This window comes from Momordica charantia, assembly GCF_013281855.1.
Source record: "Momordica charantia cultivar OHB3-1 chromosome 4 unlocalized genomic scaffold, Mcharantia_2.0 BLBB01000004.1, whole genome shotgun sequence".
Classification (NCBI taxonomy): Eukaryota; Viridiplantae; Streptophyta; class Magnoliopsida; order Cucurbitales; family Cucurbitaceae; genus Momordica; species Momordica charantia.
This window is the reverse complement of record NW_028275162.1, coordinates 12,050,854-12,195,032: the sequence shown is the minus strand read 5'-3', so window position 1 is coordinate 12,195,032 and position 144,179 is coordinate 12,050,854. Positions and strand designations below refer to the sequence as shown.

Sequence of the window (144,179 nt, the reverse complement as noted above, 5' to 3'; positions counted from 1 at the left end):
TAGGGCATTGATGTAACATTTATCAAACTTTACTCTTCTATGTTCTTTATTTGATTTTCTTTCTAAACTTGTTGGTTGTGAGAACTTTTCTATTCTTAATGGATTGTTTAGACTTGACCATTCTTTACATTTATTCCTTATCGTAAATCGAGGTTGGGAAACAAGATTATTGACTAGATTTGAGTAGTTCTCCCAATTTAAAGCAAGAGATAGAGATATTCTTGTGAATTTTGTGGCATAGTTTTTGGGTTCTACGTGCTTAATTATTTGAATTGTCGGAGTAGTCATATAGATATAGATACTCTAGTTTTCGAAGAAAATCGTTATTGTTTAGAAAGAATATCAAGACAATAGGGTAGAATCTGCCAACAACCATTGTTTATAAAAAGTTTCGAATAAAGTAGTAGGAAGAGTTAAAGGGCAATATCGGTGAAGTCATGCTCTACAGGTCGAATTTACTCTTGATTCTTGATAGTTGTGTTATCTTCTTATGTTATCACTGTAACAAATTAGCCTTTTCATGACGGGCATTGCCCGTCATTAAATAGTTACCATGTCGGTCACTGACCGACATCTATGCGAGTGTCCTTGTTTCCCTTTCATGTTAGACAGTTTTAAGGTCGGGCATTGCCCGTCATGTATATTCTCTTTCCATCCGGACATGCCGGTCATGAAAGGACCATTTTAATGCTGGGCAATGCCCATCATGACGGGCGACAACCGACATCTTTATGACTGTCCTTGTTTTATTAATTTTTTTATGTCGATTTTTGTCTGTCATTGTATGTGCGTCATTGTTTGTACGCCTTCGTATGTTCATAATCTTTTGTGTGACATTGTTTGTACGTCATTGTTTAGGGGTGATTGTATCTACATCGATATGTGCGTCATGGAATGACTATATTTCGTGACAAGCATTGACCGTCATTATTTTGTGAATAAATTAATTAAAAAAATAGTTGGTTGCCCAGACGTCGCTAAGCAACTATATATATTTCCTTCAAACCTATGATAATATATCTCAATATGCAACTAAAACTTTTAACACATTCATCCATTATAAAACAATATCTATTCCAAAATTTAACTCAAAAACTAATCTCAGACTAAAAACACAAATAATCAAAAGTACAAATTTCAACATAACCTCTCCACTTTTAGAATAACTCAAAACTAGCCAACAATATATCTCTCCCTTCCAACCTATTTTATAAAAACTTAACAAAAAATACAAACAAACAAGATTAAGTACAAATTTCATCATGATCTCTCCACTTTAGAATATAACTCAAAACTAACCAACCATTCACACAAAATAATTATCAATATTTATTTAAACTCAAAAACTAATATGCAAGTAAAACTAATTTCAACATCATGATCTTCTAAAACGTAACTCAAGAACTAACCTTAAACTCAAAACACAAATAATTAAAAGTACAAATTCCAACATAACCTCTCCAGTTTTAGAATAACTCAAAACTAGCCAACAATATATCTCTCCCTTCCAACCTATTCTAAAAAAACTTAACAAAAAACACAAATAATCAAGAGTAAGTACAAACTTGGAGAGCAATAATATATTATATTTAGCAACAATCAAACAGTTCTATTTAACACCCTTCCACACAAGAACAAATGGTACCGCCCGTCCCTCCAACAAAACTACATTCAGCATAAGAATCCAGACTTCTATATATTATAAACAAAACAATCCAACACACTCAGTATCATCAGTCAAATACTTCTATAATAATCCAAAACTAATATGTTATGCAGTACCATATATACACCATTCAAACTTCTGTTGGGTACCCTGTCCTAAAACTCGTAGTTTGTAAACAGTGAACATTAATGTGAGGTTATTCAGACAAATGTTGTTAAATGAAAGTAAATTTGTTTTTTTAATAAATCCAATAAACTACGAACCCTTGGCTATTATAATGAGTACTTGGACTTTATGTGGAGACATAAACTGGATCAAGTTCAAGTAAATAGCCTAAACAGTCTATAGTACATGGATCAAGTTGGGTACTTTTTCCTAGAGACACTATTTAATACGGCCCGCTTTATGATTGTTACAAATGTTGTAAGGTGTTATAAACGAACTGATCCTGATTCGTTCGTGTAGAAACATGTGAGCGGGGGTGTTCTACACAATGAGATTGTGTAAGACTGACCCTGAAATAATCACTGTTACGTATTAACACCGTTTACGGATAAAACTGATTAATTTCGTTTATCGATGACTTAAATAACTTGATCTAAATCCTGAGCCATTTATGAACTCCTATTTATTCAGGATTCTCCCTTGATCTGCATAGGTGAGAGTAAGCTCATCAGCGCTGCTCAACATGCCTCCCATTTCAGGGATAAGACTGGGTAGATAGCTAGGGACATAGAATTAGCAAGACGGAATTCACTCCTACCCGATTTAGGGATAGTAGAGAGGTTGTTCCCTTAAGGGCTGATCCCGGGTCTTGAACAAGGGGCCCCATCCTCTCACTGGCCCGAGAGGAATTGGATTTAGTGATTTGATCCTAAATCAATTGTTCATTAGAGGGATAGTGGTACTTAAGGAGAAAAGATGTAACTCAGGGGTAAAACGATTTTTTTGACTTAGCTGAGGTTACGAACGGCCTGTGAAGGATCAACTTACCGATGACGATTATATCGAATGGACACAAATATATTTACAGTGAGGGGAGTGCATCTACAGGCTATAGTGGACAGTCCTGTTAGTTAACGAATGTTGATTAACTAAGTTAAAGAGTTTGACCGGTTAGTCTCGAATCGTTGGAGCTCATGATCTGTAGGTCCAACGAGTCTCCATGCTAGCTCATAAAGGATAAAATTGAAGAACTAGGTGAAGCAAGAATTTGAAGTGTTCAAATTCGGTTTTTAAGGGAATATTGTATTTTATATGAGATATAATATATAATCTAATTGACATTTAATTATTTTGGAGAGTATGACTTATTTAAATTAGTTTTAAATAAGTTCAAAGCATGAAAAAGAGTTGTAATTTGATTAATGTGATTAATCAAGCTTAGGTGTCAAAGACCAATTAATATGTGATATTGATTTGGCTTGGTGTTTGTTTTAATAGAAAATTGATATTTCAATTTTTGTTTTTATAAAAATTAGTTTTATCAAAGTTTTATTTAAAAAATCAAAGTTGGATTTTCCCACTAACTAGTGGTTTTTGAAGTGTTTCTTCAAGGCAATGACACCTATCTTTTACATGCTAGTGGAGTTTGAAGTGGAAGGTATGTAAGGCATGTCTTTGCATGGATTTGGTCTTTATATAGGTGATGATGATCACTTGGATAAGGCTAATGTTTACTTGCATAAGTACAGAATTTTTCCACTGAAATTTCTATTGTCTTCTCCTAGCCATTAGTGTTCTCCCTTTGTTTTCACTCAAAATTCGGTCCCACAACCGTGTTCATCAACCCGAGGATAGCACGGATTTGTCGTTGGTGGTCCCATTGAGTTAGGAGAAGATGTTATAATGGAGGTCTTCAAAGGTATAAAGTTAATCTTTTTCTCTTTACCTTTTTCATCTTTTTTCCAAGCACGCTTATTTTAGTTAAATTGCTTCATTAAGTATATTATGATCCTTAGCTTCCGCTATGCATGTCTAAGAGTTCCATCATGTGGTATCAGAGCATGCTTTTTACACTTATTTAGCTTGGTGGGGTGTAATTCATAAGATGAATTGTTGCTGTACTAAAACGGTTTCTGTTTTGGCATCCCTTCTTTTAGCTTGCTTTTGGTTATTTAATTATTGTAATTAAGCCATCGTTTTGGGTCTTGTTGTGATTGATCGAGTCTGTAATTTACTTGAGTCATTTAGAGTTAATCACAGGTTGTAAACGAAGCCGGTTCAAGCTCAAAAGCATGTTGTCTTTTCCGTTACTGCTGCTGTTTTTTGAATTTCCAGCACTTAATTTCACCTTTTGGAGGCCGATCCGAGCACCTTGGAAGGCGGTTTTGGCGGTTCAAGGCTACTTCAAGCTTATTAATGTAATAGCTTAGTTTGTGTGTGCTTGGGATGCCAAAATCAACCATTTTTAGTAGTTGTTCAATTATTTATGCATGTTTGATGTATGTTTTAATTGAAGATTCAATCCTTTATGCATAAAGTATGTCATATAGATTTAAAACCCCACCATAGGATAAGCATGGCTGCATTTATGTTATAAGAGTTATAATGTATGTGAATGCATGGAATTAATTTCATAAATTAGATATAAATGTTATATTAGTTTATGACTTTAATTAGTGAATGCATGAAATTAATATCATAAATTATATATAAATGTTATTAGTTTATGACTTTACTAAGTGGATGCTTGTTTTAGATTTATGTCAATCATATAATTGTTATGTCTATATTTTATAAGTGTTATAAAATCACTTAGACTTTTATAATCTATAACAAAGATAAACTTGCATGCTCACCTAGGGTTAACCGGTGCAAAGCAATTCGTTCCGTTTAATAGTTAAAATAGGGCGATAACTTATAAAACAAAAGTTGTTTACTCACCCGGTGAAATCTTGTCTAAGGTTGGGGGTACTTAAGTTGACGGTTTATGGAACACCTCCTACCTTGAGATCAAACTGGAGTCTGAGTTAATAACCCTAGTTTTATGAGCATGCGTGAGAGATGTGAGGTAATAAAATTGGTTTATCACCTAGATATCGTAGGTTAATCCTAGTATAACAGTTATACTGGGAAAATCACCTAGACTTAGGTTGTATATAATTAGCCGGTATATAGCTTAATAATTACCCAATTTTTATAATAGATCACTTTAGTGGGAGATTAATAGTGTATGAGATACATTATTTATAGCTCTCACGTTCCTAAGAGTTTACACCGTGAGATTCATGCTCGACTTCGAGTTGCTATTTGGGCAACCTCCCTTCGGAAAGTATTTGCATGGGTCAATAACAAGGTGAATAGGGGAAGTAGTTCATAGTAAGTGGGTGAAGGGTGTGTGTCAACACGTCCCACGGTCTCTTCCATTAGGTCACACCGTGAGATTTTTATATTGCACCTGCTTGGTGTTTATAAGCGCCTATCCCTTCGGAGGGTTGTAACGTAGGATTCGGAACACCGTGAACTCCAGAAATGGATAGGGTTACTCAGGTCCGTTTTCAGCAATTGTCTCTCCTTCGAGGGCTTGTTTGATTCCGATCTCTGTAATTCGAAAATGGCGGATCTACACTTATAAGACTTGCTACGTGTTAGTAAGTTCTTGACCAAATTAACAATAAGTAAGTACTATAAAGATAAGAGTTACTCCAGAGTTAGTATTTAGTCAAGAATGTCTTGATTCAGTGAAGGAGTAGTCGACTGCCCTTCGGTGGGGGCTACTCTGACTCATTGAAGTATCGTTGCAAAAGTAATAATTAATGGGTACATTATTTATTGCTAAATAAAATTTGATGAAATAATTAAAGAGTTATACAATTCACTAATAGTTTTGTTCACTTTTCAGCAATGTCTACTTCAACTATACAACTGCTAGCTTCCGATAAACTTAACGGAGACAATTACGGAATATGGAAATCAAATTTAAACACAATACTAGTTATTGACAATCTAAGGTTCGTTTTAACGGAGGAGTGTCCTCCAGCCCCTGTCCCTAATGCAAACCGAACAGTTCGGGATGCCTATGATAGATGGGTTAAAGCTAATGAAAAAGCTCGTGTCTACATTTTAGCCAGTATATCAGAAGTATTGTGTAAAAATGACGAGAGATTAGCTACTGCAAGAGAGATCATGGACTCTCTACAAGCCTTGTTTGGACAACCATCAACAACTATCATGCATGATGCGATTAAGTATGTTTACAACTGCAGAATGAAGGAAGGATCTTCCGTAAGGGAGCATGTTTTGAACATGATGGTTCACTTCAATGTTGCAGAAGTGAACGGCGCAGTCATGAACGAAATAAGTCAGGTTGGATTCATCATGCAATCTCTTCCGAAGAGTTATTTTCAATTCAAAACGAATGCTATGATTAATAAAATTGAATACAACCTGACAACCCTTCTGAATGAACTCCAACTTTACGAATCTTTGTTGAAAAATAAAGGTTTTGAGGCTGAGGCAAATGTTGCTACTACCTCAAAGAGGAAATTCCACAAGTGATCTTCCTCTGGGAGTAAATCTGGACCTTCTTATCAAAAGAAAGGAATTCAGAAGAAGAAGAAGAAGGACAAAGGGAAGGGGAAGGCTCCGGAGGACAAACGGAAGAGGAAGGCTCCGGCTGCGGTAAAAGGCAAAGAAAAAATTGCAAAAGGTAAATGTTTCCATTACAATGAAAATGGGCACTGGAAAAGAAATTGCCCCAAATACCTCGCCGAGAAAAGAGCTGAGAAGGAAAAGCAAGGTAAATTCAATTTACTAGTCATTGAAACATGTATAGTGGAGAATGATGATTCTACCTGGATACTAGATTCAGGAGCCACTAATCATGTTTGTTCTTCTTTTCAGGAAACTAGTTCCTGGAGACAGCTTGAAGAAGATGAGGTCACTCTTCGGGTTGGATCAGGGGAGCTCATCTCAGCAAAAGCAGTGGGAGGAATTAAGTTGATTTTTGGAAATAGATATCTGTTTTTGGAAAATGTTCTTTATGTACCTTCCTGTAAAAGGAACTTGATATCTATTTCATTTTGATAGAAAATTTGTACATCGTAAATTTCAATCTTAATCAAGCGTTCATTTTGAAAAGAGGCGTACAAATATGTTCTGCATACCTAGAAAACAACTTATATAAGTTAAAACCAACCAAAGTTGAAGCTGTCTATAATACTGAAATGTTTAAAACGGCTGAAACTCAAATTAAAAGGCAACGTGTTTCTCAAAGTACCTATCTTTGGCACTTAAGACTTGGACACATTAATCTCAATAGAATTAAGAGATTGGTTAAGAGCGGACTTCTAAGCAAGTTAGAAGATGATTCTTTGCCGCCATGTGAGTCATGTCTTGAGGGAAAAATGACAAAGAGATCTTTTACTGGAAAAGGTCATCGAGCCAAAGAACCTTTAGAACTCGTACATTCAGACCTTTGTGGACCAATGAATGTTAGAGCTCGAGGAGGGTATGAATATTTCATTAGCTTTATTGATGATTATTCTAGGTACGGTTACATTTACCTGATAAATCACAAGTCTGAAGCCCTTGAAAATTTCAAGGAGTTTAAGACCGAGGTTGAGAACCAATTAGGTAAAACAATTAAGACACTTAGATAAGATTGAGGTGGGGAGTATATGGACTTGAGATTTCAAGACTATATGATAGAACATGGAATTCAGTCACAACTCTCTGCACCAGGAACGCCTTAGCAGAACGGTGTATCTGAATGAAGAAACAGAACATTGTTAGACATGACTCGATCCATGATGAGTTTTGCTCAGTTGCCTAACTCGTTCTGGGGGTTTGCATAACGTTCCCTCTAAAAGTGTTTTAGAAACACCTTATGAGTTATGGACCGGGCGCAAAGCTAGTTTACGTCATTTTCGAATCTGGGGTTGTCCAGCACATGTGTTGGTACAAAATCCTAAGAAATTGGAACGTCGTTCAAAATTGTGTCTTTTTGTGGGATACCCTAAAGGAACGAGAGGTGGTCTGTTTTATGATCCTCAAGATGAAAAGGTAGTTGTATCGACAAACGCCACATTCCTAGAGGAAGACCACATACGAGATCATAAACCCCGCAGCAAACTAGTATTAGAAGAGATTTCAAAAGATGCTACAGATTAATCAACAAGAGTTATTGATCAGGCTGGTCCATCAAAAATAGTTGATAATAGACCAAGCACATCTGGTCCGTCACATCCTTCTCAAGAGATGAGAGAGCCTCGACGTAGTGGCAAGTTGTAAGACAGCCTGACCACTATATGGGTTTAATTGAAACCGAAGTCACCATGCCTGATGATGGCTTAGAGGATCCTGATTACGCTTGTTTACATGCGTAAAAAGAAGGTTTTAGATGCTGTTTTTACTATGTTTCAGCTTTGTTTCGGATTTTTCTCGGTCGTTTGAGTTCCAATTCATGCAAAATTCATATACTATGGTTTGTGGATGGCTTATATTGTATTTATGACATTTTAGGACCATTTGGGAGTGTAAATTAATCAAAAGAAGCAAAAAGACGAAAAAGTATCATGGGAGGCGCCAGACGCCTGGGATGCCTGCAGAAAAACTGGTTTTCTTCCAACTTTGCCCTTAATGAAACGCGTCTTCCAATGCGTTTTGGTGGTTCCAACCGATGCATACGTGTAGAAGAAGTGTTCCACTATCAGTTTGAGCACGATTTGGTCAGTCAAAGGAGTTGGAAATGGGTGATTCACCATCGTTTTAGGACCTACCTAACCAAATCTGCACAGCTATAAATTCCAGCAACTTCTCCACCAAATGGATCAAGCCTTGCTTCCTTCTCTTGATCATTTTTAGTGTTTCTTTGTTGCTTTCTAAGTACTTTTGAGTTGCTTTCATTAATTGCTTTTGGTTTTTAAATCTCGAGCACTTTACATTCCTTTATTGAGCTTTGTTTTGTTTCCATTTGTACTTAGTCATTTTCTACTTATTCAAATATATAAAAATCCAGCACTTTGCTTATCTTCCCTTTGCCTTTACTTTATTTTTAGTTAAGAGAGTTGTGTTTTGGAGGAAAGAGCACGTGACACTCTCCCTTGCTTGAAAGAGAAGGGCGAAGCTCTCAATCCCGATAAAAACTCTCCATTAGTTAACTTTTGTTTTCCACACATGCATTCCACATTCAACCATTTTACTTGCTGTATTTTCTTCAATATGTCTTTCTAAATTCCCGTCTCTAGCCCGGTTATGGATAGTTAGCCTTTTATGTCTAAAAAGGGTTGCTAAGAAGTAGTGTTTTTACTTTCCATTCATTGCTCAACATGTTTTCCCAAAAAGTTAGGATTTAGAGAAGGCCACTGTAAGTCTTAACAAGTCAATACTGAAAAGGTTGCTTATTTGCATTGTTGAGTGGTTAAACCGAGGAGAGGAGCGCCTTAGACATAAGGGTTCCGCTTAAGTAGCCTAGACATAGGACCTTAACCCGAGGTTGCGACTATTTCCATCCTAAACTAAGATATATCTCATAATAGACATATTAGGGAATGTCTTAGGACTTTGAACTTGCTTAGACATAAGTAAAGTGAAAAGCGTAGTCGTTAGTTTCTAAAGTAAAATGCATATTATCCTTAGCATGTCCTTGATTCTTTGTTGGCTAACTTGAAGTAATTTGGGCTAGGTTTTATTATTATAAGTCCAAATCCCAAATCCAAACCATTATTTGTGACCACTTCCCATTTTACAAGAATCACTCATTCCAACATTCACTATTCTTTAAAACTTTAGAGTTCGGAAATTGTTTAGAAGTCCTTGAGGATCGATACTTGGATACTCCGTCCATTTTATATTACTCTGACAGGTGTGCGCTTGCATCTATATAATTGTTACCACGCTTAGCGCGTGCGTTCAGCATAAACGCCCAGTCAGATCCATTGACCTATAAAAGGGCAATGTATGATGTTGATCGAGATCAGTGGATCAAAGCCATGGACCTCGAAATGAAGTCTATGTACTTCAATTCGGTCTGGGAGCTTATAGACAAACTAGATGAGGTAACACCTATCGGTTGCAAATGGATCTATAAGCGTAAAAGAGACCATTCGGGAAAGGTACAAACCTATAAAGCCCGATTAGTAGCAAAAAGTTACACCTAGGTGGAAGGGATATACTATGAAGAAACCTTTTCACCTGTTGATATGATTAAATCTATTAGAATACTTTTATCCATTGCCACTTTTTATGATTATGAAATTTGGCAAATGGATGTCAAAACTGCCTTTCTGAATGGTAATCTTGATGAAAGTATCTATATGGTCCAACAAGAAGGGTTTGTAGAACAGGGTCAGGGGCAAAAAGTTTGCAAACTTAAAAAATCCATTTATAGATTAAAACAAGCATCCAAATCCATTTATTCTGCTTTCATTGTGGAGTCGGCAATGCAGCTCTGCTTGTTTTAATCCATAAATGGATTTTTTAAGGATCAAATCTCATGTTCAAGGATCTGGATGCTTGTTTTAATCCATAAATGGATTTTTTAAGTTTGCAAACTTTTTTTTCCTGACCCTGTTCTACGAACCCTTCTGGTTGGACCATATAGATACTTTCGTCAAGATTACCATTCAGAAAGGCAGTTTTGACATCCATTTGCCAAATTTCATAATCATAAAAAGTGGAAATGGATAAAAGTATCCTAATAGATTTAATCATAGGAACAGGTGAAAAAGTTTCTTCATAGTCTATCCCCTCTACCTGGGTGTAACCCTTTGCTACTAATCGGGCTTTATAGGTTTATACCTTTCCCAAATGGTCTCTTTTACACTTATAGATCCATTTGCAACCGATAGGTCTTACCTCATCTGGTTTGTCTACAAGCTCCTAGACCGAATTGAGGTACATAGACTCCATTTCGAGGTCTATGGCTTTGATCCACTGATCTTGATCAACATCATACATTGCCCCTTTATAGGTCAATGGATCCTCTAAGTCATCATCAGGTATGGTGACTTCGGTTTCAATTAAACCCATATAGCGGTCAGGCTGTCTCACAACTCTGCCACTACGTCGAGGCTCTCTCATCTCTTGAGAAGGATGTGACGAACCAGATGTGCTTTGTCTATTATCAACTCTTGTTGATGGACCAGCTTGATCAACAACTCTTGTTAATTTATCTGTAGCATCTTTTGAAATCTCTTCTAATACTAGTTTGCTGTGGGGTTTATGATTTCGTATGTGGTCTTCCTCTAGGAATGTGGTGTTTATCGATACAACTACCTTTTCATCATGAGGATCATAAAACAGACCACCTCTTGTTCCTTTAGGGTATCCCACAAAAAGACACAATTTTGAACGACGTTCCAACTTTTTAGGATTTTGTACCAACACGTGTGTCGGATGTCACGATCGTACATTTAGCATGGTTATGACACCGGACAACCCCATATTCGAAAATGATGTAAACTAGCATTACGCCCGGTCCATAACTCATAAGGTATTTCTGAAACACTTTTAGAGGGAACGTTATTCAAAATGTAAGCTGCAGTCTCTACTACAAACCCCCAAAACGAGTTAGGCAATTGAGCAAAACTCATCATGTATCGAACCATGTCTAACAATGTTCTGTTTCTTCGTTCAGATACACCGTTCTGCTGAGGCGTTCTTGGTGCAGAGAGTTGTGACTGGATTCTTTGTTCTATTATATAGTCTTGAAATCTCAAGTCCATATACTCCCCACCTCGATCTGATCGAAGTGTCTTAATTGTTTAACCTAATTGGTTCTCAACCTCGATCTTAAACTCCTTAATCTTTTCAAGGGCTTCAGACTTGTGATGTATCAGGTAAATGTAACCATACCTAGAATTATCATCAATAAAGCTGATGAAATATTCATACCCTCCCCGAGCTCTAACATTCATTGGTCCACAAAGGTCTGAATGTACGAGTTCTAACGGTTCTTTGGCTCGATGATCTTTTCCAATAAAAGATCTCTTTGTCATTTTTCCCTCAAGACATGACTCACATGGCGGCAAATAATCATCTTCTAACTTGCTTAGAAGTTCGCTCTTAACCAATCTCTCAATCCTATTGAGATTAATGTGTCCAAGTCTTAAGTCCAAAGATAGGTACCTTAAGAAACACGTTGCCTTTTAATTTGTGTTTCAGTTGTTTTAAACATTCCAGTATTATAGACAACTTCAACTTTGGTTGGTTTTAACTTATATAAGTTGTTTTCTAGGTATGCAGAACATATTTGTACGCCTCTTTTCAAAATGAGCTCTTCATTAAGATTGAAATTTATGGTGTACAAATTTTCTAGCAAACATGAAATAGATATCAAGTTCATTTTACATGAAGGTATATAAAGAACATTTTCCAAATACAGATATCTATTTCCAAAAATCAACTTAATTCCTCCCACTGCTTTTGCTGAGATGAGCTCCCCTGATCCAACCCAGAGAGTGATCTCATCTTCTTTAAACTGTCTCCAGGAACTAGTTTCCTGAAAAGAAGAACAAACATTATTAGTGGCTCCTAAATCTAGTATCTAGGTAGAATCATCATTCTCCACTATACATGTTTCAATGACTAGTAAGTCGAATTTACCTTGCTTTTCCTTCTCAGCTATTTTCTCGGCGAGGTATTTGGGACAATTTTTTTTCTAGTGCTCATTTTCATTGCAATGCAAACATTTTCCTTTTGCAATCTTTTCCTTGCTTTTTGTTGCAGTCGGAGCCTTCCCCTTCCCATTGTCCTTCTTCTTCCTTCAAATTCCTGTCTTCTGATAAGAAAGTCCCACGAACATAAGTGTAGATTGAGAACTTAGATAAATGAGCTTATATTAGCCTAATTTTTTTAAGTAATAGAAAACTCTATTTTCAAAATAGTGAATATATGAGAAGGATATGTGACAACATATCGTATGGTCTCCATCAATTGTTCATAACATGAGATCCATGCAAGGTCTTGCGACAAGGTTTGGATCGTCCCCCTACGGTAAAGGGACGTTAATCCTGCAGTGGAAACAGATATCTTGTTCTTGAATTTCAAGGAAAAAACAAACTACACAGTAAAGAAGAAAAATACGGGGGAAAGAGTTTTCCTTTACCTATGAAGAACTTTTATCCGATTAAATTAAACGACCACCACCACGACCTTCCTTGCTATGTCTCCGGCGAAGATCCGGTTGTGTGGGAACCAATAGGGAATTTAGTGGTCGAGAGAGTTTGTGGTAAAGAGAAATTTTTTTCTCTGTATCTTGTTTTTGCAGCCGTTCAACCAAGAGAGAAAATGCACAGCTTATTGTTCAAACCACCAAAGGGTGATATGGGGTAATTCCCCACGTCACCACCCTTCTACTTTTGTTTTTTTTATAATAATTAAATTAATTAACATTTGACTAATTTAATTAATTAATAACTTAATTAATTATTAATGTAGTTAATAATTAATTATTTATTTATTAATCTAATTAATAATTAATTAATTAATAATTATTAATCTATTTAATAATTAACTAATCAATTTCAAATATTAAATAAATAAATGAATAAATAATTAACAATTAATTATTTATATTTTAATTAAATATCACATATTTAATTAAAACTATATATTTGAATCCTATTATATACATTCCCTTATCTAATTTAAACATTTCAAATTATTTCATAATTCTTGATCCTCGTTTTATCCTCTGTGAGCTACCAAGAGAACCTAATGAACTTATAGATCAGAAGCTCCAACGATAAGAGATTAATCGGTCAAACTCATTAACCGAGTTCATCAACATTCATTATTTACGGGTCAATCCACTAAAGACTCGCAGCTGCACTATTCTCATTGCAGAATATTTTCGTCTCCACGATGTACGACCATTAATGGCAAGTCAATCTTTCACGAGTGTTTGTAACCACATATGGGTCACACTAACGAAAGGTACATACATGAGTCAATATCAAGGTGAATCTCTTGAAAATGTTAGAACGGTAGTTTTTTTATTCCAATACTTGGCTTACCCTTCAGTGACAGTTGTTGGAGTAGTACTATATAATCTAAAATGATGGGTTACACTAACAAAGGAATCATTAAGGTATTTAATTACATCATTGGAAAAAAATAATGGTTATTGAATCTTATAGGAATAAGAGTTATTATGGTATAATTTTTGGTTGAGATTGTCTCAATTTAGTGGCAGGAACACTTGACTAAACCCTACGGCAACACTTATTCTATCCCTCTAAAGTATCATAGCCGTAAAAATTATTTATATGGTTAATTTATCAAAAATGTCTTCCTCTCTTATTTATGTATTGGCTACTGAAAAATAAACAAGTGAAGATTCTACTACATGGACAAATAATGTTAAAATTGTACTAGTTGTGGATGATTTGAAATTCGTTATAACTGAGGAGTGTCCTCCAGAACTCGTTGCTAATACTACATGAAATGTTTGTGATGCGTATGATCACTGGAAAAGGGGCCAACAAAAATGCCATAGTCTATATTTTAGCAAACATGATCGATCTTGTGGCAAAAAAGCATGAGAGCATGATTACAACATATGGGAGAATGGGAGTCATTAGATTGGGTCAACACTCAATAAACAAAACATGATACTGTCAAATACATTCATAATGCGTACATCAAAGAAGGAACATCAATCCGAGAACATGTTCTCAACCTTATGATCAATTTTAATGTGGTTGAGATGAATATTGTTGGGATCTATGTCCCAAAGCCTCGTAATTAATAAATATTTATTATTTATTTTAAAAATTATTATTTAATTTTTTTGATTGTATGCAATATTTAATATCCATTTTTATTAAAATTTGGAGTTATAAATGTAATATTAATAGTATGTAGTTGACATACAAGAAGATCATATTCAAGTTATAACCTAAAAAGTCTATGGTATATGGATAAGGTTGGGTGTCCAATCTTGTTAACACTATTGATACTGCTCACTTTGTAAATGTTACAAATGATTTGATCTAAATCATTCGTGTGGAGATACGTGAGTGGGGTATCATATACAATGAGTTTGTATAAGACTGTGGACCACGAAATATTTAATATTTCTTTGTAAATCTGTTAAAAGATAAGATACATATTTCATAGGTTGATCATACGCAACTCGATCTCATAATTGGATTTTCATCGCCCAAATCTCATAATTATCCACATTAAGCTTCTCCCCTTTCTTCAATTTAGCAATTATATTTTTTGAAGCAGATGCAATATTTTTAGAGTCTACATGTCATATTAGCACATATATCCATTCACATGCATAACACACTACCCCTTAATATTTTACAAATTTCAAATAAATTTTATCATAATTATTTTGTTCAACACTGAGTCGAAATTTCACTAAGTTTACAAATCATCGTCAATGTTAGAACAAAATAATTATAGACAAACTTATCACATTGTAAAATAAACAAATACTTTACTAAAAAGTATATGATAATAATGAAACACAATCATTATTCATAGCCCATAGTAAAATTGAACCCCGAAGGCGGGCACAATTTTCATTTAGTATATATGCCAGCAACTATATATATACACAAACATGTACATGAAAACATTTACTATTGCATCCGACGAATAGGAAATTAATTTTTAAAAATTTCATAAAGAACTGTTGGAATTTTGTGATTGCAAATAACCACTCCACGTTTGTTTCGGTTTAGACGGATCCTTTCTCCATAGATTGAGGCCTTCCGCCTTTCCAAAGCAGCTCGTATACCGAGCTCATGGACAACAGCTTTGGTCACTATCTTGTAAAGGTCATCTCCACTGTGTCGACTCCAGACATTATCTAAGAAGACCTTAAGGCACTCGAGAGGTAAGAGTGATCTTAAGACACTCAGTCTTTGATCATCTAGCAATAAACCTCCTTCCCAAATAATCATTTGAAGCTAATTAATAACTTGGATTATATGCTGGACTAAGTATATTAAATCTAGTTCGTGACCCGATTCAAAATTTATAAAGGATAAGTTTTCAATCATTTCACTACAGCCCTCCTAACTTTTGTCCTAAGGACCTTTCGTATGTTGATCATCGTTGCCATATTTTCTATAACAAATACAGAAAAATAAATCACGAAGGTGATTATGACACACAAAAAATTAGGACAAAATCACCAAGGAAAGAAAATAAAAATAGATTGTTTTTAAGCAATAAAACATAAAAACATGCAACAAATAGGTGATTTGTAATGGTGGAGGGGGCATATTTTTCAAGTTAGAGGTCAATGGTTTAAACCTCATTAATGTTGGTTTTTCGTGGTGAAGAATTTTGAGACAATCCAATCTAGAGAGATTCACTCCTCTATTTCAAATTTGAATTTTTTGATTTAAACATATCTTTTCCTCTCAACTTTACTTTTTTCTCTAAAATTTTTCTCTTTTTGTTTTTAGCTTTTCTTTCACTAATTTTTTTGCTAAATCTTTTTATTTATCCCTCTAAAATTTATCTTCCAAAAGTTTATTTATATCTCTCTAAACTTATATTTTCATGTCTCTACATTAGGGATGACAAAAATTTCTGTAGGGTCGGGTCTCAAAAATAGGAAATGCATGTCCCGACCACATCCTTAATTCCATTATATAAATAATTAATATATATTATTACACTTTTTTTATCTTGTAAATTCTAAAAATAATTAAAAACAATTACAAAACCAAGAGTTTTTTCGAGAACATCTCTCGGACCGAAGAACAAGGTGGAGATGGGGATTCACAATTTTCACAAGCACGAGAATGGGGGAAAGTATCATCATTCGCACCCACAACATTGTCATCTCTACTCTACATACAATTTTCTTTCACTAATATGTAATTTCAATTTTCTAACTTTTTAAAATCATAAAACTAAAAAATGGTTACCAAACCTGTTTGGTTTTCTGTTTTTAAAAAGAAGAAACAAAAAATGGTTATTAAAAATATATGATTTTAAAACTAAAAATAGAAAAACCCAAAACCAAAAAATAGAAATGGTTATCAAAGGGATCTTTAGTGAAGTTGGGACGTGGATTCAAGATCTCAAGCAACTCGCAAAGGGGTTTGCAGATATCACTTTTGAGTTTGTGCCTCAGGTGTGCAATTCCATTACCCACAGATTAGCTGCATAGGTTGTTCTTCCCACTCAAGTGTGCTTTGGCTGTCTAATTATCCCATCTGGTTGATTTCTATTGCTAAGGGAAGAGTTTTCCTATCATCTAATCCACGTAGACTGTTATATTCTTATCATGTAACCCACGTGGACAGTTATATTCCTTAATAATTAATTAAACTCATTAATAAGTTAACTTTCATTTATTAACACAATTTTACTCCACTATAAACTTATAGTTGCTCTCTTATGCACTATAGAACAGCTTGTGTCTATAATTGTTACATGCCAGTTGATCTATAGTGGAGTAACCTTGGGTTCGTAATGAAAATTAATTAATTAATTTTGTATTGTTGGAGCATATAAAACTACAGGTCTATAAGGTCGTCCCTTTACTAGCTCATAATAACATGAATGGATAAATGTTGAAAAAAATAATTGAATTTGAAACGTTGAAATTCATATTAAATGTAATTAGATACGTTATTAAATAATAAAGATTCAGTCGTGATTAATGTATTTAATACGTCGAATAAAAAATAATATTTTATTAATAGAAAATATTTATGTAAATCAAATAATATAAAAGTTTTTAATAAGAGATATTAAAATCTTATACCCCAAGCTGCTAAAAATAGGACCCTTCACCTAAGCAAAAAAACATACTCATTTTATATTGATTATGATCAAATATTTCCCTATAATTCCTTTGTTTCATTAAAGGAGGTTCCCTACCACTTTTAATTATTTAGAATAAATCGATAAGTTAATTATTAATTTTAATACATGATCAAATAAATTTAAAATATCACGTTCAGGACACATGTTAAGGACTAGTATTTAATGTGTATGTGGTATATTTGTTGATTATTGAAGGATTCTACCAAAAATTAGCGCACCACACATGATCCATTATATGATACATATTTAATTAGCATATAATGTTAATATTAAATGAAATATTAGCATAGATATAGTAGATAGAAATTTATCAAAATCCAAAAGAGGAAATTCCTCATCTAAATTTCGAAGAAGTTGGAAAATTTTGACGGAAGGAACACAATTTGGAACAATTGATGTTCTTCTTACTATAAAAATTTTAAATCACTGAATTTGGAAATAGTAATGTTAGATATCTATAAATGAGTTAAATTTACCTTAATCTATGAGCTTAAACTTTTGGGTTCATTAGTTGTTGTTCATATTTAATACAGTATGAGGTACAGAGCAGTGGCGGACCTAGAAAATTTGTACGGGTGGCTTTATACTCTTTGAAGTCAACAAAAAAAAGTAAGTAATTAAAAAAAATCATAAATGAAATGAACTACAATTTAATACATCAGAATTGTCTTCTCCGAGTTTTCATATTATAAAATCGCTGCATAATAACTTCATTGTCTATCTTATCAAATAAATCTTTCTTATAAGACTATCATTCATCCACTGGTCTCGCATTCGATTACGCCACCAAGTCTTTACAATAATCATAGCATAAAATGTTCTCTCCACGATAGCTGTTGCAACTGATAAGACTAATGCCAATGTGAGCAGCCAATAAACTAACTATAGACTTTATCTTTAGCTGTCATCACCATGTCAAGTGCAAGATCACTAATATTTGCTAGTTCAACAAACATAGTATCTGAAGGCATATCAATGATGTAACTTTGAAGCTGGTCCTAAAGAAGAACAAGATCCATGGTTGAAAAATCTCTAAGATAAAACTGGGCGAGACAAATAAGTTGTTGTCTTTGAAAAGCAGCAAATGACTTGTTTGGTTTCAGGTATGCTACACAAAGAAACAGATCTGTACGTGTTTCGGTAAAACGATTGTTCAGCTCTTGAAGTTGCATATCAATGATCGTGTAAAAAACCTCAACACGATAATGGTGGATATTTGTGATTAGCTGATATTTTCGTGTTTTCCTCCCTCGAATCGAAGACATAACATACATCTCAAATATTTCAATATCATTTATCTAAGTTCTCAATCTACCCTTATGTTCGTTGGATTTGATTTTAATATGAATTGTCCAGTTTCAAACTACTTTAAAACTAACCATATTATGAGCCTGCTTAATGAAGTTAAATAAAAATAGACTAATTTAACTCTTAGGTCACTTCCCAGGTAGAGGTCTTCCCTTTCGGTAACACCTTAACCTACTCAGAACCTTCCATAGATAGAGATATCTTATAGTAAATTTTTATTCATGTTCATTAATCTTTAGTTAACTTTTAATAAATAGATTAATGAACCTAAGTAAAATATTAGGCCTTGTTTTTAGTCACATTAAAAACTACTTCGCTTTGGGATAATCTCGAATTCTAATCCACATTTTTAACCATTTAAAAAATAGATTATTAAAAATTACCCAAAACATTTTAAACTTCCTAATCATATTAGAAAAATTAATAAATAATTGTAACTCATTTCAAATTTTAAACCATTTAAAGATTTGAAATAAACAAAAAATAGTCTAAAAGGAGTCATCATAAATATATTATTCCAAATATAACAGTTATATCAAAATAACACCACATGAATATTCATATCCTATGTCCCCAAGGGATAGCTTGGGTGGCTTGGGGCCTCAAGGAATATCCTACTTGGGTTCAAGTCACATGGGACGCAACTTCCCCAAACAATGATCTCTTATATATATGTACGGGTATGGGGACAGTGTGCATACCCTCAGGTATAGGGGCATAAAGAGGCATGAATCAACCTGCATAATTAAAATAAAAAATTGGCATAATTGACATATCATAGAAAGTAAAAATTAAATTCAAAATTTACACAAAAAAAATAAATAAAAAAAATTTAAAAATTCAAGACATACCTTGGTCTTCCACTCCTTGGCCCAACCCATCAAATTTAAGAATTTAAGAAAATCGTAAATTTGTATTCCCTTCGATTGAGCTCCTTCGGTCGTGAGACAACCAATCATCGACAATTAAAGCTGCATTGAAGTTAAAACGTCATTTATCATTCTGTCAACAAAAAAAAACTTCATTTATCTTATGTGCGCATGAATACAAAACTTTTCACCTCAATCTTTTCATTCATTAACTAATTGTCGAACTCCACTTTGTTCGAATTGGCGGTGTATTTGAATCTTTCAATTGAGAAACAACACTTGAATTTTTTATACTTACAAGAACCAAAAAATGTGCACTTGGGTTGCTAATTTATATAGTTTTGAGAAATAATAAAATCATACAAAGAATCCAATCCTTGTGTTTACAATTTGATTTAATCAAAAGAAATAACCTAGTGCCAAATGACTAAACAATCCATTTGCAAACCACCACATATCATATAAATATGATAAAATTAAAGTACTGTAATGCCCCGCGTTACTCAGATTAGCTTGCCCCGAGTTCCGAAAATTTTTATAACAAAATGGATTTTTATTTATTGACTAATTGATTTATTTCATTGTTATTTTTAATTGATTCATCAGTGATCTTATTTAATTTAAGTGTGACATCTCGACTAGTGTGTATTGTTACAGTTTTAGTGGTGAGTTAGTAGCGTGTAGTTATTTATCAAGTTACATTTAGTACGGATTTCCATTATGCGACACTTGTTTTGGATCTTTGGGCCAATTACGAAACTCTATTATTGGTTTGTTTTAACAAGGAAGGGTTGGGTAAGTGTGCCTTAAACATAAGGAAAAGAACCCAAGCCCAAAGGAGTTAAGAGTTTGAAACAAGAAAAGGGAACCCTAGCCACTTGTTCTCGTTCCTCTTCTCCTTTTCCTCTTTTCCTCTCTTGTTGAAGCCGTCGGCCACCCCCTCCACTCGGACTCTCCGTCTCCGACACAGCAGCACCGATGGCGGCCATCTCCGGCGGACACAGCGGCAGCAGCGGCGGCGGCGGCAGCAGGTGCAGCGTCGAACAACAGCGGCGGTGTGCGACGATCAGCGGCGGCGCGTGACGTTCGGGCAGCTGCAGGCGGCATCGATACACGCGGGGCTGTGTTCGCGGCGTCCTTTCTCCGATTCAACAAGCCTAATGACCTCGAACAACTTGGATCCGTGAAACCAGGTAACTTTTCTTTGACCCACCTTTGTTCGAAGTTAGATTTGGAGTACCCACACCCAAACGAAATCGATTTAGAATACCCACACCTAAGCGGGGTTGTTTTGTAGCAAGGGACATTGAAACGAAGCCGTTGGAGATAGTATTGGACGTTTTCCGCTGCTGCAAAAACATGGACAGCAACGTATTGGTGGTGTTCGGCGATTATCTACATCCGTTTGAAACCCGATTTACGCTACCCACGTCTTGGCAAGCTAGATCTAATTTACCCACACCTATACGAAGTCGTTTTGCGGTAACGAGCCCCTTTGAACCCTCTTAAAGATGTTTTTTTTGAAGACTGAATGGTACATTAAATTGCTGTATTTTTTCTGTTTTTATGCTTAGGTGTGAGGCCGACGCAAACTTAAACACGTGGTTGAGTAAGTAGCACCAGGGGGCGAGTGCGTGCGTTATTTAGCGTTAACGGAATGTTCTTGATGCTGTTTTTTTTGTTTGTTTTTCTTGTTAAAATAATTTAAATGAGCATGTAAGGATTGTTGGTTTGATTTGTGAATTCTAGTGATCTTGTTGCTGTATTTCTATTATTGAACACTTTGAGGAAACATGCTTCCTATTCTTGTTGTTGTAGGTGACTAGTAGATTCTGAACTGTTGTAGTTAGAAGTAATTGGCTCATGACGTTATGCAAATGGGATGTAGATGAAATGCTAGCTTGGTTATACCGATAATTTAATTCATATTGTCTGGTTGTGAGCTGTTGGATGAATTTTGTTTATTACGTGGAAAAGCATGTTTGTAAACGGTGTAGTGATTTAGAATGTGGGAGGTTTACTTGTAGGTGGTCATGGAAGGGTTAGTGAAGTGGTGAAGGGTGAAGGGTAAAGGGACGGGTTGATAGTCCATTAACCATGGGTGTTCTGACCTGAAAGATGCATATAAATCGCTTGGAGGTTCAAAGCCTTAAGTAGTGGCCTTGGGGATAAATGATAAGGCCAGACGTCAAATTTCTGTAAACGTGTATTGGGGTCTTGGGGATAAATGTCAAGGACCAATACGCTGGGAAGTCATCGGTACCTTGGGAATAAACGGCAAGGACCGGTGCACAGTTCAGGCCTTGGGAATAAATGGCAAGGCCGAACGTCAAGTTTCTGGAGAGGAGTATTGAGGCCTTGGGGATAAATGTCAAGGGTCAATACGACTCGAGGAGTTAGGCTTGAGGGATTAAAGAAGAGTGGAGCTTGCGAAGTAGTGGTGTTTGGCCTTGGGAATAAATGGCAAGGTCGGACATCAAGTACTGGAAAAGGAGGAGGTACGGTGACTTGAGAATAAATGTCAAGAGCCGTCATGCCTCGAGAAGTTAAGCGGGGAGTGATAAAGGGGGGTGTTGAGGAAGGTTTAGTACTATGAAACAAGAGCTAGCGATTCATGGGTTGTGGTATTGGTAGTTTCGACGCTTAGTTGTTGTATGTAAATGTCAAGTTATTTGTTCGCTATCTCTCTCTGCTTATTTGGTTGCCTTGCTCTTGTTTTGTTCTAAATGTCAAGTTAATTGTTCGCTATCCCTCTCTGCTTATTTGGTTGCCTTGCTCTTGTTTTGTTCTAAATGTCAAGTTAATTGTTCGCTATCTCTCACTGCTTATTTGATTGCCTCGCTATTGTTAGTTCAATATTAGTGGAAGGACACCAAGCTTCACAAAATGCTCGAATTATATCGTTGTTACGATCATAAGTGTACAAAGAAGCCAAAACAGCATCCAACAAGCGATTAGACTACAATGTGTCTTTATTTCGGGCAACCGTGACTTCTAACCATTCCCAATAAAAAGGAATATAAAAGAATTCTCCATGAAGCTTTAATGTACAGCCCCAACGAGCCGAGCCTTTAATGATTTTATGACCTAGTGTTGATAAGGGATTTGAATTTGGTTCCTTGGTATGAAGAGGAGAGTCTAAAAACCACGCGGTTGAGGAGGTACCATGAGTCAACGCTCTCTCTTTGGACCATTTAGATAAATAGCCGAAGTCTTCTAAGTAGGGCTAAGCTTTTGGATTTTGTATTGACTTCTCTACCGGGAGGATAAGTTCATTGTCCAGTGATTGGTCCTTGTCCTTTAAAATTACCAAATAGCTCTTCTTGGGATCATGGTGTTTCTCAAAGTATTCCATGATGCTGCAAAAACAAATAAAATTAATAATATATATATATATATATATATATATATTTTTATAAAAGAAAACAGAAAAGTAGCCACTGTCGGGTAGATAAAGGTGACTGTTGCTGGTATAGGAACACTTTAACCAATCGAAAAGGTGTTAACCTACTTAGCAAAGATGTCATGCTAAGGCAGATGGATGTCAGCATTGCTAGTATAGGGCGTGACTACTGCTGGTATAGGAACACCTTAACCAATCGAAAATGTGTTAACCTAATCAGCAAAGATGTCACCCTAAGGCAGATGGACGTCAGCATTGCTAGTATAGGGCGTGACTATTACTGGTATAGGAACACCTTAACCAATTGAAAAGGTGTTAGCCTACTCAGCAAAGATGTCACGCTAAGGCAGATGGACGACAGCATTGCTAGTATAGGGCGTGACTACTTCTGGTATAGGAACACCTTAACCGATCAAAAAGGCATTAACCTACCTAGCAATGACATCATGGAAAGATAAATAAAGGTGACCGCCGCCGCTACGATACAAAGATCACAAATAAATAAGCGATCGGCCAAAGCAGGAGTGACGCCACTATAATGATTGCACGACTCAACTACTAAATTTTGGATTGGTCTATAGACTCTATCACAAAATCTAAGTGTTGGTCTTTATATAGAGCAGCTTCATCAAATGGGGGCAGCAATCAAATAATATGGGCATGTTCAAGTTTTACAAAAAAAAAATAAAAAAATAAAAAATTCAGAGCGAGACTTTTAATTGTAAAGAAAGTTTGATAAAAAAGTTTCAATTTAAAAAAAAAAATGAATTTTTGATTAAAAATAAATAAATAAAGAATTGAAAAGTTAAAAAAAAAAAGAAAGAAAAAGGATATCAATCCTCCCTGCCGCATGGCAAGGAGGTATTTAAATTTTTTTTAAATGAAAAAGAATTAAAAAAATTTTTTTAAAAAGAATTAAAAAAAAATTGAAAACCCTCCCTGCCATGCGACAGCGACGTGTTGAAAAAAAATTTAATTTAAAAAAAATTTTAAAATTATTTTTAAAATCTTTCTTCCTTTGGGGAGGTGTTGTTTATTAAATAGAAAGTAGTTTGAAAATCCTCCCTAAAATTTTAATATAATAAATAAAAAAGGAGTTTTAAAAACTTAAAAAAAAATTATTGACTTCTAAATAAAATAAATCCTTTTGGCCAATGTTTAATAAGGATTAAAAAATTTGCAGAAATAGTAAGAATAAATTTCTTACTCTTTGTCGATCGAAATAAGATGGACGAACGGAAGATGGTAACCTCAATGATAATCCAAAGCTGCATAAAGAAGGGAAGAATGTGAATACTAGAAGCGAAGAATTTAAGGAAAAAAAAAGGAAGGAATTTTGAAGCCAACCTTTTCTGGACTTCTGTTGTGCTTCTACAAATGCACGTGAAGGCTCAATTTATAGGCAAATACTTGGGGTTCAAACCAGAAGAATAATCCAAATCCTAATTTGAATTGGATTCTTTTTCAAATTATGATTGAAAATCTGATTTGATTCTTAAATTATATTTGACCCAAATCAAATCCCAGCTCAAATATGATTTTCGTTTTCAAATTATGGTTAGAATTTGATTGGATTCTTAAATTTGACTCAAATCAAATCGAAATCTGATAGGATTTTAACTCAAATCCGCCCCAAATATGATTCTTCATTCAAATTCTAAATTTGATTGGATATTAAATTTAAATCCAAATTTTCAAATTTGTCTCAAATTTGAATTTGAACTATTTTCAAACTTTTAAATTACGTTTGATAAATTTCATGTTTTCAAATTTGATCCAAAATTCAAATTTGAACCATAAATCCAACGTTTAATTTAAAGTTGGATAAAAAAAAAATTGAATTCATCCCAAATTTGAATTCAAATTATATTCTGACTTTTAAATTGGATTGGATAAATTCCATATGTTCAAATTTAATCCAAAATTCAAATTTGAACTAAAATCCAACGTTCAATTTAAAGTTAGGATAAATTCCAAATTTTCAAATTTATCCCAAATTTGAATTTGAATCATATTTTGACTTTTAAATTAAATTCAAAGTTAAAAAAAAACTTTTGAAGATCATTTAAATTTCAATGGATAAATTTCAGATGTCTCATTTTAAATTGTGCAAATTTATTGTTAATTGGACCTACAACGATATCTTGGTCCACCATTAATATTTTCTTTTTTCAAAATTATGACTTAAATTCATCTTTTTGATTGCACAATATTTTCGAAATTTGGCCACAATTATATTTGGCATAAATTTCGAAAAGGGGACATTTGTAGAACCAAAAAATTTGGGCCAATCATAAACGGCCACGTCATTATCTATTTTATTTAGGGATTAATTATATATTAACCCTAAATTAGAATTAAAGATAATTTCACAATTAAAATATGTAATTGGGTCATATGAGTATTGGGCTTGAAATCGATTTAGTTCACAAACTTAGCCCAAAACCCAATTTACCAGGGGATTAATATTTAAATTTAAATAAATCCATTTAAAGAATTGGGCTTGACCCAAAATTATCCAAGCCCAATGGCCCACCAAAGCCTATGGAAACCTCTATAAATAGAGGGGATCTCATTCATTTTGGGGGGTTCAGAATTGAGAGAATTCACACCAAACTGAAGACTCTTTGAAGACTTGAAGATTCGAAGACCAACTTGAAGACTTTGAATACTTGAAGACTTGAAAACTTTCGATGAACATATAACTTCGATCCAAATTCAATAACATATATCTTCACATCAAGTTCGAGAGAAAGAATCAGAGGATAAGGATTAGAGATTGAATCCACTATAAAACACATACAAACAATATAAAAGTTCAACTCCACGAAACTTAATTTCTTCGGAAATCTCGTGTGAAGAGTAACAAGACGACTTTCCAAAAAAGCTAAGATTGAGAGGTCGTTCATGTTAGTGGGTATTTTACAACCCTCAACCACATGATTTTGGAGGGTTATTTTATTTTTTCTCCACAATTTTACTAGGACAACAATTTTTTCTACCTAGGTGAAGCACTGACCCCATTTATTTTGGAGGGCCCAGAATTGCTAAAGCAGCACTGCTTTTTCTGCAACCAATTTCATCTATAGGCACAAGGGTAAGTCTTAGTCTTTTCATCTCTTAATTTGATGTTTCTCCATCAAATAGTCATCTAGTGCATCAGTGCTAAATGGTATGTAGTTCTTTTGTGTAACTCGTAATTATGTTAGTTTTCAAATCTTCTATATGTAGTGTCGTCGTCAAGAGGGGTCTAGAGAGTGCGGGTACTATGTGGAAAAGTATATACGAGTCCACAATTCTAGTACTCCTATAAATGAACTTGTACGTATTACTATCTATCTTTATGTGTTTATATATCGATTTATTCTTATATTAGGATTGACTTTCGTTTTTGTAGTTTAATAGCAAAAGTGCATATGTACAAGAAGAAATTGATGAGATTAAAATATAATGTGCAACTTTGTTGGAATATTTGTGTAGGCCTACTTATGGATTCGTTTATTTTGTTTTTTTGATGCAAGTATTTGGGTTGTGTTACTCTCTGAGCAGTATTAGTATAATGGAAATACTTTTTTGTTCATATTAGTGTTGGATGTTGTTTCTGTAGTTAGTATTAGTAGAGTGGAAATACTTTTTTATTTATATTAGAGTTAGATTGTTGCTTAATGACCTTTGTGGAGGAATGGGTGATCCTATTCATTTTTTGTGTAAAAGAATGTTAAAGATATATGGAAGTTTATATATAAGTGTTGGATTGTTGCCGAATGTACTTTTTTTAGGAATTGGTGGTTGATCATTTGGTTTTTTTTTTTTGTGTAGAAGGGTGCTAATTATATATGGAAGTTTATATATAGAAGTGTTTGATTGCTGTTGAATGCAGTTTATCGAGGGATGGATGGGCCTACATGAATCATGTGTAGTATGTTATTGCATTTAGTTAATTTTGGATTATTCTAAAAGAGGTAAAAGTAGAGGTCAAGTTGAGATATTGAGAGAGATATGGTTGATTAGTTTTGAGTTGCAATATTGAGATATTATTTTAGGTGAATATGTTGAAAGGAGATTATATGGTTTGTTAGTTTTGAGTTATTCTAAAGTAAAGAGATCGTGTTGAAATTTGTACTTGTTTGATATAATTTTGATTAATTGTGTATTGAGTCTAAGGTTATTTTTTGAGTTAAAGTTATAGAATAGATCATGGTGTTCAAATTAGTTTTAGTTGCATAAATTAGTTTTTGATTGAAGTATTGAGATATAATTTTGTAAATAAGTTGGAAGAAAATATAGTTGGTTAGTTTCGAGTTATTCTAAAGTAGAGGTCATGATCAAATTTGTATTTTTTTTAATTTACTTTTGATCAAATGAGTTTCGAAAATATAATCTTAAGTTAGTTTATGAATTATATTGTTTTAGAATAGATAAACGTGTTAAAAGTTTTAGTTCTATATCAATTAGCTAATTTTATTGAGATATTATTTTGTAAATAGGTTTGAAGAAAATATAATTGGTTAGCCACGTAATTGTTGACCAACTATTTTTTAATTAAATTATTCACGAAATAATGATGGTCAATATCCGTTATGAAATATAGTCATTCCACAACGCACAAATAATGACGTACAAACGATGATGCACAAACAATGTTGTACAAATGATGAAGAACATAAAATGATGCACAAACCATGACGTACATACAATGACAGTCGACAACCGCCATGAAAAATGAAAAGGAACAAGGACACTCATAAATATGTCGGTCATTGCTCGCCATGGTTAACCTTTCATGATGGGCATACCCGTCATTAAAACAAAACTTATCATGACGGGCATTGCTCGTCATTAAAACCGTCTGTCATTGAAAAAGAAACAAGGATACTCGAATAGATGACGGCCATCTTACCGTCATCGTTTCATTTCAATGACGGGCAATGCCTGTCATCTGACCGTCATTTGGCCGGCCAATTCTTTCTCCCTCTAAAATCAAGCATATCATCTGTCTCATCTCATATCCCATCAATCTGGTGGAAGTTACGGTGAGAACCTACGAAAGTCCAACCCCCGACGTTCAGACCCTTTGTTTCGGCAACCTTTGACAAATCTCCCTCCATTATGTGGGTATTCTCTCTATAGGTGAGTAAAGTCGGTTGTTTTCTTTTTCGCATACATATTGGTAGGAATTTTTAGGTTGATTTGCATGTGATTTTTTGCTATAAAATTTAACAACTTTTGGGACTGTTTTCGGGGCTGAAAATTGGAACTCCTTGGACTGTTTTAGGTGTAAAATTTAATAATTTTCGGGACTATTTTGGAGCTGAAAATTGAAATTTTTGGACTATTTTCGGTGTATAATTTTACAATTTTCGAGATTATTTTTCGTTGTTTTGGGGCTGAAAATTGAATGTTTTTGGGTTGCTTTTGGGCGAAAAATTGAATGATTTTGATACTTATTTTAGTACTTTTTTTTTGACAAAATTATAGATTTTATGTGCAAATTAATTTTGAAATGACTATGTCAAAATTCTATAATGACGGCTAAGTAATGTGCTTTCGTGGAGTTATGACTTCCGTGCAAGTACACGAAAATCATCAAGTTAATTTTTAATCTCCTTGTTCGCCATAAAAAAAGAATAAAAAAATTTTTGACATAAAAATAAATTAGTATTCAAAATAAGAGATAAATAGCTTTAAAAATAATGTTAAAAACCTTTTTAAAGAAAGATAAATTTAAAATATATTTTAATTAAAATAAATGATCACTTTTGTCCCAATCAAATATGAACGAATATCAAATGCGAAAACAACAGCCAAAAGTTCTTTCTCAATCACCGTATAGTTCAACTAACTACTATTCAAAGTTTTACTTGCATAATAAACAGGATGAAAAATTTTACCTTTCCGTTGACCCAACATCACACCTACAGCAAAATGACTTGCATCACACATTAGTTCAAATGGCAAGTTCCAATCTGGTTCAATTATGATAGGTGCTGAGCTAAGTGCTTTCTTAAGTGTCTCAAAAGCTTTCAAACAATGTGCATAAAAAACAAAGGGTCGATCCACTTCCAATAACTGACACAAGGGCTTAGAAATTTTCGCAAAATCTTTTATAAAACGGCGGTAGAAACCCGCGTGTCCTAAGAAACTTCTAACACCTTTTACAGTTGTAGGAGGGGGTAGTTTAGCAATCACATCTATTTTAGCCCTATCGACCTCAATTCCTTTTTCTGAAATTCTGTGACCTAAGACTATACCTTCACGTACCATAAAATGACACTTCTCCCAATTAAGCACAAGGTTAGTCTCTTCACACCTTTTTAAAACATTCTCTAAGTTCTCTAAACAAACATCAAACCACTCACCAAACACAGAAAAATCATCCATAAAAATCTCTACCGTGCTTTCTATCATGTCTGAAAAAATAACGGTCATGCATCTTTGGAAGGTAGCGGGAGCATTACAAAGACCGAACGACATTCTCCGGAATGCAAATGTCCCATAGGGACACATGAACGTGGTCTTTTCTTGGTCCTCCGGAGCTATAGTAATCTGGTTGTAACCCGAATACCCATCGAGGAAACAATAACATTCCTTCCCTGCAAGACGATCAAGCATTTGGTCAATAAAGGGTAATGGAAAATGGTCTTTTCGAGTTACCTTGTTTAACCGACGGTAGTCCATACACACTCTCCAACCAGTCACCGTTCTAGTTGGGATCAACTCGTTGTCATCGTTTGTAATCACAGTCATACCACCCTTCTTGGGAACGCATTGAACCGGGCTAACCCAACTGCTATCTGAAATGGGGTAGATCACTCTAGCATCTAACCATTTTATGATTTCCTTTTTGACCACCTCTTTCATTTTCGGGTTAAGCCTCCTTTGGCACTCGATAGAATTGGTGGCTCCTTCCTCCAGGATGATTTTGTGCATGCAAAATGTATGGCTAATTCCTCTTATGTCCGCTATGGTCCATCCAATAGCCCTCTTGTACTTTGATAAAACCTGCAAAAGCAAAGATTCATGTTCATTAGACAAATATGAAGAAATGATAACGGGCAAAGTATCGTTTAAACCCAAATAAGCATATTTTAAATTAGAAGGTAGAGGTTTCTTTTCCAATTCTGGAGGTTCAATGATGGAAGGTTGCAAGGCCTTCAAATCCGCTATTGTCGGCTGCAAAAACTCAAAATGCTCAAATTGGGGCAAAATTGCGCCAGGCGCAATTTTGGATTCTTTTTCTACGGCCTCCAAATCTGCTTCCAAGTCTTCCACCATCATTTGCTGGAGTTCCTCCATGATTGCTCCTATTGTAGAGCACTCCTCGACTTCATCCGGGAGACGCATCGCATCGAGGACATTGAAGGTTACCTGTTCATCATTGACCTTCATCATGATCTCTCCTTTCCTAACATTGAAAACCGTATCTCCAGTTGCTAAGAATGGCCTCCCAAGAATGATCGGCACCTCAAGATCTGCTTCACAGTCCAAAATTATGAAATCGGCTGGAAAAATAAACTTATCAACTTTAACAAGCACATCTTCTATTTTTCCTTCCGGTTTCTTTATGGATCTATCAGCTAGTTGTAAAGTGACAGTAGTGGGACGAGCTTCTCCTATATTTAACTCTTTAAAGATAGAAAAAGGCATAAGATTAATGCTTGCTCTTAAGTCACACAATGCTCTTCCTAGGTTCTTACCTCCTATTGAGCAGGGGATGGTAAAACTTCCTGGGTCCTTACATTTAACAGGCAATGGATTCCCTAGAGCATCACTACTACACTTTGTCAAGGCTACCGTCTCATGCTCACCTAACTTCTTACGCCTAGATATGATGTCCTTTAAAAACTTAATGTAGTTAGGCATTTGTTCTGAAGCATCTATGAGAGGTATATTGATATGCAACTGTTTTAGAATCTCAAAGAACTTCTTAAAATGACCATCCTGATTCTTTTTAACTAGCCTTTGGGGGAAAGGTGGAGGAATCTTAATATTACCTACCTGTGGAGTAGTGCTGGGCACTACTTGCTTACCTTTATCCGCCTTCTTATCTCTTTCTTCTGAACTTACAGGTTCTGCTTTCTCTTCTTGTTGTGGATTGGAGGTGGATGCAGGAACAGGTGTAACTACATGAGTTCCTTCGTCTGGAAGTGAGGGTTTTTCATAACTTTATCCGCTTCTTGTGATAACCGCCTTACAGTGCTCCTTTCCCTCACGATCTCGCTTCGGGTTTTCTGTGTGTCCAGGCAATGTACCTTGGGGTCTAGATTTCTGGTCATTTGCAATCTGCCCCACTTGCATCTCCAAGCTTCTTATCGTAGCATCAGTTCTTGTCATGAACTCTTTCATCATGGCCTCCAAACTTGCGTTGCTACCACTTTGCTGTGTAGTATTTTGACCTCTTTGCTGATTGTATTGTTGAGGCTGCGACGCCGGTTGAGTGGAAACAAGGAGGAGTATAGTTTTGCTTGTATTGTTGAGCGGGTGCTTGTGCACTGCTACTAGCTACTCCTTGGTTACTCCAGAAAAAGTTTGGATGGTGCCTCCATCCAGGGTTGTAAGTGTTTGAATACGGGTTGAAATTCCGCTGGGCACCTTGACCTACATAAAAAATAGACGCTGGATTAGCTGGACAGTTCTCATACAAGTGCTTATAACCACAATAGACACAAGATATATCTGAAATTTGCAAAATAGGAGAGGGTTCAGGTATCGCCGAAGTGACAGTTTTGGTTTCCTTCTCCATTGTCAACTGCTTTAACATTTGGTTCATAGCCCCCATTTGGGCTTACATTGAAGCTACTGTGTCTAACTTAAGGATTCCAGCTGATACTTGCTTCTTTGATAATGACCTTCCTATTTCGCCTTGGTCATTAATGTCTGTCATTTTATTCAAGATATCAACGATCTCATTTACCGACTTCTCTAACAACGAGCCATTGGCTGCGGTGTTCAACATCATCCTTGATGAACGATCCAATCCTCTATAGAATTGTTCAATCTGCACACATGCGGGCAATCCATGGCTCGGGCATCTTCTAAGTAACTCCTTAAAACGCTCCCAAGCTTCTTGAACTGCTTCGTTCTCCTTTTGTCTAAAAGACATAATGTCCTCTCGGAGGTCTGCGTTCCTGGTCAAAGTGTGGTACTTTGCCAAAAATTTCTCCGTCAGTTCTGCCCATGTGTTGATAGAGTTTGGTTCTAACGCGTTTAGCCAAGTCCTTGCACCATCCCTGAGAGAAAAAGGAAACATTTTTAATCTTAGTGCATCCTCAGAAACACCAGGAAGTTGAAATGCATTAGCTATTTCAATAAAGAATTTGAGATGGGAGTAAGGATCTTCATTAGTCAATCCTCCGAACTGGCCCATCGTCTGTAACATCTGGAACATGACTGGCTTGAGCTCGAACTGTGCGGCTTGGGGTAAAGGATTATTTATCCCTGAATTTAGGTTGTGGAACGCATGAGTGATATAATTTCGCATGGCTACATCTCGATTATCTGCTAAAAGGATCGGATTAGGAATTTCTCCTGCTCGGTTTGCTGCTCCTTTATCTGCCATATCTCCATTCACAGGTGGATTCTGTGGCGGTGGAGAATCTTGTGCATTTCTATTCATCTCGATGGTCTCTTCTTCTTCAACTTCTTTCTTTTTTTTACTTTCTTTATCTTTTCTTAACCTCTGCTCACGCCTTCTCCTCTTAAGGGTTCTTTCAATCACTGGATCAAAGGTCAACCAACCAGACCCTGTGCTCATACACAACTCCCTTAAAGGTTAGATATAACAGTTAATTCCAAGGACAGACGTATGCAACAATCACACAATGAAATAATTCACTTGAAAAGAATATGATTTGAAAACTCAAGTCCCCGGCAACGGCGGCAAAAACTTGTTGGGATTTTCTCTACCTTTAAAAAGATTAGAGACTCATGCAAGCGCACACGGTCACAAGTAATACTCGGAAGTAATCCAAGGTCGAATCCTCAGGGACTTGTTGCTTTTCAAAATAAAGTAATGCAGTGAAATAGTTCAAATATGCAATTGTGATTTAGGAAGAAAATAATGGTGAAATGTGTTGTTTGGGGTTTTAACTATCAAGCAATTTAATGAAACTCAACCTCCTTGTCTCCTACCTTAGTTCTGATGCAAAACATGGAAAACACACTATGTTGAGAAAATGCACCAGGCGCAATTCCTGACTTATCTTGGGATTTGAGTTCTACTCTTTCACTACCGCTTTTGGTTGCTGCAGAGGCTAGGGTAACCTACAATCATATTTCTATGTGTGATTACAATCCTAGAGAATATCTACCAACTCATTTGCATTGTGGGTCAGAGGGCCTATGCCTAGGACCATGTTTTATGCGCTTATTCCTAAGTCACATCCCATATTGGTTTCCTATTATTTTACCTAACTCACCTTTCCCAAGGTTGGGCTTTAGTGTATAAATCAAGTTCCCATTGCCCAAATGGAAAAAAGATATAAAGAGAAGTTTTTAGAAACCAACCCAAAAAAGTGCCAGACGCAATCTGGCCAAAATCCCGAGCGTGTTGAGGCATTCCACAAGGAGGTTGATAACTAATTTAGAACATAATTAAATGAAAGTAAATGCACGAAAACATAAAGAAAGTATTTTTCATTGAATTTAAATGAATAAACGAGCCGTACAAGAAGTTCTAGCTTAACCCTCCTCTCTCTCGAGCGTGAGGAGAGTTGAAACTCGCTAAAGAACTTTAAAAGAACAGAATGAACAAAGAACGGAAGTAAGAACTTGAATTAAAAGCACTACGAATGGTAAAAGCGTGAAAAATAAAGAAATGAACAACTAGAACATGAACATAAACCCTAAAAACGTGTTCTACAACTAGAGAGCATCTAAAAGAAGATGAAATGAAGCTTGGAAGGGATGATTTGCTGAGGGATGGATGGCTTCCTTTTATAGCACCATAGGTTGGTTGAAACTCCCCTCCATTTTAGGTGGAAAAGGGTTGAGATTCACCTAACCACCTCACTTGGACTTGGACTCACGGTTTTGAACACGTGGGAAATGTCCTCCTTGCCCTTCATTAATCAAAACGTGCGTTTTGACAAATTGCCTTCCAAAAATGCGCCAAGCGCAATTCTGCAAAAGACAGAATTCTGTTATTTTCTTCCAACTTTGACTGCATTTATCTCATATTTTTTCTAAAGTACCATAGTTTGACTTTTATGCATAAATAATCTATGTATGTTCTACTTTAAGAATATATGGTCCTTTTTGGCAAATAATAATGGGAAATGGGTCAGAAACGTGGTCAAACAGGGCTACCGACACATGTTTCTGCAGTAAAAAGTCAACCCTAACAGAACACCTCTACCTAGGAACCGACCTAGAGGTTGAATTAGACAATATTTTATATACAAGCAATAATATTGTTGGTTTATTAAAGTGTTTAACGAACTAAAACATTATTGTACAAGTTCCGATATAATAGTTATATTGGGCCGACTAAAAAAATCACTTAGTTAATTTTACTTAGCCGGGATTTATCTAAGTAATATACCCTAGTCTTAGAATACTAAGTGGGAGCAAAAGAGAATATGTAATATACAGCGTATATATTTGATATACAAAAGTATATATAACATACTTTACTCTCTCTCTCACGTTCTCCTTTAAATTCACGCTGTGAGTTCCATGCTCGGCTTCGTGTCGCCCTGGGCGCGGCCTCCCTACGAAAGGTGTTTGCATGGTTCAATATCTAGGTGAATGGAGATAGTGTTCATAGTAAGTGGGAGAAGGACGTGTGACAACACATCCTACGGTCCCGCCATAGGTTTGCACCGTGAGGTTTCATACATGACCTGCGTGTCGTCCTGGAACGACCATCCCTACGGAGGGTTCATTGTATGGAAATCAAAACCAAGGCAAACTCCAGAAATGGATAGGAGTCTCTTAGGTTTTGCTCCAATATTTTCCTTCCCTACGGCAAGATTATTGGGGTGGACCTCTAAGGTCCGAAAATGTTGGGTCACACTTACGAGGAGTTGTTAAGTTAGTTAGCAATTTCCTGACCAAATAAACGATGACTAAAATTTATAGGAATAAGAGTTATTCTGGTGTAAAATTTAGTTGAGAATGTCTCAATTCAGTGAAGGAGTACCTGTCTGCCCTACGGTGGCTGTTGCTCTAAATTACTGAAGCGTCGTTGCAAAACAATTTTGTTAGGGTGCTTAATTACTTTTGCTAAAATTTTGATTGGGTTTACAAGGTTAATGCATGAAACTAATATAGATTTGTTTTTACTTTCAGCATGTCTACTTCCATTATTGCACTCTTAGCCGCGCAAAGACTTAATGGCGAAAATTACAAACAATGGAAGTCAAACCTAAACACTATTCTCGTGATAGATGATCTTAGGTTCGTCTTGCAATAGGATTGTCCTCAAGCTCCTGCGCCGAACGCCACTGTGGCGGTGCGCAACGCCTATGACAGGTGGATCAAGGCCAATGACAAGGCCAAGGTCTACATCTTGACGAGCATATCTGATGTGCTTGCTAAGAAGCACGAGGACACGGTCACCGCTAAGGAGATCATGGACTCGCTGCAGAGCATGTTTGGACAACCGTCCTCACAGGCTCGACATGAAGCCCTTAAGTTCATTTACAACTCCCGCATGAAGGAGGGCTCCTTAGTGCGAGAACACGTTCTCAACCTGATGGTCCACTTCAACGTGGCTGAGTCGAACGGGGCCGTTATAGAAGAGCAGAGTCAAGTCAGCTTTATTCTGGAATCTCTTATGAAGAGTTGCCTTCCATTCCGCAGCAATGCGGTTATGAATAAGCTGGAGTACACTCTTACCACGCTCCTAAACGAGCTGCAGACCTACCAGTCTCTAATGAAATGTAAGGGACAAGAAGGGGAGGCAAATGTTGCCACCTCAAAGAGGTTCAACAGAGGATCATCCTCTGGAACTAAGTCTGTGCCCTCTTCTTCTGGAAGTAAGACTTTTAAGAGGAAGAAGGCTGCTGGTAAAGGGTCTAAACCTGACTCAGCTGCTGCTGCCCAGAAAAGCAAGGTCAAGGTTGCAGAGAAAGGAAAGTGTTTCCACTGCAATATGGACGGGCATTGGAAGCGCAACTGCCCAAAGTACTTGGCCGAAAAGAAAAAAGCCAACCAAGGTAAATATGATTTACTTGTATTGGAAACATGTTTAGTGGAGAATGATGACTCCGCCTGGATACTGGATTCAGGAGCCACTAATCACGTTTGTTCTTCATTTCAGGGAATTAGTTCCTGGAGGCAGCTTGACGACGGAGAAATGACTCTCAAGATCGGAACGGGAGAGGTCGTCTCAGCTGTGGCGGTAGGGGAGCTCAAGTTGTTTACAAATAAGAATATGTATATATTATTAGGTAATGTGTACGTTGTTCCTAAAATTAAAAGGAACTTAATTTCAATTTCTTCTTTGTTGGAACAGATGTATTCAATTTCATTTCATTTAAATGAAGCGTTCATTTCAAGAAATGTTGTTAATATTCGTTCAGCTTTACTTGAAAACAACTTATATGTGCTAAGACCAACCATAACGAAAGCAGTTTTAAATACCGAGTTGTTTAAAAATGCTAGAACTCAAAATAAAAGGCAAAAAGTTTCTCAAAAGGAAGATACCTATCTTTGGCAATTAAGATTAGGTCACATTAATCTCAATAGGATTGGGAGGTTGGTTAATGACATTCTAAGTAAGTTAGAAGACGATTATTTACCACCATGTGAGTCTTTTCTTGAAGGCAAGATGACTAAAAGACCTTTTACAGGAAAAGGTTATAGAGCCAAAGAGCCCTTAGAACTTATACATTCAGACCTTTGTGGTCCGATGAATGTTAGAGCTCGAGGAGGGTATGAATACTTCATCTCTTTTATGGATGATTATTCAAGGTATGGTTATTTATACCTAATGCAACATAAGTCTTAAGCCCTTGAAAAGTTCAAGGAGTACAAGACTGAAGTTGAAAATCAATTAGGTAAAACCATTAAAACACTTCGATCCGATCGGGGTGAAGAGTATATGGGCTTGAGATTCCAGGACTATATGATAGAACATGGAATCACGTCCCAACTCTCAGCCCCTGGTACACCTCAACAAAACGGTGTATCAGAAAGGAGAAACAGAACCTTGTTGGACATGGTTCGATCAATGATGAGCTATGCTCAGTTGCCTAACTCGTTTTGGTGTTATGCAGTGGAGACTGTAGTTTATATTTTGAATGTAGTTCCATCAAAGAGTGTTTCTGAAACACCCTTTGAGCTGTGGAAGGATCGTAAACCTAGTTTACGTCACTTTCGCATTTGGGGATGCCCGACACACGTGCTCATGACTAACCCCAAGAAACTAGAACCTCGTTCAAAAGTATGCCTATTCGTAGGTTACCCTAAAGAGACGAGAGGTGGTCTCTTCTTCGATCATAAAGAAAACAGAGTGTTTGTATCGACAAATGCTACTTTCTTAGAAGAAGGCCATGTTCGAGATCATAAACCACGGAGTAAGGTAGTAATTAACAAGATTTCTGAAGAGGCTACAAACATGTCAACATGAGTTGTTGATCAAACTGGCACTACAACAAGAGTTGTTGGTAAAGCTAGCACATCGCGTCAGTCACATCCACCTCAAGTGTTGAGGGTGCCTTGACGTAGTGGGAGGATTGTGTCACAACCTGACCGCTACGTGGGTTTAACTGAAACTCAAGTCGTCATACCTGATGACGGCGTCGAGGATCCATTGACCTACAAAAAGGCAATAGAAGATACTGACAAGGACAAATTGGTCAAAGCAATGGACCTGGAAATGGAGTTGATGTACTTCAATTCCGTTTGAGAACTTGTAGATCAACTTGACAGGGTAAAACCCATAGGGTGCAAATGGATCTACAAGCGAAAACGAGACGCTGAAGGAAAGGTACAAACCTATAAGGCGAGACTTGTGGCAAAAGGCTACACACAAAGGGAAGGGGTGGACTATGAAGAAACCTTCTCCCGTGTAGCTATGCTTAAGTCTATTAGAATACTTTTGTCCATTGCCACATATTATGACTATGAGATATGGCAAATGGACGTCAAGACTGCTTTTCTGAACCCGAAGGGTTCATAGAACAAGGTCAAGAGCAAAAGGTTTGCAAGCTTAAACGGTCCATATATGGACTCAAACAAGTTATGGTTTTGACCAAAACGTTGATGAGCCTTGTGTATACAAGAAGATCGTCAACAACACCGTAGCCTTCTTAGTGTTGTACGTGGATGATATCCTACTCATTGGAAATGATGTAGGATACCTCACTGACATAAAGAAGTGGCTAGCGACTGAGTTCCAAATGAAAGAGTTCGGAGAAGCTCAGTATGTTCTTGGCATCCAAATTCTAAGGGATCGCAATAACAGAACGTTAGCCCTATCTGAAGTAACTTATATCGACAAGATACTTGTTCGATATTCGATGCAGAATTCCAAGAAAGGTTTGTTACCCTTCAGGCATGGAATTCATCTGTCTAAGGAACAATGTCCTAAGACACCTCAAGAAGTTGAGGATATGAGACGTATACCCTATGCTTCAGCAGTGGGTAGCTTGATGTACGCTATGCTGTGCACGAGGCCTGACATTTGCTTTCCGGTAGGGATGGTCAGTAGGTACCAATCCAACCAAGGATATGATCACTGGACTACTGTTAAGGGAATCCTCAAGTATCTTAGGAGAACGAGGGACTACAAGCTCGTGTATGGCGCTAAGGATTTGATCCTTACAGGATACACTGACTCTGACTTCCAAACAGACAAGGATTCAAGGAAATCCACGTCGAGGTCAGTATTCACTCTTAACGGAGGAGCGGTAGTTTGGCGAAGCATCAAACAAGGATGCATCGCAGACTCCACGATGGAGGCTGAGTATGTTGCAGCTTGTGAAGCAGCAAAAGAGGCGGTTTGGCTTAGAAAGTTCTTGACAGATTTGGACGTCGTTCCAAACATGAACTTGCCCATCACACTTTATTGTGATAACAGTGGTGCTGTGGCAAATTCTAAAGAACCTCGAAGCCATAAGATTGGCAAACACATCGAAAGGAAGTACCACCTTATACGGGAGATAGTGCAGCGAGGAGATGTGATTGTCACGAAGATCGCTACAGAGCACAATATTGCTGATCCTTTTACAAAAGCACTCACGGCTAAAGTGTTTGAGGGCCATCTAGAAAGTCTAGGTTTACGAGCTTTGTACAGTTAGTCTAGGGCAAGTGGGAGAAATGTAATTTGGTATAGTGTATGCCCTAGTTTATTGTATTTTCCCTTTGCTTTATGATAATGTACACCCCACTCGAGTTTGTTGAAGTGGGAGTTTGTTGGGTGTGTTGCCCTAAACTCGTAGTTTGTATTTTGTAAAAACAAATGTCTAATTTATTTTTTACTTGTCCATTATCATTTAGCATAAGACCAACAAGATCTCGGAGTGCTAATTTATTTTTGCAGGTTTTCTTATCTTGGAGTGTTCTCGAAGACTTATTGTGACTATCGATATATTTTCTGTACGAACCCCATTTGTCAACTATTATTTTTCTATTAACATTCTACAATCGTCAGATTAAGGTATTGTTGGCTATTTTCATACGTCAAATTTAACCATTAACGTTTTGGTCATCAACTATAATTATTAGGAAAATTTAAGGTAGTGGTTAAATTTAGACACCCGTTTTAATAAAACGGCCAATAGTATCATATTTTGCATCCAAACCAATTTTTGGGAGGTTTAAAGAATTTACAAGTTTCCAAATTTGAACAAACTTCCTATTCTCACATTTAAGGGATTTACTATATTTGATTTTATATTTCCAGCAATTAAATTGTAGTCTTCAATTAGATTTGAATTTGAATTATTTTATAAAATCGATTAATTTTATTTTTAAATAACGTTAATTTTTTTTAACCAAATTTATTTGATTGGTAAATATTTCTCAAGTTTATCGATATTTAGTTCTTCCAAGCTCTTCTCTCTTCAATGACCAATTAATGATGGCATATGTTTCATCCTTCCAAGCTCTCTCCTCTGCAACAATGGAACCAAAACAATGTCTATAACGATTTCAAAATCGATATGCCAGTTTGCAATAACTCTATTGATGGGATGTGAATCTCGGAGCGAAAGCGGACCTTCGTTCATGATTTCTGAGAAACAAAATCAAAAGTGTTAAGAAGAAAATACAGAGGAAAGTCTTTACGTTTGAAGAACAGTTCTTCAATGATTTCCTGACGAACACCACCAAACGATCTTCCTTGCTATCCTCTTGGGTCTCGAGATCGTGCTTGTGGGAGCAACTCGTTTGGAATGATAGGGAGAATTGAGAGAGAGAGCTCGAGAGAGAACCAAAGCCTTGGGAGTTCTATGTTTTTCTTCTTTTGTTTTTCTGCAGAACCGTTCTGCATACAAAAAAAAATAAAAAATACAAAATGACGAGTGAGTTACCCCCACGTCATTAAACTTCCCACTCCCCTGCTAAAATGCACGGGAGTTATTAATTAATATTAATTAATTAATATAATTAATATATTAAATAATTATTAATCAAATTAATAATTAAATAATAATTAATTAATTAAATGTAATATTAAATATCTCATATTTAATTAAACCATATTCTCTCTTGTATAACCTATAGATTTAATGTACACCTTATGTGCATTAATTTATAACCTATAGTTTTAATATGAATCATATTCATATTAATTTTATTTGAATCTCATTCAAATAATTTCTCTCATAATATATAGTTTTAATTTAGAATTAACTATATATTATCATGTATCAATATACATATATTCCCTTGAGCAATCTGAACCGTTCAAATTCTTCCAAAAACTTGATCCTCGTTTTACCCGTTATGAGTTAGCAAGGGGACCTAATGGACCTACAGATCAGATGCTCCAACGATGCGAGATTAATCGATCAAACTCATTGACCGAGGTAATCAACATTCGTTAACTACGAGTCACTCTACTAAAGACCCGCAATTGCACTCTTCTCACTGCAGAATGTTTTCGTGTCCACGGATATACGACCATTAATGACAAGTCAACCTTCCACGAGTGCTCGTAACTCAAGTTGGGTCAAATTACCGTTTTACCCCTGAGTTACATCTTACTCTTTAAATACCACTGCTCCATTAATGAACAACCCGGTTATGTTCCGACCAATAACCGGAAGTTCCTCTGGGCCAATGAGAGGGTGGGGCCCCTTGTTCAAGTCCCGGAGTCAGCATTGAAGAGAACACTCATCTACTCCCCTAAAGTCGGGAAGGAGTGAATTCCATCTTGTGAAGTTATGTTTCAAGCTCCCCACTCGGTCTCGTCCTCAAAATGATTGGAATATTGAGTCGGTAACCCGAGCCACTCTCACCCATACAGATCAAAGGACGAGCCCTCACGGGCAGGAGTCCATAACTCACTCAGGATTGACAATGAGTTGTCTGGTCATCCTATGAAATAGCAATCTGTTAGTCAACGACGTTACATCTAAAGATTGGCTATTTCGCAGTTCAGTCTTATACAAACTCATTGTATAGGATACCGCCACTCGCATGTCACCACACGAACGACCTGGATCGAGTCGTCTGTAACATTTACAAAGTGGGCCATATCCACAGTGTTGCCAGGATAAGGTACCCAGCCTTATCCATATACTATAGACCCCTTAGGTTATTCACGGGACATTATTCACTCGTATATATACCTCGCATATCAGAGGTATATCAAATATATACCTAGTATATCAAATTTATTGGTTACAATAAAATAACCTTGGATGTTTAGTTTATTGGATTTTGGACAATGCAATGCTATGAATTCAACAACAAATTTATTGAAAAAAACTTTATTGAATATACATTTGTTTTTACATAAATACAAACTACGAGTTTAGGGCAACACACTCTCACTTGAACTAAACTCGAGCGGGGTGTACATTATCATAAAGCAAAAGGAAAATACAATAAACTAGGGCATACACTATACCCATTACATTTCTCCCACTTGCCCTAGACTAATCGTACAAAGCTCGTAGACCTAGACTTTCTAGATGACTTTCAAACACTTTAACCGTGAGTGCCTTCGTAAAAGGATCAGCAATGTTGTGCTCCGAAGCGATCTTTGTGACGATCACATCTCCTCGTTGCACTATCTCTCATATAAGGTGGTACTTCCTTTCATTGTGTTTGCCTCTCTTGTGGCTTAGAAGTTCTTTAGAATTTGCCACAACACCACTGTTATCACAATAAAGTGTGACGGGCAAGTCCATGTTTGGAACGACTTCCAAATCTGTCAAGAACTTTCTAAGCCAAACTGCCTTTTTTGCTGTTTCACAAGCTGCAACATACTCAGCCTCCATGGTGGAGTCTGCGATGCATCCTTGTTTGATGCTTCGCTAAACTACCGCTCCTCCGTTAAGAGTGAATACTGACCCCGACGTGGATTTCCTTGAATCCTTGTCTGTTTGGAAGTCAGAGTTAGTGTATCGTGTAAGGATCAAATCCTTAGCGCCATACACAAGCTTGTAGTCCCTCGTTCTCCTAAGATACTTGAGGATTCCCTTAACAGCAGTCCAGTGATCATATTCTGGGTTGGATTAGTACCTACTGACGATCCTTACTGCATAGAAAATGTCAGGCCTAATGCACAGCATAACATACATCAGGCTGCCCACTACTGAAGCATAGGGTATACGTCTCATATCCTTAACTTCTTGAGGTGTCTTAGAACATTGTTCCTTAGACAGATGAATTCCATGCCTGAAGGGTAATAAGCCTTTTTTGGAATTCTGCATTGAATATCGAACAGGCATCTTGTCGATATAAGTTGCTTGAGAGAGGGCTAACGTTTTGTTCTTGCGATCCCTTAGAATTTGGATGCCAAGAACATACTGAGCTTCTCCCAAATCCTTCATTTGGAACTCAGTCGCTAGCCACTTCTTTATGTCAGTGAGTTATCCTACATCATTCCCAATGAGTAGGATATCATCTATATACAACACTAAGATGGCTACGGTGTTATTGACGATCTCCTTATATACACAAGGCTCATCAACGTTTTGGTCAAAACCATAAGATTTGATCGCAGTATCAAACCTTATGTTCCAAGATCGAGATGCTTGTTTCAGTCCATATATAGACCGTTTAAGCTTGCAAACCTTTTGCTCTTGACCTTGTGCTATGAACCCTTTGGGTTGAGATATATAATTACTTTCTTCAAGATTGCCATTCAGAAAAGTAGTCTTGACGTCCATTTGTCATAACTCATAGTCATAATATGTGGCAATGGACAAAAGTATTCTAATAGACTTAAGCATAGCTACAAGGGAGAAGGTTTCTTCATAGTCCCCCCTTCCCTTTGTATGTAGCCCTTTGCCACAAGTCTCGCCTTATAAGTCTGTACCTGTCACTTCCTTTCTCGATCGAACCCAACGACCTCTGAAGGAAAATTCCCCAGATGACTTGGCGCTCCACCCAAGTTTGTTGCTTTTCTAGAGACATTACCCTTGAGTTTAGCACCAACTGTAATCTTCTCCCTCAATGCACTATCTCGCCTGTGTGACTTCATCAGCTTGCTCATCCGTCTGACAACTGTGATATTATACCGACAACCTGGTTGAATATGTCACTGAGTTGTTCACCTTACCCTTTCTGTACTTCCCAACTGTTGTACTTGAACTCATGGCAGACTCATCTGATTTGTCCTGATTGTCAATGCTCTGCTGATTCTCTAAGGTCTCGCCCTGAACCATCTGCAGCTACTATGTGCATTCTCTATTTCTCAGATCTTCTGGCAACCTCAAACTCCGACACATAAATAGAAGATCTCTTATGGCCTGTTGCTACCACTCTACATTCTCTCTTGAGCTTTCAACAACCCCCCAACAAACTCACTGTTGTAGCCATCATCATCTATCTTCCATGTGGATAACAAATTAAATATGAAGCTAGGACAATACCTGACGCCTCGTAACACCAACTCGACCCCTTCGCCTGTCTTCAAACAAACATCTCCAATTCCTCTCACCTTGGAGATACTCTCATTCTCAATCTCGACTGAGTCATAATCACCTGCAGTAAAAGATGAGAACCAACGTCTGTCTGAAGTAACATGCACTGATGTTGCAGCATCCACTACCCACTGGTCTACAGATATATTCCTCTGAACACAAGCCAGAAACTCTTTAATCCGTTCTTCTCTTGTTACGACGTTTGTAGAATTGTTCTCATTCTCAAAATCTTCTTGGAACTTTCTACAAAAACGTTTCACTTGTCTCTTCTTGTGGTAGTAAAAACACTCCACTTTCCCACTAAAACTCCCACTACCCCTACTATATCTCTACTGCTGCTTCCCATTGTAATTCATCTTTGCCTTCCCTTTGTTCTGAACTACCAAAGCTGATTCAACCCCGTTTTCTGCCCCTCTAGTAGATGCATACATTTTCCCTAATTTTCTTCGGGCTTCCTCAGATAAGGCAGCATCACAAATAGCTAAAAATTTCAAGCTATTTTCCCCTAGCAAATTCGACACTGCGGTCTTCAACGTCTCCCAACCGTCAGGCAAAGATGTCAACAGCCTCATAGTCTTCACCTCTTCCTCAATCTTGAAACCCATCTATTCTAATTTGTTTATGATATCGGCGAGCTCATTCATGTGGGAATTCACCGAGGATCCCTCATCCATGTGGATATTAACATTCTTCGTCCATAGAAGTATTTTTGTATTGGCAGAAGATTTTTCATACCTATCTTGCAAGGCCTTCAACAACTCCTTCGCTATTGTCTCTTTCGCCACCAGACTACGAACATTCATCGACAACAACATTCTGATGTACGCAACGACCTGCTCATCCATCTCATTCCAATCATTATCCGTCATCTCTTCTGGTCTCTCCCCTAAAGTCTTATGTATCTTCTTGCACGTACGAAGATCCTTTATCTGCATCTTCCAAAAAGTGGAATTCTCTCCAATGAACTTTAGAACCCCTTCATAGTAATAGTGTGCGTGATATTTGTCTCCTATAATGCTGCAACCCTACAGCTCTGATATCACTTGTTAGAAAATTAACAGTCCTGTATAATTTCCCCTTCCATAGAAAATATTCACACACAACAACAATATGCAAATATGGAAGAAAACTGTAAATAACAAGAAAACGACAAAACAAAATTATACTTGTTCACCACTAAGAGCTACGTCCAGTCTTCCACTCAGATGTGGGTAATTCACTAATAATCATTAAGGATTGGATACAAAACTCTCCCAAAAAATATCCTCTAGAGGTCCCAACAAAAGCCTCCTAGCTTCTAAGTATTTTACACAATTAATACTTAGGTATAGGAATGAAAAACACAATAGATCAAGATACAATTACCCCAATAAAGACAATCCTTATCTCTCCCAATGTCTCTACCAATACCTGAGCTGCTACCACAAAAACTACTGCAAAAAACCCTAATTTGGCTGCCCCTAAAATTCTAACAGCTACTCCCCACAAAACATAAAACTCATATATATATGAGTATGTGAAACCTAAAAATAAATGTTTGAGTTTTTGGCCCATTATTTGTTTTTAGTCATTCCTTTTATTTATTTATCTTATTTTGTATCCAAAAATCCCAACACGAAGAACATGAAACAGAGAAGGATAATTTCTATTTTTCATGCTTATCAGTTATATTCTTTTACATTACAACTTTTCTAAGTCACTAAGTCATGAATGTTCCTAGCTTTACTGGATTGGAGATGATGACGAACCTGCTTGGCAAGCTTAATGTTAGCGGTTTGGTTGTTTCGAACGATCTCAATTAGCTGCTGTATCATAGATCTACTCGTGGGTTTGCCCATAGTGGTCTAGTCGCGTGGCTCACCTTCGCCAAACGTGGGCTCGTGGCTGCCGATCTGGGTTGCTGGGGAACATCGTCGGATAATGCCGGCCACAAATCTAGTTCGTAGAGGAGTTGCAGCACCGCTGTGGGTCCGGATCTGGTCCATGGGATCGGTGCCGCCGCACTGAGGTCTTTGGTAGGGTTGACTTTTTACTGCAGAAATATGTGTCGATGGCCTGTTTGAGGGATTTTGACCCCTTTCCCATTATTATTTTCCACAAAAGATTACATATTTTAAAAGTATAACATTTCTAGATAAATTGCAATATATGATACTTTAGGAAAAAAATGAGAAAAACATGGTCAAAGTTCGAAGAAAATAACAGTTTTATGTTTTTGTAAGAATTACGCCTGGCGCAGTTTTGAAGTCCAATTTTTCCAAAACGTTCGTTTTGATTAATGAAGGGCAAGGATGACATTTTCTATGTGTTTGAATTAAGCTACAACCGTTAGTCTAAGTCAAATGGAGGTGGTTAGGTGAATCTCAACTCATTCCCACCTAAAATGGTGGAAAGTTCAACCAACTCAAGGGCCTATATAAAAAAGTCATTCCTCCAGTATCAAATCATCCCTTCCAAGCTAATTTTCACCTTCATTTACTTTCTCCTTCGTTATAGAACTCACTCTTAGGCTTTAGATTTATATTTTAGTTGTTAATTCCTTGTATTTTCGTACTTTTGCTTACTGTATTGCTTTTGATTCAAGTTATACCTTTTGTTCTGCATTTATTATGTTCTTATTAAGTTCTTTAGCGAGTTTACACTCCTCTCACGCTCGAGAGAGAAGAGCGTCAAGCTAGAACTCATTGTACGACTCATTCATTCGTTTTAATTCAATGAAAAATACTTCCTCTATGTTTTCGTGCATTTTCTTTCCTTTAATCATGTTCAAAATTAGTTATCAACCTCTTTATGGAATGCCTTAGTCAAAATGATTTTATTTTCAAAACGCTAGGGATTTGTCCAGAATTGCGACTAACACTTTTTTGGGTTGGTTTCTAAAAACTGGTTGGTTTCTAAAAATTTCTCTTTAAGTTTTTTTTTTCCATTTGGGCAGTGGGAACTTGATTTATACATTAAAGCCCAACCCTAAGAAGGGTGAGTTAGGTAAAATAATGGAAAACCAATATGGGATGTGGCTTAGACATAGGCGCATAAAACATGGTCCTAGACATATGCCCTCTGACCCATACTGCAAATGAGTTGGTAGATATTCTCTAGGATTGTAATCACACATAGGAATATGATTGTAGGTTACCCTAGCCTCTGCAGCAACCAAAAGCGGTAGTGAAATAGTAGAACTCAGTTTTCCAAGAAAAGCTAGAATTGCTCCTGGTGCATTTTCCCAACATTGTGTATTTCCCATGTTTTGCATCAATATTAAGGTAGGAAGCAAAGAGTTTGAGTTTTATTAAATTGATTGATATTTAAAACCCCAAACAACAACATTTCATCACTATTTTCTTCATAAACCACAATTGCATATTTGAACTATTCACTTCTTAAACATTGTTTTGAAAGCAACAAATCCCTGAGGATTCGCCCTTGGATTACTCCTAAGTATTACTTGTGACCGTGTGCGCTTGCATGAGTCTCTAATATTTTTAAAGGTAGAGAAAGTCCCAACAATCTCACTGGAAACGAAATGGAAATCTGCATGTCGTCGCCGCTAAATTGATCTAAATGTTGCGGATGTAGAAGAAACGATGTTGGATCATCGCTGATCTGTTTGGGTATTCGTAGATCCGATTCGGTTAGTGTCCGCGCGATGCTAGAACGATGTCGTCACCTCCACCGCATGTAGTTGTGCACCACCGTGGATCTTAAATCCCGTTCAGTTGCTCCCGCTGGAAATCATCTGCTGTTTGCCGGAGATAGTGGGTAGTGGGGTGGCTAAGATTGAATAGAGGGAGGAAGAGGAATGAGGGAGAGAAAAAAGAAAAAAAAAAGAAAGAACGAGAGAGAAAAGGATCTTCCAAAAAAAGAAAAATGGTAAAGATGGTGTACGAGAAAAGATATAATAAGAAAGGGAAACAAAAGTGGCTTCTGCCTTATTTCAAAAAGGAAAGAAAGTAAAAAAAAAAAAGGAGAAAAATAATGGAAGAGAAAGATGGGTTGGGGTTTCTTTCTTTTTATTCCAACAGAGAAAAACCCATGTTTCTTAAAAATGTGGACCACCACATGAACCGGACCTACATATTCATTAATATTTTCTTATTTGTGATTATTATGTGATTGGATTTTTTTTTTAAAATCTCTCTGTTTTAAATATTTCATAATTATTAATTGGTCAGAGGTTCCCTTAGCATCAACGTTGGATAATTATTCTCGACAAATACCACGATTGTGGGGGACGCCACTAGAAAGAATTTGAAAGATGGAGAAACGAGAAGGAAAACTGAATAGGTGAATTTCATATTCTATATGATTAAGTCTTGTGCAATAATAAAATTCTCATGCATATTTGATCAGAAAGATGCATATTTGATTTTATATTCTACATTATGAGCATGAAGTTTTAAATTAATTACTTTACGAGGTTATAATAATTTTCAATTAATATTATTGTCATAGCTTGAACATGATATTTATGTTGGAAAATTTAAACAAATCCTAATTCATGATTATTCTAAAATAAAAGTCATAAAATTTCATAATAATCAAGACCAAGTATCTAAGCATGGAAGAAAACCACAATCTATAAAGAGATTAGAATTACCTTGATCAATTAGATAGATTGACCATGATCTGCAAGAAGTTGTGTGGTTTTTGGTTCTCCTCAACTATGCAACCTAGACCAAATATGAGTAATACTCTCTATTTGATGGGGAACAGGAGGCTCAAGAAGCATAGTGTATTGGGACCATAACCATATATTTATAGGTTAATCATAGGGTTTCCAATAATCCTCTAAGATTAATGAGCTGGTTTCTACTCAGCAAGCCACACCACTCAATGGGAAGTCATGGGCCCATAATCAAGATCACTCATATGCCCATTAAATAGCCCAAATATAATTGCTCTTTAATTTGTCACCCACATATGAATTAATTATTAAATTAATTCCAACAATCTCCCACTTGGGTAACAATTTTCTTTACTAGCAATTATATTAATTTATTCTTTAGTGCACAACTCAATGCTATTAAAATAAACTTCCCTTTAATAACAATTCAGTCCATCTCGCATATGGATGAGGAACCAACCTTCAATGATCACCACACCAAGTATACTCAATGACATGGATCAAATGTGAAAGAGCAACATGGGAATTACATCTAATGTGATCTATCATGTCTATTCCCAACTGGTCCAACTTTATTATTTAAAGAGATAAAAATTTATGCTTTCTAGCTTTTATGTTAAACTACATTTAGAAAGAAAATCATTCAGAGTAACAAAATAAATCATCTTCTTTATTCGGCAGAAAATAAAAACCACATGTCTAATTTAAGAAAACACAAACTCCCACTCAATTGACATACCATAATTTTCACATATATATGACCACTATGCTCGTAAACTTTTGTGAAAGTCCTTAATGAGTGGATCCACAATGATCGAGTTGCATTTCTTTAAAGAGAAATACTCTGAATTTCCTTTATCAACTAAAGCTTAAATATTCATACAAAAGCTTTTGTTCCTTTAATATGGAAAAATACAAATCTTTGTCACAACAATCTAATGACAAAATTTGATAACCATATTCTTAAGTTTGTTGCCACATACAAATGCTATGAACACAAAAGTTAGTGGTGAAAGGGACTAAAGTGACTCTTTACCACTAGATAGTAGTATCCTTTAACCTATTAGTGAATGTAGTCTCAAAGGTGGATCTAGATGCCAACTCAAATTATCAAAATCAAATAGCCTTATGATATCTAATTAATATGATTTTGATGAGTGAGCATGTAACTTGTTTTGTTAAACACCTTATAACTTCTTAGATCCAATTAATAGTTATAAAAAATTGTCTTTCATTCTTGATATGAATACTGCAACGAAAGCATATAGACTTTAAGCATGAATTTTTTTATTTTACTTTATTATTCAAGGAACCTCTATTGACAGTGAGCTTATCTCCACTAGTAATTTCAATATCCCATAGTGCATAAATCTTTATGCTAGAGAACTTGCAATACCTTTCAACATAGTTCTTTTGTGAATTCTCAATGTTACTTGATATTGATCTTACAATATCGTTTCACAATATACAAGAGTTATGTCCATTCAAGTTTTCATCCTCTAACAAAGTGTTTATTATGTCGTAGACATATTATACTAGGAAAATAAATGTACTCCCACTAAACCTGTAATTCATAATTATTATTCTTATTACCTTCCGATATTACATGTGATAATATCACCATGTAATGAATATTATGAAATCACAGATAAAAAATTCTTCATTGAGATCACAGATGAATATAAACCTTTTGAAACTTTATGTTACTAGATAAACAAATCTCCAAAATATACAAGATTATTGATTTCATAAATTATACAATTAAGAAACAAATATTTATATGCATCTAACACAACTCAAAAAAGTTAATAAGTATTATGACTTACTTAAAAGAACTTTTCGAGAAGCCATAAAATAGATCTCTAAAAATTAATGTCAGCCTTAAGAATTGAAACCAGAACAATTAGATGAGTCTTATATTTGTTAACATTGTCTTTAAAAGCAATATAACAAAATGTAAAATATATTCGTTGTTTATTGTTTCAACACATTCTTTATGACATTCATTTTTTTCCTTTTGGGAGATAAGACTCTGTTTCACGGTAGAGAATATACTCTTTTATCAAACTTAAATCTTTATAATCATATTTCTCATATCTCTTCTACTTACTTTAATGAAATTTCTAAAGATGTTGAGTTTGTTTTACTAAAATGAGGAGAATTTTTATTCTTTTCTAATATTGTTATAAAGAGAAAATAACTAAATTTATCTTAAATAGAACATTCTTTACTTTATCTCCCTGCAAACTCAACATCGTTAAGAAACTTTAAGATCTCATCCACATAAACTTTAAGCGGGAACTAACTTTAGAAATTATATATATTGAAAGACTAGTGAATCTAGAGTAAAAACTAAAAAATCTTAAGACCAAGTCTCTCAAAAACTTAAATTGCAAGTGATTTTAGTTGTTTATTTATTTGGTACACCATTTAAACTTTTTTATAACAATCTTGAGTTCTTTCTCCAAATAGACTTATGGTAAGGAAAAATGAATTGTCATATTTCTTACCACACCTTTTAAGATTTGAATCATTTTATAGGCAACATACATCCTAGGTTTGCCTGAAAATATATATTACTTATTAGCTCTATAAATCCTTAAAGGAGTTAGCAAATGTCGTTGACCTTATCTTCTCAATCCATCATATTTCATAACGATTTCATTCATTACGAATTGATATATTGACGACTTTTAAGATATCCAGGAATAAAAACTAGGAATAAAGACCTCTCGTATATCAAATATCGGTGCCCTTAATGAGACTAGATTTCTTATAACTTTATGCAATGTGTTAAACATTTAAAGAAGTCATATCGAATAGGCTATAAATTAATGTTCTAAAGTACTAAAGCTCTCAATAGCACCTAATTTGACAATTCCAATTATATCCCCTCGATCATTCCTAATACAGACTTGAATGTCTGTTTAATCTTGAGAACTAACAAACAATGAATAGAAATATCAAAGTCTATTCAACACATAAGATAAGTTTTCATATGCAAGTCTAGCTTGTTAAATACCAAATTGAGAAGCCATATTTCCTTTATACTTTATGTGGCGATGTATTTGGAACATACTTTTTTCTATATGTTAAAATTTCCTAAAAAATATCAAAAGAATTTCAAAGCTTGATTCTTTTGTGGTTTAGGTGAACATATGTTCCAAATAAACCTTTTAATTTCTTTCTTTAAGGAAATAAACCAATAATGAGTATAATTTGTATTTTCTTACTTAACTCATTTTCCTAAAAAGCATGCGGTCAGAAATTAAGTTATTAAGAGTTCAATATCTACCCTTATAAATATTATAACCCACTACATACCTATTGTATAATGTCTCAAATGGTCTCAAATGCACAAGCAAATCCTTGAATATTTTAAATTTCGTGCATTGGATCATTTAGTGTACTCACTAGTGTTCATTTATTTTTTACTAAGAAATAGTGAACAAAAATTTAAAGTCTATTCCTTTTGTAATTTTCAAAACAATCCTTAAGGAACTTTCCTAATTATTTTCTCATTAAACATAATCCCCTCAAATGTTGCAAAACACTGTCATAATACTTATGTAATTAAGGTTATTCCTACTTTTCAAGATCCCGATTAAACCTTAGAGGGATATTGATTTGCAAAACTTGAAGTGTTTCCTTTCTTTATAAAAATTTCATGCAAACTTGAATAGAAATTATTCTTAAATGCATAATAAGGCAATTTAATAATATTAAACAATAACTAATTCAATAATAAAACATGCTCGAAATTAACCTTAAGTATTTATAAAAATACTTTATAATTAAAATCAATGAGGACAACAAGATACCGAACACAACATTGATAGCCTTCATTTGGACCGACAATATCAACCTGCAAGCGATATTCTCAATGTGGTGATCAAACATTGATAACCAATCATGTCAAGTGAAAGTCTTCCTTTGGCCCAACAATCACTCACATGGCATAACTTTATATTATCGATGTTTATCACCATCTAACTATATGTGGACCTGTTATTTTGCCAAGCTGAAGTCTTCCTTTGGGCCGACTACAGAGCGCATAAATACACAAATCCACAAACATCTGATAATTTTGAAAGATATCAATATCAGAAATCAGAGACTACTTTGGCAGCATGATTCATCAAATTAACACCAACCAAAAGGATCAGACAATTATGCAACATATATAACTTTAATTATTATTAATTTTATCTTTATGAAAATAACACTACTAAAATTATTTTCAAAATTAATAATAATATCTTTATATGCATAATTTAATAATGGGATTTGCCCTCTAAACAATTTATTAAATCCAGAAAGAAAAATAAAAACTAGATTTTCCTAAAAGAAATATTATTGATATTTTAACTCGTCAACAATTCGACATAGGCTATGGAGCACTAATTGTAGCACACAATAATCTAATATCAATAATCAATTCCATAATTGTGAGTGTATTTATTATTCGGTCAAATTGTGACCTTCATTTGGACCGATCACAATTCACATATACAATACTCAAATCTCACAAAATTATTACTTAATTATTATTAATTGTTTCAATATGAAAATAAAATACCTTAACCTCAAGTTATTTTCAACAATTAATAATAATATTTTCAAATCACAGAAAAAAAAAATTTGTGCCAAGTATTGATAAATAGTTAATTTTTCACCATTATAAACCATCTTTAATAAGCACAAATAAAATAAAAATAAAATAATTATCCATATTATGTTATGCCAAATATATATATATATAGACACACCATTATACACTTTATCTTTAAATTTCATGGGCCATGTATAATAGACACACCAGTATACTTTTTTTTTTTTTTTTATCTTTAAATTGAAGTGGGGTTTTGGCCCACTACAATATTCATCTTAAATTATGCTAGGGCGGTGCCCTAGCACCACTTCCCTGTAGGTGGCGATGGGCACTATTGCCGCCAACGACACCTTATTTATTTATTATTTTTAATACTTAGTATTTATAATCATTGATTTTCAAACTAAAATAGTGTCGAAATTTATCAAATAAATCATGATATTTAAACAATTTGCCGTGATTAATAATATTAAATCGTACAAAATTGTTCAATAATTCATCCATCCAAATGAGTCTACTAACATGTTTAAACAAATATGTTATTTAAAAGAACAACAATTCTACAGAACCAGTAATCATCCATGCAAAGCAAGCTCTGATACCACTTGTTGGAAAATTTAAACAAATCGCAATTCATGATTATTCTAAAATAAAAGTCATAAAATTCCACAATAATCAAGACCAAGGATCTAAGCATGGAAGAAAACCAAAATCTATAAAGAGATTAGAATTACCTTGAACAATTAGATAGATTGACCATGATCTGCAAGAAGTTGTGTGGTTTGTGGTCTTCCTCAACTATGCAACCTATACCAAATATGGGCAATACTCTCTATTTGATGGGGGAACAGGAGGCTTAAGAAGCATAGTGTATTGGGGATCATAACCATATATTGACTATTATTGTGTATGTGTTTCCCATAATCCCCTAAAATTAATGGACTGGTTTCTACTCAGCAAGCCACGCCACTCAATGGAAGTCATAGACCCATAATCAAGATCAATCATATGCCCATTAAATAGCCCAAATATAATAGTTCTTTAATTTGTCACCCACATATGAATTAATTATTAAATTAATTCCAACAATTTATTGATTATTATTGTGTATGTGTTTTATGCATGAGCTAAAATGAAGTGTTTATGTGTTATCTTATTTATGCAATTTACAATTATATGTGATAATGAAAATAATTTTGTATGTTGTTTAAAGATGATTAGCTTGAAATCGTGAAGAATGAAAAATGAGGTAATGGACTATCTCAATTTAATAATTTAAGTTTGATTTCATATCTTAAATCATCGTGGTTATTGAGATTTTTAATTGGACATGAATTTTCATTAGAATGACAATTATTTTATTAATATAATTTGAAATATAATGCATCATTGTTGAAAATATAAAATTTTCAAAATTTCAAATAGGCGTGATGCTCATAAATTTTGATGGTGGTTAAAATCTTTCTATTCGTGATTTAAGATCTGGACTATAGTTGAATATATAGTCATATTGAAGATATAAAATTATTAGTAATAAATAATTTATTTATGAGACTGTTTATGCAAAATGAGTAAATTATACTATTTAATAGTGCATAATGATTACAAAATTTATTTCCGTTTGCAGTTATTTGTTATTATATGAGATTGGTAATCTTGAGTATTATTAAATGTAAAAATCATGGACTTATATGATTGGCTAATTATTCATGTGTATCTGGTATTATTAACGATGTGATATTTCTATTTAAATTATTTAGCAAAGTATGAAAAATATATCTTCTAGGTGAAGTTTATTCACATGACTTTGAGAAATTAAATTAATTATTGGTAGAATAATTTATTTGAGATGTCATGACGATGATCGTGTGAAATTAAATTTTCTAAATCACCTTTAGGTTAAAAATTCAAATAATATAGATGTTCAATTTTATGCATATATCTTATAGATGAGGTAGACTTAATAGGACAACCTAAAAGGAAGTGAACCTATTAGGTGTAAATGAATTTTTAAAGAACTATACCAGATGGTTCAATAAGTATTCATAGAACGTTAGGGTATATACAAAAAATATGATATTGATAGATGTTCTCCTGTAACTAAAATAGTTGCTATTAGATCTCTAATCACGTTTGCAGCTATTCATGACATGTTTTTACATCGATTGGATGTAAACAAAATAGAATTATTTCTTAATGGTGATTCAAAGATTTTTATCACAACTTGAAAGTTTTGTGATCACTGGTTGGGAGAATAAGCTATGCAAGCTTTAAAAATTCTCTTTATGATACTTTGCAGGCTTGTAAATAACAACGATTGTGTGTTTACTTAATGTTGTTTGGAGCCAATTGTGTGATTACATGTTATAGGTTGATTTAGCTAATTTAACTCTTGTGTTAAGATAAGTAAACATGATAGTGGATTCTTCCTATGTTAATCACACTATATTGAGAGGATGTTAAATAAATTTGACTGTAAGAATATGTTACGATGTAAGCATGAGTCTTAAGAGAATAAAAGTTATCTCAACCTGGATATGCAAAAAAAATAGAGTCGAGTCTTCATGTTTTTCATGAACAATACTAGACTTGATATTGTGCATATAATGTGAATAGATTGAGAAGATATAGTCACTATTCAGGCAAAGACTATTGGATTGCTTTTCATCGTTTGGATTAATGTTTGCACGTGAAGCTTCATTTTGTGCTAGAAGATTAGTGTGATGCAATCAGTGTTAAAAGATAACGATGAGGTGTCCATTAGCGAATATGTATTTTCTTTACGTGGAGAAACAATATTTCATGAAATATTAGAAAACTAGTACAAGGGCTATTCTACCATACTTATGTGTAGTAGTATATGAATAATTTTTTATTTCATGAAATATGTTATGATTGTGAGGGAATTTGTATTAATATCCCTGCATTGTTATTAACAAGCTGTCATATACGGATTGCAGCAAATAGTATGTACAATAGCAAGAGACAACATGTACGCTTGAGAAATAGAGTTGTGAGCAGTTTCTGAAAGGTGGAGTTATCTCCTAGGAGTATGTGAGGTCTGAGAGGAATCTGGCACTCACCAAAGGACTAACAAGGAGGATAATTCTTTAGTCCTCAACTTGTATGAGACTAAAACTCTAATGAGATACGTGAATCCATAGCGTTTTTTTTTTTGGGTTGTCTATATGTAGGCTTAATGGATTATTGATGTTGTTCTGTAAATCCATAACACTTCTTTTTGGTGGTCTATGCGTAGACTTGATGGATTGTATGGACTTAATGGATAATGTGTAAAGTCTGAGAGTTCAGTTTTCAACTGGTTAATCTCTGATAGACTTGATGAAGCAATAACGTGATTCTGGAGGTGGGTCGTCTTCTATGAAAGAGTTAAATGGTCTCTTTCTAGAGCATTCACAACGACTAGAGGTTTTATGTGCATGACCATTAACATCACTTGGTTTGTATCGCGGAATCAAAAAGCAAAAGTGATGTGAACCAAGGAAGCACCATTGTTATGCCTCAACGACCCATAACGAGATCAAGAGCCAATAAGCTACAACAAGCTTTACTTTCTCATGTTCAATACTTGGTGAGCTCAGCTAGGAATGATCAAGAGAGAGATGAAACTTTTCAAGTCAATATCTTTCGAGTAGAGCTTAAGAAGGCGTTGCATGAGTTCATTTAAAGGATGTGAAGTTGAAGTGGAGTTTAACTCAAGTTGCATTCAATAAAGCCAAGTTCAATTCAAGGAACTCAAGTTGCATTAAATGAACATAAGTGCATCTCAAGCTTCATTTATTGCAAGTCATCCATCTATTAATGGAACTACACTTCAAACTACTTCAAGTGGAGCTTCATTTACAATTGGGAGGTTACAAAGACTTTAAAGGGTGACCAAGACTTCAATTCTCGGATTTAAACCTCTTTTTATTATATTTTCAGTTTTAAACATTTCATTTATGTGTTTTAAGTTACATTTTAGCTAATGGATGTTATGGCCATCATGTAATTGGGAGTTACAACCTTTCAAATGTCTTTAGGTTACTTTTAGGGTTGTTTCGGAGGCTATAAATAGCCTAGCTTGTTTCCTTTGAACGACAGATTTTATGATTGAATGAAAGTTGCTATTTTGCTTCAAAAGCCTAGAGCTTGTTTTTCGTTGCAATTCTTAAGTATTAGATTTGCATGCTAGAGTCATTCAAGTAGCCTTGATCAAGCTATCTTGTGGAGTGGTTCCAATCTTGAGTTTAGAAACAAGTTTTATCTACTCTTGATATTGATCATCAAGGTAATCCGTTCTAACTTCTTCCTTGGGTTGAATCATCTCGATTTGGGGGTTATAGCATTTGTGATCTAGGGGTTTGCATAACCATAAGGGTTCTTAGATCCAATTGGCTATTGTTTTCTTATCATTTGGTATCAGAGCACTAGGCTCTAGATCGGATATATGTTTCTGTTTTCGTATTGCTCTTCTTGTTCTTTGTTTTGAAATTTTTGTTCTTATTGTTCATCTTGTTACATTCTGTCCACGTATCTAAAATACAAAAAAAGTGACATTTCCATTATTCGTTTCGTCTTGTTGTCTTCTATGAGTTTGTAGATATCTATCTTATCTACAACTTTGTCTTCTTTAATATCTTCTGATTCAATTTTCTTCTGGGTAAAAAGTTCGAAAATTGACATTTTAATATGGAAAAGTGTTATACCCGAGAGCATGTGTTCTTCTTTGTTCTTTACATTTTAACTCGCAAATCATGCTAGATCTGAGTTGTGCTGTTGAAATTGTCTATTTGTGTTAATTTGGCTGTTGGTATTAAATCATATCAGTTATGTTTTGATTTATTTCCACAACTAACCGTTAATCATTAAATTCTTTGCGATTACAATTGTTTCAATTAATTTCCAGCAATTTGTTCTTCAATGCTCATGATTTTTTTCTTGTGTAACTCGTATTTGTTATAAAAGGCTGAATTAAACTCCATAAAATCTCAAAGTAGCCTTAATTGTTCAAGAGTTACATTTTATGGTCTTTTAAATTTTCATCTTGTTCCATCTTAATTATTCTGGTCATTTTCTTTCTTAAGCTTGTTTATGATTTGAGTTTTGAATTTACTCCTATATCAAGTTATTTGAGTGTTTCCTTTGTGTGTCTTATATAATCACTTGAGTTGCAATCTTGCTCATTGGTTTACTTTTCAATATTGGAGTGTACTTTGTTAAGAGGGTGAGATTGAGCGTTTGTGAGGGAGTGATTCATTGTTTGAGTGTTAAACACGAGTGAAATTCATTAACGAGTGGAAACAAGTGAGGGAGTGCTTGTGAGGTCCATTTCTTGTTACTTTAACTTGTTTTGTAGCATGTCCAATCCTAAAGATAATACCATTCCCGATGCCCGAAGGAGAGAGGCACTAGGAGGAACTATGGAATGATTGATTCGTGGCATGGAGGCTTTGACAGAACGGATAGGAAGGTTGGAGGCTCAAAACCAATCTCCAGAGGGAATTCCACCACCACATGTTGTAGATGAGGATGATTATGAAGGTGATGGATCTAATCATTGGGAGGACGATCAAGTTACAGTCTTGGTGGTTCCAAGACGAGGAGAGAAACATGTTAGTCGTGGCTTAGATCGAGGGCGAGGCCGAGGAAGAGGCTACCATAATCTCCAACGGAGAGCTCCACGGGAGGATGCTCAAGTAGACCGAAACTTGGGAAATATCAAATTGAAGCTTCCAAAGTTCTATGGTAAGACTGATCCTGAGGCTTACATTCAGTGGAAGAAGCAAGTGGAGTACGTATTTGACTGCCACAATTTTAGCGAAGAAAAGAAGGTAAAACTATGTATTGCTCAATTTAAAGATTATGCAATAACCTGGTGGGAGAAATTGATGTCAAGTAGGAGACGAAATCTTGAGGCGCCAATCGAGTCATGGTATGAATTCAAGGAGTTGATGAGAAGGCGGTTTGTTCCTAGACATTTCCAAAGGGACACGGTGCAAAAGCTACAAGTGTTGAGACAAGGTAGCAAGTCTGTGGAGGACTATTACAAGGAGATGGATTTGTGGATGGATCGACTTGTTCTTGAAGAGGATATGGAGAATCTCATGGCATGATTTCTGAATGGCTTAAACGAGGAGATTGCCGATAAGGTTGATTTACAACCTTACTTTAACATTGAGGAGATGTTGCATATTGCCATAAAGATCGAGAAGCAACTCCAACAAAAGTCCCAAAGGTATTGTACTAAATCTTCTTCAAGTACTTCTACATGGAAAAGGGATAGTAAGCATGCTGAATATAAGTCTAAGACCCGAGAGTTAAGTGAGAAACCTAAGGATAAGGGAGAGACTTCTTATAAGGGGAAAGAAAAGGTTGATGGGACTAAGGAAAGAAATAGAGATATTAAGTGTTGGAAATGTCAAAGGGTTGGTCACTATAGTAGAGATTGCCCTAATAAGAGAACTATGGTCCTTAGGGACGGAGAGTTGGTGACGGACGATGCAGAGGAAGATGAGGTAATAGAGAAAGAAAATGATGACTGTGATAGTGAGGTGTATAGTGAAGACGACCCTACACATATGTCCTTAGTCACTAGGAGAGCTTTAAGCACCCAAGTTAAGGAGGATAGCTTAGACGAAAGAGAGAATTTTTTTCACACTAGGTGCCTTGTTCAATCTGTACCTTGTAGTATGGTGATCGACAGCGGTAGTTGCACCAATGTTGTGAGTTCAATTCTGGTCAAAAGACTAAATTTAGAGACGAATCCACATCGTAGACCGTATAAGCTTCAATGGTTGAGTGATTGTGGGGAGGTAAGGGTGAATAAGCAAGCTCTTGTTTCTTTTACCATTGGAAAGTATGCTGATTATGTTTTGTGTGATGTTGTCTCAATGCATGCTGGAGATATTTTGTTAGGGAGACCATGACAATCTGATCGTCGGGTAATGTATGATGGATATGCTAATCATTATCATTTTACTCATAATGTTAGGAAAACTACTCTTGTATCTTTGTCTCCAAAAGATGTATATGTTGATCAATGTAAACTTGAAAAGAAAAGGTAAGAGGTCGATGCAAAAGCAACAGAAATGAAAGAAAAAGAATTGAGAGAAAAAAAGAGTTTGAGTGAAAAGCAATAGAGTAGCAATCGACCTAGTGACACTAAAAGAAAAAAGATTTTCAGAGACGCATTAAAAACGTCGCTGAAAGCTCAAAAGCGTCACTAAAAAGTTTAGCGACGATTGATGTTTCGTCGCTAAAAACGTCGCTCATTCCTCGTCCTTTTAACTTTTAGTGACGTTTTGACTTTGTCGCTTAAAACATATAATTAATGACACTTGTACTCGTCGCTAAAAAGAGTTTTAGCGACATACCCATATGTCTCTGAAAGTTACTTTCAGCAACACTGGCATGCGTCTCTGAAAGTGACTTTCAGCGCCATTTCTCTGTGTCACTGAAAGTGACTTTTAGTGATATTTCTCCACGTCACTGAAAGTGTTTTCATAAACCGACATTTGCTCTTCACTTTTGTTTAATACCTTTTGGTAATTAATAGTGACACATATAAAATGTCAATAAAATTATTTACAATAGAAAAAAGTAGGTAAAGTCCTCCAAATGTGTAAACTTTTTATAAATGTGTTATAACATTAGAAAATATATTATCTCATAGCTAGAAACAAACAAAAGTTTTCTTAATATTTGAACATTTACATAAAACAAAAGAAAATAATGACTGGGTGTTTATGCTGAACGCACGCACTAAGCGTGGTAACAATTATATAGATGCAAGCGCACACCTGTCAGAGTAATATAAAATGGATGGAGTATCCAAGTATCGATCCTCAAGGACTTCTAAATAATTTCCAAACTCTGAAGTTTTAAAGAATAGTGAATGTTGAAATGAGTGATTCTTGTAAAATGGGAAGTGGTCACAAATAATGGTTTTGGATTTGGGATTTGGACTTATAATAATAAAACCTAGCCCGATTTACTTCAAGTTAGCCAACAAAGAATCAAGGACATGCTAAGGATAATATGCATTTTACTTTAGAAACTAACGACTACGCTTCTCACTTTACTTATGTCTAAGCAAGTTCAAAGTCCTAAGACATTCCGTAATATGTCTATTATGAGATATATCTTAGTTTTAGGATGGAAATAGTCGCAACCTCGGGTTAAGGTCCTATGTCTAGGCTACTTAAGCGGAACCCTTATGTCTAAGGCGCTCCTCTCCTCGGTTTAACCACTCAACAATGCAAATAAGCAACCTTTTCAGTATTGACTTGTTAAGACTTACAGTGGCCTTCTCTAAATCCTAACTTTTTGGGAAAACATGTTGAGCAATGAATGGAAAGTAAAAACACTACTTCTTAGCAACCCTTTTTAGACATAAAAGGCTAACTATCCATAACCGGGCTAGAGACGGGAATTTAGAAAGACATATTGAAGAAAATACAGCAAGTAAAATGGTTGAATGTGGAATGCATGTGTGAAAAACAAAAGTTAACTAATGGAGAGTTTTTATCGGGATTGAGAGCTTCGCCCTTCTCTTTCAAGCAAAGGAGAGTGTCACGTGCTCTTTCCTCCAAAAACACAACTCTCTTAACTAAAAATAAAGTAAAGGCAAAGGGAAGATAAGCAAAGTGCTGGATTTTTATATATTTGAATAAGTAGAAAATAACTAAGTACAAATGGAAACAAAACAAAGCTCAATGAGAGAATGTAAAGTACTCGGGATTTAAAAACCAAAAGCAACTAATGAAAGCAACTCAAAAGTACTTAGAAAGCAACAAAGAAACACTAAAAATGATCAAGAGAAGGAAGCAAGGCTTGATGAATTTGGTGGAGAAGTTGCTGGAATTTATAGCTGTGCAGAATTGGTTAGGTAGGTCCTAAAACGGTGGTGAATCACCCATTTCCAACTCTTTTGACTGACCAAATCGTGCTCAAACTGATAGTGGAACACTTCTTCTACACGTATGCATCGGTTGGAACCACCAAAACGCATTGGAAGACGCGTTTCATTAAGGGCAAAGTTGGAAGAAAACCTGTTTTTCTGCAGGCTTCCCAGGCGCCTGGCGCCTCCCATGATACTTTTTCGTCTTTTTGCTTCTTTTGATTAATTTGCACTCCCAAATGGTCCTAAAATGTCATAAATACAACATAAGTCATCCACAAACCATAGTATATGAATTTTGCATGAATTGGAACTCAAATGATCGAGAAAAATCCGAAACAAAGCCGAAACATAGTAAAAACAGCATCTAAAACCTTCTTTTTACGCATGTAAACAAGCGTAATCAAATAACACCACGAAGTTATTCTTCCCAATAATCGTTGCACAATTGCTATAGACATAAAAAATATATTCTTCTTCCCAATGATCATTGCACAGCCGCTATTCACATAGAAAATCTATCCTATAAAAAAATTGGAAACATGACTTATGTTAACAAAACATTAACAACAAAACTTAGTTAACAAATCAAACTCTCTTTCATATCCTACCATAAAACAAAAGAAAATAACACCACCAAGTTATTCTTCCCAATAATCGTTGCACAATTGCCATAGACATAAAAAATATATTCTTCTTCCCAATGATCATTGCACAGCCGCTATTCACATAGAAAATCTATCCTATAAAAAAAATTGGAAACATGACTTATGTTAACAAAACATTAACAATAAAACTTAGTTAACAAATCAAACTCTCTTTCATATCGTACCAAAACAACATAGAGACTCCAACTTGATCACAAAATAATGAAAACAACGTAGTCACAACACTCCAACTATATCAAAATCGATATAAATAAGTATATGTATCAAATAAATAGTCATGCTCTTTGAACAACATAAACAACTCAAATGCTCATAACTTGTGAATATACTAACAAACTCATATGGAATAAAAAATAAATTTCATTTAAATCAATACATACTTGTGCATAATATGATCAACATGTTCTCCCACATCTTCTTGGTGAGCGTTTTCTATGATTTGACAACGACATCCTGTAACATAATAATAGAAAAAAGCTATAAGTAATAATGTGTCATTAGACATAAAAATCAAACACTAATTAATAATGTTTTGTTAGAATCTATAACCATAAATGAACTTCAAAATAAAAAAACTTCATAATCCAATCAAACAAACTTCAAAATCCATCAAACTCACACATAAAATCCATCACCATACTCACACATAAACTTCAAAATCCATCACTAACATCCATGAACTTCATCAATCGCATGTAAACTTCGAAATCCCCCGCCGAAATAAAATCTATCACCAAACTCACATGAAAATGTTCATCAACTTCATCACATTCTAATATGTTCATATATATTCTTAAACAATCAGATATATTCTTAAACAATTAGAGTTTAAGGATCAAAAACTCTAAAACATAAAATATCAAATTCAAACCCCTGCGACCTGGCTGCGCCACTGCCCCTACAGACCAACACGAGTCCTTCCAGCATGCTTTGTCCTCACTCACATGCTTCCTAGTAAAGAAACTAGGAGGTAACCCAACCTAAGATTGCTCCAAGCCAAGCACGCTTAACGTCAAGTTCTAAGCCACTTAGAAGAGCATAGACTGCCCCTACAAACCAACACGAGTCCTTCCAGCATGCTTTGTCCTCACTCACATACTTCCTAGTAAAGGAACTAGGAGGTCACCCAACCTAAGATTGCTCCAAGCCAAGCACGCTTAACTTTGAAGTTCTTACGATTGAGCCATCGAAAAGGAAGGTGCACCTTGTTGGTATAGGTAGTGACTATCAATTCTTTTTTAACCCTTTATTGACCATTCTTCAATAATCTCAGGATCCCTCTCATTCGGATGTGGTATCGGTTCATTCATGTACCCCTCCTCTCGAGCGTCACATGCCAATTGTAACGCCTCAGAACTTCCCACACACTTCTAGGTCACCTTAACTACCCAACTGTTTAAACTTAACCCCAAACACGAGATGTCAACTCCCTGTGCAACAATTATTTATAAAATCAAGCTTCACCTCTCATCATTTTGACAATGAATCAATTCTATAGAATATCAATCAACAATATCCGTGGACAACCTCACGAGGCAAATTTATTATTCCAACTAGGCATAACTAAATGAATGGAAGAAAACTAAAGTAAACACCTATCCCGAAATAAAATAAACAACAAGTGGGAACCTCCCAATTATTCAAATAAGAATAAATAGTTTATCGACCAAAACATAGGGTCATAACCATCCAAAAACTTAAGCTAAGCAAAAGTAGCTACGCAGCCTATAGTCCTCGCTCGTCATGTCTCCTCCGTCTCATCACCATGGTCGCCAACAAATCCTTCACCTGAAACAATAATTGCAGAGGGGGGGTGAGTATATAAATATACTCCGTAAGTAGCCCTCACCAACACATGCACACACCATGCTCCACAAAATCATGAAAACATTCATAGTCATGCTCTCCATCACATTATGCAGTCAAACATAGGCACACTCCATAACATTCGGCGACAACCACAACCATGAACAAATTAACTACCAACCTCGAGTCTCCCTAACATCTCAAGTACCTCTACGCTTATCACAGCTATCCTAGCCCTCCACAGTTAACTTCTTCGAGTACAGTCGGCCCCTTACCATTTTTACCCAGAGCCCCAACACTACCGCATCGGCCCTCGACCATTTTTACCCAAGGCTCCGATGACTTCACCATCTATCGGCCCTTGACCATTTTTTCCCAAGGCCCCGATGACTTCACCATCTATTGGCCCTTGACCATTTTTACCCAAGGCCCCAATAACTTTTCTTCCAAAAGACTCCTCGCATCGACCCTCGACCTTTTTTACCCGAGGCCTCGATACTCCATTAGTGACGTATCAGCCCCCGACCATTTATACCCGAGGCCTTGACACTCACCCATTCACTTTCTCCAAGAATCCAACTCTCACCAGAATCTTACTATATACTTTCTTAAGCCATGACCCACGTGTCTTTCAGCTCACAAACACAATTCAGCATGCTTCCACGACATAAACAACATTCTAATGACGAAATGATAAACCAACCATGTTTTCACAATATAACATTTCTTAACAACAGCTCCACAATGAGTTTTGTCACAACAAAGCATAACCAACAAATTTTTAAACAATTAGAGCCCAACACAGTTATAACGCCCCGCGTTCTCTGACTCGTCGTTTTAGATATAAATAGTGTCTTTGGATTTTTCCGTAAGCTGATAACTTTAATTCTTGGATTTTATAATTTTGAAATTCTAATTTTTGGCTAAATTAGATTTAAGTTTAATTTCATTGGATTAAGATAATTTAAGTTCTCGATCAGTGTAGGAGATTTTTAGTTAAATCTTAAATTCATGGTTTTTGGGACTCTTAATTTCTACTTATTGGATTATTATTCTTGGCTATTAGAGTTTAAGTTAGCTATTTTATTTCGGGTTGTTGTGGGTTGTATTTGATTTCTAAAGTGAAATTTTGGTCTTGTTGTTTTGGGCCTTTGTGTTATTTAGTTGAGCCTCTTTTAAGAATAAGGGTTTGGGCTTTTAGTTTTAAAACAAAATGAAGAAAAAGGGATTAAAACAAAAAGGTTGTAAATAAATAAAAAAATAATAATAATAAACAATAGAAAACCCTAAGAACATCGTTTTTCCATTCCCTTCCCCTTTTCTTTGTGCTGCCGTCGACCCCTTCCCCCCTTCTTGTTCAGATCTGGCAGCCACCATACCACACCTCTCCTCCCTCCGCCTACTCCACGATCGGTGACGAGACGACAACTCCAGCATCCGATGATTTCGTGACGGGGCGGTATGTCGAGAAGCAGCAGCGATCAGGCGTCGATTTGCAGTAGGACTATCGGCTTTTTGGTGAGGATTTGGAGCAGCAACGGCGGCGGTTTTGGGTGCGACATGAGTGGCGATTCGTGGTGAGTTTTCCGGCAGTTTGTGACCTTTCGTGACGAACTTCGACAGACCCGTGGCGTTCTCCCTTCCGGTGCGGCGTTGCGTCATCCAGCAAGACGATGTATTCATGTTTCAGTGTCGCATGGTGTCGTTCCTCCCTCCAAAACCAAATCTGCGATAGCCTGCGACGAACAGCTCCGATCTGTAGCGTTTGCTCCCTTCCGGCGACGTTGGACAGTTACCCACACATGATCGGAGCTTGATCCAGGATACCCACTATTTTCGGCATTGGTTCGGCGTTGACCCACCTCTAATTGGACTGAAATCTACGTTACCCATAACTGTTTGACATCGGTTCAGCAGGCCTAAGGCCATTCGAAGTCGAATTTTGGAGTCAGAACATCCTCGGCGTCGACCCACTCCTTACCCAAGAAGTTTTATGGTGAGAAAATAGGTAGCGGATCACTTAAACTTACTTTCGATGCAAACTAAGTGTTTCTAACATGAACTCTAATCAAGTTTGGTTTGCTTTTGGATTTAGGAACCCTTCGACGAGCTTAGTAGCGCTTTGGGACTTTGTAGTAAGTAGTTTCTTACTGGAGAGATTGGTTGTTGTGTGCTGATATGATATGGTTGTTTGCTCGTGTGCCCATGTGTGATATTTGCATGATTGCTTATCATTATTATCATTTAGTAAACGTCATTCTTGAAAGACTGTTGATATATCTCGGGAAAATTATGTGGTTGTGTGAATAAATTGTAACCAAGTAATCTTGGATGACTATGTTCGAATTGTTGTTGTGCTTTAATTGGTTTTCATGATGAAAATTGTATACTAGTACTAAAATCTGTTGTTTCGAAAACATATTGAAGATTTATGAGAAATCAGTTGTGTTTGATGTATGCTGGATATCTATCGATTATAGTTTGGTTAAGTTGTTGGTTGTGCCTCTTCTGTGAACGATGCCTGTTGGAGCTGTTGGATCATGTTGGACTATTTTAAATTGATTGGTTTTACATATGATCATTTTGGAGTATCGCATATTTGACTGTTATGAGATTATTGATGCATGATGCATGGTGTAGTAGCAAGTAGGACTCTTGTGAGAGTTTTGAGACATAACAAGTAAGTAGACAAGGGGCGGGTGCGTGCGTTAATGTGTGTTAGATGGTTTCTAATGTGCTGGTTTTGTGGTGTTTGGGTTATAATAAAGAACTTTCAGTGACACAGCCTAAATAATGTCACTGAAAGTATTTCCAGTGACATCTTTAATGGTTGCGTCACTGAAAATTGTTTTCAGCGACATCTTGAATAGTGGCGTCGCTGAAAATTATTTTTAGTGACATTTTAAGTCAACGCTGTGTCACCGAAAATAGTTTCAGCGACGCCACTAGTAACGACGTCGCTGAAAATGAGTTCTAGTGAGATCTATAGTAAAACGTCGCTAAAATGATGTTGCAAAAAGTGTTATTTCTTGAATGAGAGAAAAGCCAAATGTGTGAGCTTGTGTGCTAGAATGGGTGAGGTTAGGAATGCTTTGATTGCAAAACGAAATATCCTTGTACTTTTGTACAACGGATCTTGTTTCCTTACTAACGAGCTTAACTCTTCTTTGCCTAGTGTTATTGTTGCACTTTTGTAGGAATATGAGGAATTATTTCCTGAGGAGATGCTAAGTGGATTGCCACCACTTAGGGGGATCGAGCACAAGATTGACTTCATTCCGGGAGCAACCATTCCAAACCGTCCGGCGTATAGGACTAATCCTAGCGAGGCCGAAGAGATACAAAGGCAAGTGAATGACCTCCTTGCCAAAGGGTATGCACGCGAGAGTTTGAGTCCATGTTCGGTTCCGGTTATTCTTGTACCGAAGAAAGATGGGTCATGGCGTATGTGTGTTGATTGTAGGGCTATAAACAAGATAACTATTAAGTATAGGCATCCAATTCCTATATTAGATAATATGCTTGATGAGTTGCATGGTTGTAGTCTATTTACTAAGATTGATTTGAAATCGGGTTATCATCAAATTCGCATGCATATTAAGGATGAATGGAAAACTGCTTTCAAAACTAAGTATGGTCTTTATGAATGGTTAGTTATGCCTTTTGGATTGACTAATGCACCTAGTACATTCATGACGTTAATGAACCATGTCTTGCGTGAATACTTAGGGAAGTTTGCGGTTGTATATTTTGATGATATTCTTGTTTACTCTAAGTCATTAAATGAGCATGTTGAGCATGTACGTTCTGTTTTGACTACTTTAAAAAAGGAGTGTTTGTATGCAAACTTAAAGAAATGTAGCTTTTTTATGGAAAAAGTTAACTTTCTTGGTTTTGTAGTTTCATCTAAAGATGTTGAGGTTGATGAGGGAAAGGTAAAGGCTATAAGGGATTGGCCTACACCTAAAAGTGTAAGTGAGGTAAGAAGTTTTCATGGACTTGCGGGTTTCTATCGTAGGTTCATAAAAGATTTTAGTACAATTGCTTCACCTCTGAATGAACTTATTAAGAAAAATGTTACTTTTGTGTGGGGAAAGGATCAAGAACGTGCTTTTACCACTTTGAAAGAAAAATTGAGTTCTGCTCCACTACTTGCATTACCTAATTTTGACTTACTTTTGAAATTGAATGTGATGCTAGTGGGGTAGGTATAGGTGTTGTTTTAATACAGAATCAAAGACCTTTAATGTTCTTTAGTGAGAAATTGAATGGTGCTTCTTTGAAGTATCCCACTTATGACAACGAACTTTATGCTTTGGTTCATGCATTACAAACATGGCAACAGTATCTTTGGCCTAAAGAGTTTGTTATCCATACTGATTACGAAAGTTTAAAACACTTGAGAGGTCAAGATAAGCTCAATCGTCGCCATGCTAAGTGGGTGGACTTCATTGAGACATTTTCTTATGTCATTAAGTATAAACAAGGTAAAGAGAATATAGTTGCTGATGCTTTGTCTCGAAGGTATGCTCTTGTTAACACTTTGAATGCTAAACTACTTGGATTTGAGCATATTAAAACCTTGTACCATGATGATCCTTCTTTTGGTTCTATTTTTTATTCTCTTGAAAATGGTACTGTTTTGGATGGGTACAACTTGTTTGATGGATTTCTTTTTTAGAAAGGTAAGTTGTGCATTCAAAATTGCTCTATTCGTGAATTGCTTGTTAAAGAAGCTCATGGAGGAGGATTAATGGGGCATTTTGGAGTAGCAAAAACATGTGACATGCTTTCTGAACATTTTAATTGGCCTAGGATGAGACGTGACGTTTATAAAGTTTGTGAGCATTGCATTTCATGTAGGCAAGCTAAATCTAGACTTAAACCGCATGGCTTATATTCTCCTTTGCCCGTTCCAATTGCTCCTTGGTTGGATATATCAATGGACTTTGTCTTAGGTTTACCAAGGACTAGGAAAGGTAGAGATAGTATATTTGTGGTTGTTGATAGATTTAGTAAAATGGCTCATTTCATTCCATGTCACAAAACTGATATGCTAAATAAATTGCTGATTTGTTCTTTAGAGAGATCGTTCGATTGCATGACATTCCTTACAGCATTGTTAGTGATCGGGATGTAAAATTCTTGAGTCATTTTTGGCGTGTCTTATGGGGAAAGTTAGGTACTAAGCTAGTCTATTCTACTACATGTCACCCTCAAACAGATGGTCAAACTGAGGTAGTAAATAGGACATTGATTACTATGCTTAGGGCTGTTATTGATAAAAATATAAAATCTTGGGAGGATTGTTTGCCATTTTTTGAATTTGCTTACAATAGGGTTGTCCATAGTACTACTAAGTGCACTCCTTTTGAAATTGTTTATAGCTTTAATCTTATAACACCTTATGATTTGCTACCTTTGCCACCTATTGAATTTGTGAATTTTGATGCTAATGCTAAGGTTGAATACGTTCATAAGCTACACAAGGAGGTCAAGGAGAGGATTGAGAAGCAAAATGCCAATATTGCTTCCAGAATTAATAAGGGATGAAGGCATCTTATATTTAACCCGGGAGATTGGGTGTGGGTGTACTTTTGAAAGGAGAGATTTCCCATCCAACGACATTCTAAGCTCAATCCTAGAGGAGATGGTCCATATCAAGTTCTCGAGCGCATCAACGACAATGCTTATAAAATTGACTTACCAGGTGAGTATGGTGTTAGTGCAACCTTTAATGTTGCTGATTTGAGTCCTTTTGATGTAGGTGATGGCTATGATTCGAGGACGAATCCTTCTCAAGAGAGGGAATATGTGTCAACCAAGGAAGCACCATTGTCATGCCTCAAGAACCTATAACGAGATCAAGAGCCAAGAAGCTACAACAAGCTTTACTTTCTCATGTTCAATACTTGGTGAGCTTGGCTAGGAATGATCAAGAGAAAGATGGAACTTTTCAAGTCAATATCTTCCAAGTAAAGCTTAAGGAGGCGTTGCATTAAAGGAGCTGAAGTTGAAGTGGAGTTTCACTCAAGTTGCATTCAATCAAGCAATGTTCAATTCAAGGAACTCAAGTTGCATTAAATGAACTTTAGTGCATCACAAGCTTCATTTATTGCAAGTCATCCATCAATTAATGGAACTACACTTCAAACTACTTCAAGTGAAGCTTCATTTACAATTGGGAGGTTACAAAGACTTTGAAGGGTGACCAAGACTTCAATTCTCGGATTTAAAGCTCTTTTTATTATATTTTCAGTTTTAAACATTTCATTTATGTGTTTTAAGTTACATTTTATCTAATGGATGTTATGGCCATCATGTAATTAAGAGTTACAACGTTTCAAATGCCTTTAGGTTACTTTTCAGGTTGTTTTGGAGGCTATAAATAGCCTAGCTTGTTTCCTTTGAAAGACAGATTTTATGATTGAATGAAAGTTGCTATTTTACTTCAAAAGCCTAGAGCTTGTTTTTCTTTGCAATTCTTGAGTATTAGATTTGCATGCTAGAGTCATTCAAGTAGCCTTGATCAAGCTATCTTGTGGAGTGGTTTGAATCTTGAATTTAGAAACAAGTTTTATCTACTCTTGATATTGATCATCAAGGTAATCCATTCTAACTTCTTCCTTGGGTTGAAGCATCTCGATTTGGGGGTTATAGCATTTGTGATCTAGGGGTTTGCATAACCATAAGGGTTCTTAGATCCAATTGGCTATTGTTTTCTTATCAAAAAGATTAAAACATGTTGGGGGGGTCTCAACCATAAATACTGAAAGTTCAAGAGCTAACTCACTTTCATTACTTAGGTTGTTGCCCCACTACGCATTCATTAATTCAAATCGAAATATATTTATGCTTAAGTTTATTTCCTTTATTTGCTTAGAATACTTTTAAACCTCTTATCTTAGGGATTGATGTAGCCATTGTCCTTTATAGGATTGATTTTTTATTCTCTCGATTGAATGCATTTAAATATTTTATTTATGTTTCTCTATGTTTAATGTCTTTAATTAACTGGCCATCGATTGATTCGTTTTAGATTTGAAATCTTACGCTCGGAACAGGTGGTTGAGAGTTAAAAATGTGATGGATAACTAAAGGGATTTTAAGATCAGGAGATTTCAAAGTCTTTTAGAGGTCGTTAAAAGACTTATTCAATAAAGTCTTTACTTGTTATAGAAACTAGATAAAGATATTGGTTTCTTAATTAATTAGTGTTTGACCCTTAATTTTGCGGACAAATCATCATTTAATTTAATCAAAAGGAAAGGACACGCAGAGAAGCGTATTTAAAGATAGTACCAGTTCGGACCAAGACCGAACTTGGCGTCTATGGAATAGGTTCACCACAAATTTCCATCCACGTGGCGTGCAAACCGTTCCCCCCACTAAGTACACGGTTTCCCATTTTCACGAAAAATGAACCGCAAAATTCAAACGGGAGGCTTCCTCTTTCTTCAATAGTTACTTTTTCATCCACTATAAATATCAGTTCAACTAAGATGGTTGGAATGCGAAAAATTATTAATTTTTTACTCGTCAATTATCATTTTGCATACAGACTAACAAGATCGTCGGAGTGCTAATTTGTTTTCGAGGTTTTCTTATCTTGGAGTGTTCACGAAGACTTATTGTGACTATCAATATATTTTCGGTATGAACAATTCACACCGTCTGGAGGAAACGAAAGTTTATGTGAGTTTAAATTTCTCAAGAGCCAAGTGAAAACCAACTTAGCGATGGCGGATGATAGTATGTCTCAACGATCATTCACAAGTAGTCGGATCCACAACACTGTGCGCACCCCAACTCGTGGGCGGGGAAGACCACCTCTGATGTGAGGCAATGGAGCGAGAAGAAACGCCTCTCGACCCAGTACTTCAACTACGACCAGGTGAATGGGCCAAGAGTTGGGGGGGTGCGGGCTGAGCTCAATGAAGTTCGCTCAGAACTTGGAGGTGTTGCCCATTTGAGGGAGGAAATTGTGGAATTGACAACGGCTTTACGCCGTAGTCAAATTCTGGAAATTGCGGCAGGAGGTGTTCCCGAGTCATCGGTCAGGGTTCGGGACATAGACGTGCAAGAACGTAGTGCAGAATCTCTAGCTCCCAGAGACCCCGCATGTGGAAAAGCTCCTGTATTATCGGGAGATGAAGATATATACCCCAACCCCGAGTATATGTGCACGAGCGCTTGAATTTGGTATCGAGGAGAACGGCAACGCTCAACCTAAGAGAGGGTCTCCAGGTGCATATTACCTCGGAGGTACCCGATCTCCGCCAAACGTTGAATGACCGCAATGTGTCTCAGCAAGTCGGGCAATAAACCCCTAATACCCAAATTTTGGGGTCCACTCTAGTCACTGGAAGTGTACAATCAAACATCGATCCAAGACCACAAATGACAACGACCACGACAACGTCGACATATCAAGCAACGGTGGACATACTAGAATTACATGATTCGATGAAAGAAGTGATCAGTAAACTTCAGAGCGATTTTGAAGCTCTGAGGCAAAGCTGTAAATCAAACTATGCCACTTGGGTAGAGCTCGGAGAACGAGAAGATCCTCCTGATAGAACCAAACCTTTCTCTGATTTTTCTGTAGTTTTGAAAGCATATTGAATATTTATGAGAAATCGGTTGTGTTTGATGTATGCTGGGTATTTATCAATTATATTTTGGTTAAGTGGTTGATTGTGCTTTTTCTGTGAACGATGCCTGTTGGAGCTGTTGGATCATGTTGGACTATTTTAGATTGATTGGCTTTTACATATGATCATTTTGGTGTATCGCATATTGGACTGTTATGAGATTGTTGATGCATGGGGCATGGCGTAGTAGCAAGTAGGACTCTTATGAGAATTTTGGGACATAACAAGTAAGTAGCACGGGGGCGGTTGTGTGCGTTGATGTGTGTTAATAGAAATTGTTCTTGCTGATTTTACATTATAAACATGTTTCTCTTATTATTTTAATTGTTGGACAGGTTTGTGAGGTCGATGCTGTTATTATAACTTGCGGTTATCTTATATATTGGATATGTAGATGACTGGTATTCATGCTTGTTGTCTGCAACTTTAGGAACTTACTGATATTGTATGGTTGGTTGGAAGTGATTAGGATTTGTTATGTTGTGAAAAGCATGTTATGTGAAGAATGTCGTAGGGTTGTTTGTTGAAGCTTTGTGTGCGCTATGCTGTGAGCAGGTTGGTTGTTGTCAAACTTTGTGTTATTGAGACCCGTGATGCATTGAAATCTTACTAGTGGTTGTGTTGTTGTTGGGCTTTGTGGTGGTTGGTGTTGTTAGGGAAGTAGTACTGAAATCCTGATTGGAGGCTAGAAATGATATGTGGAGTTATGAAAGTTACGAAGTGAATGGGTGAGTGTCAGGGTCTCGGGTATACATGGTCGAGGGCTGATACGTCACTAATTGGGTATCGAGGCCTCGGGTATAAATGGTCGGGGGTCGATGCGAGAAGTCTTTCGAAAGGAGAACTATTGGGGCCTTAGGTACAAATGGTCAAGGGCCAATAGACGGTGAAGTCATCGGGGCCTCGGGTATAAATGGTCGAGGGCCGATGCTGTAGGGTCGGGGCTCTGGGTAGAAATGGTCAGGGGCCGACTCTGCTCGAAGGAGTTAACTGTGGAAGGCTAGAGTAGCTGTGATAAGCGTAGAGGTACTTGAGATGTTACGGAGACTAGAGGTTGGTACTGGTAGTGAATGTGTTCCTGGTTGTGGTTGTCACTGAATTTTATAGAATGTGTCTATGTTTGAATGCATAATGGGATGAAAAGCATGACTGTGAATGTTTCATGATTTGGTTGAGCATGATGTGTGTGTGTTGATTCTTTAATAAGCATGACACGTTGTTCCTTGATAAGTATGCTGTTTGTGCGTGACCCTTCAGATAATGGCTGCTTACTAAGTACTGTGGTTGTACTCATCCCCCCATTTCCCCTCCAGTTCGCAGGTATCGAGCTAGCTCTTGGGATGGTGATGGCGAGAAGGAGGCTTGATCGGAAAGACCATTAGCTATGCCGCATGCAATTAATTTCTTTTAGTTAGGGTAGTTGTGGCTATTTAATCGTGTATTTAAGTCGTTAGCGGTTGGTCTTGTTTAGTTTTATGGTCTAAAGGATGTTGTAAGGTTGCCGATTCATTATTCTTTTTAGAGCATTAGTTGTGTTAGCTTCTTGAACTACGGGATTGTAACCTAATTAGGATATTTATGAATACATTTGTTTAAGTTGATCGTACTTGAATAAGTTTTTGCTTCATTGTCATTCGAGATGTTAATTTTCATTTAGTGGATGGTTTATAGTTAGTAGAGGTCTCCTTGAAGGGTTTGGTTGATGTGAAGTCGGTATTTAATGGTTTATCTGTATAGGATGTGAGTTTCTCTTAAATCTTTAGTGGTGTTGTTCTAATTGTTCAAGCTCTTGTGAGTGTTGAAAATCAGAGTAGCGCAGCAGAAGCGTGGCAACTTTATTGCTTAGTTTTGTTGTGAAGACAATTCTCTTGTTTACGTGAAAATTTTAGGTAGTCTTAGTAACGGTCCCTGTTGGGAAATGGTGAAATTCCTGGGGCGTTACAACCAGACAACTCATTCTCAATCATGAGTGATTTTTGGACTCGTACCTTTGAGGGTTCATCATTTGATCTATATGGGTGAGAGTAGCCCGAGTCGCCGACTCAATATTCCTACCATTTTGGGGACAAGACCGAGTGGGGAGCTGGGAACATAACTTCACAAGATGGAATTCACTCCTCCCCGACTTTATGGAGTAGATGAGTGTTCTCTTAAATGCTGACTCTGAGACTTGAACAAGGGGCCCCACCCTCTCACTGGCCCGAGAGGGACTTCCGATTACTGGTCGGACCATAACCGGGTTGTTCATTAGAGGAGCAGTGGTATTTAAGGAGTAAGATGTCACTCAGTGGTAAAACGATAATTTGAACCAGCTTGAGTTACGAGCACTCGTGAAGAATTGACTTGTCATTAATGGTCGTATATCCGTGGACACGAAAACATTCTACAGTAAGAAGAGTGCAGCTGCGGGTCTTTAATGGAGTGACCCGCATTTAACGAATGTTGATTAACTCGGTCAGTGAGTTTGACCGATTAGTCTCGTATCGTTGGAGCTTCTGATCTGTAGGTCCATTAGGTACCCTTGCTAGCTCATAACCGGTAAAACAAAGATCAATTTTTTTTGGAAAAATTTAAAATGTTCAAATTGCTCAAGGGATTATATTTATATTGATACATTAGAATATATATTTAATGATAATTGAAACTATATATTATGAGAGAAATTATTTGAATGAGATTCAAATAAAATCAATATGAATATGATTCATATTAAAACTATAGGTTAAAAAATAACGTGCATAAGATGTACATTACCACTATAGGTTAAACGAGAGAAATGCCATAGAATATCATTATATTTTTGTAATAAATAATTAAGTGTTAATTAGTTATTTGATTTATATATATATATATATATATATTTATATTAATAATTAGATTAATAATTAATACTTATTTATTAATTAATGTGATTAATTAAATATATATATGTATATATATTAATATATAAATTAAATATATAATTAATATTTAACTGTTTTGTAAAACAGAGTGTAAATGACACAGGAGTCCCAAGCATTTCTCTCCATCTCAATCTCTCTCAATTCTCCCTCTCGTTCCAAACAAACGCTCCCACAAGCGTGTTCTTGAGATCAAAGAGGATGTTTGGGGGTAAACATACCCAGGACACGCGGAGGACCCTTATTGGTGTTTGAAGGAACTGAATAAGAGGGATTGCCTAGGTCCACCTCGGCCTTGCCGAGGTGACCGGGTTCGCCCATTATAAAAGACTAAGTACGGGCGTCAAGGTTTGACCTGGTTGGGGTCCGACCTGCTCGGAACCCGACAAGTCCGATATGAGAAAAGACATATAACCGCCGGTCGTGTGTACTATCAGATCCATCACCTATAAATAGAGGGCTTCATTTCACACTTAGGTATCAAATCTCACCTCAAACTAAATACAGAATCCGATCTATACTGACTTGAGCGTCGGAGTGCTTACCCTCTTGTGCAGGTCCACTCTGGTGTTCAGGTCGGAACCGGAGACCGGGTTCGAGCACGATTCGTGAAAAACTGTTGTGCAAACTCTTGCATAAACATTTAGCGCCGTCTGTGGGGAAGGACGATTTAAGTCATCCCGATCTAAGAAACATACACAAAGATGGTGCAGCCAGCAAACTCTAATAACACGACAGAACGGAGGGGTTTGAACGCTGATAACGGCCCTCAGTGAGATATTGACGCTAGAGCGGTCGAGGACCAGGTTCGAGCAGGGCAAGAGGGAGATCTTCCACGGAGATCGGCCCGCCATGAGAACCAGGAGTTACCCCCTCCTCACCCTAAACCCTCAAAAACCAACCGAGGCCGAGGAGGGACCTCTAGAAAGGCCTCTCGAAAGGCCAACCCGACAGTGGACCCTGAGGCTTCGTCTACTCTCCAGCGCGAGTTGGATGATATGCGCCATCGGTTGCGCACGATGGAAGAAATGTACGCCGAGGCGACGCGAGCCAACCGGACAGCGTCCCTCTCCAGGGACCCAGGCGCACCTGGAGAAAAGGAAGGACGAGTTCTATCTCTCCATCCTGGCGACCGCGAGCCCGTTCCAAACAATGAGGGGGTGGATTACAGCTTGCAGGACAATGATCTTAGAAAGCACCTCACCGATAAGAAGAAAAGGGCATCTTGGGAGCCGGAAGACTCTCCGTCCTACTCCCGATAGTTCTCCAACTCAGACCTCGAGGCTCAGTCAAAATACAAGCCTCTAACACCAGAAGCTGTGATCACCAGAGAAGAGTTCGACCTGATGAAGCACAGGTTCGACGAGCAGGTCGAGGCGCTCAAAGCAAGGTGCGAGAAGAAAGAGTGCTCGTTTGACGATGGCGACCTGGGAGAATCGCCATTCACCTCTGACATCCTGAAGGCCCCAATTCCTCCAAAGTTCAAAACTCCCACAATGAAACCTTATGATGGGTCTAAGGACCCGAATGATTATGTTGAGGTCTTCGAGGGCCTCATGGACTTTCAAGCGGCAACAGATGCGATAAAGTGCCGTGCCTTCCAGATCGCGCTCACCGGCAGTGCGCGCCTGTGGTACCGGAGACTGCAGGCCAGGTCGATCTCGACCTACTCCCAGCTGAGGAAAGAATTCATTAGCCAATTCTCTTCTTGTCATTATGATAGAAAGACAGCGACTCACCTCGTCACCATCAGGCAGAACGAGGGAGAGACGCTGAGAGAATACGTCACGAGGCTAGGATCTTCTCGAGATCCGCAACGACGGAATACTCGAGTGCTCGGACAACCTGGCAGATCAAAACGTCTTCTACAATGGTTATATTCCCTCTACAAATGAAAAGCCACCACGTGTCCAGAATGGATTCGAATGAACTTCTCTGTCAGGTCGAGATCGAACCTGACAGAGAGGGGGCCAATGTTTGGGGGTAATACCCAGGACACCTGGAGGACCCTTATTGGTGTTTGAAGAAACTGAATAAAAGGGATTGCCTAGGTCCACCTCGGCCTTGCCGAGGTGACCGTGTTCGCCCATTATAAAAGACTAAGTATGGGCGTCAAGGTTCGACCTAGCTGGGGTCCGACCTGCTTGCAACCCGACAGGTTCGATATGAGAAAAGATATATAACCGCCTGACTGGGATGTTTTTGCTGAACGCACGCACTAAGCGTGGTAACAATTATATAGATGCAAGCGCACACCTGTCAGAGTAATATAAAATGGATGGAGTATCCAAGTATCGATCCTCAAGGACTTCTAAATAATTTCCAAACTCTGAAGTTTTAAAGAATAGTGAATGTTGGAATGAGTGATTCTTGTAAAATGGGAAGTGGTCACAAATAATGGTTTTGGATTTGGGATTTGGACTTATAATAATAAAACCTAGCCCGAATTACTTCAAGTTAGCCATCAAAGAATCAAGGACATGCTAAGGACAATATGCATTTTACTTTAGGAACCAACGACTACGCTTTTCACTTGACTTATGTCTAAGCAAGTTCAAAGTCCTAAGACATTCCCTAATATGTCTATTATGAGAGATATCTTAGTTTTAGGATGGAGATAGTCGCAACCTCGGGTTAAGGTCCTATGTCTAGGCTACTTAAGCGGAACCCTTATGTCAAAGGCGCTCCTCTCCTCGGTTTAACCACTCAACAATGCAAATAAGCAACCTTTTCAGTATTGACTTGTTAAGACTTACAGTGGCCTTCTCTAAATCCTAACTTTTTGGGAAAACATGTTGAGCAATGAATGGAAAGAAAAAACACTACTTCTTAGCAACCCTTTTTAGACATAAAAGGCTAACTATCCATAACCGGGCTAGAGACGGGAATTTAGAAAGACATATTGAAGAAAATACAGCAAATAAAACGGTTGAATGTGGAATGCATGTGTGAAAAACAAAAGTTAACTAACCGAGAGTTTTTATCGGGATTGAGAGCTTCGCCCTTCTCTTTCAAGCAAGGGAGAGTGTCACGTGCTCTTTCCTCCAAAAACACAACTCTCTTAACTAAAAATAAAGTAAAGGCAAAGGGAAGATAAGCAAAGTGCTAGATTTTTATAGATTTGAATAAGTAGAAAATAACTAAGTACAAATGGAAACAAAACAAAGCTCAATAAAAGAATGTAAAGTGCTCGGGATTTAAAAACGAAAAGCAACTAATGAAAGCAACTCAAAAGTACTTAGAAAGCAACAAAGAAACACTAAAAATGATCAAGAGAAGGAAGCAAGGCTTGATGAATTTGGTGGAGAAGTTGCTGGAATTTATAGCTGTGCAGAATTGGTTAGGTAGGTCCTAAAACGATGGTGAATCACCCATTTCCAACTCCTTTGACTGACCAAATCGTGCTCAAACTGATAGTGGAACACTTCTTCTACACGTATGCATCGGTTGGAACCACCAAAACGCATTGGAAGACGCGTTTCATTAAGGGCAAAGTTGGAAGAAAACCTGTTTTTCTGCAGGCTTCCCAGGCGCCTGGCGCCTCCCATGATGGTTTTTCCGTCTTTTTGCTTCTTTTGATTAATTTGCACTCCCAAATGGTCCTAAAATGTCATAAATACAATATAAGCCAACCACAAACCATAATATATGAATTTTGCATGAATTGGAACTCAAACGATCGAGAAAAAGTCCGAAACAAAGCCGAAACATAGTAAAAACAGCATCTAAAACCTTCTTTTTACGCATGTAAACAAGCGTAATCACACCCCCAAACTTAACTTTTTGCTTGTCCTCAAGCAAAACTTAGCAACTTTAATCAGCTTTCTAACACATGGACAAGGAAAAGCAAAAGCAACCGAGATGTTCAATCATAAATTGTCTCAGGGAAAAGATGTCAGAGCCTACCATTCTATTGCCTTTGTAAACTTAGTCACTATAAACCAAGTTTGAAATGATAAAAACTTTTTCTTTCAAAATCTGTTTTCTCTTTCAAAAACAGAAAACGTTTTCAAATACCCCTAAGGAATCTGCACACTCCCTCCTTACACTAAGACTTTTACATCTGAAAGACCGGCTACTAGCCCCTGAGGTTTCCACACACTAACATCGGTTTCAACCACAGCTACTCGTAGAAAGACTTTGAAACTAACAGCTAGGTCATAAAACGACGACAATGAGAAACACGAAGTCACTTATCACCATCCTTACTGCTATTTTCAAAGTCAACACCCAACCTAAAACTAAATGGGTGTCTACAGTAGGACTCGGGAATCATAAATACATTTTCTTTAATTCTCAATGTTTTTACCGCTCTTTTCTTTCTAACACAAGTCTTTTCCCCACTCTTATTTTCTCTCAACAAGACTCTTTTTACTCTTTTGCAACTTTTTTCTTTCTTTCTTTCGTTTTTATATATATATATATATATATATATATATATATATTTTTATTTTATTTTATTTTTTTTTAGCTAAGTGCTTTTTCAACATTTTCTTTCTTTCCAACTGACTCTTTTTCAAAAGAAAATAGCATGATTTTTTAAATATAAATAACACCTTATCTTTTTGAAACAACGACTGACACAACGACTGTCCCCCCCAAACTTAAGAGAGACAGTGTCCTCACTGGGAAAAGACTTTTGCATCGGATGAAAAAGGCTTAACAGTAAAAAGGACAAGGACTTCCTATATAGGGGCAAAGAAAAAGCTTAAAGTCTGTAAAGATCAAATAGACATAAAAGAAAATGAGTTTATCACATAAACAAAGGAAATAGCTCAAAGCTTAGTCAGGCATAGAACCGAAAACTCAACAATCTCTTATAATCATCCTCGACATGAAATCACATGCACAGCACAGATGCTTCAAAATAGGCATGTGAAAAGCTAAACTAAGGTTAAGTGAAGGCATACTTTAAGTGATCAGAAGATAAACGATACTAATTTATTCATGCTTCAACTGAGCTCGAAACATACAATACAAAAAAAACATGCGTAGTAATGCTAGAATATGCAACTACGTCATTAACCAAAAGAAGAAAACACAAAAAATAGCAAAGAAGGTAAAACCGCAAAATCAAATGAAGTCCTTAAGTTGTAGATATGTTGCACGACTTCTCGAACCTGAGAGTTTTTGAAATGCTGGAAAAACAGGGCAGGCGCCAGGCGCTTGCGTGATTTATTTTCGCACAGAGCAGGCGCCAGGCGCCTGCGTAAAATTTTTTTCAATGTTTTTTTTTTTTTTTTTTTTCATTCTTTCTTTTTGTTTTTCAACGTTTTCAAAAACATTCTCTTAATAAGAAAAACTTTATAATGAAACAAAGAGAAAATACAAGATACAAAGACTTCCTTCCTTTACTTTTGTTCTTTCAAAAACGGATAAGAAGGAAAAAAAACATTTTTCGTAAAAATTTATTGACCTGAAAGTTGAATAGAGGTTTTTCCTCTATCCACTGGTTCTCCAAAATACGGCTTAAGTCTCTGCCCATTTACTTTAAAAACATTTCCTTTAGAGTCAACTAGATCCACTGCCCCATATGGGTAGACTTTAAAAATTTGAAAGGGACCAGACCATCTAGACTTAAGTTTTCCAGGGAAAAGTTTCAACCTAGAGTTGAATAACAGAACCAGATCACCTTCTTGAAGATTGTTCGGCCGAAGACGCCTATCATGCCACTGTTTAGTTTTTTCCTTAAACAACTTAGCATTCTCATAAGAAAAGTGCCTGTGTTCTTCTAATTCCAACAATTGTAACTTCCTCGCTTCACCTGCAGCCAACAAATCAAAATTTAATTTCTTAGTAGCCCAAAATGCTTTATATTCTAGCTCAAGAGGCAAATGACATGCTTTTCCAAAAACTAGCCTATAGGGGGACATGCCGAGGGGAGTCTTAAATGCTGTCCTATATGCCCAAAGTGAATCATCAAGCTTAAAAGACCAATCCCTACGGTTAAGATTTACAGTTTTTTCTAAAATGTTTTTTATCTCCCTATTAGATATTTCGGCTAACCCATTCGACTGAGGATGATATGCTGTTGCAACCCTATGACGCACATTGTATTTAGTCAGCAACTTTTGCATAGACCTATTCACAAAATGAGCCCCCCCATCGCTTATCAGACAACGCGGGGTTCCATAACTCGTAAAAATGTGCTTTTGCAGAAAACGAATGACAACTTTGGAATCATTGGTAGCAGTTGCAATGGCTTCTATCCATTTCGAAACATAATCTACTGCTAACAATATATAAAGCTTACCATTAGAAGATGGAAATGGACCCATAAAATCTATACCCCACACATCAAATATTTCAATCTCCAGGATCGGGGTTTGAGGCATTTCGTGGCGTTTAGATATATTACCTGTCCGTTGGCATTTGTCACAAACCTGGGCAAACTTATGTGCATCTTTGAACAGAGTGGGCCAAAAGAACCCACTTTGCAAAACTTTGGCTGCGGTTTTGTGTCCTGCAAAATGTCCTCCATATGGAGACATATGACAAGCGTCTAATATCGCCTCGTGCTCTTCTTCTGCGACACACCTGCGTAAGATATTGTCAGGTCCTAGCTTATATAAAAAAAACTCATCCCAACGATAACATCGAACTTCATTTAGAAATTTCTTTACCTGTTGCTTGTTGAACTCATAAGGAACTATTCGACTTACCAAATAATTTGCTATATCGGCATACCACGGAATTGAATCAACTCGCAAGAGTTGCTCGTCAATAAACTGTTCACGTATAACAGTTCCATCATCACAGAGCGGGGATTCCAATCTAGACAGGTGATCAGCAACTTGGTTTTCAGTACCCTTCCTGTCCCTAACTTCAATATCAAACTCTTGAAGTAACAAAATCCACCGTATCAAACGTGGTTTAGCATCTTTTTTAGCAAATAAATATTTTAAAGCAGAATGGTCAGTAAAAACAATGACTTTTGTGCCTATCAAGTAAGACCTAAACTTATCAAAGGCGAACACAACTGCTAACAGTTCCTTTTCAGTAGTAGTGTAATTGAGTTGTGCACCGGTCAGAGTCTTACTAGCATAATACACAGGATGCAAGATCTTGTTTTTACGTTGTCCTAACATAGCTCCTATTGCATAATCACTAGCATCACACATGAGCCCAAAAGGTAAATCCCAATTAGGTTCGATAATTATAGGAGCTGAACTTAGAGCAACTTTCAACATTTCAAATGATTTTAAACAGTCATCATCAAAAACAAATGGTCTATCATGTTCTAACAATTGACACAAGGGTTTAGAAATTTTAGCAAAGTCTTTTATAAAGCGGCGGTAAAATCCCCCATGCCCTAAAAAACTTCTAATCCCTTTGACATTTGTAGGAGGAGGTAGCTTTGAAATGATGTCTATCTTAGCGTGGTCTACCTCTATTCCTTGCTTGGAAATTTTGTGACCCAAAACAATATCCTCTTGTACCATGAAATGACACTTCTCCCAATTTAGGACTAGGTTTGTTTGTTCACATCTCTCCAATACTTTCTCCAAATTAACTAAACATGCGTCAAAAGAATTTCCAAAAACAGAAAAGTCATCCATAAAAACTTCTAAAATATTTTCTACCATGTCAGAGAAGATGGCCATCATACACCTCTGAAAAGTCGTGGGTGCATTGCATAGTCCAAAGGGCATTCGCCTAAAAGCGAACGTACCATACGGACACGTAAATGTTGTCTTCTCTTGGTCTTCTGGAGCAATAGTAATTTGATTATAACCCGAATATCCATCTAAAAAACAATAGAAATCCTTACCTGCCAGACGGTCGAGCATCTGGTCAATAAACGGGAGAGGAAAATGGTCTTTCTTTGTTACCTTGTTGAGTTTGCGATAATCAATGCAAACTCTCCACCCGCTCACAGTTCGGGTTGAGATGAGCTCATTCTTCTCGTTGGCCACCACGGTAATACCCCCTTTCTTTGGTACACACTGTACTGGGCTTACCCAGCTGCTGTCGGATATTGGGTATATAACACCGGCGTCAAGCCATTTAAGAATTTCTTTCCTTACAACCTCTTTCATCTTCGGGTTCAACCGCCTTTGACTCTCAATAGAGTTCTTAGCATCTTTTTCCAATAGAATTTTGTGCATGCAAAAGGCCGGGCTTATCCCTCGGATATCTGCTATCGTCCATCCAATGGCCTTTTTGTGCTTCTCCAAAATCTGCAATAAAGAATATTCATTAGTAGGTGATAAATTGGAAGCTATAATAACTGGTAAAGTGTCGTTATCCCCTAGATACGCATATTTCAAATGCGACGGCAATGGCTTCTGCTCCAACGTGGGTGGTTCCACTATGGACGGAAGTAACGACTTGCATTCTTCTTTTTGTATTTTTTCAATAGGATTAGCCACATCTTCTGGTCCTTCTGCTATCTTATCAAGCTCTTCTTCAATCTCTGTAACTAATAAGTCATAAAACTCATCAAACATAATAGGATTCAAGCTATTTATAGCAGAGCAATCTTCAAAGTCTCCTGGTAATTTCATGGCGTCTAGAACGTTAAATTTAACTTCTTCATTATTTACCCTCATTGTAATTTCTCCCTTCCTCACATTAAAAACTGTATCCCCAGTGGCTAGAAATGGTCTTCCCAAAATAATGGGAACGTCTAAGTCTGCCTCGCAATCTAGAATGATAAAGTCCACAGGGAAAATGAATTTGTCCACCTGGACTAAAACATCTTCTATCTTTCCCTCAGGTCTTATGATAGATCTATCTGCTAGTTGGAGGGTAACCGTAGTAGGTCTAGCTTCTCCTATGCCTAAAGATTTGAAAACTGATAATGGCATAAGATTAATGCTAGTGCCTAGATCACATAATGCCCTACCTAAGTTTTTTCCTCCTATGGAACATGGAATGGTAAAACTGCCAGGATCATTACATTTCATGGGCAGCGGGCTGCCTACAGCCTCACTACTACATTTTGTCATGGCTACCAGTTCATGCTCTCCTATTTTTTTCTTCCTAGAAACTATATCTTTCAAAAACTTAGCATAATTTGGCATCTGTTCTAGAGCATCTACTAATGGTATATTTATATGCAGTTGTTTTAAAATATCTAAAAATTTTCTAAACTGGGAATCATTATTTTTCTTAACTAATCTTTGTGGAAACGGGGGACTAGGGGTAAAAGAAGGCTGTACATGTGGAGGAACACTCGGGGTGTCCTCATTACCTTTTCTAATATTTTCTTTTTCTGGTGTTGTTGGATTTTCTGGTATCTTTACAATTGGTTCAGTGGACGGAATCTGTACATCTGTTGTTGGCATTGTTGGTCCATCATATGCCAGTCCACTCCTGAGGGTGACAGCTTTGCACTGTTCTTTCCCTTCTCGTTTTGGTAATTCAGTATGGCCTGGAAAAGAACCTTGTGGTCTATTCTTCAATTCATTGGCGAGCTGTCCCAATTGGGTCTCGAAATTCCTCATTGATGCCGCTTGGGATTGTATCACTGCGTCGGTTCGGGCCATGTACTCCTTCATCATATTCTCAAGATTTGAGTTGTTATTTTGAACTGGTGGAGTCTGTATTCTCTGATTGTACTGCTGTTGCGGTGGTGGGATGTATTGCTGTGTAGGTGGAACATAGGGCTGCTTGTTCTGCTGGCTCTGCCCTTGATTAAAACCGCTCGAACCTCCTTGTCCTCCCCATGAGAAATTAAGGTGGTGCCTCCAACCTGGGTTGTAGGTGTTCGAATATGGGTTAAAGTTCCTATTGTTCCCATGTCCTACATAAAAAACAGAAGCAGGGTTATGTGGACAATTATCATAAATATGGTTTTCACTGCAAAATGAACAAATGAGATCGTTGACTTGGCAAACAGGGGCAGGAGTGCAATAATCCGACTGCACAGGTTGTATCGGCGTGGCTAATGGATTTTTTTATTCCCAATGCCATCTCTTTTAGCCTCTGGTTCATTGTAACCATCTCTTTTTGCATCGAGGTCGCAATGTCCAGAGCCAAAACTCCAGCTGGATCTTGCTTCTTTGGTGCTGCCCTAGATCTTTGCGAATGACTGGGTGTTTATGCTGAACGCACGCACTAAGCGTGGTAACAATTATATAGATGCAAGCGCACACCTGTCAGAGTAATATAAAATGGACGGAGTATCCAAGTATCGATCCTCAAGGACTTCTAAATAATTTCCAAACTCTAAAGTTTTAAAGAATAGTGAATGTTGGAATGAGTGATTCTTGTAAAATGGGAAGCGGTCACAAATAATGGTTTGGATTTGGGATTTGGACTTATAATAATAAAACCTAGCCCGAATTACTTCAAGTTAGCCAACAAAGAATCAAGGACATGCTAAGGATAATATGCATTTTACTTTAGAAACTAACGACTACGCTTCTCACTTTACTTATGTCTAAGCAAGTTCAAAGTCCTAAGACATTCCCTAATATGTCTATTATGAGATATATCTTAGTTTTAGGATGGAAATAGTCGCAACCTCGGGTTAAGGTCCTATGTCTAGGCTACTTAAGCGGAACCCTTATGTCTAAGGCGCTTCTCTCCTCGGTTTAACCACTCAACAATGCAAATAAGCAACTTTTTCAGTATTGACTTGTTAAGACTTACAGTGGCCTTCTCTAAATCCTAACTTTTTGGGAAAACATGTTGAGCAATGAATGGAAAGCAAAAACACTACTTCTTAGCAACCCTTTTTAGACATAAAAGGCTAACTATCCATAACCGGGCTAGAGACGGGAATTTAGAAAGACATATTGAAGAAAATACAGCAAGTAAAACAGTTGAATGTGGAATGCATGTGTGAAAAACAAAAGTTAACTAACGGAGAGTTTTTATCGGGATTGAGAGCTTCGCCCTTCTCTTTCAAGCAAGGGAGAGTGTCACGTGCTCTTTCCTCCAAAAACACAACTCTCTTAACTAAAAATAAAGTAAAGACAAAGAGAAGATAAGCAAAGTGCTAGATTTTTATATATTTGAATAAGTAGAAAATAACTAAGTACAAATGGAAACAAAACAAAGCTCAATAAAAGAATGTAAAGTGCTCGGGATTTAAAAACCAAAAGCAACTAATGAAAGCAACTCAAAAGTACTTAGAAAGCAACAAAGAAACACTAAAAATGATCAAGAGAAGGACGCAAGGCTTGATGAATTTGGTGGAGAAGTTGCTGGAATTTATAGCTGTGCAGAATTGGTTAGGTAGGTCCTAAAACAATGGTGAATCACCCATTTCCAACTCCTTTGACTGACCAAATCGTGCTCAAACTGATAGTGGAACACTTCTTCTACACGTATGCATCGGTTGGAACCACCAAAACGCATTGGAAGACGCGTTTCATTAAGGGCAAAGTTGGAAGAAAACCTGTTTTTCTGCAGGCATCCCAGGCGCCTGGCGCCTCCCATGTAGCTTTTTCGTCTTTTTGCTTCTTTTGATTAATTTGCACTCCCAAATGGTCCTAAAATGTCATAAATACAACATAAGCCATCGACAAACCATAGTATATGAATTTTGCATGAATTGGAACTCAAACGATCGAGAAAAATCCGAAACAAAGCTGAAACATAGTAAAAACAGCATCTAAAACCTTCTTTTTACGCATGTAAACAAGCGTAATCACACCCCCAAACTTAACTTTTTGCTTGTCCTCAAGCAAAACTTAGCAACTTTAATCAGCTTTCTAACACATGGACAAGGAAAAGCAAAAGCAACCGAGATGTTCAATCATAAATTGTCTCAAGGAAAAGATGTCAAAGCCTACCATTCTATTGCCTTTGTAAACTTAGTCACTATAAACCAAGTTTGAAATGATAAAAACTTTCTCTTTCAACATCTTTTTTTTTCTCTTTCAAAAACAGAAAACGTTTTCAAATACCCCTAAGGAATCTGCACACTCCCTCCTTACACTAAGACTTTTACATCTGACAGACCGGCTACTAGCCCCTGAGGTTTCCACACACTAACATCGGTTTCAACCACAGCTACTCGTAGAAAGACTTTGAAACTAACAGCTAGGTCATAAAACGACGACAATGAGAAACACGAAGTCACTTATCACCATCCTTACTGCTATTTTCAAAATCAACACCCAACCTAAAACTAAATGGGTGTCTACAGTAGGACTCGGGAATCATAAATACATTTTCTTTAACTCTCATTGTTTTTACCACTCTTTTCTTTCTAACACAAGTCTTTTCCCCACTCTTATTTTCTCTCAACAAGACTCTTTTTACTCTTTTGCAACTTTTTTTTTCTTTCTTTCTTTCGTTTTTTTTTTTTTTTTTTTTTTTTTTTTTTAAGCAAAGTGCTTTTTCAACATTTTCTTTCTTTCCAACTGACTCTTTTTCAAAAGAAAATAGCATGATTTTTTAAATATAAATAACACCTTATCTTTCTGAAACAACGACTGACACAACGACTGTCCCCCCCAAACTTAAGAGAGACAGTGTCCTCACTGGGAAAAGACTTTTGCATCGGATGAAAAAGGCTTAACAGTAAAAAGGACAAGGACTTCCTATATAGGGGCAAAGAAAAAGCTTAAAGTCTGTAAAGATCAAAAAGACATAAAAGAAAATGAGTTTATCACATAAACAAAGGAAATAGCTCAAAGCTTAGTCAGGCATAGAACAGAAAACTCAACAATCTCTTATAATCATCATCGACATGAAATCACATGCACAGCACAGATGCTTCAAAATAGGCATGTGAAAAGCTAAACTAAGGTTAAGTGAAAGCATACTTTAAGTGATCAGAAGATAAACGATACTAATTTATTCATGCTTCAACTGAGCTCGAAACATAATCAATACAAAAAAAAACATGCGTAGTAATGCTAGAATATGCAAACTACGTCATTAACAAAAAGAAGAAAACACAAAAAATAGCAAAGAAGGAACCTTCCCTTCATGAAGTCGGAGGTTGTGGACTAGGATCAGTGTCAGCACTGGGAGATGGATGACCAAGGATAGCAGCTAGCGCTGGAGGCCATGAAGGTAAAACCGCAAAATCCAATGAAGTCCTTAAGTTGTAGATATGTTGCACGACTTCTCGAACTTGAGAGTTTTCGAAATGCTGGAAAAACAGGGCAGGCGCCAGGCGCCTGCGTGATTTATTTTCGCAAGGGGCAGGCGCCAGGCGCCTGCGTAATTCTTTTTTTTTTTTTCAACGTTTTTTTTTTGTTTCTTATTTTTTCAACGTTTTCAAAAACATTCTCTTAATAAGAAAAACTTTATAATGAAACAAAGAGAAAATACAAGATACAAAGACTTCCTTCCTTTGCTTTTGTTCTTTCAAAAACGGATAAGAAGGAAAAAACATTTTTCGCAAAAATTTATTGACCTGAAAGTTGAATAGTGGTTTTTCCTCTATCCACTGGTTCTCCAAAATACGGCTTAAGTCTCTGCCCATTTACTTTAAAAACATTTCCCTTAGAGTCAACTAGATCCACTGCCCCATATGGGTAGACTTTAAAAATTTGAAAGGGACCAGACCATCTAGACTTAAGTTTTCCAGGGAAAAGTTTCAACCTAGAGTTGAATAACAGAACCAGATCAACTTCTTGAAGATTGTTCGGCCGAAGACGCCTATCATGCCACTGTTTAGTTTTTTCCTTAAACAACTTAGCATTCTCATAAGAAAAGTGCCTGTGTTCTTCTAATTCCAACAATTGTAACTTCCTCGCTTCACCTGCAGCCAACAAATCAAAATTTAATTTCTTAGTAGCCCAAAATGCTTTATATTCTAGCTCAAGAGGCAAATGACATGCTTTTCCAAAAACTAGCCTATAGGGGGACATGCCGAGGGGAGTCTTAAATGCTGTTCTATATGCCCAAAGTGAATCATCAAGCTTAAAAGACCAATCCCTACGGTTAAGATTTACAGTTTTTTCTAAAATGTTTTCTATCTCCCTATTAGATATTTCGGCTAACCCATTCGACTGAGGATGATACGCTGTTGCAACCCTATGACGCACATTGTATTTAGTCAGCAACTTTTGCATAGACCTATTCACAAAATGAGCCCCCCCATCGCTTATCAGACAACGCGGGGTTCCATAACGCGTAAAAATGTGCTTTTGCAGAAAACGAATGACAACTTTGGAATCATTGGTAGCAGTTGCAATGGCTTCTATCCATTTCGAAACATAATCTACTGCTAACAATATATAAAGCTTACCATTAGAAGATGGAAATGGACCCATAAAATCTATACCCCACACATCAAATATTTCAATCTCCAGGATCGGGGTTTGAGGCATTTCGTGGCGTTTAGATATATTACCTGTCCGTTGGCATTTGTCACAAACCTGGGCAAACTTATGTGCATCTTTGAACAGAGTGGGCCAAAAGAACCCACTTTGCAAGACTTTGGCCGCGATTTTGTGTCCTGCAAAATGTCCTCCATATGGAGACATATGACAAGCGTCTAATATCGCCTCGTGCTCTTCTTCTACGACACACCTGCGTAAGATATTGTCAGGTCCTAGCTTATATAAAAAAGGCTCATCCCAACGATAACATCGAACTTCATTTAGAAATTTCTTTACCTGTTGCTTGTTGAACTCATAAGGAACTATTCGACTTACCAAATAATTTGCTATATCGGCATACCACGGAACTGAATCAACTCGCAAGAGTTGCTCGTCAATAAACTGTTCACGTATAACAGTTCCATCATCACAGAGCGGGGATTCCAATCTAGACAGGTGATCAGCAACTTGGTTTTCAGTACCCTTCCTGTCCCTAACTTCAATATCAAACTCTTGAAGTAACAAAATCCACCGTATCAAACGTGGTTTAGCATCTTTTTTAGCAAATAAATATTTTAAAGCAGAATGGTCAGTAAAAACAATGACTTTTGTGCCTATCAAGTAAGACCTAAACTTATCAAAGGCGAACACAACTGCTAACAGTTCCTTTTCAGTAGTAGTGTAATTGAGTTGTGCACCGGTCAGAGTCCTACTAGCATAATACACAGGATGCAAGATCTTGTTTTTACGTTGTCCTAACATAGCTCCTATTGCATAATCACTGGCATCACACATGAGCTCAAAAGGTAAATCCCAATTAGGTTCGATAATTATAGGAGATGAACTTAGAGCAACTTTCAACATTTCAAATGATTTTAAACAGTCATCATAAAAAACAAATGGTCTATCATGTTCTAACAATTGACACAAGGGTTTAGAAATTTTAGCAAAGTCTTTTATAAGGCGGCGGTAAAATCCCCCATGCCCTAAAAAACTTCTAATCCCTTTGACATTTGTAGGAGAAGGTAGCTTTGAAATGATGTCTATCTTAGCGTGGTCTACCTCTATTCCTTGCTTGGAAATTTTGTGACCCAAAACAATACCCTCTTGTACCATGAAATGACACTTCTCCCAATTTAGGACTAGGTTTGTTTGTTCACATCTCTCCAATACTCTCTCCAAATTAACTAAACAAGCGTCGAAAGAATTTCCAAAAACAGAAAAGTCATCCATAAAAACTTCTAGAATATTTTCTACCATGTCAGAGAAGATGGCCATCATACACCTCTGAAAAGTCGCGGGTGCATTGCATAGTCCAAAGGGCATTCGCCTAAAAGCGAACGTACCATACGGACACGTAAATGTTGTCTTCTCTTGGTCTTCTGGAGCAATAGTAATTTGATTATAACCCGAATATCCATCTAAAAAACAATAGAAATCCTTACCTGCCAGACGGTCGAGCATCTGGTCAATAAACGGGAGAGGAAAATGGTCTTTCTTTGTTACCTTGTTGAGTTTGCGATAGTCAATGCAAACTCTCCACCCGCTCACAGTTCGGGTTGAGATGAGCTCATTCTCCTCGTTGGCCACCACGGTTATACCCCCTTTCTTTGGTACACACTGTACTGGGCTTACCCAGCTGCTGTCGGATATTGGGTATATAACACCGGCGTCAAGCCATTTAAGAATTTCTTTCCTTACAACCTCTTTCATCTTCGGGTTCAACCGCCTTTGACTCTCAATAGAGTTCTTAGCATCTTCTTCCAATAGAATTTTGTGCATGCAAAAAGGCTGGGCTTATCCCTCGGATATCTGCTATCGTCCATCCAATGGCCTTTTTGTGCTTCTCCAAAATCTGCAATAAAGAATATTCATTAGTAGGTGATAAATTGGAAGCTATAATAACTGGTAAAGTGTCGTTATCCCCTAGATATGCATATTTCAAATGCGACGGCAATGGCTTCTGCTCCAACGTGGGTGGTTCCACTATGGACGGAAGTAACGACTTGCATTCTTCTTTTTGTATTTTTTCAATAGGATTAGCCACATCTTCTGGTCCTTCTGCTATCTTATCAAGCTCTTCTTCAATCTCTGTAACTAATAAGCCATAAAACTCATCAAACATAATAGGATTCAAGCTATTTATAGCAGAGCACTCTTCAAAGTCTCCTGGTAATTTCATAGCGTCTAGAACGTTAAATTTAACTTCTTCATTCTTTACCCTCATTGTAATTTCTCCCTTCCTCACATTAAAAACTGTATCCCCAGTGGCTAGAAATGGTCTTCCCAAAATAATGGGAACGTCTAAGTCTGCCTCGCAATCTAGAATGATAAAGTCCGCAGGGAAAATGAATTTGTCCACCTGGACTAAAACATCTTCTATCTTTCCCTCAGGTCTTATGATAGATCTATCTGCTAGTTGGAGGGTAACCGTAGTAGGTCTAGCTTCTCCTATGCCTAAAGATTTGAAAACTGATAATGGCATAAGATTAATGCTAGCGCCTAGATCACATAATGCCCTACCTAAGTTTTTTCCTCCTATGGAACATGGAAAGGTAAAACTGTCAGGATCCTTACATTTCATGGGTAGCGGGCTGCCTACAGCTTCACTACTACATTTTGTCATGGCTACCAGTTCATGCTCTCCTATTTTTTTCTTCCTAGAAACTATATCTTTCAAAAACTTAGCATAATTTGGCATCTGTTCTAGAGCATCTACTAATGGTATATTTATATGCAGTTGTTTTAAAATATCTAAAAATTTTCTAAACTGGGAATCATTATTTTTCTTAACTAATCTTTGTGGAAACGGGGGAGTAGGGGTAAAAGAAGGCTGTACCTGTGGAGGAACACTCGGGGTGTCCTCCTTACCTTTTCTAATATTTTCTTTTTCTGGTGTTGTTGGATTTTCTGGTATCTTTACAATTGGTTCAGTGGACGGAATCTGTACATCTGTTGTTGGCATTGTTGGTCCATCATATGCCAGTCCACTCCTGAGGGTGACAGCTTTGCACTGTTCTTTCCCTTCTCGTTTTGGTAATTCAGTATGGCCTGGAAAAGAACCTTGTGGTCTATTCTTCAATTCATTGGCGAGCTGTCCCAATTGGGTCTCGAAATTCCTCATTGATGCCGCTTGGGATTGTATCACTGCGTCGGTTCGGGCCATGTACTCCTTCATCATATTCTCAAGATTTGAGTTGTTATTTTGAACTGGTGGAGTCTGTGTTCTCTGATTGTACTGTTGTTGCGGCGGTGGGATGTATTGCTGTGTAGGTGGAACATAGGGCTGCTTGTTCTGTTGGCTCTGCCCTTGATTAAAACCGCTCGAACCTCCTTGTCCTCCCCATGAGAAATTAGGGTGGTGCCTCCAACCTGGGTTGTAGGTGTTCGAATATGGGTTAAAGTTCCTATTGTTCCCATGTCCTACATAAAAAACAGAAGCAGGGTTATGTGGACAATTATCATAAATATGGTTTTCACTGCAAAATGAACAAATGAGATCATTGACTTGGCAAACAGGGGCAGGAGTGCAATAATCCGACTGCACAGGTTGTATCGGCGTGGCTAATGGATTTTTTATTCCCAATGCCATCTCTTTCAGCCTCTGGTTCATTGTAACCATCTCTTTTTGCATCGAGGTCGCAATGTCCAGAGCCAAAACTTCAGCTGGATCTTGCTTCTTTGGTGCTGCCCTAGATCTTTGCGAACACCATAGTTCGTTGTGTGAAGTTAAGTCATTTAGGATGTCAACTATCTCGTTGAATGTCTTCTTTGTAACGGCTCCGTTGGCAGCATTGTTTAGCATCATCTTAGTAGGATGATCTAAACCTCTAAAGAAATGTTCTATCTAGATGCATGCCGGCAAGCCATGGTTCGGACATTTCCTGATTCGTTCTTTAAATCTCTCCCACGCCTCGTGAACAGGTTCAGGATCATACTGTCTAAAGGAGATGATCTCCTCTCTGATATCAACGTGGCGAGTAGGTGGGAAGAATTTTGTTAAGAACTTCTCCACTAACGACCCCCATGTGGTGATGGATCCCGGTGGAAATGCATTGAGCCATGCTCTAGCTTGGTCCTTCAAAGAAAATGGAAAAAGTGTTAGTCTCAGAGCATCGTCTGTTATACCAGGTAATCAAAATGCATTTGCAATTTGAATAAATGATTTCAGATGATCATGTGGATCCTCATGTTCCTGCCCTCCAAAATGTCCAATTGTCTGCAACATTTAGAACATCATTGGTTTAAGCTCAAAGTTTGCGTGGGCTGGAATAGGGTTGACTATCCCTGAATCAAAGTTCTGAAAAGCCGTGGCGGCATATTCTCGCATTGCCACGTCTCTGTTGTCCGCCATCTGGATATGGTTGAATTCATCATTTCTTGCATGATCCCTCATATTACCGTTAACAGCAGGTGGATCAACCGGATCACGAGGTGGAATATCTGCCATTGATGTGCTCGTACTCTCTACCTCACTTTCAGGACTGATTTCACCTTCTCTCTCTTTTTGTTTTTCTAGTTGTTTTCGAAGTCTTTGCTCCTTTCGAGTTTTTCGAAGGGTCCGCTCAATCTCAGGGTCAAGGGGTAGCAGAAAAAATCTTGTGCTCATGCACTTTAACTTACCCTTGTGAGATAAACGACCAAAAATATAGAAGAAAAACGGTGGATGGAGATTACACCCAACAACAATTCACAAAAATAAAAACTAAAAGAATTTGAAAATAATTTTTAAAACTAAAGTCCCCGGCAACGGCGCCAAAAACTTGACTGGGTGTTTATGCTGAACGCACGCACTAAGCGTGGTAACAATTATATAGATGCAAGCGCACACCTGTCAGAGTAATATAAAATGGACGGAGTATCCAAGTATCGATCCTCAAGGACTTCTAAATAATTTCCAAACTCTAAAGTTTTAAAGAATAGTGAATGTTGGAATGAGTGATTCTTGTAAAATGGGAAGCGGTCACAAATAATGGTTTGGATTTGGGATTTGGACTTATAATAATAAAACCTAGCCCGAATTACTTCAAGTTAGCCAACAAAGAATCAAGGACATGCTAAGGATAATATGCATTTTACTTTAGAAACTAACGACTACGCTTCTCACTTTACTTATGTCTAAGCAAGTTCAAAGTCCTAAGACATTCCCTAATATGTCTATTATGAGATATATCTTAGTTTTAGGATGGAAATAGTCGCAACCTCGGGTTAAGGTCCTATGTCTAGGCTACTTAAGCGGAACCCTTATGTCTAAGGCGCTCCTCTCCTCGGTTTAACCACTCAACAATGCAAATAAGCAACCTTTTCAGTATTGACTTGTTAAGACTTACAGTGGCCTTCTCTAAATCCTAACTTTTTGGGAAAACATGTTGAGCAATGAATGGAAAGCAAAAACACTACTTCTTAGCAACCCTTTTTAGACATAAAAGGCTAACTATCCATAACCGGGCTAGAGACGGGAATTTAGAAAGACATATTGAAGAAAATACAGCAAGTAAAACGGTTGAATGTGGAATGCATGTGTGAAAAACAAAAGTTAACTAACGGAGAGTTTTTATCGGGATTGAGAGCTTCGCCCTTCTCTTTCAAGCAAGGGAGAGTGTCACGTGCTCTTTCCTCCAAAAACACAACTCTCTTAACTAAAAATAAAGTAAAGACAAAGAGAAGATAAGCAAAGTGCTAGATTTTTATATATTTGAATAAGTAGAAAATAACTAAGTACAAATGGAAACAAAACAAAGCTCAATAAAAGAATGTAAAGTGCTCGGGATTTAAAAACCAAAAGCAACTAATGAAAGCAACTCAAAAGTACTTAGAAAGCAACAAAGAAACACTAAAAATGATCAAGAGAAGGAAGCAAGGCTTGATGAATTTGGTGGAGAAGTTGCTGGAATTTATAGCTGTGCAGAATTGGTTAGGTAGGTCCTAAAACGATGGTGAATCACCCATTTCCAACTCCTTTGACTGACCAAATCGTGCTCAAACTGATAGTGGAACACTTCTTCTACACGTATGCATCGGTTGGAACCACCAAAACGCATTGGAAGACGCGTTTCATTAAGGGCAAAGTTGGAAGAAAACCTGTTTTTCTGCAGGCTTCCCAGGCGCCTGGCGCCTCCCATGATGGTTTTTCCGTCTTTTTGCTTCTTTTGATTAATTTGCACTCCCAAATGGTCCTAAAATGTCATAAATACAATATAAGCCAACCACAAACCATAATATATGAATTTTGCATGAATTGGAACTCAAACGATCGAGAAAAAGTCCGAAACAAAGCCGAAACATAGTAAAAACAGCATCTAAAACCTTCTTTTTACGCATGTAAACAAGCGTAATCACCGCCGGTCGTGTGTACTGTCGGATCCATTACCTATAAATAGAGGGCTTCATTTCACGCTCAGGTATCGAATCTCACCTCGAACTAAATACAGAATCCGATCTATACTGACTTGAGCGTCGGAGTGCTTACCCTCTTGTGCATGTCCACTCTGGTGTTCAGGTCGGAACCGGAGACCGGGTTTGAGCTCGATTCGTGAAAAATTGTTGTGCAAACTCTTGCATAAACAGAGGATAGCATGAAAGATTTGGTGGTGGTGTTCGGGTGGAAATTAACTTGAATAAGAGTTCTTCAAAGGTAATAACATTTGTCCCATGTGTTTTCATTTTTGCACTTGTTTGATTTTGTTTCTCAAAAATTCATGAACGATGATCCGCTTCCGCTCCGGGATTCACATCCCATCACACTCATCTATCGCATAACCTTTAGCTATCGAACATTTTGGATGTGCTTTGTTTCTCACATATGACTTGAGTTTGCTTAAAAACCTATGCATTAGTGCTTATATAAATTAGAAAATAACATAATTACTATAGATAATGTTTTAAAATGTAAACTTCATAGGTACCTCTCAATGGGATACATCCACCTATATTGAACTGGACCATCAAGTTTAACTTTCTTAGGTAGATAAACAACTAAATGGACCATACTCCTAAAAAATGATGGAGGAAATATTTTTTCCATTTGACAATGTGTGATGATGAAACAAGATTGAAGTTTGACAAAATCATCCATATGAGTTGTTGAAGAACACAACATTTTTGTCAACAGACCAAGTTTGACTTTTAATTCCTATCGATTTTTATTTTTATTTTTTTCTTAAGATCAATGCACCAAAAATTATTCGAAAAGTAGTCATATGGAACCTTGACACTTTTAAGCACACAACAAAATATATCTTTCTCTCCATCAGTCAACGAGTCACATGCATGACGTAAACACAATTTATTTGATATACGACATTGAGGATGAAGTTCATGTCTTCTAATCAATAACTGAAGATCGAAGCCAGTGTTCAAATTATCATTTTTTTATTTGGGTCATCTGACAACACTCCGAATATATTGTCTCATAAATTTTTTTCTATATGCATTGCATCAAAATTAAGATGAATAAGATTGAAATGCCAATAAGGGAGTGAAAAAAAAAACATATTTTTTTCCAATTTTTAACATTATCCACCCATGGCTTCCAATTTTGAAAATACTTGAATGATGGAAACCATTTCGTTTCTGTTCATTTCTTTATTCTATTGTGTTATGAACTAAACCCCATCTTCGGGAGGAATTAACTCGTTGCAGCCTTGTTGCTTGCTGTGTTTTAGTGACCTTAAATACTGTTTTAATATAAGTATTGCTTGCTTGAGGCTCGGGCTTGTTGAATGTGATTGTTTCTATTAACTCTGAATTCCTCTCTTTGAAGTAGGATGATGAGAACTCAGGGATCAGGCTCACCCTATTGTGCCTATAGACTGATCTTATTGCTTTCTTTAATTACAACGGGAGTTGGGTTTAAACATGTTTGGGTATTTGAGATAGAATGACGTTGGTCTTGGCATTCAGTATTTTTAGGTTACTAGAGCATAGTTAAAAAAAGTGTGAAAGCAACTGAGTGGATCCCCTCGATTTACCTTTAAATCACTTTTTCTTTGCAGCAGTGTGTTTTCTGTGTTGGATGCTCCAGCATCATACCTAAAGCTATTTCACTACTTTACAATTTACTTCTAAATAAATCACAATACTTCAATCAAACTATTTTTATTTTACTTCAATAAAAAATCCTTTAGTATTCTAAACTACTGAATCGAAATATAGCTCAAATCCCTGTGGAGACAATATTGTCTAGTAATACAATCGATCACTTAGTGTATACCTGTAGTATTTTTCTCCTAGTTGTGAGGAAGCGAACAAGTTTTAGTGCCGTTGTAAGGAATTTAGATTTTACATTTTGATTTTAGCATTTTGGAATACGATGTTTAACGAGATATCTAACTTTTCTTTTGGTGGATTTGTGCAGTGAATGAATGATTTCCATACATTTGAATTTGAGTTTGACCTAAAAATTGAGCGCACCTTGATAAGGAGAAAGGTTGGGGAGAGAGTACATCGTAGAGAAGAAGCTGAAATGAATCCCCACTCATGCATGGCATGGCTAAGTGTCAAAATGCATGTCTAAGTTCACCAAAAGCTTACAACACACATTCCACTCATGCATGTCATGGTTAAGTGTCAAAAAGTAGATTTTTGAGATTATTTAAATGTTCCACTCAACAAGTTAGTGGAATTTTCCACCAACTTCGTTAAAAACATTATTTTAATCTTCTTAGTCAACCTTTGACTTTCTGTGGTCAAAGTCAACTATTTGACTTTTTCCAAAACCCGACTGTTTGACTAAATCCATGCCTCTGATTATGAATCCGCATTCATAATTTTAATATTTAAATCCTATTTAAATATTTTGACCAAATTTCTCAAATTGATATCATGTATCAATTACTTAATCATATCTCATATAATTAACCTAATTCGTACGATTTGAATTATTCGTTCAAATTATTCTAAGTTTATTCGTATATAGCTAGCCATGGGACCTTATGAACCTACAGATCATGAGCTCCAACGATCCGAGATTAACCAGTTAAACTCTTTAACCTAGTTAACCAACATTCGCTAACTACCGGGTCACTCCACTAAAGCCCGTAGCTGCACTCTCCTCACTGTAGATATATTATGTCCATTTGATATAACCATGATCAGTAAGTCGACCCTTCACAGGTTGTTCGTAATTACAGCTGGGTCAAAATACCACTTTACCCCTGTAATTACCTCTTATTCCTTAAGTCTCACTAATCCTCTAATAAACAATGATTTGTAGTCCAACTATCAAATCAAAAAGATCCTCTCAAACCTTTTGACGAGGGTGGCGCCAATTGTTCAAGACCTAGATTCAGCCTTTAAGAGAACAACCTCTCTACTATCCTAAAATTGGGTAGAAGTGAATTCCTTCTTGCACCCTATGTCCCTAGCTATCTACCGGGTCTTACCCCTGAAATGGGAGGCTTATTGAGCCAGCGCTGTTGAGCTGCTCTCACCCATGCAGATCTAAGGATAATCCTGAGTAAACAGAAGTTCATAGTTAGCTCAGGATTAAGATCGAGTTACCTAGGCCATCAAAGTTGAGATAGTCAATTTCAGACAGTAAACGGTGTTATAGAGTAAAAGTGACTATCTCATGATCCAGTCTTATCCAAACTCTTTGCATGGGACGCCCCCACTCGTATGTCTTCACATGAACGAATGAGGATCACATCGTTTGTACTAGCTACAAAGTGGACCGCATCCATAGTGTCCCATGAATAAGGCGCCCAACCTTATTTCTATACTATAGACCATTTAGATTGTTAACTCAAACTTGATCCATATTTATGTCTCTACATAAAGTTTGAGTCTCATGTAACAGTTTAGGATCCTTAGTTTATTGGATTTAGATCTAGTAAGAACATTTTATTGGATCAATAACTACTTATTGATTAAAACCTTCAATAACAACTTTATTATTGATAAAAGTATATCTGGCATTTTCAAACTATGACTTTTAGGAAATAAAACCCAACAAGTAGCCCTCACTAACGATGCACAAAACAACATGCTCGAAATCGCAACAATCATCACAATACGATAACAAGTAATCATGCATAAATAAATCATAACAGTTATCAACACACACACATGCATCCAAAGTATTAAGACTCACATAACTTCAATCACAAGGCCCGCTGGTTTCTAGGTCCTCCAAGCTCCTTCTAACCCATCACACTATGTTAGTTCTCCAAGTCTAACTCTTCGAATTGTATCGGCCCTAGACATTTATCCCTAATGCCCCGACACTCCTCTACAGAAGCTTGGCGTTCGACCTTGACATTTATCCTCAAGGTATCGAACTGAGCTCCTCCAGGCTACTTCTAACCCATCAGACTATGTTAGTCCTACAGGTCAAACTCTTCGAATCGTATCAGCCTTTGACATTTATCCCCAAGGCCTCGACACTCCTCTTTAGAAGCTTGGCGTTTGACCTTAACCTTTTGTACCCGGAGCCTTGACAACCAGTAGTGACGTAACAGCCTCGACCACCTACCCCCGAGGCCATTCCACTCGTGTATCCACCTTTAATTACATGATAGACTACACATTCAAATGATGGTCCTGTGCTAAGATTCTATGCTATAATTTCCAAGTCACCCACAGTAATGACTCTGAACAACCAAACTGTTGGGTGTGTTGCCATAAACTCGTAGTTTGTATTTATGTAAAAATAAATGTATATTCAATAAAGTTTTATTCGATAAATTTTTTGTTGAATTTATAGCATTGCATTGTCCAAAATTCAATAAACTAAACATCCAAGGTTATTATCTTGTAACCGGCACAAAATATATACTGGGTATATATTTGATATACTAGGTATATATTTGATATACTCCTGATATACTAGGTATATATTTGATATACCCCTGATATACGAATGGATAATATCCCGTGAATAACCTAAAGGGTCTATAGTATATGAATAAGGCTGGGTACCTTATCCTGGCAACACTATGAATACGGCTCACTTTGTAAATGTTACAGACGACTCAATGTAGGTCGTTCGTGTGGAGACATGCGAGTGGGGTATCCTATACAATGATTTTGTATAAGACCGGACTGCAAAATAGACAAGATTTAGATGTAACGCTATTGACTAACAAGTTGCTATTTCATAGGATGACCAGACAACTCATTCTCAATCCTGAGTGAGTTATGAACTCCTGCCCGTGAGGGTTCGTCCTTTCATCTGTATGGGTGAGAGTGGCCCGAGTTGCCGTCTCAATATTCCTACCATTTTGGGGACGAGACCGAGTGGGGAGCTGGGAACATAACTTCACAAGATAGAATTCACTGATCCCCGACTTTAGGGGAGTAGATGAGTGTTGATTATGCTTGTTTACATGCGTAAAAAGAAGGTTTTCGATGTTGTTTTTAATATGTTTTAACTTTGTTCCGGACTTTTTCTCGGTCGTTTGAGTTTCAATTCATGCAAAATTCATATATGATGGTTTGAGGTTGGCTTATATTGCATTTATGACATTTTAGGACCATTTGGGAGTGCAAATTAATCAAAAGAAGCAAAAAGACGGAAAAACCTTCATTGGAGGCGTCAGGCGCCTGGTAGGCTGCAGAAATCCTGGTTTTCTTCCAACTTTGCCCTTAATGAAACGCGTCTTCCAATGCGTTTTGGTGGTTCCAACCGATGCATACGTGTAGAAGAAGTGTTCCACTATCAGTTTGAGCATGATTTGGTCAGTCAAAGTAGTTGGAAATGGGTGATCCACCAGCGTTTTAGGACCTTCCTAACCAATTCTGCATAACTATAAATTCCAGCAGCTTCTCCACCAAATTCATCAAGCCTTGCTTCCTTCTCTTGATCATTCTTAGTGTTTCTTTGTTGCTTTCTAAGTACTTTTGAATTGATTTCGTTAGTTGCTTTTAGTTTTTAAATCCCGAGCACTTTACATTCCTTTATTGAGCTTTGTTTCGTTTCCGTTGTTACTTAGTTATTTTCTACCTATTCAAATTTATAAAAATCCAGCACTTAGCTTATCTTTACTTTGCCTTTACTTTATTTTTAGTTAAGAGAATTGTGTTTTTGGAGGAAAGAGCACGTGACACTCCTCCTTGCTTGAAAGAGAAGGGCGAAGCTCTCAATCTCGAGCAAAATCTCCGTTAGTTAACTTTTGTTTTTCACACATGCATTTCAATGTCAACCATTTTACTTGCTGTATTTTCTTCAATATGTCATTCTAAATTCCCGTCTCTAGCCCGATTATGGATAGTTAGCCTTTTATTTCTAAAAAGGGTTGCTAAGAAGTAGTGTTTTTGCTTTCCACTGATTGCTCAACATGTTTTCCCAAAAAGTTAGGATTTAGAGAAGGCCACTGTAAGTCTTAACAAGTCAATAATGAAAAGGTTGCTCATTTGAATTGTTGAGTGGTTAAACCGAGGAGAGGAGCGCCTTAGACATAAGGGTTCTGGTTAAGTAGCCTAGACATAGGACCTTAACCCGAGGTTGCGACTATTTCCATCCTAAAACTAAGATATCTCTCATAATAGACATATTAGGGAATGTCTTTGGACTTTGAACTTGCTTAGACATAAGTCAAGTGAAAAGCGTAGTCGTTGGTTCCTAAAGTAAAATGCATATCGTCCTTAGCGTATCCTTGATTCTTTGTTGGCTTACTTGAAGTAATTCGGGCTAGGTTTTACCATTATATGACCGAATCCCAAATCCAAAACCATTATTTGTGACTACTTCCCATTTTACAAGAATCACTCATTTCAACGTTCACTATTCATTAAAACTTTAGAGTTTGGAAATTATTTAGAAGTCCTTGAGGATCGATACTTGGATACTCCATCCATTTTATATTACTCTGACAGGTGTGCGCTTGCATCTATAGAATTGTTACCACGCTTAGTACGTGTGTAAGCGTACTAAGCGTATCCATGAGTATGCCCACCAGACACGTGGTAAGCTTTATCACCCATGCTTGGTCACTTCTTTATGCTTGCGACAAGGTGTGCAGCTCCCTGCGGATCAAATTAAGAGAGATACCCCAGTTGTGGAAGAGAAGAATATTTGGAGAATTATCGCCCATGCGCTACAAAGAAGGGCAGGTACTGGGACATCTCCTACATCGGAGATCCGTCGTCAGGAGAACCAACAGCTGCGAGATCAGGTTCGAGAAGTCGTGCAACATATCAACAACTTGAGGGCTTCATTGGATTTTGCGGTTTTACCTTCATGGCCTCTAGCGCTAGCTGCTATCCTTGGTCATCCATCTTCCAGTACCGACACTGATCCTAGTCCACAACCTCCAACTTCATGAAGGGGAGGTTCCTTCTTTGCTATTTTTTGTGTTTTATTCTTTTGGTTAATGACGTCGTTTGCATATTCTTGCCTTACTACGCATGTTTTTTTGTATTGATTATGTTTCGAGCTCAGTTGAAGCATGCATAAATTAGTATCGTTTATCTTCTGATCACTTAAAGTATGCCTTCACTTAACCTTAGTTTAGCTTTTCACATGCCTACTTTGAAGCATCTGTGCTGTGCATGTGATTTCATGTCAATGATGATTCTAAGAGATTGTTGAGTTTTCTGTTCTATGCCTGACTAAGCTTTGAGCTATTTCCTTCGTTTATGTGATAAACTCATTTTCTTTTATGTCTTTTTGATCTTTACAGACTTTAAGCTTTTTCTTTGCCCCTATATAGGAAGTCATTGTCCTTTTTACTATTTAAGCCTTTTTCATCAGATGCAAAAGTCTTTTCCCAGTGAGGACACTGTCTCTCTTAAGTTTGGCGGGGACAGTCGTTGTGTCAGTCATTGTTTCAGAAAGATAAAGTGTTATTTATATTTGAAAAATCATGCTATTTTGTTTTGAAAAAGAGTCAGTTGGAAAGAAAGAAAGTGTTGAAAAGCACTTAGCTTAAAAAAAAAAAAGACAAAAGTTGCAAAAGAGTAAAAAGAGTCTTGTTGAGAGAAAATAAGAGTGGGGAAAATAATTGTGTTCGAAAGAAAAGAGTGGTAAAAACAATGAGAGTTAAAGAAAATGTATTTATGATTTCTGAGTCCTACTGTAGACGCCCATTTAGTTTTAGGTTGGGTGTTGACTTTGAAAATAGCAGTAAGGATGGTGATAAGTGACTTCGTGTTTTTCATTGTCGTCGTCTTATGACCTAGCTGTTAGTTTCAAAGTCTTTCTACGAGTAGCTGTGGTTGAAACCGATGTTAGTGTGTGGAAACCTCAGGGGCTAGTAGCCGGTCTTTCAGATGTTAAAGTCTCAATGTAAAAAGGGAGTGTGCAGATTCCTTAGGGTATTTGAAAATGTTTTCTGTTTTTGAAAGGAAAAAGGATTTTGAAAGAGAAAGTTTCTATCATTTCAAACTTGGTTTATAGTGACTAAGCTTACAAAGGCAATAGAATGGTAGGCTTTGACATCTTTTCCCTGAGACAATTTATGATTGAACATCTCGGTTGCTTTTGCTTTACCTTGTCCATGTGTTAGAAAGCTGATTAAAGTTGCTAAGTTTTGCCTGAGAACAAGCAAAAAGTTAAGTTTGGGGGTGTGATTACGCTTGTTTACATGCGTAAAAAGAAGGTTTTAGATGCTGTTTTTACTATATTTTAACTTTGTTTTGGACTTTTTCTTGGTCGTTTGAGTTCTAATTCATGCAAAATACATATATGATGGTTTGTGGTTGGCTTATATTGTATTTATGACATTTTAGGACCATTTGGGAGTGCAAATTAATCAAAAGAAGCAAAAAGACGGAAAAACCTTCATTGGAGGCGCCAGGCGCCTGGTAGGCTGCAATAATCTTGGTTTTCTTCCAACTTTGCCCTTAATGAAACACGTCTTCCAATGCGTTTTGGTGGTTCCAACCGATGCATACGTGTAGAAGAAATTTTCCACTATCAGTTTGAGCATGATTTGGTCAGTCAAAGGAGTTGGAAATGGGTGATCCACCAGCGTTTTAGGACCTACCTGACCAATTCTGCACAACTATAAATTCCAGCAGCTTCTCCACCAAATTCATCAAGCCTTGCTTCCTTCTCTTGATCATTCTTAGTGTTTCTTTGTTGCTTTCTAAGTACTTTTGAGTTGCTTTCATTAGTTGCTTTTAGTTTTTAAATCCCGAGCACTTTACATTCCTTTATTGAGCTTTGTTTTGTTTCCGTTGTTACTTAGTTATTTTCTACCTATTCAAATTTATAAAAATCCAGCACTTAGCTTATCTTTACTTTGCCTTTACTTTATTTTTAGTTAAGAGAATTGTGTTTTTGGAGGAAATAGGACGTGACACTCCCCCTTGCTTGAAAGAGAAGGGCGAAGCTCTCAATCCCGAGCAAAACTCTCCGTTAGTTAACTTTTTTTTTTCACACATGCATTTCAATTTCAACCATTTTACTTGCTGTATTTTATTCAATATGTCTTTTAGAATTCCCGTCTCTAGCCCGATTATGGATAGTTAGCCTTTTATTTCTAAAAAGGGTTGCTAAGAAGTAGTGTTTTTGCTTTCCACTTATTGCTCAACATGTTTTCCCAAAAAGTTAGGATTTAGAGAAGGTCACTGTAAGTCTTAACAAGTCAATACTGAAAAAGTTGCTTATTTGCATTGTTGAGTGGTTAAACCGAGGAGAGGAGCGCCTTAGATATAAGGGTTCTGGTTAAGTAGCCTAGACATAGGACCTTAACCCGAGGTTGCGCTATTTCAATCCTAAAACGAAGATATCTGTCATAATAGACATATTAGGGAATGTCTTAGGACTTTGAATTTGCTTAGACATAAGTCAAGTGAAAAGCGTAGTCGTTGGTTCCTAAAGTAAAATGCATATCGTCCTTAGCGTATCCTTGATTCTTTGTTGGCTAACTTGACGTAATTCGGGCTAGGTTTTACCATTATAAGACCGAATCCCAAATCCAAAACCATTATTTGTGATCACTTCCCATTTTACAAGAATCACTCATTTCAACGTTCACTATTCATTAATACTTTAGAGTTTGGAAATTATTTAGAAGTCCTTGAAGATCGATACTTGGATACTCCATCCATTTTATATTACTCTGACAGGTGTGCGCTTGCATCTATAGAATTGTTACCACGCTTAGTGCGTGTGTTCAGCATAACCTCAGTCAAGTGTTCTCTTAAATACTGACTTCGGGAATTGAACAAGGGGCCCCACCCTCTCATTGGCCCGAGAGAGACTTTCGGTTATTGGTCGGACCATAACCGGGTTGTTCATTAGAGGATCAGTGGTATTTAAGGAGTAAGATCTAACTCAGGGGTAAAATGGTAATTTGACCCAACTTGAGTTACGAGCACTCGTGAAGGATTGACTTGTCATTAATAGTCGTATATCCATGGACACGAAACCTTTCTGCAGTGAGAAGAGTGCAACTGCAGGTCTTTAGTGGAGTGACCCGTAGTTATTGAATGTTGATTAACTCGGTCAATGAGTTTGACCGATTAATCTCTTATCGTTCGAGATTCTGATCTGTAGGTCCATTAGGTCCCCTTGCTAGCTCATAACGGGTAAAATGAGGATCAAGTTTTAGAAGAATTTGAACTGTTTAAATTACTTAAGGGATTCAATATATATTGATACATTATAAAATATAGTTAAATCTAAATTAAAACTATACATTATGAGAGAAATTATTTAAATGAGATTCAATTAAAATTAATATGAATAAGATTCATATTAAAACTATAGGTTAAAAGTTGATGCACATAAGATGTATATTAAATCTATAGGTTATACAAGAGAGAATATGGTTTAATTAAATATGAGATATTTAATTAAATGTTAAATAATTAATTGTCAATTATTTAATATTACATTTAATTAATTAATTATTAACTCCCCTGCATTTTTGCAGGGGAGTGGGAGTTAAGTGACGTGGTATAACTCCCCACGTCACGGTGTATTTGGTTAATACCAGAAGTGTTCTGCAAAAACTGTGAAGAAAAAATTATACAGAACTCCCAAATCTCTCTGAAGCTCTCTCTCTCAATTTCTCCCTGAGATTCCAAACGGTGCTCCCACAAACACGATCTCCAGACCCAAGAGGATAGCAAGGAAGATTCGATGGTGGTGTTCGAGGGAAATCGTTAAAGAAAAGTTCTTCAAAGGTAAAGACTTTCCCCTGTATTTTTCTTCTTAACACTTTTGATTTTGTTTCTCAAAAATCATGAACGAAGGTCCGCTTCCGCTCCGGGATTCACATCCCTGCACAAACGACTAGTTTGTGTTATCATCACAAACAAACCACGGAATAACAACCCTATAGTCGATCCCATCACTTTAGACCCCCCAATCAATCCCTCCAATGCATCGACAAGCCATTAACGTTACTAATCACAACACAATTTTCCAGCATGCTCTTCATCGTGCATAACAGAGAAAATAATCTAGTGGCTTCCAACTAAACAAACATAAACTAAATAACATAAAACTAACACGTGCATTTTAATCTCAAGACATGCTTTCAAACATTAAAGCTTAATCACTTCCAACCATACCAATCGACAACTTTCAAAGCATATCCAATAATCACAATACATAACATTTTCATAATATATAAAAGGAAAAGAACAAATGAAACAATGATAATGCAACCCAACGATAACAACTAGAGGTACTCAAACCATGCCCAACAAATTTTAAATACATGAGATACACAATTATAGCAAAGTTCAGCACGGAATCATCTCAATAACACCCAGTAACGTACACACACACCCCTTAATGCTACTTACAAACACACCTAATAGCTCCTAGCACTTGTGTTGGTTCGACCCCCACTGAACATTATTGAAACGATTAGGTCCTTGCTGGATTGACGCCGAAGGGGGTGCATATTACAAATTGAGGTCCGATTTGGTGTGGATAAGTGTTGAATGTCACCAAAATTAAGGAATCGTCACGAATCTTGGCTGGGCATCATAGATATAGGTTTAGGGTTGCCAGATTCGAGCCAATCGCGTGCTGGTCGTGGGTTGTCAGGCCAATGAGAAGTCGTGGGTTGCTGGAGAACGAAACCATAGGAGCTGTCACGCACGAGAAGGCGAGAGCCAACACAACCGCAACGAATCTGGTGCAGACGCTGCTGCTGATTGTTGGTATCTCGAGCGTCACCGCTGCTGGGACACAAAAAACGAGAAGATCCCACCGTTGCTGGGTGCTGCAACCTCGTGCTATTGCAAGCTACGTCAAAACATCTCTGGAGAACGAACGTTGCCGATTATGGGTTGCTACACTGCCATCGGTCCACAGAAGGAGGACGTTTGTGGCGGATTGGCCGACGGCGATGAAGAAGAAGAAGAAGAAGAAAGAGAAGGGGTGGTCTTCATGTGAAAATGGGGAAGAGATGGGGGCTACGATTTCCTTTTTTTTTTATTAATCAAACTTTCACTTAATTTGTTTTGAAAGTTAGAAAGCTCAAATACCAAAAATCTAAAAGAATGCTGATGGGTATGAAGAAAGCTAAAATTATAATTTGAACAAATCTAACGACCCAAAACCCATAAAACAAAATGTTAGTGGCTTTAAAAGATGGAAAAAATCCTAATTTTTTTCCATAAACGAAAACTCATTAAAAAAATTGCGAAATTTATTTTAGAGATTAGCTACATTTTAAAACCCGGGGCGACGTGCCATACATGCGAGGATTCTCTCTTCCACTACTGAGATTCCTAGATCCAAAAGAGGCAAATTATGCCCTAAGAGAGATCCATGAGGGGGTATGTGGCAATCACGCATGACGCCATTCTCTAGTCGCAAAATTGGTCAGATAGGGCTAGTACTGGCCCACCATGGGGCGACACGCCATGGAGTTCGCTCGCAGATTCAAACAGTGCCAGAGGTTTGCATTAACGATAAATAGGCCACTAGAGCTCTTTATGTCGATGTCTAGCCCTTGATCGTTCGCCCAATGGGTGATTACCTTATTGAGCCCCTCCCACCTGGGAAACATCGAACGAAGTTCGCTGTGGTACTTGTGGACTACTTCACCAAGTGGACGGAGACCGAGCCATTAGCCACGATAACTGAGGCAAAAATCGCAAACTTCGTGTGGACGAACCTCATGTGCAGGTTTGGCATACCTCACGCCATCATATCTGCAACGGAAAGCAATTCAACAATCCTATGTTCAACGGTTTTTTAGCACAGCTCGGGATAAAACATTTTAGCTCTTCCCTGAATCACCCACAAGCCAATGGCCAAATGGAGGCCATCAACAAGATCATTAATCGAGGTCTGAAGCTAAGGCTAGAGGACCGCAAAGGCAGATGGGTCGAGCAGCTGCCCGAGGTGTTATGGTCCTGCAGGACGACCATGCAAAACTCCACTAGATAAACCGCATTCGCCTTAGCTTTTGACTTAGAGGTCGGGGTGTGATAATTCTTAGATAGATAGTGTTTAACATGCTATGTGGGACATTTATTGTGCGAAAATGTGAGGGTTCGTAGCAATAAACTTAAGAAAAAGGGAGAATACATCGAGCGGGCCTTAAACTCTTACAATTTCTAAAGCTCTCTGTTTTTCATGATTAAATGCTTAATAGTTGATAATTATTGCAGGGGTAGCTGAATTTAGATAAGAATGAGAGGTCTGCTGCCAAGTTCGCGAGAGATATGATATGGAAAAAAAAGTACTGGCCAGTAGCCTGCAGTTGATCTGGATGCTCCAGAGTGTATAACAGCGTAATAACTCATTGAGCTGGAAATGCTACTGCGTCCGTACAGCATCCAAGGGGTGCCCTAATTTCAAAGGACCCGGTATTTAAGGAAATAGAGCCCTAATCGACAAGGGGAATAGATTCTTGACCCATTTTTGGAGGTAGCATTGATTTGAGGGAACATTCTCCGGTTGATATAGGTGATTTTTATCAAAGAATAAGCTGAAGGGTACCTGTCGTGTCGTGGGTTACACTGTACACTCGAGGAAGCTTCTTATTCTCTGTTATCACCTTCAATGATGATTTCTCCTTCATTATTTGTTATCATCTTTTTCCATTTTATTATGAACTAACCTTCACGTTCGAGGAGGGGAATGTCTTAACACTTGCTGTATTATTCGTTGCTTGCTATGTTGAACTTCAAATGGAAGTTTGCATAATTTTCCCGTCTCACGAAGCTTGTGTTGCCTACTTGGTTAGTGTGTTAACTTGTTTGAGGCTTGAGAGAGTCCTCGTTGAGTAGATTTACTTCCTTTAGCTATAGTAATCCTCGTTGAAGTATGAGGATGGATACCGAGGAATAGGGTTCATCATATAGTGCCTATAAATCCATTGTAACGCATGTTTTAGCTACGGTGAGAATCGGGCCGAAATATACCTAGGGTATCTTGGGAAAGAGCTGTGAGGATTTGGGCAGCAGTGGTTTAAAGTGTTGAACAGTAGTGTCCTTTCGAATAAAGAAAGGAGCAAGTGGAAATCCCCCTACAGATTTTCTCATCGATCGCATTTCTCGCATATTTCTTTACTTTCTTTTGCCAGTTGCTACTAGGTTTGTTGAGGTTCTCTTCAGCCGAGTCTTTGATGTTTGTTTATTACCATTAAGTTACGAAAACAGAGCCAATATAACAACTATTGTTTTCTATCTTCTCTTTTCTTGGGTGATTCGAAATTACCAAGTCCTATTTTAATCTATAACCCCTGTGGAGACGAGCTTGTTTTTATGCTACGATTTACTATTTAATGTATACTTGCACTTAATTTCCTAGTAGTTTTGGAGAACGAACAAGTTTTTGGCACCGTTGTCGGGGATTTTAAGAATTTATAACTCAGATTTGGGAATTTTTTTTTTGAATTACGGTGCTTAAGGAATATTTCCATTTCGTGTCTCAGGTGAACTAAACAGTGGATGAACGACTTCCCTACATTTGCATTTCTTTCGATCCAGAACCAGAGCGTACATTGAAAATCATGAATCCATAAACGCCAATTCGACCTGAACGGAACTTGGAAAGGATAGAAGGGGTTAGGGCTGGAGCTGCTGTCCCAGTACCTCCCCTGAATGATGTCCTACTTGCAAATGATACAAAGTAGGAAATTAGAGCATACGCAGCCCCAGCTTTCTATGACTTCGATCTCGTAATAGCCGACCCTATAATCGAAGCATATATGTTTGAGCTGAAACCAACAATGTTTCAAATGCTTCATACTGTGGGACCTTTCCATGGAATGGCATCAGAATATTCTGATAGGCATCTGCAATACTTCATGCAAGTGGCAGACTAATTTAAGGTAGAGGGAGTCAGTAGAGAGGCTATGCAGTTGAAGTTGTTCCTGTACTCCTCAAGGGATAAGACTGAAGCGAGGATAGATTCTTTGCCAGCTGAATCAATCACATCATGGAACGATTTAGCAAACATGTTTTTGATGCAATATTTCCCGCCTTAAAAAATACTGAGTCAAGGAGTAAAATTAGTAATTTTCAGCAACTTCCAAGAGAGTCTCTGAGTGAGTCATGGGAGAGATTCAAGGGATTGCTTCAAAAGTGCCTTCGTCATAGAATACCGCACTTTATATAGATAGAAACTTACCACAATGGGCTGAATGAAGAAACCTAGTTGGTAATAGATGCTTCAGCAAATGGAGCATTGCAATCAAAGCCATATGCAGAAGCTTTTCACATTTTAGAGATAATCTCTCGCAATAAACATCAATGGTCAAAGTCGATAGCAGTTGTATCTACAAATTCAAAAGGGATGGTAACAGATGATGTGGTAGCAGATTTAAACCCAAAGATATCACGATTGGCTGATATAGTTATGAAGAGTGCTACTGCAAGTCAGGCTGGTGCCTCCAAGGCTAATGTGAACGCGGTACAAATTGCCCTATTTCCATATTGTGAAGGTGAACACCTGTTTCAAAATTGTCAAGGCAATTCTACATCAATATTTTATTTGGGTAACCTGCAGCAGAATAGGAACCAAGTATATGGAAATACAAATAATCCAAGATGGAAAAATCACCCCAACTCTAGTTGGGGAGGGAACTAAGGAGGACACAATGTGGGAACAAGTAATGTTTAAGGATATTCGCAGAAAGTTCAGTAACCAGCATGTTTTTTATAGCAGAATCAACAAACCAACCAGAAGCTCCAAGAAACGCTGAGTTTAGAAGATATGTTCAAGTCATACATGACTGAGAATGACGCTAACGTACAAAGCCAAGTTGCATTGCTGCAGAGAAGCAGCATCCTTACATAATATGGAAGTTCAGATGGGCCAATTGGCAACAGAATTAAGAAGCAGGCCAAAAGGAGCACTGTCAAGCGATATAGAATAGCCAAAACGAGATGGAAATGAGCAGTACAAGGTCTTAACGTTGATAAGCGGCAGGGCACTACCACTGGCGTATGAGTAAGAAGGAGCTAACGAGGAAAGGGTAGTTAGACCAGAAATCCTCTAGGAATAAGAGCAACTTACACAGTCAGACGAATTAGTGAAACAATGAAACACCAACGCAAACTGCAGAGTCAAGAAACAAGAGTCTGGGGAAAAAGCACTGAAAGGGCAGATAAAACAGGTAAAGCTAAAGCATCCGCGTCTAAGTCAGTTGATAAGCAGCAGCTTCCAGAAAAACCCCCTGCTCCAGAGAATACCACGGAACATGTATCTATAATACCATACTAGAAAAGGCTGCAGAAGAAGAATCATGAGGGGCAGTTTAAACGCTTCCTGAAAGTGCTTAAGTAGATATACATTAACATCCCACTGGTGGAAGCGCTCGAACAAATGCCAACTTACATGAAATTGTTTTAGGATGTCCTAACTAAGAAGAGGAGAATTCGAAACTATTTGCCTAACAAAGGAGCTCAGCACAATTATAACTAGTAAAATTGCAGAAAAAATGAAGGATACGGGAAGCTTTACAATTCTGGTATCCATTGGACATCATAAGATTGGTCAAACATTGTGCGACCTCGAAGCTAGCATTAATTTAATTCCACTGTTAGTATACAAGAGGTTGGTCATGGGAAACGTGAGGCGAACTACAGTCACACTTCAGCTAGCAGATCGCTCAATTTCAAACCTTGAAGGAAAAATCGAGGATGTTCTGGTACAAATGGATAAGTTTATATTTCCAGCTGACTTTATTGGTCTAGATTTTAATGCAGATGAGGAAGTGCCAATCATCTTAGGGAGGCCATTCTTGGCCACGGAGTGTGCGCTAGTGGATGTGCATAAAGGTTAAGTAACCATGAGAGTGTAGGATCAAGAAATCAAATTTCAATGCATGACTCGATGAAGTACCCTTCCGATGCTGAAGAGTGCCCGGTCTTGCGAATGCTATATGAAGTTGTTAGCGTTGCTCATTGCAGAGACAATGCTGGAGCAGCAAAACAGTGAAGTGGATAATATGTTGGAGCAGGCAGATGAAATATGTCAAGAAATCCTCTATTTGGTCTGTGAAAGAGATTTAGCAACATCATGGTCAAGAGTTCACGAGAGCATGGAATTAGAGAACATCGGACGTAAGCAGTTGAAACCATCTATCGAGGAACCACATGAATTGAAGTTAAAAGCCCTCCCGCAACATCTAAAATATGCTTACCTTACCTCAGGGCATCAAACACATTGTCTATTATAATTGCTGCAAATCTAACTGAAACGGAAAACGAGTTGCTGGCAGTGTTGAGAGAACATCGGAAAGCCATTGGTTGGACAATCGTAGATATTGAGGGGACAAACCCTAGTTACTGCATGCACAAGATTGTTTTAGAAGAGAATTGCAAGAACTCAGTAGAACCACAGCGTGGCTTAACCCCATGATGAAGGAAGTCGTTAAGAAAGAGATTATAATGTGGCTGGATGCTGGAATTATATACCCAATCTCAAACAGTGAATGGGTGAGTCCAGTGCAATGTGTTCCCAAAAAATGGGGAATGACAGTGATTGAGAATGCCAAGAATGAGCTAATGCGCACCCAGACAGTGACGGGTGAAGAATATGCATGGACTATAGGAAACTTAATAAAGCCACAAGAAAGGACAACTTCCCGCCTTTCATTGATCAAATGCTGGACAGACTAGCTGGGCAAGAGTATTACTGTTTTCTTGATGGATACACTGGATACAATTAGATCACTATTATGCCTTAAGATCAACACAAGACAACATTTACATGCCCGTATGAGACTTTTGCCTTGACGAGGATGCCCTTTGGTCTGTGCAACACTTCAGCCACATTTCAGAGATGTATGGCTATCTGGACCTGGTTGAATCAGTGGTAGAAGTCTTTATGGACGACTTCTCAGTATTCGGAGTGAGCTTTGCTGGATGTTTATCGAACCTTTGACGGGTGCTGCAGCGTTGTAAGGAGACCAACTTAGTCCTCAACTGGGAAAAGTATAATTTTATAGTACAAGAGGGCATAGTGTTGGGACACCGAGTTTCAAAAAAAGGTCTGAAGGTGGATAAAGCAAAAGTTGACATCATTGAGCAGTTGCCACCGCTAGCTAACGTAAAGGGAATCCGAAGTTTTCTCTGCCATGCAGGGTTCTACCGACGGTTTATAAAGGATTTTTATAAACTCGCTGAACATTTCTGTGTTTGCTAGAGAATGATAGGGTGTTTGATTTTTCTGCTGGCTGTTTGCAGGCATTCTCCATGCTGAAGCATGCACTCACTGACGCTCCGATTATTGAATCCCCATATTGGATGCTTCCGTTCAAGCTAATATGAGACGTCCGTGATTTTGCAGTAGGAGCAGTGCGCAAAAGAAGGATAAAGTGTTACATCCAATCTATTATGCCAGCAAGACACTGGTAGAGGCTTAGATGAACTACACCACTACAAAGAAAGAGTTACTTCTGGTGGTATTCGCTTTTGAAAAGTTTCGAGCATACCTGATGGGAGCGAAAGTGATAGTCCACTCTATCACGCTATGAAATATTTGCTAACCAAGAAGGATGCAAAGCCAAGGTTGATTAGGTCGATTTTGCTGCTATGGGAATTTGATGTGGAAATAAATGATAGAAAAGGGTCAGAGAACTTAGTAGCCGACAATTTGTTCGGGATTGTAGGAGCAGACGAGGGTAAGGAAGCTGTAGTCATCAGAGATAGCTTCCCATATGAGCAGCTGCTCGCATTGTCGCATAAAAAGGCTAAAGAGGAAGAGCCTCGGTTTGCAGATGTTGCAAATTTCTTAGTAGAAGGAATACGCCCAGAGGGATGGACAAAACAGCAGCTAAAGCGTTTCTTCCATGAATGCAGATTTTATTATTGGGATGATTCTTTCTTGTATAGACTGGGGCAGGACAATATAATTCGGAAATGTGTCACCGAATCGAAAGCATCCCATATATTAAAGAGTTGTTATGCTGCCCTTTATGGGGGGGCATTTTGGTGGACAAAGGACAACGACTAAGGTGCTTCATAGTGGTTACTTCTAGCCATTAATTTTCAAGGATGCTCACGAGTTGTTCAAAAACTGTGATGAATGTCAACGGGTCGAGAATATCTCGAAGAAATCTGAAATGCAATTGACCTATATTTTGGAAGTTGAGTTGTTTGACGTGTGGCGAATAGACTTCATCGGTCGATTTCCCGCATATAACGGTCATTTGTTTCTTCTCGTAGTGGTGGATTATGTGTCGAAAAAAATTGAGGCAATCTCGTGCCCCACGAGCGATCCTAAGGTGGTAACCAAATTTCTCCTAAAAAACATTTTCACCAAATTTGGAACACTGAGAGCAATTATAAGTGACGAAGGATCACATTTTGTGAATAGGGTCGTGGCAGGATTTCTAGCTAGATATAACATCAAGCACAGTGTTGCTACAGACTACCATCCCCAATCCAATGGCCAGGTACAAATTTCAAATAGAGAAATCAAGAGCATCCTAGAAAAAGTGGTGAACGTCAGCAGAAAAGACTGGGCATTCAAATCAGACAAAGCTCTAGGGGCATATAGGACGACATTTAAAACTCCTTTGACAACGTCCCCATACAAGCTTGTGTTTGGAAAAGCATGCCACTTACCCTTAGAGCTGGAGCACAAAGCATTTTGGGCAATCAAAAAGCTAAATCTCAATCATGCTGCAGCAGGGGAAGTTAGGAAGCTCCAATTGCAAGAATTGGAAGAATTTATAAGGACTACCTATGAAAACGCCAAGATTTATAAATAAAAAACAAAAAAAATGCCATAATGCTCGCATACACCCCAGGAAATTTGAAGTGGGGCAGCAAGTTCTCCTCTACAATTCAAGGCTCAAGTTATTTCCTGTGGAAGTCTAAGTGGTCGGGACCCATTCAAATAGTAAAAGTTTCCACTCATGGAGCAATAACAGCTAACGAATTAAAATAGAACTGATAATTCACTGTAAATGGACAGTGATTAAAGCACTACTGGGGAGAATATGTGGCATGGGATGCTGGAGCACACTAGCTTACCCCTGGGTAAAGAGATGTCGCCTTCAACAAGAATAAAGGAGTTATTCTTGAATTGCCACATTTTACAAAACTCTAATATTTTTATTTTTCTTTCCGCAATTTAAATTTAAATTTATGTTATTTTTTTCGGTAAATCTTAATTCCTGAAAGCTTGATTTGATTTTAATGGCAGGTGGTTAGATGGTTGGATTGTAATTAAAACGCAAAGCAGAGAAAGAAGGAGCAGTATTGATGGTGGGGTAGCTAGTAGGCAGGCAGTAAATTCCTTGCATTTGAGAAAGGGCGGTAAATTGTATTTTTGGTTTGGATGTTAGTTTAAAATTCGAAATTAAAGAAAGGAAAACTATGGGAGGGGTGGCCTTTAAAGTTTCTATTTAAATCCCACCACCTCAACCAACCAACCCACGATCACTTCCCCCTTCATCTTCTTCGTTCGCTAAAATCGTCCTGCCAAAACCCTAACTCCTCTATTTAAAAAAGACATCGCCCATCCTTTTTCGCAAAACACAACATGCCCCGTTACAAGCAAAAGGTGAACCATAAGAAGTTAATGGAGTTGCCCCTATCAGGAAGCTTGTCGGAGGATTTCAGCAATACAGATGACCAATCTCTGGAGGCGGAAGTTGTCGAAACATATTTAACATCACCCGCAAAGCCGCCATTTACAGCTACTTCGCGATTGGCCTCCGTTTCGAGGTCAGATTAGCAACTTCCGGCTCAGTCGGAGGAGGAAGAGACTCAGTCCAGTCTCACCACTGAAAACCCTACCGAAACCACTCCACCCACTACCCCCACAAATCTCTCTCACCGAGTAAATGTCCCTTCGCCTCCACTTGTCCCAGTAGCATCGCCGACAACCACTAAATGTCTATCCTTCCCAGGCCCATCCTCCCTCACTAGAACTACCAAATGGCCAAACGAGTCTACCTTTGAAGGCCTATCCTCTTAAAAGACGAAGTCTGAGGCTGTTGCACAGCCTCCGAAACCCGCGGCCACCCTGTCCTCTTCTACTTCCAAAGGCCCATCAAATGTAAATCGGTAAAGACCGCCTCCTCACCTGAAAGAAAGCGACAACCTTCTGTCTCTTCAATGCAGGTAAGCACTCAACAGCTTCCGCCGGAGAGCAAAAGAGCCAATGTAGTTGCCCCCTAGAATGCCACTTTTAAGAGATTCGACACCCAGATCGCAGTGGAGCATCATGAGCGATTGCGAAAGAGGGACTTTTTCTTCGAGAAAGGTTTCCAGTTGGAGCTCGTGCCATCCTTCGTCCAGCAGACAAGAACAAGTGGGCCAACTTTTGTGCTCCCCCAGGGCCATTACTCCCAAGTCTAGTGAAAGCGTTTTATGCTAACCTCCGTCCTAACAACATTGGAAAAACGATAGTCCATGAGGTCAAAGTCGACTGGAACCCTGAGTAGATGAACAAAGCTCTTCACTTCATTCCAATCTAGAGGCGAAATTCATCAAAATACTGGAGTAACCTACTAAGGCTCAGTTGGCTCACGCACTGACTATTGTGGCCCACCTAAAGCTTCCTCGAGTATTGCCCCGCAAAGAGCTAATTCTCTTCCCTCCAACTTCTTGAAGCCAAAAGCTAAAGTCTGGTTTTATTTCCTCAAGTGCACAATCATGCCTACAACGCATGATTCTTCCGTGACTAAGGGGAGGGTCCTGCTCCCTGCGTGTTTAATGGAGGGTGTCAGCATTGACATCGGCCAACTCATCCACCACGAAATCGCCAAGTGCGCTTCCAAAAAGTTTGGCCGATGTTCTTCCCTAACCTCATTTCTAAGATGTGCATGAAAAGTGGAGCCCTAGTGGTCAGTGATGGGAAGGGCTAATAGAGAAGCGAATTATGGACAAAGCACTTGTGGACTGCCTCATTGCTAACGACATCACTCTGCGCAACGCTATTGATAAGACTTGATTAAAGGCTAAAAAAGTGTAGTTTTCATGCTTGGTTGAGGGTTAATTATGATGGAAAATGTAGGTTAATGCATATAATTTATGGAAAATGTGCATATTTCGTTATTAAGGACTTAGGCAAGTAGTTCGAAGCAAATAGAGGCTAATTGATGAAAATTTGTTTATTTTGTGAGGAAAATTGGAAATTGATGATTGCAATACGTCAGGCACATCGCACGCCAAGTATTTCCAGATTATCAGAAGGATGGTCCAGCCAATTGTTTTGGAACTTCCAGCTTTGCAATGCGCCAGCCACATTTGAGGCATAGATTGTCAAAACGGGAATAACAACTTTTTGGTCCAAGATTCAGTTTGACTCCTAAAATCTCTACAAAGAGTGGTTGCCAACTTCCCTTGAATTTCTCAAATACTTGTTACATCCATGGCCTATAAAAGGAGCCTCCAAGCATCATTTGTACACATCTCACTTTTCCATGTTTTGCTTTTTCTTTCTAATTATTGTCAACTTTAGCTTCTAAGTTTTAATTCCAGTTTCTAAGTTTTGCTCTTCCTTTATTGTTTTTAAAATTATTTTACGTTTTCTATCTGTTCTAAATTTATACTTTCCTTTCCATTTCAATGCAAATGCGTCACCTTGTTACCTTCTCTGGTTTTGTCGTTTATTTTACTTCCATGAGTAGCTAAATTGTTTCTTCAACCATCCTACGAATGATTTAGTTATTTTCACTAAAAATTACATGTATCAGTGAGCACGACGTATTACACTCTCTTTGCTTATATTGATTGATACAATTTATCCAGTTGATTTTTCTTGTTGGCCACTTGTTTAAATCAGATTAGTTTGAATTTTATTCTAAAAAGGTTAGAGTCAAACGGATCTCATCAAGGTACGGGAAGTTACTTAGAAATAAGAACTAAAACAAGATCCTAGACACAGGCACTCTTACCCGTTAAACGTAAGTTGGCACTTGATTTATTTAGGATTTTAGAGTTGCATAGACATATGTAAACACTAGCCTAAGCTTCTAAACAAACCAAAAGCGGTATGGAATAGGAGCCGAACCAGTTTGCATAGATTGAGTGTAGTTACGGGCACATTTGGTAGGTGTAATTCATCATTTTAGAACTAAACAGTAGTAGGGGGTTGGCCTTTTAACTTCTGTTATTTTCGTGTGTTTTTCGTGTTCCCAACAATTCCACCAATTTTTATTCCCAAACTCGATTGCTCATTGCAACAATTTGCAACATCAATTTTAAAAGAAAACTAGTCTCTGTGGAAACGAACTTGGAATATTTCCAGATTATTTCTTGTGACAGTGTGGACTTGCACTTATCCTCTAGCTATTAAGCAGAGGCGCAACAACTATCCCAATTGGGGCCATCAATGAAATGATGGCCCATCAGATGCGAATTTTGGGGGAATTGGCAGAACTAAACTCTATGGTGGCAGCATTAGCCGAGCAAATCACGACTCGCGACGCTGATCTCAAAAGCCTCCTGGATCGTCTAGCCAAGTCAGATGTTGCAGGCCCCTCTGCACAGCGTCGCGCAATGGAAGCTCTGCTGGAGTACAACTCCTCTGAAGAAGCGGAGGCTCAAAAGGATAGTGGCTAAGGAGAAGAAAATAGCAAGAGCAATTCAATATATTTTGTAGAGCCCCTCTATCTGGAATCAGAATCGGAAACCCAACCAATCAACATCAAATCAATCTTTTAAATTCTTCATTTACTTTATCGCAAATTTAATTTGTCTTTTTATTTTTGCTTTTACTTTCTGTCAGTATGTTTTCTTTTTAGTATACAGTCATCCGTTTTCGTTTGTTTCTTGCTTTCGCTAAGCGTGTTTGTCGTCATCATGTCTCATCCCCCCCCCCCCCCCCCAAAATTATATTTTGAGTGCTTTAATGAAGTGAAATATTATGGTTCTTGCATCTGCTGTTCTGTGCATCTTGATCGTGCTCTAATTTCTTAAGTAATAATGTTGCCAGTAGATGTTTAGTCTTAAATTTCCTAGAGCATCCGCTTGAAGACAGTGACTGTTTTTGTCCCTGCTCTAGATTAGGTTCCGGTACGAAGGCCCCAACAGCATCCTGTGAGTACAATTCCAAAGCAGATAACGGTTAGATGAGAAGCTTCGATAACTTACCTATCCATGCCAACCACTACCTTAGTATCACCATAAAGTAAATCCTTTTTTTTTCACACCTTTTTTTATGTCCCTTCACACCATCTATATTTGACTTGCGAAAAATACCCCTTCTGTAACTCAATTTTTCTTACTTCTAAGTTTGGGGGTAGGTGGGAGCATCCTATATTCTGTTGTTAGTCGCATTGGGACAATGATACATCTAAGTTTGTGGGTGTTCGCGCTTGCTTTGTTTTTGTTATGATAAGATTGTAATGTATAACTATGAATCTTTATAGTCTTGTAATTTAGCCCCAAAAAAAGAAAATAAATAAATTCAAGGAGGCTGCAGGGTAACGAAAGGCTAGTAGCCAATAGTTGAAAAGCTCGAATGGTAATAAAAGGGCAGTGGCGTAGGCGAGTGAAAGGGAGTTTGAGAGTGTATCATTAGGTGAGTTGAATTTTTTTTAAAAGGAAATAGGATGATGCAAGAGCCATAGGAAAGAGCTTTTGCTAGAGTTGGAACAATGATTTAGCTGCTCTCTTGTAGGTGTTTTTAGCGAAAACAGATTGATAGCCTATAGCGAGTACTGGCAGTAGGTGTGAAAGTAGAAATTAGTGTTTGATGCAAGATGTATGTTCATTACATGCAGGTTCATTTTATATTTCAGTGGTGTTAAAATTAATCTTGTTTGGGGACAAGCAAGGTTTTAAGTTTGGGGGTGTGATAACTCTCAAATAAAGAATGTTTAACAGGCCATTTGGGGCATTTATTGTGCGAAAATGTAAGGGTCCATAGTAATAAACTTATGAAAAAGGGAGAATACATCAAGCAGGCCTTAAACTCTTGCAATTTTTAAATCTCTCTGTTTTTTCATTATTAAATGCTCAATAGTTGATAGTTATTGCAGGGGTAGCTGAATTCAGATAAAGATGAGAGGTGTACAGCAAAGTACGCGAGAGATATGATAAATATGGAAAAAGAAATACTGGTCAGCAGCGTGCAGCTCATCTGGATGCTTCAGAACGTATAACAGCGCAGTAACTCCTGAAGCTGGAAGTGTTACCGCGTCGGTACAGCATCCAATGGGTGCTGTAATTTTAAAGGACCCTGTATTTAAGGAAATGGAGCCCTAGCTGACAAGGGGAGGAGATTATTGACCCATTTTGGGAGTTAACATCGATTGGAGGAAACATTCTCTCGTTGACAGAGGTGATTTTAATCGAAGAAGGACCTTGAGGGTACCTGTCGTGCTCGTGGGTTACACTGTACACCTGAGGAAGCTTCTTATTCTCTGCTATCACGTTCGACAATGATTTCTCCTTCATTCTTTATTATCATCTTTTTCCATTTTATTATGAACTAACATTCATCTTTGGGGAAGGGAATGTCTTAACACTTGTTGTATTATTTGTTGCTTTCTATGTTCAACTTCAAATATTGTTTAATGGAAGTGTGCATAATTTTTTTGTCTCACTAAGCTTGTGTGGCTACTTGGTCAGTGTGTTAACTTGCTTCAGGCTTGGGAGAGTCCTTGTTAAGTAGCTTTACTTTGTTTAGATGTAGTAGTCCTTGTTGAAGTAGGAGGATGGATACCCAGGGACGAGGTTCATCATACAGTGCCTATAAATCGATTGTAACGCATGTTTTAGCTATGGTGGGAATCGGGCTAAAATATACCTAGGGTATCATGGGATCACCTACTCGTCCACTAAGATTAGTGTGTTTGTAATTATACTCGGAATCTAGTGGGTCCTACCTTCTAGTTTGTTATGGTCGTTGAGACAATTGTGTGTGATACCTCGGTTCAAACCTCAAAAGTGCTAGGTGCGACTGAGCTTGTGCTATCTGGTTCGTTGATCTTAGGATTCATATTTTGTTCCTTTAAATAGGTTTAACCTAGTGTTCTATATTTTTCACGCTGTCAAACTTTTGAATTTCTTGTTGTCATGCCAACGTTTATACCTTATCCACTCGAGTTTCCAATAGGTCTGTTCGCTCTCCTTTATCATTTCAATTTAATATAAAATTAAAAATGGCTAGTAATAAGTTATCCATTAATCAATAAAACATGGAGTAGAGCTGACCTATAGAAGGTCAGGCCTCCACTTCCGGTCGAAGTGGTACTTGTCCTTCGTTCTGATGATTACTTTGATTTTGTTTGAGATTGGTATTCTGTCCCTGAGTCCATTGGTATGAGGTATCCAGTAGTGGGATAAACTGATGGAAATCCACCACCAGGACATGTAGCTTTTTATCCTCGTATGTTTCAGTGAAAAGTTCGACCTCTCTTACATTCCTTTGCCACGAGTTCTTACTAAGGGTAAATCTAGCACCAGCTCAACTTGCTCTCAATTGATGGGCGAAGCTGATGGAGTGTCGGATGTTGTGGTAGAGTCCAAATGTAGGTACATACGATTGAAAGCTATTACTAGTTAATAAATTGTTTGCAACCCACACTATAAAGAAACTTCCAAAAAACCTTGGTATATTTTACTTAACTATTAGGAAACTTACTACGTACCTTAGTCATTAGCCCATCCTCTACCAAATAGTAGAATGAACAATGATTATATGTCTGTGTGATTGGCTTGCCGTGAATATAGATGGTTATTATGTCCCGCTAAATTTTGGGTAGTTACATAAGGTTGTCTATTGATAACCGTTGTTTTCAAGAGTTGAAATATCGTTTTTTATGCATACTTTGGAGCTTAGTTAATTTCTTCTGGTTCATAACATGCATATATTTGAGCACAATAGTGTTAATATTTGAGTAGGACAGCTCTAACACTCGATGAAGCAAAATTAACAAAAACTTCAATAATTTGGCATTGCAGGGAAGTAGCTCTCGACACATATTTCGTGCACATGGCAATGCGCATCCATTTGACCACAGGACAGCAAGATCGTTTCATAAATCTAGGGACCTCGTCAAGTCACAGTAGTTGAGGCCGTTGCGGGTCTTTTGTCAATAATCCTATATTTTAGCTTCTATTTCCGCCTCCTCTGCAGCATAGTTACAACTACTTTATCTGCTTTAAATTCTCAGCACTCCTACATCAAAATGATCATCATCTAGGGTCTAGATTTTCGTAGTTTGTAATTTCACAGCTCATTTGAACTTCATTATGTGTTCTAAAGTTTATTTACCACTACAGCTACTTCATATTTTATTGCACTTCTGCTCACTTTAGTTATGTACATTCTCTTAAGTGAGTTGTTACTCCCTTCAAGCTCGAATGAGAACGATGTCAAGCTAGGAGAACTTAGGTTAATTAATTTTAGTGAAGTTATCTAGTTTTCTTCAAATCATGGCAACTTATTCTTTCATTCCTACAGATGCTTTGAATAATTCTATCACGAGCTAAATTAGTTTTTACAATTCCGCTGTAGAATGCCTTAGAAAAATCTTTTCAAAAGAGTGCAGTAAGAGGTTGCGGGCAGCGACCACTGATATTGATGTCCTCTGAATTAATAATGTCATATGATTTCTTGAAGTTGGTCATTAAGAAATTAGCAAAGCGTAGAAGCCTAATATTGAAAGGCAAGGTTAACTAGTTAGTACAGAGTTAATATGTGATGTAACTTAGATGTAAGCACATAAAACAAGACCATATAAATAGTACCTCTTTCCCATAAAACAAGATTTCATTAGTAATCTCTAGGTTGTAACTACTCATTGACATATGTGTAGTGGTTGTCCAAAGCTCTGAAACTGCTGACAGTAGTATGTGATAGGAGTAGAAGTAATGCCCACCGCTATGTTAAACACGCCATCATGATAAATAAATCTTCCTCCATACTTAGTGAAATTTTCTTTATCTTTGGCCGATTTGATTTATTTTTTGTTTCAACTCCACATCAATGTTTGATAGACAGTAGCTCTGGTTAGTGTCAAGTTACAAAGGCGAGACCAATGGTGCGAACGTGAGTGCGAGGTTTCCAATGTCGTGCTGAAGGAGGTTATAGGAGCTCAGACTGAGCTGAAGGAGACAAACGTTCTTTAGAAGGCCGTTAATGCTGAGTTTAAAGCTGGTGAAAGCGATGCCTAGAAGGCTTGCAAGAAAACAAGGTGGCTGGAGGCCAAGGTTGAGGAGGCCGAGATGGAGATTTAGTCTCGAAGGAGCAGCCAAAAGAAGAGAAGGAAGAACACCGAACATTAGAGAAAAAGCTTGCCGAGCAACTCTTCTTAAAAGAGTCCTAAACTTGTGGCTTATATTGTGAACAACTTTATCCTCGTGACACTATGGATACAACCTACTTTGTAATCGTTATAAACGATTTGATCCAAATCATTCATGTGGAGACATGTGAGTGGGAGTATCATAAACAATGAGTCTGAATAAGACCGAACTGCGAAATAATTAATCCCACTTTGTAACATTGTTGATTGACGAGATTAATGTTTTATAGGGTGACCATACGTTACTCAATCTTAATCCCGAGCGAGTTATAGATTCCTGATTATGAGTTAGTGTCTTTTGATATGTATGGATGAGAGTGCCACGAGTAATTCCAAGATCGTATCCTTAGGGATTTTTTTATTCAAAATGAATTCGGTTAAATGTTTCAAACTGTAATTAAAGTTTAATGGTAGAAATGGTTGATAAAGTCATGATTTGGTTTTGTAAATATCAAGCTACTTAATAAATACAACCCTTCTAATTCCTACCTTAATTTCAGACAAAATGACAAACTACACAAAAATAGCGCTAGGCGCTACTTGACACTTTCTAGAAATTGAGTTATACTCTTATCATGAACCGCTTTTGGTTGTTTCAAGGCATAGGGTAATCTACAGTCAAATGTTTATCGGTGGTTACAATCTTAGAGTGTCATTATCAACTCATTTAGTTTTATAGGTCAGAGGGCTTAAGAGGGCTTATATTTAGGATCGTGGTTTATGCGTTTTATGTCTTAGTCATATCCCATATTAACTATAATCTAAGAAATTGCTTGAGAAATGAATATGTTGAGGAGGTAACCAAGAAAGCATCAGACATTACCTGTGTTTTTATTGTTCGTGTTAAAATTTGATAGATTTTCCTTATGCATTCCATTAAGAAGTTGAAAACTAAATGAGTGCATAATTAGAAAACAAAAATGCTCAAAGAAATAAGAAAAATACATTCCATTGATTGAATTTATGGAATAACAAAGGTACAACAAGCCGTAGCTTAACCTTCGACTATTTCGAGGTTGAAAGGAGTTAAAACTCACTAGAAAGTCTTAAAGAAATTAAATAAACGAAAATACAAATGAAATAGATCTTCAAATTAACTAAAACAAGCTGGTGATAGACAAGCTGCTTCTTGACTCCGGGTTGTTAGATTAAAACCCCTTGCTGCGTCCGATCGAAGCTTCAAGGCCAAACTTCGAACTCGGTAAATCGCGCTCGACCTTTATTTCAATTTCATTCTTTTAATTTCAATCTCTGACCTTTTGCCTGTTTACTTTGCAGCAATGGTGTGTGATTTCACAGGTAGTGTGAAGCGTAAGTCAAAGGGTCGTGCTCACGCCCTTAAGACCGTTCAAAGTGCGGAGCTAACAACCCCTGCTGCGGCTCGACCTGCGGCTCAAGACAACGTTGCGCCGTCTTCTGAAGTTCCCATTCCAGTGATCGAGCTGGGCTCTGATGGGGAGCACTCTAGGGAAAAGCACCCAAGGAATGAATCCGAGGCGCTGGACGTGTCGCCTTTGTGCGAGGTCAGAGAAGACTCTCCTCTGAAGAAGAGAAAGAAGAAGAAGAAAACCACCCCCTCTTCGGAGATTGGATCTCGTGGGCCTCTGCCACGAGCCATGTTGACATACTGGACGACCCCGAAGCTAGGATGGGGGGACGTCCGACGTGAAGATGCGGTTCAGAGTGGAACCGTCGAGCTCCGGGGTAAAGGACTAGGTGTCCCGTATCTCGGCTTCATGCTTGGACCGCTGCCTTAGAAGGGCGTCCAAGTTCGTAAGTGACCTTGGGTCCTTGCTGTAGAGGACCATTGATCATGCCTCTGAGGTAAGACCCACTTCTATAATTGCTTTTATTTTTACAACTTGTAGCTCGGCCTAACCTTTATGTGATTTGTCTTTGGAGGCATTCATTGCTTCTATCCACTCGGCAGTTATAATGAAGGCCGAGGTTGACGGAAGAGAAATCTTGGCAGCGAGAGAGAAGGAGAATTCCTCTGCTGCCCTGAAAGCTGCCACCACAATGAAGGGTGAGCTACTGAAGGCTCGTTCCGAATGGAGATTTTGAAGGCTGAGGTAGAGGCCAAGGCTCTGCTGCTGAAAAGAGAAGAAAAGAAGCACAAGGCCCACCTCCGAGCAGCCCATGCCATCACAAAGGGGTTGGAGAAGGAGAAGGACGACATGGTTCAAGTCCTCGAGGATAAGGACGCTTCAATAGGGCACCTTACTACCGAGCTCAAGGTGGAGAAGGAACGCCTCAGCAACGAAGCTCTTCTTGAGGCAGCGTTCAGGCAATACCCAGACTTTGATGAGTTCGCCAAAGACTTCAGTGACGCGGGCTTCAAGTTTCTGATGAAGGGCATTGCTGCCGACATGCCTCATCTCCAAATCGACCTCAGCGATCTGAAAAAAAGGTATGCTGAAAAATGGGCTTCTAGGCCTAACTGCACTCCAGGCCCCGAATCCTTGGGGGAGAAGTACGTCAGTGAGCTAGACTCTGACTACTCTAACTTGGAGAGGGACGATGTTCCTAGTCAGGAGCCGAACGAGGTTGGCACCACCCAAGAAGAAGTTCTTTCGCAGCAGGGCGGATCTCAGAAGCCTAACCTCCTTGGCTCCGAAGGCGAGTTGTCTTCTCACCTCCGGAGTAGCTGATGTATATATATATGTTGTATTTTTTTATTGTACAAGTTTTTGGGTAGAGCTACAAGGTACACAAGCCTTGACTCTGTCTTTTAATGAATTCTTCACTTCTCCAGCTCTGTACATCTTTTCTTACTCTTTCCTTAAGCTTTCTTTCGTAAATTTGAACTCGTATACGAATAATTTCATCTTGTACCCCTAACCCGTAAGTTTAAAGAATTGAGTGTGGGAGGAGCTCTTTTCACATCGCACCTTTTAATTATGTTTATTTTAACGATTCGAATTTGAGAGTTTCCTTTACTGGCCTTTAATATTAAACAATTTGAACTTTTTACATCACACCTTTAACTTAAACGTTCAAAGGGTTGAATTTTAAGTCCATAATTAATACCCACATCGCACTTTTAACTTAAACATTCAAGGAATTGAATTTTATGAAATTATTTCGACCTCGCTCCTCGAACCCGTAGGTTCAGAGAATTGAATTTTTGCAAAAATTTTCCTCTAATGATAATGACCTTGCCAGTTTTGAGTCATATGGGAGTTATGGGAGTCTGTGGCACCCATTTAACTTCTGATCGAACTCAGTCGTGAAATTAAATAACTCCGTTTATTAAAGTTTCATCCCTTGAAAACTTTTACAAGTCCATTTCAGGACCATTTTGACATTTCAAGGGTAGTAGCGCTTTAAGTGCTCTGCGTTCCATGGATGCGCAAGCACATTTCCCTCCAGATCGGCCAGCATGTATGTTCCAGGTCGGACTATGCCTCTAACCTCGAACGGTCCCTCCCAACTTGGGTCAAGGGTGCCCACATGACTCCGAATGTTCCTTAAGACCAAATGTACGACTTGGAAGCTTCAAGGTCGAACTCGGGCGTTGTAATGTCTGGCCATTCTGTTCTGATACTCTACTAACCGTAGCTGAGCCATTTCCCTTTTTTCTTCTAATAAATCAAGGTTAAGGAGTAGCTCTTCCTCATTCCTTGTTGGTTCGTACTGCTCTACCCTGTCTGTTGGCATGCCGATCTCGACTGGGACAACAGCTTGAGAGCCAAAGGCCAGGGAGAATGGAGTTTCGCCGGTTGACTCTTTTGGGGTAGTCTGATATGACCACAATACTTCCGGTAGCTCATCGGCCCATCTTCCCTTTCTGAAGTCCAATCTTAGCTTGAGTCCACGCTTTACGATTTTGTTTATCGCTTCAACTTGCCCATTTGCTTTTGGATACGCTGGGGACGAGCTGAGATGACTTATATTCAACTTCCTGCAAAAGTCTTGAATCTTGCATTGTCGAACTGCTTTCCATTGTTAGCCACAATGGCGTTTGGCATACCAAAGCGGCCTACGATGTTTGTCCATATGAACGATGTAACTCTGGTCTCTGTAATGTGGGTGAGCACCTCGGCCTCGGCCCACTTGGTGAAGTAGTCCACAGCGACAACGGGGAACTTGGTTTGTCCTTTGCCTAGAGGAAAAGGTCCTATAATGTCCACTCCCCATTGCGCGAACGGCCATGGGGCCGAGATGGCAGTGAGCAGTTCGGGAGGCTGATGGATGATGTTTGCGAAGCGTTGGCAGTTGTCACAAGTCTTCACAAACTACTTGGCATCCTGATCAACAGTGGGCCAATAATACCCTTGTCGGACCACTTCGGCCGATAACGACCTGGCTCTTGAATGGTTGCTGCATAATTCTTCGTGAATTTCTCTGAGGATGTAGTTCCCATCTTCATAAGTTACACGCTTAAGGAGAGGCAGGGAGAATCCTCGACGGTACAATTCTCCATCGCGGAGTATGAACCGGGCTGCTTTTCGTGCCATCCTCTTGTGGTAGGTTTCCTTCAATAAAGTCCACAATTGAATCCATCAATGAGTGGGCTGGTATGTCAATGTCCATCATGTCTGGCTCCAGAATTGAAGGATTATCCAAGATTTCGACCGGGACTGATCGCTAGATCGGTCTCGTATGCCGACGCCAATTTGGCTAAGGCATCTGCGTTTGAATTCTCCGATCTTGGAACTTGATTCACCTCGTAAGTTTCGAACTGGGCGAGGTGCGATCTGACTTTACTTAAATATTTTTCCATCCAGGAGTCTTTTGTTTGATACTCCTCCCTTATTTGATTTACCACTAACTGGGAGTCGCTGAAGATCTTAATGTGGGTGGCCCCCAATCCTTTAGAAACGCGGAGTCCTGCCAGAAGCGCTTCATACTCGGCCTCATTATTTGAAGTTCGAAAGTTGAATCGTAGGGCATACTCGAACCGCATGCCACCTGGTGCGAGCAAGAGGATTCCCGCTCCACATCTCCTCCAGTTGGAAAATGCGTCTACGTAGATCGTCCAAGGGAGATCGGACTCGGTAGATAGAGACGATGGAGTGAGCTCCGCGATGAAGTATGCCACTGCTTGCCCTTTTAGTGCAGTTCTGGCTTTGAATTGGATGTCATACTCGCTCAGCTCCAATGCCCATTTCATCAGGGGTCTTGATGTTTCTAGCTTATGGAAGATGTTTTTTAGGGGCAAGTTGGTAAGCACCACAATGATGTGTGCTTGGAAATACGGCCTAAGTCTTTGGGCCAAGGTGACCAAAGCGAGGGCCAGCTTCTCCATTTGTGGGTACCTGGTCTCGGCCTCAGTCATGGCCTTACTTGTGTAATAAATGGGACTTTGGCGTGTTCCCTCCTGCTTAATTCGGGCGGAGCTGACGGTGCTGTCAGATACCACCAAATACAAGTGGAGCTTGTCTCCCGACAATGGCCTCGAGAGCAGAGGTGCCGAGCAGAGATAGTTCTTTAGTTGTTCCAGTGCTTGCTCGCACTCTGTCGTCCATTCAAATGGTCCCTTCCTTCTCAAGACTTTGAAGAAAGGAAGGCACTTATCTATTGACCTCGAGACAAATCTATTTAGAGCTGCAATCTGACTGGGATGTTTTTGCTGAACGCACGCACTAAGCGTGGTAACAATTATATAGATGCAAGCGCACACCTGTCAGAGTAATATAAAATGGATGGAGTATCCAAGTATCGATCCTCAAGGACTTCTAAATAATTTCCAAACTCTGAAGTTTTAAAGAATAGTGAATGTTGAAATGAGTGATTCTTGTAAAATGGGAAGTGGTCACAAATAATGGTTTTGGATTTGGGATTTGGACTTATAATAATAAAACCTAGCCCGAATTACTTCAAGTTAGCCAACAAAGAATCAAGGACATGCTAAGGATAATATGCATTTCACTTTAGGAACCAACGACTACGCTTTTCACTTGACTTATGTCTAAGCAAGTTCAAAGTCCTAAGACATTCCCTAATATGTCTATTACGAGAGATATCTTAGTTTTAGGATGGAAATAGTCGCAACCTCGGGTTAAGGTCCTATGTCTAGGCTACTTAAGCGGAACCCTTATGTCTAAGGCGCTCCTCTCCTCGGTTTAACCACTCAACAATGCAAATAAGCAACCTTTTCAGTATTGACTTGTTAAGACTTACAGTGGCCTCTCTAAATCCTAACTTTTTGGGAAAACATGTTGAGCAATGAATGGAAAGCAAAAACACTACTTCTTAGCAACCCTTTTTAGACATAAAAGGCTAACTATCCATAACCGGGCTAGAGACGGGAATTTAGAAAGACATATTGAAGAAAATACAGCAAGTAAAATGGTTGAATATGGAATGCATGTGTGAAAAACGAAAGTTAACTAACGGAGAGTTTTTATCGGGATTGAGAGCTTCGCCCTTCTCTTTCAAGCAAGGGAGAGTGTCACGTGCTCTTTCCTCTAAAAACACAACTCTCTTAACTGAAAATAAAGTAAAGGCAAAGAGAGAATAAGCAAAGTGCTAGATTTTTATATATTTGAATAAGTAGAAAAATGACTAAGTACAAATGGAAACAAAACAAGCTCAATAAAAGAATGTAAAGTGCTCGGGATTTAAAAACCAAAAGTAACTAATGAAAGCAACTTAAAAGTACTTAGAAAGCAACAAAGAAACACTAAAAATGATCAAGAGAAGGAAGCAAGGCTTGATCAATTTGGTGGAGAAGTTGCTGGAATTTATAGCTGTGCAGAATTGGTTAGGTAGGTCCTAAAACGATGGTGAATCACCCATTTCCAACTCCTTTGACTGACCAAATCGTGCTCAAACTGATAGTGGAACACTTCTTCTACACGTATGCATCGGTTGGAACCACCAAAACGCATTGGAAGACGCATTTCATTAAGGGCAAAGTTGGAAGAAAACCTGTTTTTCTGCAGGCATCCCAGGCGCCTGGCGCCTCCTGAGGTGTTTTTTCGTCTTTTCGCTTCTTTTGATTAATTTGCACTCCCAAATGGTCCTAAAATGTCATAAATACAACATAAGCCATCCACAAACCATAGTATATGAATTTTGCATGAATTGGAACTCAAACGATCGAGAAAAATCCGAAACAAAGCCGAAACATAGTAAAAACAGCATCTAAAACCTTCTTTTTACGCATGTAAACAAGCGTAATCACACCCCCAAACTTAACTTTTTGCTTGTCCTCAAGCAAAACTTAGCAACTTTAATCAGCTTTCTAACACATGGACAAGGAAAAGCAAAAGCAACCGAGATGTTCAATCATAAATTGTCTCAGGGAAAAGATGTCAAAGCCTACCATTCTATTGCCTTTGTAAACTTAGTCACTATAAACCAAGTTTGAAATGATAAAAACTTTTTCTTTCAAAATCTGTTTTCTCTTTCACAAACAGAAAACGTTTTCAAATACCCCTAAGGAATCTGCACACTCCCTTCTTACACTAAGACTTTTACATCTGAAAGACCGGCTACTAGCCCCTGAGGTTTCCACACACTAACATCGGTTTCAACCACAGCTACTCGTAGAAAGACTTTGAACTAACAGCTAGGTCATAAAACGACGACAATGAGAAACACGAAGTTACTTATCACCATCTTTACTGCTATTTTCAAAGTCAACACCCAACCTAAAACTAAATGGGTGTCTACAGTAGGACTCGGGAATCATAAATACATTTTCTTTAACTCTCATTGTTTTTACCACTCTTTTCTTTCTAACACAAGTCTTTTCCCCACTCTTATTTTCTCTCAACAAGACTCTTTTTACTCTTTTGCAACTTTTTTCTTTCTTTCTTTCGTTTTTATATATATTTTTTTTTAGCTAAGTGCTTTTTCAACATTTTCTTTCTTTCCAACTGACTCTTTTTCAAAAGAAAATAACATGATTTTTTAAATATAAATAACACCTTATCTTTTTGAAACAACGACTGACACAACGACTGTCCCCCCCAAACTTAAGAGAGACAGTGTCCTCACTGGGAAAAGACGTTTGCATCGGATGAAAAAAAGGCTTAACAATAAAAAGGACAAGGACTTCCTATATAGGGGCAAAGAAAAAGCTTAAAGTCTGTAAAGATCAAAAAGACATAAAAGAAAATGAGTTTATCACATAAACAAAGGAAATAGCTCAAAGCTTAGTCAGGCATAGAACCGAAAACTCAACAATCTCTTATAATCATCATCGACATGAAATCACATGCACAGCACAGATGCTTCAAAATAGGCATGTGAAAAGCTAAACTAAGGTTAAGTGAAGGCATACTTTAAGTGATCAGAAAATAAACGATACTAATTTATTCATGCTTCAACTGAGCTCGAAACATAATCAATACAAAAAAAACATGCGTAGTAATGCTAGAATATGCAACTACGTCATTAACCAAAAAGAATAAAACACAAAAAATAGCAAAGAAGGAACCTCCCCTTCATGAAGTCGGAGGTTGTGGACTAGGATCAGTGTCAGTACTGCGAGATGGATGACCAAGGATAGCAGCTAGCACTGGAGGCCATGAAGGTAAAACCGCAAAATCCAATGAAGCCCTTAAGTTGTAGATATGTTGCACGACTTCTCGAACCTGAGAGTTTTCGAAATGCTGGAAAAACAGGGCAGGCGCCAGGCGCCTGCGTGATTTATTTTCGCAAAGGGCAGGCGCCAGGCGCCTGCGTAAAATTTTTTCAATGTTTTTTTTTTTTTTTTTTTTTTCATTCATTCTTTTTTTTTTTTTTCAACGTTTTCAAAAACATTCTCTTAATAAGAAAAACTTTATAATGAAACAAAGAGAAAATACAAGATACAAAGACTTCCTTCCTTTACTTTTGTTCTTTCAAAAACGAATAAGAAGGAAAAAAACATTTTTCGCAAAAATTTATTGACCTGAAAGTTGAATAGAGGTTTTTCCTCTATCCACTGGTTCTCCAAAATACGGCTTAAGTCTCTGCCCATTTACTTTAAAAACATTTCCCTTAGAGTCAACTAGATCCACTGCCCCATATGGGTAGACTTTAAAAATTTGAAAGGGACCAGACCATCTAGACTTAAGTTTTCCAGGGAAAAGTTTCAACCTAGAGTTGAATAACAGAACCAGATCACCTTCTTGAAGATTGTTCGGCCGAAGACGCCTATCATGCCACTGTTTAGTTTTTTCCTTAAACAACTTAGCATTCTCATAAGAAAAGTGCCTGTGTTCTTCTAATTCCAACAATTGTAACTTCCTCGCTTCACCTGCAGCCAACAAATCAAAATTTAATTTCTTAGTAGCCCAAAATGCTTTATATTCTAGCTCAAGAGGCAAATGACATGTTTTTCCAAAAACTAGCCTATAGGGGGACATGCCGAGGGGAGTCTTAAATGCTGTCCTATATGCCCAAAGTGAATCATCAAGCTTAAAAGACCAATCCCTACGGTTAAGATTTACAGTTTTTTCTAAAATGTTTTTTATCTCCCTATTAGATATTTCGGCTAACCCATTCGACTGAGGATGATATGCTGTTGCAACCCTATGACGCACATTGTATTTAGTCAGCAACTTTTGCATAGACCTATTCACAAAATGAGCCCCCCCATCGCTTATCAGACAACGCGGGGTTCCATAACGCGAAAATGTGCTTTTGCAGAAAACGAATGACAACTTTGGAATCATTGGTAGCAGTTGCAATGGCTTCTATCCATTTCGAAACACAATCTACTGCTAACAATATATAAAGCTTACCATTAGAAGATGGAAATGGACCCATAAAATCTATACCCCACACATCAAATATTTCAATCTCCAGGATCGGGGTTTGAGGCATTTCGTGGCGTTTAGATATATTACCTGTCCGTTGGCATTTGTCACAAACCTGGGCAAACTTATGTGCATCTTTGAACAGAGTGGGCCAAAAGAACCCACTTTGCAAAACTTTGGCTGCGGTTTTGTGTCCTGCAAAATGTCCTCCATATGGAGACATATGACAAGCGTCTAATATCGCCTCGTGCTCTTCTTCTGCGACACACCTGCGTAAGATATTGTCAGGTCCTAGCTTATATAAAAAAGGCTCATCCCAACGATAACATCGAACTTCATTTAGAAATTTCTTTACCTGTTGCTTGTTGAACTCATAAGGAACAATTCGACTTACCAAATAATTTGCTATATCGGCATACCACAGAACTGAATCAACTCGCAAGAGTTGCTCGTCAATAAACTGTTCACGTATAACAGTTCCATCATCACAGAGCGGGGATTCCAATCTAGACAGGTGATCAGCAACTTGGTTTTCAGTACCCTTCCTGTCCCTAACTTCAATATCAAACTCTTGAAGTAACAAAATCCACCGTATCAAACGTGGTTTAGCATCTTTTTTAGCAAATAAATATTTTAAAGCAGAATGGTCGGTAAAAACAATGACTTTTGTGCCTATCAAGTAAGACCTAAACTTATCAAAGGCGAACACAACTGCTAACAGTTCCTTTTCAGTAGTAGTGTAATTGAGTTGTTCACCGGTCAGAGTCTTACTAGCATAATACACAGGATGCAAGATCTTGTTTTTACGTTGTCCTAACATAGCTCCTATTGCATAATCACTAGCATCACACATGAGCTCAAAAGGTAAATCCCAATTAGGTTCGATAATTATAGGGGCTGAACTTAAAGCAACTTTCAACATTTCAAATGATTTTAAACAGTCATCATCAAAAACAAATGGTCTATCATGTTCTAACAATTGACACAAGGGTTTAGAAATTTTAGCAAAGTCTTTTATAAAGCGGCGGTAAAATCCCCCATGCCCTAAAAAACTTCTAATCCCTTTGACATTTGTAGGAGGAGGTAGCTTTGAAATGATGTCTATCTTAGCGTGGTCTACCTCTATTCCTTGCTTGGAAATTTTGTGACCCAAAACAATACCCTCTTGTACCATGAAATGACACTTCTCCCAATTTAGGACTAGGTTTGTTTGTTCACATCTCTCCAATACTCTCTCCAAATTAACTAAACAAGCATCGAAAGAATTTCCAAAAACAGAAAAGCCATCCATAAAAACTTCTAGAATATTTTCTACCATGTCAGAGAAGATGGCCATCATACACCTCTGAAAAGTCGCGGGTGCATTGCATAGTCCAAAGGGCATTCGCCTAAAAGCGAACGTATCATACGGACACGTAAATGTTGTCTTCTCCTGGTCTTCTGGAGCAATAGTAATTTGATTATAACCCGAATATCCATCTAAAAAACAATAGAAATCCTTACCTGCCACACGGTCGAGCATCTGGTCAATAAACGGGAGAGGAAAATGGTCTTTCTTTGTTACCTTGTTGAGTTTGCGATAGTCAATGCAAACTCTCCACCCGCTCACAGTTCGGGTTGAGATGAGCTCATTCTCCTCGTTGGCCACCACGGTTATACCCCCTTTCTTTGGTACACACTGTACTGGGCTTACCCAGCTGCTGTCAGATATTGGGTATATAACACCGGCGTCAAGCCATTTAAGAATTTCTTTTCTTACAACCTCTTTCATCTTCGGGTTCAACCGCCTTTGACTCTCAATAGAGTTCTTAGCATCTTCTTCCAATAGAATTTTGTGCATGCAAAAGGCCGGGCTTATCCCTCGGATATCTGCTATCGTCCATCCAATGGCCTTTTTGTGCTTCTCCAAAATCTGCAATAAAGAATATTCATTAGTAGGTGATAAATTGGAAGCTATAATAACTGGTAAAGTGTCGTTATCCCCTCGATACGCATATTTCAAATGCGACGGCAATGGCTTCTGCTCCAACGTGGGTGGTTCCACTATGGACGGAAGTAACGACTTGCATTCTTCTTTTTGTATTTTTTCAATAGGACTAGCCACATCTTCTGGTCCTTCTGCTATCTTATCAAGCTCTTCTTCAATCTCTGTAACTAATAAGTCATAAAACTCATCAAACATAATAGGATTCAAGCTATTTATAGCAGAGCACTCTTCAAAGTCTCCTGGTAATTTCATGGCGTCTAGAACGTTAAATTTAACTTCTTCATTATTTACCCTCATTGTAATTTCTCCCTTCCTCACATTAAAAACTGTATCCCCAGTGTAATTTCTTCAAGCGTAATCAATTACGCTTGTTTACATGCGTAAAAAGAAGGTTTTAGATGCTGTTTTTACTATGTTTAAGCTTTGTTTCGGATTTTTCTCGGTCGTTTGAGTTCCAATTCATGCAAAATTCATATATTATGGTTTGTGGTTGGCTTCTATTGTATTTATGACATTTTAGGACCATTTGGGAGTGCAAATTAATCAAAAGAAGCAAAAAGTCGGAAATACCTACATGGGAGGCGCCAGGCCCCTGGGAAGGCTGCAGAAAACAGTTTTTCTTCCAACTTTGCCCTTAATGAAACGCGTCTTCCCATGCATTTTGGTGGTTCCAACCGATGCATACGTGTAGAAGAAGTGTTCCACTATCAGCTTGAGCACGATTTGGTCAGTCAAAAGAGTTGGAAATGGGTGATTCACCATCGTTTTAGGACCTACCTAACCAATTCTGCACAGCTATAAATTCCAGCAGCTTCTCCACCAAAATCATCAAGCCTTGCTTCCTTCTCTTGATCATTTTTAGTGTTTCTTTGTTGCTTTCTAAGTACTTTTGAGTTGCTTCCATTAGTTGCTTTTGGTTTTTAAAACCCGAGCACTTTATATTCCGTTATTGAGCTTTGTTTTGTTTCCATTTGTACTTAGTTATTTTCTACTTATTCAAATTTATAAAAATCCAGCACTTTGCTTATCTTCCCTTTGCCTTTACTTTATTTTTAGTTAAGAGAGTTGTGTTTTTGGAGGAAAGAGCACGTGACACTCCCCCTTGCTTGAAAGAGAAGGGCGAAGCTCTCAATCCCGATAAAAACTCTTCGTTAGTTAACTTTTGTTGTTCACACATGCATTCCAATTTCAACCATTTTACTTGTTGTATTTTCTTCAATATGTCTTTCTAAATTCCCGTCTCTAGCCCGGTTATGGATAGTTAGCCTTTTATTTCTAATAAGGGTTGCTAAAAAGTAGTGTTTTTGCTTTCCATTCATTGCTCAACATGTTTTCTCAAAAAGTTAGGATTTAGAGAAGGCCACTGTAAGTCTTAACAAGTCAATACTGAAAAGGTTGCTTATTTGCATTGTTGAGTGGTTAAACCGAGGAGAGGAGCGCCTTAGACATAAGGGTTCCGCTTAAGTAGCCTAGACATAGGACCTTAACCCGAGGTTGCGACTATTTCCATCCTAAAACTAAGATATCTCTCATAATAGACATATTAGGGAATGTCTTAGGACTTTGAACTTGCTTAGACATAAGTCAAGTGAGAAGCGTAGTCGTTGGTTTCTAAAGTAAAATGCATATTGTCCTTAGCATATCCTTGATTCTTTGTTGGCTAACTTGAAGTAATTCGGGCTAGGTTTTATCATTATAAGTCCAAATCCCAAATCCAAAACCATTATTTGTGACCACTTCCCATTTTACAAGAATCACTCATTTCAACATTCACTATTCTTTAAAACTTTAGAGTTTGGAAATTATGTAGAAGTCCTTCAGGATCGATACTTGGATACTCCATCCATTTTATATTACTCTGACAGGTGTGCGCTTGCATCTATATAATTGTTACAACGCTTAGTGCATGCGTTCAGCATAACCACGAGTCAATTGGTACCTACTGACTATCACTACCGCATAGAAAATGTCAGGCCTAGTGCACAGCACAGCGTACATCAGGCTGCCCATTGCTGAAGCATAGGGTTTATGTCTCATATCCTCAACTTCTTTAGGTGTCTTACGACACTGCTCCTTAGACAGATGAATTCCATGCCTGAAGGGTAATAAACCATTCTTGGAATTCTGTATCGAATATCGAGCAAGCATCTTGTCGATATAAGTTGCTTGAGACAGTGCTAATGTTATGTTCTTGCGATCCCTTAGAATTTGGATGCCAAGAACATACTGAGCTTCTCCCAAATCCTTCATTTGGAACTCAGTCGCTAGCCTCTTCTTTATGTCAATAAGGTATCCTACATCATTCCCAATGAGTAGAATATCATCCACATACAACACTAGGAAGGCTACAGTGTTATTGACGATCTTCTTGTATACACAAGGCTCATCAACGTTTTGGTCAAAACCATAAGATTTGATCGCTGTATCGAATCTTATGTTCCAAGATCGAGATGCTTGTTTCAGTCCATATATAGACCGTTTAAGCTTGCAAACCTTTTGCTCTTGACCTTGTGCTATGAACCCTTCGGGTTGAGATATATAAATACTTTCTTCAAGATTGCCATTCAGAAAAACAGTCTTGACGTCCATTTGCCATATCTCATAGTCATGATATATGGCAATGGACAAAAGTATTCTAATAGACTTAAGCATAGCTATAGGGGAGAAGGTTTCTTCATAGTCCACCCTTTCCCTTTGTGTGTATCCTTTTGCCACAAGTCTCGCCTTATATGTCTGTACCTTTCATTCGGCGTCTCGTTTTCGCTTGTAGATCCATTTGCACCCTATGGGTTTTACCCCGTCAGGTTGATCTACAAGTTCCCAAACGGAATTGAAGTACATCGACTCCATTTCCAGGTCCATTTCTTTGACCCATTTGTCTTTGTCAATATCTTCCATTGCTTTCTTATAGGTTAATGGATCCTCGACGCCGTCATTAGGTATGACAACTTGAGTTTTAGTTAAACCCACGTAGTGGTCAGGTTGTGACACAATCCTCCCACTACGTCGAGGCACCCTCAACACTTGAGGTGGATGTGACTGATGCGATCTGCTGGCTTCATCAACAACTCTTGTTGTAGTGCCAGTTTGATCAACAACTATTGTTGACGTGTTTGTAGCCTCTTCGGAAATCTCGTTAATTACTACCTTACTCCGTGGTTTATGATCTCGAACATGGCCTTCTTCTAAGAAAGTAGCATTTGTCGATACAATTTAACGCCCCGGAACTTCCCACACACTTCTAGGTCACGTTAACTACCCAACTGTTTAAACTTAACCCCAAACACGAGATGTCAACTCCCTGTGCAACAATTATTTATAAAATCAAGCTTCACCTCTCATCATTTTGACAATGAATCAATTTTATAGAATATCAATCAACAATATCCGTGGACAACCTCACGAGGCAAATTTATTATTCCAACTAGGCATAACTCAATGAATGGAAGAAAACTAAAATAAACACCTATCCCGAAATAAAATAAACAACAAGTGGGAACCTCTCAATTATTCAAATAAGAATAAATAGTTTATCGACCAAAACATAGGGTCATAACCATCCAAAAACTTAAGCTAAGCAAAAGTAGCTACGCAGCCTATGGTCCTCGCTCGTCATGTCTCCTCCGTCTCATCACCATGGTCGCCAACAGATCGTTCACCTGAAACAATAATTGCAGGGGGGGGGGGGTGAGTATATAAATATACTACGTAAGTAGCCCTGACCAACACATGCACACACCATGCTCCACAAAGTCATAAAAACATTCATAGTCGTGCTCTCCATCACATTATGCAGTCAAACATAGGCACTTTCCATAACATTCAGCGACAACAACAACCATGAACAAATTAACTACCAACCTTGAGTCTCCCTAACATCTCAAGTACCTCTACGCTTATCACAGCTATCGTAGCCCTCCACAGTTAACTTCTTCGAGAAGAGTCGGCCCCTGACCATTTTTACCCAGAGCCCTGACACTACCGCATCGGCCCTCGACCAGTTTTACCCAAGGCCCCGATGACTTCATCATTTATCGGCCCTTGACCATTTTTACCCAAGGCCCCAATAGCTTTCCTTCCAAAAGACTCCTCGCATCGACCCTCGACCGTTTTTACCCGAGGCCTCGATACTCCATTAGTGACGTATCAGCCCCCGACCATTTATACCCGAGCCCCTGACACTCACCCATTCACTTTCTCCAAGAATCCAACTCTCACCAAAATCTTACTATATACTTTCTTAAGCCATGACCCACGCGTCTTTCAGCTCATAAACACAATTCAGCATGCTTCCACAACATAAACAACATTCTAATGACGAAATGATAAACCAACCATGTTTTCACAATATAACATTTCTTAACAACAGCTCCACAATGAGTCTTGTCACAACAAAGCATAACCAACAAATTTTTAAACAATTAGAGCCCAACACAGTTCACCCAAAACACTTAATATCCAACGTCAATATTCAATAAGCATTTCTAGATATAATAAGCACACGAACCACGCCGAACAATTCACGCATATTCAGACAACAAACATCCCCACAACAATTCTCAGCAGTTTAGCAAAGCAGAATTTACGCCATTATCATCGACAGATATTCAACAACACTCCAAGTATACAGATTACCACAACCAAAAGCTACTTAACACATGAGCATATCAAAAATAATATCGAACATCACAAAAACAGCACAATAGAGGCCATCTGACACACATTAACGCACGCACACGGCCCCTTGTCTACTTACACACAACCGCGCCCTTAATTTTTGCGTCGATCTCCCACCTAAGCACTAAAATAGAAAAATACAGCAAGTTACGTATACTATTCGGCCTTCGAAATCAATTCTAAAAGGGTTCAAATGACTCATTACCACCAAAACCGACTTCGTATAGGTGTGGGTCACCTTGATCTAGCTCGCCAAGGTGTGGGTAGCCTAAATCGGGCTTCGAACGGATGTGGGTCAACACCGAAAGTCACCAATAGGAAGAAAACGCCGCAGATCTAGGCCAAGCACGAGCTGTTCACTTCTGTCCGAGTCGGGGAAGGGTGCTGCAGGTACGGAGCGCCAAAGGACGGTCGGACTTGCTCGTGGTCTGCCCGTAGGTGTCGGATCTGGGCTCGTCGTCGCCACCCGCCGCAGCTGTTGCTACCTACGACACCGAGACTACTGCAATGGCTGCCACCGTCGGGAGCGCCGTCGTGCTGGAACACCGGGAGACTCTGCCGCCACCGCGAGAACGTAGTACCCACGCCGGAAAATGCCGCAAAGCAGCGGGAAGGTGACTGCTGCCCCACCGCGACGCCGCCGTGCCTGCTGCTGTGATGAACTCGCCGCCGCTGCTGCTATTTCGAGGAGGCGCCGCCACTTCCGTCGCCGCCATGAGGTGTGGTCGCCGGTGAACAAGAAGAAGAAGAGGGGTGGGTGACGGTTAGGGCAACAAAGGAGAAAGAGAAGAAGAAGATGAAGTCCTTTTTGTTTTCTTTTTCCTCTTTTCCTTTGTTTTAAAACGAAATTAACCCAATAAAGGCCCAACATGACCAAGCCCAAGAGAAAAGAAATCCATCCCATCTTAAAACTAGACCCACCACACGGAGCCCGATAATTATAAATCTAATTAGAGTTTAGAGCCCGATAAATATAAATTTAATTAGAGTTTAGAGCCCGATAAATATAAATTTAATTAGAGTTTAATTTTAAAATAAAAATCTCCTGATTTGAGACTAACTAACCTGAGAGACTCGGGGCATTACATATAAACACTCTATTTTCTTTATGATCGAAGAAAAGACCACCTCTCGTCTGTTTATGGTAACCTACGAATAGACATACTTTTGAACGAGGTTCCAGTTTGTTCGGGTTAGTCATGAGCACATGTGCCGGGCATCCCCAAATGCGAAAGTGACGTAAACTAGGTTTACGACCCTTCCATAGCTCAAAGGGTGTTTCAGAAACACTCTTTGATGGAACTACATTCAAAATATAAACTCCAGTCCCCACTGCATAACCCCAAAACGAGTTAGGCAACTGAGCATAGCTCATCATTGATCGAACCATGTCCAACAGGGTTCTGTTTCTCCTTTCTGATACACCGTTTTGTTGAGATGTACCAGGGGCTGAGAGTTGGGACGTGATTCCATGTTCTATCATATAGTCTTGGAATCTGAAGTCTATATATTCTCCACCCCGATCTGATCGGAGTGTTTTAATGGTTTTACCTAATTGATTTTCAACTTCAGTCTTGTACTCCTTGAACTTTTCAAGGGTTTCAGACTTATGTTGCATTAGGTATAAATAACCATACCTTGAATAATCATCGATAAAAGAGATGAAGTATTCATACCCTCATCGAGCTCTAACATTCATCGGACCACAAAGGTTCGTATAAGTTATAAGGGCTCTTTGGCTCTATAACCTTTTCCAGTAAAAGGTCTTTTAGTCATCTTGCCTTAAAGACAAGACTTACATGGTGGTAAAGAATCGTCTTCTAACTTACTTAGAATGTCATTCTTAACCAACCTCCCAATCCTATTGAGATTAATGTGACCTAATCTTAAGTGCCAAAGATAGGTATCTTCCTTTTGAGAAACTTGTTGCCTTTTATTTTGAGTTCTAGCATTTTTAAACAACTCGGTATTTAAAACTGCTTTCGTTATGGTTGGTCTTAGCACATACAAGTTGGTTTCAAGTAAAACTGAACAAATATTAACACCATTTCTTGAAATGAATGCTTCATTTAAATGAAATGAAATTGAATACATGTGTTCCAATAAAAAAGAAATTGAAATTAAGTTGCTTTTAATTTTAGGAACAACGTACACATTATCTAATAATATATACATATTCTTGTTTGTAAACAACTTGAGCTCTCCTACCGCCACAGCTGAGACGACATCTCCCGTTCCGACCTTGAGAGTCATCTCTTCGGCGTCAAGCTGCCTCTAGGAACTAATTCCCTGAAATGAAGAACAAACGTGATTAGTGGCTCCTAAATCCAGTATCCAGTCGAAGTCATCATTCTCCACTAAACATGTTTCCAATACAAGTAAATCATATTTACCTTCGTTGGCTTTCTTATTCTCGGCCAAGTATTTAGGGCAGTTGCGCTTCCAATGCCTGTCCATATTGCAGTGGAAACACTTTCCTTTCTCTGCAACCTTGACCTTGCCTTTCTAGGCAGCAGCAGCTGAGTCAGGTTTAGACCCCTTACCAGCAGCCTTCTTCTTCTTAAAAGTCTTACTTCCAGAAGAAGAGGGCGCAGACCTGGTTCCAGAGGACGATCATCTGTTGAACCTCTTTGAGGTGGCAACATTTGCCTCCCCTTCTTGTCCCTTACATTTCATAAGAGACTGGTAGGTCTGCAGCTCGTTTAGGAGCGTGGTAAGAGTGTACTCCAGCTTATTCATAACTGCATTGCTGCGGAATGGAAGGAAACTCTTCGAAAGAGATTCCAGAATA

General features: G+C 37.8%; 3 non-coding genes and 1 pseudogene across 3 annotated transcripts; 2 read left to right on the top strand and 2 right to left on the bottom strand.

Annotated features, from left to right (window-relative positions):
- Nucleotides 1-28,732: 28,732 nt before the first annotated feature.
- Nucleotides 28,733-110,383, bottom strand: LOC148211821 (uncharacterized; annotated as a pseudogene).
- On the top strand, nucleotides 32,011-32,117 carry LOC148211823 (small nucleolar RNA R71). The gene has a single exon (XR_015790635.1). It is a non-coding gene; the product is annotated as a small nucleolar RNA R71 (small nucleolar RNA).
- Nucleotides 94,307-94,413, top strand: LOC148211822 (small nucleolar RNA R71). Its single transcript, XR_015790577.1, has one exon. It is a non-coding gene; the product is annotated as a small nucleolar RNA R71 (small nucleolar RNA).
- Nucleotides 110,384-111,802: 1,419 nt separating the features above from the next.
- On the bottom strand, nucleotides 111,803-111,908 carry LOC148211820 (small nucleolar RNA R71). The gene has a single exon (XR_015790640.1). It is a non-coding gene; the product is annotated as a small nucleolar RNA R71 (small nucleolar RNA).
- Nucleotides 111,909-144,179: the final 32,271 nt, after the last annotated feature.